At 42.4% G+C, this 144,179-nt stretch overlaps 4 protein-coding genes across 7 annotated transcripts in view; 2 read left to right on the forward strand and 2 right to left on the reverse strand.

Moving 5' to 3' along the window:
- Positions 1–4,590, forward strand: part of abcg8 (ATP-binding cassette, sub-family G (WHITE), member 8) — a 10,018-nt gene extending 5,428 nt beyond the window's left edge. The window contains exons 6-13 of the mRNA XM_012864989.3: positions 1–265; positions 360–513; positions 616–714; positions 801–1,000; positions 2,368–2,444; positions 2,638–2,905; positions 2,995–3,122; positions 3,720–4,590. The exon at positions 1–265 is cut by the window's left edge and continues 5 nt beyond it. Coding sequence (XP_012720443.2) covers positions 1–265; positions 360–513; positions 616–714; positions 801–1,000; positions 2,368–2,444; positions 2,638–2,905; positions 2,995–3,122; positions 3,720–3,857 — 1,329 coding nt within the window. The 3' untranslated portion in view covers positions 3,858–4,590. The remainder of the gene's footprint in view (positions 266–359; positions 514–615; positions 715–800; positions 1,001–2,367; positions 2,445–2,637; positions 2,906–2,994; positions 3,123–3,719) is intronic.
- Positions 4,591–7,315: 2,725 nt separating this feature from the next.
- lrpprc (leucine-rich pentatricopeptide repeat containing) lies at positions 7,316–84,594 on the reverse strand. Its single transcript, XM_012864998.3, has 38 exons — positions 84,381–84,594; positions 82,774–82,976; positions 80,790–80,912; positions 80,448–80,569; positions 80,137–80,195; positions 79,076–79,162; positions 78,853–78,979; positions 78,626–78,770; positions 76,810–76,961; positions 76,560–76,665; positions 76,364–76,471; positions 65,760–65,878; positions 65,587–65,677; positions 64,723–64,792; positions 61,167–61,194; positions 60,186–60,243; positions 59,382–59,488; positions 57,859–57,936; positions 57,375–57,437; positions 56,160–56,273; positions 55,936–56,066; positions 55,546–55,631; positions 46,852–47,059; positions 37,261–37,385; positions 34,167–34,273; positions 29,728–29,796; positions 29,534–29,624; positions 28,958–29,100; positions 27,569–27,695; positions 26,640–26,766; positions 20,819–20,907; positions 20,497–20,701; positions 17,170–17,297; positions 16,955–17,070; positions 12,702–12,776; positions 11,227–11,311; positions 10,085–10,227; positions 7,316–7,580 (listed from the first exon to the last, which is right to left on the reverse strand). Exons 1-38 carry the CDS (start codon positions 84,557–84,559, stop codon positions 7,509–7,511), a joined length of 4,266 nt encoding a protein of 1,421 aa, XP_012720452.2. The 5' UTR covers positions 84,560–84,594; the 3' UTR covers positions 7,316–7,508.
- A 2,002-nt stretch (positions 84,595–86,596) lies between these two features.
- Positions 86,597–88,715, reverse strand: znhit2 (zinc finger, HIT-type containing 2). Its single transcript, XM_012865014.3, has 2 exons — positions 88,575–88,715; positions 86,597–88,395 (listed from the first exon to the last, which is right to left on the reverse strand). Exon 2 carries the CDS (start codon positions 88,347–88,349, stop codon positions 86,658–86,660), a length of 1,692 nt encoding a protein of 563 aa, XP_012720468.3. The 5' UTR covers positions 88,350–88,395; positions 88,575–88,715; the 3' UTR covers positions 86,597–86,657.
- A 29,219-nt stretch (positions 88,716–117,934) lies between these two features.
- Positions 117,935–141,509, forward strand: ppm1ba (protein phosphatase, Mg2+/Mn2+ dependent, 1Ba). 4 transcript variants are annotated; one of them, XM_012865011.3, is made up of 7 exons: positions 117,935–118,316; positions 132,335–133,255; positions 135,159–135,276; positions 136,761–136,875; positions 137,238–137,295; positions 139,843–139,859; positions 140,484–141,509. In XM_012865011.3, coding segments are annotated over exons 2-7 (1,197 nt in total). In that variant the 5' UTR covers positions 117,935–118,316; positions 132,335–132,367; the 3' UTR covers positions 140,485–141,509. The 4 variants fall into 4 exon arrangements, with proteins under 4 accessions (XP_012720465.1, XP_035982456.1, XP_021173430.1 ...); XM_036126563.1 differs by lacking the exon at positions 139,843–139,859 and adding an exon at positions 140,110–140,325; XM_021317755.2 differs by lacking the exon at positions 140,484–141,509 and adding an exon at positions 140,110–140,125.
- Positions 141,510–144,179: the final 2,670 nt, after the last annotated feature.

Below are 144,179 nucleotides of genomic sequence, written 5' to 3' on the forward strand. Positions count from 1 at the left end.
TTAATCCTGGACGAGCCCACCTCAGGTCTGGACAGCTTCACAGCCCACAACCTGGTCATCACCCTGTCCCGCCTCGCCAAGGGCAACCGCCTCATCCTGCTGTCGGTCCACCAGCCTCGCTCAGACATCTTCCAGCTCTTTGACCTCGTGGTGCTGCTATCTTCAGGCTCGGCGGTGTACTTTGGTGCAGCTCGCGACATGGTTCCCTATTTCACTGCCCTCGGGTACCCCTGCCCACGGTACTGCAATCCCTCCGACTTCTATGGTCAGTGTGGACTTTTTTCACTTGTTAGCTTTTTTTAAAGACAGTTGATAATCAGGAATGCAGTTTTAAAGCTTTAAAATAACTTTTTGTGCAGTGGATCTGATCAGCATAGACCGCCGCAGTCCTGAGCTGGAGGCTGAGTGTCTGGAGCGGTCCAGGCTTTTATCTGTGCAGTTCAAGGAAAAGGTTCAAAACACGGACGACCACATGTGGAAACCTGCTGAATCCAGTGCGGCCCATACAGAGAGGTACGCTCTCTGTTATTGAGCTAAATGTGACGTGTAACGTGGCAAAATGACCCCGTCTGGGTCATTCTGGATTTATTATGTTCACGTTTCCGTTTACTGCAGCCCTCAGCAGCCAAGCAGAAGCAGAGAGGAAGTCGTCACTGTTTCTAAGGAAAGCAACAAGCTGCCTGGAGATCTGCAGCAGTTTACCACCCTCATCAGGTGAGGCGAGGCATCCTGCATGGATGTATCCCAGCATCCCAGAGGGGACAGCCAGACACTGAACTCTGCTCCCCCCCCCCCCCCAGGCGGCACATGTACAATGACTTCAGAGACCTGGTCTCCTTGTTGGTCCGTGGCTTCGAGGCGCTGCTCATGTCGCTGCTGGTGGGCTTTCTGTACTACGGGGCCGGCGAGGAGCGGCTCAACATCCAAGACACGGTGGCCCTCCTCTACATGATCGGGGCCCTCACGCCGTTCGCTGTGGTGCTGGACGTCATAGCTAAATGTAAGCGCATAGATCGTGACTACGTACAGACTTCAGGCCACGCTTTCTCAGCTGCTCTGTACCCTGAAGCCATTGAAGGAATGTTTCATTCAAGGGTTTAGATCAAAAGTGCTGCAGCAAAAACTTTCCTTTTAATAAAGATAGGAGGAATATTTATGGCTTTAACTTTCAGAAGCTTTCTTTGATTTTTATTCGCAATCTCTCCAGAAATCTTCTGTCTGCTTTTTGCCGACATATCTTTGCCTTAAATTTGGTTAAACACAAGTAACAATGTTTTTTTTCTTATGATGCTAAATAAAAACTAAATATGACAGGCTATGTGTTTTAGTCTGAAGTCGACGTTTAGCTCAAAAATCTAGCAAAGCATTAACACTTGTTTTTGAATGGTTTAAAAAGGACAGCTATCATATTAACCAGGAATCATTAGAGGTGAAATGGATGGATTTGTGTTTATCCACTTCACTCAGTGGATAAACACAATAACGGTGTTTTCCAGTTTCAGTAAAGTAGAACAGCTTGACGGACGCCACCCAACTCTTTCTCTGTAAAATTCACGTTAAAAGGAATAAAAAAAAATAAATAGGACGGAAGTTTAACAGTGATTCAGAATTAAAAAAATGAAAACAAATGTTGGGACTACTCCCAGGATATCTCTCCCCCAACCCTCCCTGTGACTCCTTCCACAATCTAATTGTGAAAAGAAAATCCACACAAACATTTACTTTCTCACACACACACACACACACACGGTTGACGTCTGGGTTAATAATTCAATAAACTGTGAAACATGGGGAATATCTCCTTCCTCCACATATTGATCCAAGTCTAGCTGTAGGGCAGCCGGACCCACAACGTCATCTGCATATAATCTGACAGGACGAGTCAGAAACAATGTTTAAAAATAAAACACACAAGCCAAACATATAATATACAATAACAACAAAAGAGTAATCACAGTGTATTACTCAGGTACTCATCAGTGAAAGACACACTGCAAAAACGGATCTAAAAATAAGTAAAATGTTCTTAAAGTTAATGTATTTATCTTTGATTTGGGCAGGTAAATAAGATTATCTGCCAATGAAATGAGTATTTTTACCCCTAAAATAAGATAATTAGATATAATGCACTTGAAATAAGATGATGGAGATGAAGTGTTCCTATTTAAGTGCAAAAAATCTTATTCCATTGGCAAATCATCTTATTTACCTGTTCACATCAAGGACAAATACACTAATTTTAAGAACATTTTACTTATTTCTAGTTCCGTCTTTGCAGTGCACACAAGCCACGTGGCAATCTTAAATCTCTGAAGCCACCGGTGTGAAACTGTGACCTTTAACCTGTCCGGCCGATGCCCCCTGCAGGTCACACGGAGAGGGCCATGCTCTACCACGAGCTGGAGGACGGCATGTACTCCGTCACCTCGTACTTCTTTGCCAAGGTAGGCCTCAGCCGCCGAGAGCTGCTCCTCCTGCAGGGGTCACTCTTGCTCCATGACAGTAAAAGCTTCAGGGCTGGAATGAGACCACAGCCAGATATGTGAGCCAGGAGCATCCCTTGCATTTCTGCGTGTGTCTTTTCCCACCTTTCGGTCTGTTGTGTGCATTCAAAGAGCCCCGTCTGTTGTCCTCCAGGTCTTGGGCGAGCTACCGGAGCACTGCGTGTTCACCCTGGTCTACGGTCTGCCCATCTACTGGCTGGCCGGCCTGAACGAGGCGCCGGACCGCTTCCTGCTCTTCTTCCTGCTGGTGTGGCTGATGGTCTACGGCAGCCGAGCCATGGCTCTGTTCGTGGCCGCCGCGCTGCCCACCCTGCAGACCTCGGCCTTCATGGGCAACGCCTTGTTCACGGTCTTCTACCTGACCGGAGGCTTCGTCATCAGCCTGGAGAACATGTGGCTGGGTGAGGAGACGGAGGCGTCGTCGTCTCAGGATGCTGACGTGTCAAATGTGCGCGCCATGACAAGAGCGTTGTGTGCTTCTCCTCTTCAGTGGCCTCGTGGCTCTCCTACGCCTCCTTCATGCGCTGGGGCTTCGATGGCATGCTGCAGGTGCAGTTCAGGGACAACAAGTACCCGGTGACAGTGGGCAACTTCACGTTCAACGTCGACGGCATACACGTGAGTGAGAGCACCGCCTCGTTCAGACGGCGCGTTTGACAGTGGTGGTTCTAGACCAAATTTACCAGGGGGGCCAAGGTGGGGCCAGTGTTTTTTCACAGGGGCACAGAACAAAAAATGAAACAATAAAATGGCAATATTTAACGGTGTAATAATATTAAGTGAGCCACTTGTGGTTTTGGAACTGCAGGTTTCAGAGCCCTGATCTAGCAGTTGAAAACTTTGATCACAGCTCAATACGGCTGAAGCTAAACGTGAAACATCTTAATTTTTAAATCCTTCTTAGAGTAAAACTGTATAGGTAAAAAATACAATTGGTCAAAGTAACCAATCAGTTATGGTTTATTTGCCATTGCAAATAATTATGAGAAGTTTATTTAATCTTATGTCTTTAGTACAGGGGCCATAACAGGGGCTAGGACCATTTCTACAGGGGCATGGGCCCCTGTTGGCCCCTGTCTAGAACAGCCCCTGGCGTTTGAGGCCCCGGTTTTAGCGTTTTGGAGCAAAGCCTCTGATCCGTACACGATTTCAGCCGCTCAGAGAGCAGATGATGAGTTCAGAATCTGTGGATAAACTCGCGTTTGGACCTTGCAGGTGGTGGAGGCCATGAAACTGAACCAGTACCCCCTGTTCTCCTGCTACCTGGTGCTGGTGGCAGTGTGCTTCGGCTTCATGGTGCTCTATTACGTCAGCCTGAAGTTCATCAAACAGAAGTCCAGCCAGGACTGGTGAAAACCAGGAGATCACACTTCCACACACACAGTCTTTTCTTTTAAATCGACTTTGCAAAGTGTTTTTTTTTATGTAAAGGTGGACGGATGTTCGACTGGTTCGACAGAACGTTGTGGGTTATACTGTTCTTATTGTCATGTCTGGGTGCTGAAGTCGAGAGAAAAGCTAAATAAACTCTTCAGAATAATTTGTAACTTCAAAAAGAGAGCGAGCCGTTTAATATCTTGAATCTGATTGGGTATGGGAAATTGGCCGGTATTTGAGTAACTTCATTTCTTGCTGTGAGATAAATGAGTTGTTTCTGTACCGCTGTGTGCTGCTGGATGGCAGCAGAGTACCGCAACAACATCCAGATTATTATTTTTTTTCTCCCCTTTTTGGAGCGCTACCCTGGCAGATTTCCATCTGCAGCTTTTGCTTGTTCCATTTTCAGCCTCTTTTTTTTTTTTCCTCCCCAAAAGCTTCATTTGTTGTTTTTTGGTTGTTTATGGGAGATTTTAAAGCTTACTGTAACAATGTGTGTTGGAATGTAGAGCAGTAAAAAAAACAAAAAAACAAAGTCGAGTGCAGAATTACTAAGTCGCACACTCAGAAACAAACTATAAAACTTGCACTCGTATGGTTGCTGTTATGTAAGGTGAATGTTTTTGCGCTGGTGCAAAGGCTAAATCGTTGGCCGTTAAACCAACACTATAGTTTGAGGCCAAATTAAAAATGAAATCACATTGCTTAACTCCAGTGTGTGTGTGTATTTTTTTTTGCACTGCAGCATACATCCTCTTAAAAGACGCCCCGGGTCACGGTAGAAGGCTTTACTTCTTCTGTATTTTAATTTGTACGCTCCTAATGAGCTCCACGGGCCGCGCCAATCCTCTGATTTCAAGCAGCCCACAATCTTCCCTGGAAACGGTAAGTTGTGTTATCTAAGGCCTGACCTTTTGATAGCGCCAACAACTTAAACGACACAAAACAAAACCATGAATGCAGCGCTGCAGACCGAAGAGGGTCACGGAGCGTGGGGCGGCTTAAGGCAGTCAGTCACGCATAGAGAGGTGTTTGCATCTGATCTGTGTGCAGCAGAGTCGGGGTTTAGGTTTAGGCATATGGAGTCAGCTGAGTTTAGGTCAGGGTTAGGTATGTACTGCAATGATTAGGGTCAGGGTAAAGCCAAAGAAAGGGTTGGAAATAAATGGAAGTCAATGCAAGGTCCTCAGTAAGTATGTAAACCCCGAAGTGTTTGAGTGTAAAAAGTGTCACCCATTTTGGTTTTATTAAATAATTTGCATTTCTGGTGTAGGACAAAAACTTACACTTAAATTCAGCTAACATGGCGATCAATGGTCTTCACCCTTTTCACATTTTGTTACCGTACAACCGCAAATTTCATTGTATTTTATCAGAATTTAGTGCCATTTTATTTTTTTACATAAAGCCTGAAAAAAGGGCTTCTTTTTTTTCTGCGATTGTCCTGCCTTTGGCTAAACCCGTCTTCCCATCAGGACCAGCCTCCACGGGAATGCTGTGTTCAGAGGCTCTGGTATGGCGGCACGTCTATGTCAAAAGGTTCGCGAGCAAAATAAACATACCCGTATGTATGTTACACTAATTCTGTGCATGGTTTATCTACCTGACGCGCGAGAAACTGTTGCTGGTGTTAAGTTTCCACCACACATTTTGGACCAAAAGCTCAATTTAGGTCTCACCCAACCAGAATATCTTCTTCCACATTTTTGCTGTGTTTCCTAAATGGGGTTTGCTTAACTTAGATGGATGTCCTTGATTTGGAAACTTCAGGCTGACTTAACCGGACAGGATTTTATTTAGAGGTATTTACAGTAAGAAGGTTGGATATAAAATCATGTTAGAATTTTATGAACAATTTAAATGCTTGCATCCGTAAAATACATAAAGGTTTGTGGCTGCGAGGTGACAAAAATTTAAAAAAAGGTTCAAAGGATACAAACACTTAATCATAATTAAGGACAAATATGTCAAAGGATTTGAATCTCACTGCCGTGGAACCTTAAACTGATCCTTTCAGTGTCAAATGGGCTTCCTTACAGGCGACTACTGATGTTAAAAGTTTCCTTTGGGGAGAAAAACTGCATCAGAAGATACGTTCTCTGGCTCACCAGTGTAAAGACCCCATAGCCAACGCTGCAAAAACAACCTGGAGAAACTACAGATAAGATGTGAACCTCAGACTGAATTTGGTTTGGCTTTAATGTAGAAAACAAAACAAAAAAATCATTCAAATAAAGATAAATGTGAATTTTTGATGCATCAATAATAAATGCTTAATCAGAACAATCCAGCCATGTTTTATGAGAGTTATTGTGACAATGGTTAACGGCTTAGCTATGTTAAAAAAAAAAAAAAAGAGTTAAATAAGTTTGCAGGTCTTGCAGGTAAGCTCTTAAAGATTAAAAAGAAGTCCCAAATCCCATTTTAATGTCAAACTGTATCAATGCTTTCATTTCTGTAGAAAACTGAACAAATAAATTACTGAAAACAATGTTTATAACTCTTCAAATAACAAGTGTCCCAACATAATTATGTAAAAGAACAAGCCAACAGGTAATTCAAGTAGATACATTTCTAATGTAAGAACCTGTCCAGTCCACACAAATAAAACCAGACATCCTTGAAATTAAAAATGGTGGTTCAGTGTCAACTTGCTTTTTCTTCAGCAGTGGAGTCTTGCGTGGTGAATGTGCAAACTGCTGGTTGTGTGGATTTTCTTAGGAACAACTGCACCTGCTAATTCCAGGTCTTTCTGAAGCTCTCAAGTTTTCTCCGTCTCTTTGATAACTATTTTCAGTCCTGTGCCGGCCTGAACTCCTGCTGGAAGCAAGTTGTCGTCTCTTCTGTCCACCTCTGAATTATGGCCCCAGCAGGAATCACAGGAGTCTTCAGGGTTTTAGAAGTTCTTCCATGGCCAACACCATTAATAGATTTAATAAAAACAAGGTTGTAAAGGTCTTGAGAAAGCTCGTTCTCTCTTGTGAGACACCTCGGTAGTTCGGCACCTTTATATCAACCATCTGCTGGGACTGAACCAGCTGATACGAATTTGCACTAAGCTGCAGGATTGCTTTGTAACTGCCAATGGATTTTAGCTGGTGTCATGATTTTCCATTGATTTGCTGTTGTCTCTTTCTTTATGTGCTCACTTTATTAAAGTATTTATGACCAGCTGTGGTTTGGTTTCTCCAGATGTGTGAACTAGATGGGTTGTTCCAGACATCTAGGTAGAAAATCAGGCCCACCGCGCCTTCAGCCAAAATATTCACTTAGAAAATTGGTGACGTGTTCAACGCTTGCCTGACCCACTGTAGTATGCTTTTCTGGCATTTTTCTGACATGTAACATAAGGTCATATTTTAAAGTTTGCTTCCAAGTTGAATATATGAAGCTGTGTAAAACTTCCACTTTCCAAACAGATGATTCAGACCAAACTCCGTTCAACCCCAATCATTTATTTGCATAAATACTTCTGTACATTATCGCCATTACAGTGGACAGAGGCTAAAACAGAATGTTACAACACAATATTTCACATTTTTGCTTCAACAACTTATAAAAAAACAAGAAAAGAAGACAACTAAACGGTGGGATTTGCTTGAAGATATGAGGAGACGGCGACGGCTTTTATTCCTCAGCTGGTGCCTGTAACTTGGAGGCTTTCTCTTTCAACTTCTCTGCGTAAAACCTAAAGGACTCCTGGAAAAGGTGGAAGAAAAATAAAAAGTCAGACTGTGTGCATAATCCAAACATACTGCGTACAAGTGTCTTTGAAAAAGTAAAACGGTGCTGGAGCCCTCCTGGGTCGCTCTAAACAGCCTCCAGCCTCCAGCCAGGTTGTCTCGTTTCATCTTTAAATCCCCATTAATACACAAATCAGGGATTTGTAGCTCACTCCCCAAACGCACACTTCCGTCCTCGGCCTCTTGTTCCTGGATAATTAATCAGTGTTTTGATCCAAACAGAGTGTTGTGTTGGGTGTTTTTTTTTTTCATAGCGGTGGGGGGAACGAAGGTGAGTTTTTCCTGCAGATTACGTCTGCTCCTTGCAACGCAGCGCTTGCCTGTTAATGCGGTAATTAATGCCGATAGACGGCCGCGCTCGGTGGAAACGGCGAGAGCGATCCTGGCAGAGTTTCACATGCTTTCAGCTCGCCCTGATTACACAAACTTATTTTATCACCATTATTGTTTGCATGGGGTCGGGTTTTTCACAACAAAAGGTAACTCACTCAAAACTTTGATATGGAGAGGCTAAAAAAAAAGAAGGTTTTTACCTATTTGTAGAAACTTCTGAGCAGCCTAAATATTCACCTTTACCTCTCCTTGCAACTCTCCCTATCTCCTGTGCTCATAAAGCCAGCCATCACTTAGCTACGCTGACACTCTGTGAATAATGCAGGAGCTCCTCCACCTTCATCTCTCTTTCTCCTTCTATCTTGGTCCTGCAGGTGAGTGATGGGAAGGGAAGAGTCGGCTTGTGGTCCATACCTGCCTCCAGGGGGGGAAGGCATGGCAGCGATGGTGCTGAAACGTCTATTTCTGTGAGCACCCGGTGCTCGAAATAGGGCTACATCAGCTTTAAGGAAACCGTCTAATGTGCTGAACCGCTCAGAAACACCATGAGCCAGAAAAGAGAGGGGCTGCTGCGTGGTGACGCCTTCTCGCTTACACAACAGGCAGCGCGCGCCGCCTTTCCTGAGGGGATTGTTTCTGACACGCACTAAGTAACCACCGGCTGCGGGCCTGTGCAGGGCTGCTTCTTCGCATTACTGCACCAGGGCATGCATCGGGACAGCGACGGGACAAGTGCCAGCACTGCTTAGGCGGTCCGGGGCGTGTGCTCGCGCACCGCCGCGTTTCCACGCCGTTGTTCACAGGAGGCTGGCAGCGGCCCAATCCGTCCCTGCTTTAGCTTTACAGCTGCTGCATGGCTGCCAGTTGAGAGCACACATGGAAACGCAAACATCCTCGCACCGTTTTTATTTCTTTCGGCACAAAACAAAAACAGAAAGATTGAAGCTCTGCTAACTGGTCGGCAAATTCTAGCTTACGTATAGCAAACTGATGTTGTATCACAGCTGCATCTAAAAGTACATAAAACCGAGCTGTGAAGGTACAACGACCCCAAGATCCAGCTTCCTGAGGACGTTTTCCCGAACATTTACTGAGTCCACCTCGCCCCCAACATGCTGCAGGCTTCCAGTGTCTGAGGAGGCGAAGCAACCCCGTAGCCTCCCTGAGCCACCACCGTGCTGAACTGTAAGCAGGGCGTTCTTTTCAGTGCACGCTTCGTCCTTTTCCTCCAGAGTTTAAGTCGCTCCACAAAACAGTATTCCAAAATCTTTTGGGCCTTTATTTAGTTGTGAGCAGAGAGGAGCTGATTATTCTCCTGGTTTTATAGTCAGCTGAGGTTCCACACTTTTAGACTTCTCCAGACTCGCCTTTTCAAAGTTCTCCTTCATTTGTTGAGTTTACGGAAGGAAGGAAGGAAGGAATGAAAAAGAGATAGGACACAAAAAGATAAAAAGAACACAGAAGGAATCAACAGAATACATGAAGGAAAGGAAGAAAATAAGGAAGGTAGGTAGGACACAAGGAAGAAAGGACACAAGGAAGTGACGGGGTAGGACTAAGAGTAGGAAGAACAGAGGAAGAAAGGAAGAACAAAACCAAAGAAAGGAAAGACTCAAGGAGGGAAAGAAGTAAAGGAAAGTCTCCAAATACAGAGATTTTTTCAGACTTGTTTTTTGATGTTTGTTCAGTCTGTTTGGTTTTCTAGCTGACAGATCAATTGGTCAGTAGCCTAAAAGCAGCTCAGTAATGGTCAGTATGAATGAGGGACACAGAAGCAGAATGAGGTTAAAAGGTCACATCATTTAAAAGGACCTTGTAAGGCCAGTCTAAAATGTCTAGAAAGGCTCATCGCTGCACATCCTGCATCCAGGTCAGCCGCTTCAGCTCCAGCTACCAGACAGAAGCACAAAGTGAGCTGCAAACCTCCATTTTACCTCCTTAAACTCAAAATCAGTCCATATCTCCCCCACAACCTTCAAAAGGAGATCACAGCAAACTTGCAGCTCAGAGTAGGAATAAGAAGCCACACTGGCAGGATTACAGACGCAACGATTATCAACTGGATCTTTTGTGAATCAAGCATCTCCTGCTGCTGTGATAGTTCAGACGGGCTCCTGGTTGACTCACCGGGGGCTCAGTGAAGGGCGCGGTCTCTCCATGACTGCGGTAAAGCCCAGCCAGCCGTTTGAGAGACAGCTCGTCGACAACAATCCCCTCTTTCGTCATCTGTTCGTACAGAGCCTTGGCCGACGGCAGGTCCTTATCCAAAACTGCCAGAGGAGAGAGAAGGGAAAGAGATTCACTCATATAAGCTTGTTTAAATGTAAATATTAGAAGAAAGAAATTAGACAATATCACACAGAGCTGCTGGCATGCGGTTTTGTTTTAGCACACAGAGATGATTTATGAAAAGTGTGCAAAGCATTTGTGTTCAAGCGCCTATTTGTGACTGAATTACCCAATCAAAGCCCAGACCAGAACCCAATTAAGGTTCTGTGACACGATGTGATGTTCACAGATGCTCTCCACCCGGTCTGACTGAGCTATTTCGCAACAATGCAAATCTTTAAATATGCAAAATGCAGCTAGAAAGGCAATGAAAGGTGCTTCTGTGAAGCACTGACTCAGGTGGCTGAATAGAAAACGCATGCCAGTTTGCACATTTTTGTAAAAAACAAAAATACTTTAATTGTAATGTGCAAAAATGTAAAAAGATTCAAGTGGTATAACTACTTTTGCAAAGCGCTGATGTTTAAACCTATTTTCCATCAGCTGCCAGTGGTTGATTTCTCCAAAACTCTGAAGATGCCATCGGCAACTTTCTTCCAAAATCATCCATATAATGTCAGTATTTGCACAATGATTTGTAAATGTGCAAAGGCTTATAAAAAACTGAAAACAATGGTGCAGAGAGGAAAAGTGGACCGAGAGGAAATCTTTGTTTCCCTCTAAAGCTCCCAGGACCAACTAGCAAGCAGGGATCTAAGCGACTTAGGCACCAGAAGACAAAGTAAAGAAAGAAAACAGAGGAGGAGAAGAACATCAAAACTGAGTGGAACCAAATTTATAGAGGACTGGAAATGACAGAGACAGAAAGCATGCGCACCAAGACGCTAGCACATGCTAGTTAGCATGCTAAGCTAGCCAGGGGGGGGTGACTGATCAGAGGACGTGTTGAAGACGTGGCTGCCTGCACCACCGTAATGATTCAGCTCATGTTGGCGCGGGGCGCCGTCGGCTGCTTGGGCCGCTCTGCTGACCCGTCTTACCGTGACACTTCATCAGGTACGTGTAGAGGAACTCCTTCTCAGTGAAGTCTGGCACCAGGCTCAGCAGGTTGTTGATCTTCCCAATCTGTGAACGCCAGGATCACATTTACAAATCAGCACAGACCTGTACACCTGAAACAAATTCACTTATGTCTCCTGCAGAGAAGTAAAATCATGCTTAGCAAATGTAGCTTTTTGCAAGTATGGGTATTATTAATCATTTCACTCATTTATACTATATACTATATCCCAATACCATGGCAAAATGTTTCAGGGTCACATGACAGCATTAACTATGAAACCACAGCAGAGAGTTTATTGAGTTATGTAACAAATAAATAGATGTTATGGATATAAACATAACTCATGGTTTCAATAAGGAGAGGCAGAATTGCCATATTTGCAGTTTAAGCAAGTTTTTTTCTCTTATTGCACAATATCCCAGCATAAACATTAGCATCGGCTGATGCTAGTCGTTTTTTTAACATGTTGGTCCAAAAATAAAACTGGACTCGATCTAAATATCCGTTATTTATTTCCATCTTATTATTTATTTCGTGTTGCTGATGTTGCCGAGGAGCAACATCAGCAACACGGTTGCTTTTTTTATGATGTTGAAAGGGTAGGGAAATAAATAAACATATCTTTAAATTCACTGTAGCCAAATAAAGGTATTTCTTTTCTAAATATCGGTCATTGGCTAAAGGAGCAATATTAATGTCAGCCCAATGTCTTATATTTGAAGTCACAGAGATCGCATATATTGGAGTCAATAATGCATCAATAATAAAGTTACAGTTTTACACTGAATAAACTAGATATAAAAACATCACTTTAAATAAGTGAGCATTTATATGGTTCAAAAATCTAACTTGGATGGAAACTTATTGATATCTAAGCTTTTACTCAGAATGACACGTCTGGGTCTGAGCCTTGTAACGTCTATTTGGATCATGATTAGTTTAGAGTCAATAAATGTGTTATGGAATATTTACATACAGAGTTTATATAACGTGGGTCTAGAGAGCAGAACGAGGAGCATTTATGACGCAGAGTTCAGGGCTCTCACATATTTTTCTTCTATTCCAGACTCAGTTTTTAATAACACTAGACATTTTGAGCCCAAAATATTTACTCTGAAGGCCTCTTCAACAGTACTCTGGTATCGTCATCCTTACGTTTTTACCAAAAATATGTTTAAGTGCTCTGTTTGGCAAGATGATGCATGCCAGTTTAACCTACATTAATGGCAAAACAATTACATTCATTGAGTATCATTAGGCTTTTGCCCTTTAGGAAATGGAGGGAAAATTCTGCAAAACACTAATTTTTATTTTTTAATAGTGGAAATTCAGAAAGCAAAAGCAACAAAAGAGTGGAGCGGCCCTTCAGACACTCCTGACAGCTTAAGTTGTTTCAGGGAAATGAATTTGCTAAAGCTAAACTCCCTGAGGAACTCCGTCATCAGATCGTACCTGTCCAGGACGCTGAGCCTTCTGGGACACGAAGGACAGCAGCGCCTCCTTCTGTTCAGCCAGAGCGTTGCAGCGCTGCAACGAGAAGACAGCCAATGAGACGCGACTTTGATCCACCTCCCTTTCAGCTATTTCCCCCCGGGGTCAAGACCACTCTCCAACCTGCGACCCCCACCGTGTCTCCGTGGATAAACTCCCACGCACGCCTGCACACCCACGCGTTCGTCCAAGCACTCGTACATCCAGGGTTACCCTCAGGTTAAAGGATAATTATGGATATAATAACTGCTCGTTTCTTTGTGAATTTACATGTGCGGCACTTTTCTCATCAGAAAGCGTAATTATCGTCACTTAGTTACATTTAACGGCATTTCTAGCAGTCAGTGTAATTGGACAAGTGGGCTGAGATGGGCTGTTCATCCAGTGATTGTCTCCTGGTCAGCTTTAAAACTTGACAATAAAAAAGAAAGTTTCAAAAGTCAGAGAGGAGAAGGTGATTTAGCATATTTCACTGTAGCAATCCCCGCCTGTTCTCATCCGTCAGCAGAATTTATTTTTTTTAAATATACAGAACCAGTTTATTGCATTCAGGCACAGGTATTGACCAACAGCGGGTAATAATAATATACTTCTGAGAGATTTCAGATGGCGACATTTGTTTCCAACCAGTGAGGGTGCCTGGGCCGGGCACAGACAGAGCTTGGGGCTTACATTTCAGTGAGAAAGTATGAGCGAGTGTGTGTTACATAACAGAATAATGATTAAATAAACACATAAAGGGGGTAAAAACAACCAAGTGAGTCAGCTATGGTGGCAGGTGCACCAGTAAGTGAGATTATACATCTTCCAGGGAAGTCTGTCATGTCAAACAGATAATAATAGTCGGCATAATGTATAATATAGCTGTGTTAACAGAGTAAGTGCATGCAAAACCTATAAAGTCTGACTTCCAGAAAACTGTAAAAGTGCTGAAAGCCTGAGTTCCTTTAAATTGAGATTAAAAACACATTTGTTTAAAATTGCCTTTGAATGTTCAAGTTAACATTTAAAAACAGTAAAACAGTTTATTTTTTGTTTCTACATTCTATCCCTACTTGCTTTTATTCCTATATTTTAATCATGTAAAGCACTTTGCATTGTCTCTGTACTGAATTGTGCTATATAAATAAATTTGCCTTGCCTTGCCTTATATGAATGAATTAGGTTGAGTTTAAACAAATTGGATTGGAGTTTTTATGTAAAGCTAATGCAGAAAAAAAAACAAAGTTTCTGATAATTATTGGTAAATGACATTGGTTTGCGACTCCTGCTTGCGGTGACGGCGTGTGAAGCCTAATCCTAACATATAACCCGCTGATAATCCAACGAACATCTACCATCGGAGGGCAGAAACGCCTGCATTATAAAGTCTGACAACAGAGCGGTGCGTTTGAGTCCTTAGACTTAAAGAAGCTCTTAAAGCAGCCGTCTTGCATGTTTCAGGAAGAGAAGCATTAACGTGTTCTCTTGGCTGAGCATCGGTGCGGTCCGATTACAAGCCAGTCGTAAACTAACGCGTTTCGCTCCTCCGATTTGTACGACATTAAAGAGGGCGAGAGGCCTGCGAGGCTTTTACCAGCGCCGCACACACCGGCACAAAGCAAAGCAGCCTTTAGGAGTCACTGGAGTGGCAGGACAGCTTTAGTACAATCAGGCAATTAGACCAGGACTACATCTGAAGCAACTTCTCCTCCGTCTCTCAGCCCCCCCCCCCTCCTGTAATTTTCCCCCTCCCCTCCCATGCCACGTTTCTCTCTCTCAGCAGCGACTCCTTAACAAAGCGGCCCCACCGCTCTCACATGCTGCCTAAAAGCCCAGCGTATCCTGGGAATCCTCCCTTCCTCCTCCTAAACGAGCCATTCCAGCACACACAGGCGGCCGCAGACGACTTCGTTAAGCGCCCTCCTCGCCGCCGTATCTCTGCCTAATGACCGACTCCATCCCCGCTGCTCCCCACCGACGTCACCTCCCTCTCTCCTGATAGCCTTGTCATCATTACGGGCTGCTTGCCTACTTAAAAGCTTTTCAGAGTTTTTGGTCCTGCTTCACTTGTGATGGGATGGAGGAGTTCAGCAGCTACCCTCCAGTGACCCGGGGAGAGCAGCCTGGAGACTTAGGGGGGGGGGGGGGGGGGGATTTTGCATCTCGACAGAAAAGTTTCAGCTCAAACTTGAACTGCAGATACAAGCAGGAGGACGTGTTTTACATCGGCCCCGACACGGTGCTTTTACTTTCTAGGAGCGGAGACATTTGTCCTGGAATCGTGTTTCCTTTCAGCTCATGTTTTAATTATCGAGAGCCGGCACATCGTCTATCACTTCATATTTACAACAAAAACTCTTAATTGGTTCAATTATTTAGAACGCATCACGTTTATTGCTAATAATTTGTTAGGTCTAAATATTCTTTATTCTTTTAACACAAACTTCTGTCAATCTTGAAGCTGGCTCTCACTGGAATGTTTCATGGTTAATGTTTTTATTGTTTGGCTTGTAAATGTTTAAAGAAAACGCCCCCCCCCCCCCCCCCCAACTACATCCACTGTATGTTAAAAGGAACCAGGTGCAGAACATGATACTGCCTACATTTGAGTGGCTATACGCCTTAAATATGGGGCTAGTAGTACAAATAAGACTAAAATGATTAAAAGCAAATTAAATATATATATATATTGTAATGAACTTGATTTTTTGAAATATTAAACCTAGCATTGCTTGCACAGTGTTACGTTACCAATTTGAAAAAGTGCAAATAAAGCTTTCTGTTTGGCATTCATGCACATTGCACCGGTGTGTTTATGGGAGTGTTATGGAGGCTGGGGTTACTTTTGTTATAAGAAGGGGAGCTCTCTGTAAAATATGTTGGGAAACACTTTTCTTACTCATGAAAATGATTTTATTTTACATTAAAATAAATAAGATACTAACTGTTCATAACGTCTCATCCCAACACTTCCTAAAAAAATGCAACTATCCTTTTGAGATCTTGCAAACTGAGAGTTTAAATATTAATAAAGCTGGGGGGAGTAAGTAGTGGAGCTTTTTATTAACATGCATGTTAGTCAGAAATCTCGTTTAAAGATTGAGAACGTTTGAGATGCAAACGTTAATCACTAGGCTGGACAAGAGCAAAGAAACCGTCTCTATCTGAAGGTTTGTGTTCATCTCGGAACGTCTCCGTCTCTCATGGAGCCTCGTCTTCTCCATCACCCCCCCCTCTCTCCACCTTTCCTCCATTCAGCTGCTCTTTATTCATGTAGAGCGCAGCGAGGACTCACTGAGCTCTAATGTATGAACTATAGTGAATAAGTGAAGTAGCACTGGACCAATTAAAGGCAGCTTGTCCCGGTGGGTAGAGGCTGGGGAAGCTTTTCCTCACAACAAAATGTGAATCTAAATAAATAACTTGGTGAGCGTCTCCACCGTGACCGAAGTCTGACCACCGGATGTTTTCCACCGGGAACTGAGACAGAAGGAATCCAGCATTAGCGCCAAACTGACTCCTCCTTTAAAAAACAAACAAAAAAAACAAGAAGATATCTCTGTTTTTCTTCTCTTTGATATGATTTAAAACGTGTCCACATGCAGGGGGGGGTCAAATGGAGGACACATGCTGCGGATCACAAATAAAACACCAAAGCCCCTCAATCTGAATCACGCAGGATCTACATAAACAGGATCTACACTGATCATCTGAAGCGGGGGAAAACAGCAACAAGTGATTTTATTTGTCTTTGTAGCAAATATTTCACATTCGGATTAATGGTTCTTCCTCCCATAAGGACTTCATTTTTTCTGCAAAAAACACCACCTCCTCTTTACACCAAGACAAAAATGGAGATTTGCAAATTTGTGCTTAATAAGAAACACAACCTGAGCAGAAAGCACGCGCTTAATTAACTTTACATTTAAACTGGTAACAGGACAAGAAATGAGCGGTGGGGGGGCGGAGGACTGTTTCGGTTCTGGTTTCCATAAAAGCCACATTGTGTCCCGTTATCTCGGTTTGGGCTCCATCTGGTCTGCAAACATCCACTCATACTCTGGGCTGGCTCAGCCTCAGACACGTAAGGAAAGAAATAAATATTAGGCAGCACAAATCTCTAAATTCTAATTTAGACAACATTTTAGCAAAAAAAAACAACAACATAATATCTAAATTATGCTTAAAACACGCTCAAATGTCTTGGCTCTTTCCTCCACAATGATACTCACAGCCAGCATGAATTTGGCATCATCCACTTTGTCCATATCCAGCAGCTGCAGGAAGAGATCTAAGGCGGGTCTGTAGCAGGCAAAGTGGTTGGCTACCCGCTCTGCCATCGCACTCACTGCAGCGGCACACAAACACACAGCTCCGCTTTATTTTAAAGTCCATCTGCTAGCGGATGAACCGATGGCGCTTCCACCAGCTGCGGCGCCGGCCTTACGTTTGTCCAGAGCTTTGTCGTTTCCAGCCTCCAGGACCTTTCTGAAGACGAAGGACATGCTGAGGTTGGAGCCGTTTGGACCCGTGTAGATTTCATCGTACAACTCCACCGCCGACTCCACGTCGCCGCTAGAGAGAAAAGGAGCGGGTTTAGTCACTTTTAGGTTTACCTAAACTTTTAGTTTTCCAGCAACTCACACAACGTCTGAGTTTAATGTTTGGGTTGGTTAAAGGTTTTCTTACTTGAAAGCCAGATCTGCTGCACACTATCCACCAGCTATAAAGAGCACCGTGAAAAAAGCCTTGTTTATTAAAGCGGCTGAAGGATCGACTTTAGTCCCTCAGCCCAAAGTACTAGTTAGGTGCAGAGACACCAGGCGGTATTAGCTTGAGTTTAGGAGGCTGGTGTCCCTGAACCATTCATTGGTCGGGATAAAGTGGTCCATCAAAAAAAAAGAAAAAAAAGAAGGTGTTTTCTGAAAATAGTCTATACCGTTCAATCAGTCAGCTATGACCGTTCACTGGGAGATTAAATACAGAAGAACTGATGCCCCTCTTTTTAATAGGTGCATCTAAACTAACAACCCCCCCTTTGCCGTCTGTGGCTATATTAATAAACATCATGCCATTAGATGTGCTTTGTCACACGTTCAGATGGACAGGTAAAGGTTAGGTAAATGAGGTTGATCCTGTAATCCCTTTATTTTAGGCCATGTTTAGCCTGAATCCCAGTTCCTAGGTTCATACCCAACCCTCTCACCTACCCCTTCAGGCAGTGCCTAAAAAGAAATGGGACACTCCTTCAAAGAAGCTGACACATCATCAGTTCTCGTCTCACTACTACATAAAAATGTGACTTAAAGGGGACATGTCATGCTTTTCAGTTCTTCCTTTTCCACATTCACTGCAAAAACGTATCTAAAAATAAGCAAAATGTTCTTAAACATAGTGTTTTTGTTCTTGATTTGAGCAGATAAATAAGATCATCTGCCAATGGAATGAGTATTTTGACCCCTAAATTAAGATAATTAGACATCCTGCATTTGAAATAAGATGATGGAGATAAATTGTTCCTATTTTAAGTGCAAAAATCTTATTCTATTGGCAGATCACCTTATTTACCTGCTCAAATCAAGAACAGATACACTAATTTTCAGAAAATTTTACTTATTTTTAGTTCCGTTTTTGTAGTGTTTAAATCATTCAGTTGTAGTCTAAAGGGGAAAATGTCATTATGGTAGCACAAAGATTCTGGATTCTTGAACTGAAACGCTTTGGTCTGAATTCCTCGTTAATTTACCCCCACGTTCCCACTCTTCACCCCTGTTCTGAGATGCATCTGAAAGCAACCCGTTTATAAGCCGTCTCTTTAAATCTAACACTTCACATCCCGGCCGCCTCCAGGTTGCAGAATGTTCCACTAAACCCTGATCAGCCATTTTTCTAGTATGCTGGGGGACGGTGCAGTGACTTTTCCCACAGGCAGCTTGGCATCCTTCAGCTTGGACTAAAAAAATCTCCCCAAGAAATAAAAATGGTGCATTTGTGAGACTGGTAAGCAGGAAGTCCATGACCTTATTTAGCAGCTCCGCAGCAAATCACACGTAAGTGTTAAAAACATTTTTTTTTTATAGAAAACAGAGAAAACTGAACAGCTTGCAAAATATATCTATGCAGCTCATGAACCGACTACATTCCAACTTTTTGCATTCCTAGAGACTCCAAGTACACAACAAAATGTATTTAAGGGTTAAAGGGTTCCTGGATGTTTCGTGTCATGTCTTCTTGAGGAAGAACAAAAATGTTCTTGAATGTGTCCTAACTAATGTACTGATGTATTTTGATATTGTGTGACATGTTTCCAACATGGTAACGAGAAAATACAGAAGGTGGTCTAAGGTTGGTCCAGTCACATGAGTTTTCAAATGTATTTCTCATACTTGACATGTTACGTACACCGTCTCTATGTGTTCTAGGGCTTAGAAAGAATATCAGAATCAACCTTTTGGGGAAATGAAAGGGAACTCAAGAGGCTGCAGTTTGCTGAAGCCTCTAGAAAAAAAAAAATCGTCTAAAAAACACAAAAAATACCTAAAGTGGCTGTGGAGTCATTTTTTTTTAAAACAATCAAAATAAAGGTGCTCCAGATTGCTTCTTTTAGACCTGAGACATTAAAAGTTACGTTCCCTGCTGTGGCCTTTTCATCCTCCCTCTGGGATCGGCCCTAATTCTCCCGACATTTCTGTGATTTCTTTGTTTTGTGTCTTTATGCTGAGGTTGCCACAACTAAAGCACAACTAAATCTAATCCAACTCAATCTGGCAACCTGAGCCCAGCGCTAACGCTCTCTCTCCCTGCCTCTCGCCCGCCGTGATGAATATTTAACCAACGGTGTGTGCGCACGGCGTCGTGCAGAAGCAGGGGAACATATCCGCGCTGATTGCTGCGACTGGGACCGTCTGAATAATTCAGCGAGGGGCCCCTCTAAATGTGGCGCCGGCCTCCCCGGTCCGGCCTGGTCCGCCGCCGCAGCTCTTAACCAGTCAGCTCGACTCAGATACGGCAGCGGCGCGCGTGTCAGAGGCGCTCAGAGCGCCGTTCGCAGAGGTCAGGGTTCAAGCTGACAGGCCGGCGCCGCGGTGTCCAATCAGGCGTGACATCGCGGCGCTATGCTGCACGTCCTGTTGTCCCTCCAGGTTGGCGCGGCTGGCTGCTGCTGCTGGAGCAGGGGGAGCGTTGCTAATGCGGCAAGTGGCACGATAAAACTTTGATGTGCATTTTATTATTTTGTCCTCTTTTGTTTGAGACGCAGCAGAGGAGGATGGGCTTATGAATAATCCCATTATGCTGGTGTTTCCCTTTTTGTTCTTGACGCCTCGCTCTCCCTGTAAGCTTTTACTGTAAGAGCGTGCCATCCCCAATTCCCTCACACTGCCGCTGCTCCGATAAATGAATGTTTGCTTTAACAATAGAAGAAAAGATTCACTTTGGACTGTTTTTTTTCTCCTCCACGCAGTCATTTTGAGTTCTGGTCTCAAGTTTACATTCACTCATCCTGGGCATGAGTGTCATTCATTTGGGGTGGTGGTTCATCAACAGTGGAATAAATGTACAAAGGGAGCTAAAATCCACACATACTGGCTGAAATATGTACTCTAATGTTTGGCCAAATGTCCCTTTAGCAGGCGGCAGAGAAATAATAACATGTAGGCAGAAATCTGTTCTTGTCTTTGGGACTCGAAACGCTGGAGTTAGCCATAAAAGGAGAAGCTGACAACGATGCACTTTAGAGCGACCAGAAATGATTATTATACTTGGCTGGCCTTACTTATTGATGTGAGCTATCGCTGTGTTGTTGACGAACACCATGCTGGACAGGTTCAGGTTTGTGCCGAGGCTCTTCACCACCGACTCCACTTCCTGGATCCCTGCCACGTCGCCATGGTTACCGAAGGCCTGGACCAGCTTGGTGATGGCCAGAGTGGAGGGCACGTGATCCAGCTGAAGCATAGCCTTCAGGCTCTCCAGAGCCTCTGCAAACAACCACAAAAGGTGAGGGGGAACGAACGAGTGTGTGTGTGTCGACGTGTCGGCACCTCACACACACACACACACACACACACACACACACACACACGCCTGACCCTTACCTTTAGGCTGGCCTCTTTTGCTGTGTGTGATGATGAGCAGACTGCTGGCGATGTCACTCAACTTGAAGCTCGGCAAACGAGACTCTGCCCTAAAGTAAAAATACAGATGTTTTTCAACTTTTAATGTTATTTTCTGCTGGAAAACCCCTCAAAAAAAGCATGTTTTACACACAGGACACCTTCAATGCTTAGAGTACACGAATCCTACAGATTTTCTCGTGCAAACGTTCCTTCTTCTGCATCAACTTTCCAGATTTCCCTTTCCTGTATGCTCGTTTCAAGATAGAAAATAGTAATGTTCTCCAGAAATTTAAAGCAGATATTTCTACAGAGGCCAGACTTTAAATATGGAACCAACAAAGACCATTTGGACAGGAGGAAAGACAAAAACGATGAAGAATAGTGAGACAGAAATACACGGAGGGAAAAAAAGACAAGGCAGAACGGACACAAATTAGAGAGGATAACGTTTTAAAGGAGAAAATGAATCAAAGTTGAAAATGAACAAGGATGGATGAATAAGGAGAGGAGAAAAAAGGGAGAAAGCTACTACACACAGAATGAAAGAAGGAAGGAGAGCATTCAGACACCAGAATAGAAAATCCAGTCTGGAAGTACAAATATTTTTCTCATACACTTTTTTCCTTTTGTCATACTTATCTAGTTTTTACTGTAAGAACTTCTTGAGTAAAAACTTAAATTAAATGTTATCTGTCATAGCATCAATTTCAACAGTTCATTTAAATATAGTTATTCAGCAGCACAAGAAAACTTTATCCTGATATCTCACACAGTGAGCATGACGGGAACGCTGATAAAACAGAAAATCTCTGAAATGTTATTTGGAGACGTGAAGAACAGAGTGCTCACCACTTCTGTCTGATAACCATCAGACAGGCTAAGCAAGCATCAGGAGAAAAAAGCCCACCTGCTCTACCATCACAAATGTTTGGAGTATATGAACTGCACTGGGACTGTAGTCAGTGCAGTTCATATACAGTGTACCCAGGCCAGGCTGGCTGTGAAGCATGGTGGAGGATCTGTGAGGCTGCGGGCCTGTTTCTCTCCACGCCTTAGATCTTTTTTTCCCCTTTTGCTGCATAAATGTACTGAAAGGTTAGATTTTGTTTCTAAACGCTTCGATGTGAGTTTATGTTACTGCACTAAAAGATGGCTTTCATTTAAGAGGTCTTCAAACTTTGCCATGGAGGTCCATATGAAAGGAGGGTAAAGCAGCCACTCGTTGTGACTGGACCGGGTCTTTGAGGCCAGAGGGCTTAATCAATGTGTAGAAATGCTTCATGTCCGGATTACCTGCAGACAATTCTTGCATCAATATCCTAATCTTTTTGTTTTTTTTAGGCATTTAATTCAGCAAATCGAATCAAAAACAGACAATACCGTGTAGTAATTTTCCTCTGCATCTTTAGGCTTACAGCAAAACACAGCATTTCACCATGAGATAATCTTTACAACTAATTTAAAATAAAACAAAGACATGGCCGTGTGCCGTCGTCTCTGTGCATGTGGTGTGTCTGAAGTCCCCAGAGTGGCCAGGGGTTTTCATTTCTGAACCGTGTAATCCCACGAAGGGCGAGTTGTTCCTATGAAAATGAAAAAGACTTTGATTTTTTTCTCTCTTGATGTTAGATCATGAGCACAGGATAGATTTTCATCCATGTATGACTGATTCTACGAGTCAGTGCATTATTTCGAGCTCCTAAAGCTGATAGTAGAGCGTACCATCGGGGGGGGCAAAGCTTTATAATCTGCGTTGAGTGAACTACATACGTGTTGTCTTAGGCTTCAAACTGTGCGTCGTTGTGAGGCATCACGTTTAGAGAAGCAGAGGACTGGGCAGGGACAGAGGGGATAAACACATGATCTCAAAGATACAAGACAATGGGGACAAATCTGACCGGCAGCAGGTCTGAGCCTCCCACGCAGCGCCTGCTGTGACCTGAATATAATACAGACATCAGGGACTTGATAGATGCCTCCATAAATGGCAAGATCTTTAAACCCTGTGTCTTCTCGGTATAACCAAACCCTTTGCACCAAGTATTCATAACCCGAGAACATTTTCTCAAATTGACCACAAACCCCAACCGGCCGATATAGAGGAAGCTCAACGATATAAAGTTTTTTCATTAAGGCCTCACAAGTTTGTTGGAGAAAATTAGTGAACAAACAGCATCGTGCAGACCAAGGAAGCCGTCAGGGAGAAAGTGGAGGCAGGGTTAGGTTATCAACAAATATCACAAGCTTTGAGCATCTCACGCATCTTTGTTCAATCCGTGTTGTGAAAACGGAAAGAGTAAGACATGACCTTCCACCTAAAGGGAGAAGCCGGGAAAACGGAGTATGAACCGGAGCCGAAGCAAAGAGGCCCATGGTAGCTCTGGATGAGCTGCAGAGGTCCATATGATCAAGCCAAGATGTCACTCCTGGACTACATGCTACATAATGAGAGGTGAACAGTGAAGTAAAACACGGTGGAGGCCGTATCATGCTGAGGGAACGCATTCGTTCAGCAGGGAGCGGGAAGCTGGTCAGAGTAGGTGGGAACATTAGCCGCTACGTGCTCAGTGAGGCGACAGAAGACTTGAGACTCGAGCAGAGGATCACCATCCCTGGGAAAAACAACCCTAAACATTCAGCCTATCCATGTTAGAACGGCTCAGTCAAAGTCCTGGAAAGAACATTGATATTCAGGGCCCCCTCCTTTGAGCCATTTCCCAAAGCAGCGTGAACAAAGCGCCATGGTCGTTGGCCTAGCACACAGTCAGAATAAAACACATGAAAGTTTTGTAGTTGCAGCAGATTGCAGAAGGAGGAGGAAAGCTGAGGCTTCTAGGAGCTCTTTCTCTGGGTCCGTTTATATCTGCAGGCGCCCTCCTTTTCTTTCTCTTTTGTTGGCCACTAAAACCTCAATCAAACTTGCCTCCTGCCTTTTTTTTTTTTATTTATCATTATAGCCCCGCAACCGGATTAATCCTTGCGCTCAATTGAGCATCGGGGCCTGGCAATCCTTATCGCCACGGCGACACCGGGCCAAGCAGCATCCGGCAGCTGCTGCGACAGGGTCAAGCCGAAGATTGGAGCGGTAACAGGGTCGCTGACTGATTGTCGGGGGGGGCGGGGGGTTAAGGGGGGGGGGCAGAATTATTCTTATCGAGTGGGAGAAAAATCTCTGGAGGGCGTCGGTGGCTCACCCTCTTCCCCTCCAACACACACTCCACCGTTCTCACCTTCTCCTTGCCTTTTAGCCAATGAATCCATCTCTTGCTTCTTCCTCTATCTCACAATCCCTTAATCTCACCATAAGCACCCCACTGCTCAATTCTATACAGATTACCTAACACACACACACACACACACAATCTGAATTAATGCCTATAGCGCCTTCATTATCCCCACACATGATTAAATCTAGCCCTCTTTTCCTCATTCACTCCTCTTTTCCTATTTAGCCCCGTTTCTCTGCCCATCGCCGTCCTTTTCTTACACATTTCCAGCTTCCCCTCCACTCTCCTCTCAGCTCATTTCACTTCTCATTAAGAGCGCAGATAAACTATGCTTTTATCCAGGCGGGGATGCCGTAAACCAATTCAAGCAGATGCTGGAGATGGGTTATCGCTCATGTTGCCGCGCGCTCGTAGCGGCGCCGCTGTAAAATTGATATGATTATATTTGTAATAAAAGAAAGTGAACCCTGAAGAGAGCTGGGAAAACAGAGCAGGGGAGAGGCTGATAGTGCAATGGATGTTTTTACATGTTTTCTTTTTTTCGGACCAATTTAGCCACCGCGGCTCCTTTCTCGCCGTCTGTCATTACGTGATTATCTCTCTGCTTTGGTGTTTTCTTCTGCGGAAAGAAAGCGATGAAAAGAAAAAAGGGACGGCAGCAGATAAAGGAAATGCGGGAGATTGCCCAAAACAGGAGATCTGCTGTGCTTTAAGCTCGGGTCTGTAATACCTCGGTGTGTCTGTCCATTTGTCTTCAGGCTCAAAGCCCTGAACCCCCCCTCCCTCCAGAAATATACAGAACAACACATGATACATCACTAATTGGAAGAAGATTGACATTTCAGCACGGAGCTTCTCGGAAAACCAAAACTAATCTGGACATCCGATTGTGTATCTGTCTTTGTGGCTTAAAGCCAACCGTTGCTCATATCCAGCAGAGCCGCGCATGTCAACACGCAATCCGTGAATAATCGTGTCCTGAGAGGGAAAGGAGCAGAGAATTAAATACGCAGCATGTTCAGTTTGGTGTTATTCGGTTTCAGAGCCATAATACAAGAGATGAGCCATCTGTCCTTAAAGGGGGGGGGGGGGGGGGGGGGGTGCTTCCCAAATAGGCCTGAGCTAAACCTGCAGACGGAGTATTTTACACAGCTTCTGATCAGTATTTCCTGAGACCTTTCAGACTTTGGCTGCTTTGGTTCACATTTGATGTCCATTTCTTGTGTCCGAGAACGACTGCGGTCAAAGAAAAAGTGAAAAGCGGACCAGTGGAGGACAAAGGAAGAAGAGTGAAGACTAAAAACTATCTACAGCAGATTAACGTCATCTGACATGCATTTAAGGGGAAAAAAAAGATGATCATAGTTTATCACCTACAATATGAAACGTTCTGTGGGAATCACGTACTGCTGTTAAAATATACAGATCCTGTTTAAGCATTTTTCATATAATCAGCTACACAGATGGAGCCAAATCCACAGCACTGTGGCAGGCTGAGAGTAAAGCGTAACGAGTTAAGCAATGGTTTTGATTTGATATTACTTTTATTCAACCATGAAGCTTGTTTCTTACAGGAAACAAAGGATAATAAAACTCCTGCAAAAGGAGTAGCATGAGTTTAGAAGGCCTCCTTCCCGTCGCCCTGATCTTTAGCTCCCGTCCACAGATTAAATGAGAACCCTGGTTGGCTCGCTCCAAAATGATGATATTACCTCAGAGAGAGGAAACATGTTTAAAATGAACAGATTACTTTAAATCTAAATCTACCAGGAGTATAAATGATTTCGGGCCGTTACCTTCAGCCCCTGATATTTGTCTGATTTTTTACTAAACTAATAGTGACTAATAGTGTGTTTATTAATGGTGGTAGATCTTAGCTTTCCAGCATTTATTTTAGGGGTCGCCGGGTCAGATTCTCCACCGTCTGACCCGCCGATCTCTAATCGGAGCCATTCATGGGATAACTGGCCGATTCCAGTCTCTCAGCGCTGTGGTGCAGCTTTATCAAGTTTAGCAAGCGTCTGTCAGGCTAATATGGTCGCAGTTCACAGTTACATCAAGTATTCCTTTTAATCTTCCCTTTTTAGGTTTTCGTGGCCCCCGTGGCTCTTATGTGACGCTGATTTGACAGGAAAAATGGGGAAGTCAAGCTGCAAAGGGCCCGAGATTAGGACTCAAACCCTGGAAGGCAGGGTGGAGGTCATGGAGGTCATGGTGCCCCCCCCCCCCCCCCCCCCCCTACCAACTGAGCTACACAGGACCCAACCTCTCCTTTCTTTAAATCAAGTTGAAATGCTTTACTGACATGAAGAGCACTGAGAAGGAGAACTAGAGGCATGTGTAATGATCCCAGCTCCTGCCTCATGATTTGACGTTATTTTAACTGCTAAGACGGTAACATCCAGGTAAACTTTTCTTGATATGTCATTGTTGGGGCTATTTGAAACCTTGAAGTACCAAATGCATGAAATATTTTGTTTGCCGTTACATTTTTAATCCCATGCATTCAGACCCGTCTGCATTTGTCCTCGTCTTTGAGTACACGGTACGAGATGAGGGGCCGAGGCACCTACATTTTCTTGACCCCCATAGCGTCCTCAAAGAGTCCCTGCGCCAACAGAGCCCGGATCACGTGGTCGTAGGGAAGAGGGCCGATGGCCACGCCCTTTTTATCCAGATACTTCAGCATCTCCAGCGCTTCTATAGGAAACAAACACAGGAAGAGATCGAAGTGAGTTAGCTCATTTTGAAGTGGAAAGAAAACAACCCATGTTTTTTTCCCCCCAATTTTTATTTAATAAGTAAAAATCTGAAAAGCCTGGCTTGCCCTTGTACCCTGCCCCACTGAGTCGACACCTCGTAGAAGCCCCTTTTCACCAGCTACAGTGATTGTTTTTGTTCAACTTCATAATTATAAATAACTTTGAGGTGGTTTCTCAAAGGAAATCCTAATAAAAATACACACTCACTTCAGGTTGTATTATGCCAAACAGGGGGTGTAAACCACTTAAATGGAGCGCTATGGTTCTGTTTTAATAGAAATGTGTCACCCAAGCAGCTTTTGTCCTCTAATCACGAGCGTCGTCAGAAATGAAAGGAGTGGCAGCTGGGTGGATCAGATACACTGCAGCCGATTTATGATGGCTCTCTGCTCTGCTGCAACATGCTGCTCAGAGGAGATAAAACCGAGAAGTGGGAATAATGTGGAGGGGCAGCAGATAATACTGCTACAGTACGGCAACAAACCAGCTTTTCAGAGCAGTCTCAGCCCATTTTTAAGAATTATTGAAGTTAAAAGTGCAAAAATAAATTCATGTAAGTAAGCAGAAACATTAGGAAAGAGGAAAGTCGGGAGTTTTGGGGTAAAAGTTATGGTCCGGTCATCAAATAGCTGAGGGATCCATCATGTGACCCATTTTAATGTGACATCTCAGCTTCCTTCATGTTAAACCGGGTTTCTGTGTCATGTGGGACAACATCTCTCGGACCTCCTGCTGCTTACCTTTGGCTTTAGCCTTCTTACAGAGGGCCAGCAGACGGCCCTGGTAATCAGCACCACTTTCAGCTGACGGGGGGGCCGGCGGTGACTTGACCTGCTGTGTAGGGCGGCTGGGTTGTTCGTACCACGTCTGCAAACCAAACACAGGATTGACAGAGCTGAAAACACTGAACACAGCTACAACCGTCCTGAAAACACCTTCAGCTGGCTCTGAGCCGGTGTCTGCATGTGTGCACATAGCGGCGCGGTAACGCCGGCCGGGCCTCGTAAAGCTCGCTCACCCGTACGGCTGCGAGGGGAGGGGGTTAAGCTGTATTGGCTAGGGGCAAATTAGGTCTGGAACGCCGGTGGGGGGGGGGCGCAAAAGAAGAGAGTGTGCGCTGGCGAGTTTGTGTGTCGGAGCGGGAAGTGTCAACTGAAGAGCCCCGAGGGTCACAAAGTTCAGCGCTTCAGGCAACAGCAATCACTTCCTGTCTCATCACGCTCCGCGCTGCTTCAGCATGCAAAGCAAAGACATGGGGGGGGGGAATAAACTAAAATGTGAGGAGGAATGAAGCGAAAGCAGATTTTAAAGCTGCAGTCCGGTTTCTTTCAAGTCCAAATTAAATTTGGATTCCCTCTTAATTTGAGTCCAGCTGAGCATCAAGCTGCAGCCATATGGTGGCATTTAGCTGCGGGCTAAATTAGTCAGGCATTACAGATTTACAGACAGATCAAGCCGTAATTCCTCTCACCAGCCAGCTAGTCTGATTGACTACACATCAGATCAGAGCTCCAATCCTGTTTGCTCTGCATGTAATGAACAGAAGCTTAAAGTGGAGCAAAGTGGGGGGCAGTTTGGAGAGCAGCTGATAAGAGTTGGAGGTTTTTTGGCAGGATGCTGGCTTCAACAATTAGAGGCCGGGGTCAACTTCCTCTCTGGATAATCTATTCAGTTTGCTTTAATACAAAAAAAATTAAAACTTTTGAGTTTGAAAATATTCATACAGATTCAAACCTTAAAAAAATACAGATATTTAAATTCTCCTCTTTGACACAGTTACTTTTAATATTTTATTTATGTCAATCAGTTTAAATCAAGTTGTGCGTCATTCCAGCAAATATTTTCTAAGGGGGAATGAATGTAAACGTTACATTTACCCCACCTAAAGAATTTAATTTCAGATGAAATTCATCAATTTCAATGGCTTGTTTGTTTAACATAATTAAGACAAGGATGGACAACACAGTTGATGGATGGAAACAGGCGGAAAAACAGTCAGAAGCCTTTATGCAAGAATCTCTTGTTTTCTTTCTCTTATATTTATGTGAGGCTTGTCTTGCTTTGAGGAATCTATGAAATGAAAGTTATCTGCTGTACCTAACTGGCCTTTTTAGAGGCGGGCGTTTTACCTCAGGCACCTCAAAGGGCACCTTCTGGCCGTTACTCTTCAGGATGTCTGCCAGCAAACGCAGGGTCCTCTCCCTGGGAATCACGTTCTCTTCCTGCATCTTCGTCCATACGGCTTCTGCCTTCTTCCAGTCATTGGTTTCCTCTGAAAACAAGCAGTCAGCCAGAGGTTTATTGCGTTGTTAAGGGCATGACACGCAGACCTGTGCGGCCCGAGCAGTCGGCTCGCCTCCCGTTCTTTCCTCCGGGGCAATTTGGGACAAAGCGCTTCACGCTGGGAGAAGGCAATCAGAGCTCTAATCTGATCAACCGACTCACCCTCAACTACGCTGTAATTTATCAAACCCACTAACTACGACGTGTGTGTGGAGAGGAGAGGGGGCAATGGGACAATGACAATCAGCTTCAGCACTCCAATCACAATTGTTATCAGCTCCGCTCGGGGGGCTGCAGCAATCACCCCACGTCTTGACTGATCCCACTCAGTCACACGCGCAGCGACTGAGGAGAGACCACGGCCCGCTGGAGAGCAGGCAGAGACGGGAGGTCAAGCGGTCGAATGAAGGACGGGGACTTACTGCAGAGCCTCAGGAGGTAGCTGTACATCTCATCTCTGTCGCACTCAAACAGCTTGGCTGTGATTTCCACCATCTGCTCCAAGGCCTCCATCTACAAGCAGGAACGAGACATTTGGCGTTAGAAACCACTGCTTTATTTAACGCTGTATGCATTCATGTGTGTGTGTGTGTGTGTGTGTGTGTGTGTGTGTTACCTGGTTAGAGAGAATGCATTTCTCTCCAAACCACTGCAGGCGTCCAGGTTTCGCCCTCAGCCCAGGGGTCTGCACGAGAAATGAGACGCTGTTTAATGTCTATAGCTACCAGTCGTTAGAAGTAAAACATTATCAGCATTACATTTATAATAATCATCATCATCTTTATTGCCATTGCAACATACATTCCAATGAAATTAGTTTTCTGCATTTTACAGTAGCAGCACCCAGGGAGCAATCTGGGGTTAAGTGTCCTGCTCAGGGACCCAGAGAGGCAGTGTGTGGGGAGTTGAACCCAGAACCACTGGGACACAAGCACAATACACTAACCACTAGGACAGTTTTCAAGGTTTCCTCAAAAACGACAGGAGGAGAAAAAACAAATTGCAATCATGATTCTGAGGGAATCAAAACAAAAACACACAAAGCCGAGGGACGCCTAAGGAGCATTTTCAGGATAGAATGAATAAATCTGAGCTGTTTTGAAAATGTGTTTACACAGGGAGCTTTTTGCTGCGCCTGGATTATGAGATGAAAGGCCTTTGGACAGCGCCCACTTGTACCATCAAGGACCAAGACAGCCAGATTAAAACCAAACAAAAACAATTTGATTTATGGCTACATCGTGTCTTCATACATGCAGCTTGTCAAGTTTCTGCCTTGCACATATTGTGTTATTGTCCATTTTTGTTTGGTTATTTTCCTGGCCTTATCAGGTTAAGTATTTTATTGCATTATAGTTAACATTAGGCTGTTCTGTTTCATGAAGATTCTCCATGTGTCCCCTACTAGTTTACTCCTAGTTTTAACCTTACAGCACTTCCTTTTAATAACCCTGCGTTCCTCATTCAGGATTCAGCTTCAGAATAAATAAAACAATTTAGGAAGTTCAGAAAACTCATAAGAAATTGTGATTTCTTTAAACATTTTGTTTCTAGGTGGAGAGATAGCACAACATCTTTAATGACCTTTAAAAACAAGCTAGGTGCTGTAGTTGCAGATTTATTGTTGCGTCTCTGATCCACTCTACAAACAGCCTGGTTACCAGGTTTAAAAACATCCACAAAACATTTCGCTATTTAAAAAGCAGCATTGCATGGTTTTAAATGAACTCTGAGTTACAGATATAAAATTTAAAATGGTGCTGTGGCATGAACCGGCCAAAAAGCTGAAGTGCATTGAGGAAAAAAAACAAAAGAAGGGGATTAAACCGGTTACTCCGCCGTCCCCGGCATCTGTCATCCTCCATTTTCCAGAGATTTGTTTTTACTTTTCAAACACCACTGATATGCAGATAAGCGAAGCATTTTCGCCGTCAATAAGGTCTGACATAGATTGATCTGCAGGCTCATGTAGCAGCGATTTAGCCTGATATGTGCAGTGCCTACATGATTATTATCAGGGAATAACAGCGATCTGGATTTCATCTGAATCCTGCGGGCTTTGATACAATCGGAATAAGACTAGGATTGAGAAAATTTCACTCTCCCTCTCCTTCCCGGTAATCTGGGAGCAGAAACACAGAACGATCTGGCTGGAAATTAATCTGACAGAGGATCAACGGCCCTCAATCCCCGCTGGCCTCTTTGATGGACAGCCGTCATGCTTTAGGAGGGAAGCAAACGTACAGAGAAGATGAGCTTCATTTCTTTCTATGCGCATCCATCGCTGCAGTCATCCCTTCCTCTTCCTTGTATCCCCAAATCTCCCCCCCCCCTTTTCTTCCAAATCTTGTCCTCCTCTGGCCAGTCTTTCCATCTCTCTAGCCGTCACAGTCAAAGGCATTATGTTCTTACCCAAGCAGCCAAAGGGACAAATTAAAATGTGTAGCACTCACTTTCTCTCTCTCTCTCTCTCTCTCTCTCTCAGTCTGTCTAATCTTCTTAGAGACTAAGGCCCGGTGCGAGCGCTCCATCTTTTTTGCCTCCGATCCATTTTACTTGGAAAAGTCTTGAGGGCTCAAAGCAGCGCGCGCACAGACGCACGCACATAGATGTTTGGGATTTTGAACCGGTCGGTGGAAATCTCCCTAATCTGGGCCCTGGAAACCAAATCCTCAAAAATAAGGAACCACAACACAGACATATGCAAATGTAGATCAAAAGAACTGAAAGCAGGATGAAAAAAAACAACAACAACAACCTGTTATCAGAGAAAGATAATGAAAAAAACGTCAAGCTATTCAGATTACCGGGACAATCCACAAGTGCGCACACAGTCGGCTGAGTATGTCGCACCTCGCTGCGTCTTTAAGAGTGCTCTGCGACTCTCGGGTGGTGAAACTCTAACGTTTTTTACCCGCGCTCGCAAAGAGGAAAAAAAAGAGGGCAAAAGACGACCCCGTCTTACCTCCACTTAACAAAGCCTCGCCATCTCAGTTCCTAATGTCCCCATTGCACTAATCACCACTTACCCCACACACACACGATCCAATCCCTCTCCCTAACATAAAAAAAGCATAATAGCTCAGCACTCTTTAGCAATACTACCTAACCTTGACCGTCGCACACATGCACACACTCCCGCCGCAATAATAGGACCTGGCCACCTGACAATCCCCCTACCCAACCATGACCATTTAGCACAAAATTGGCCACCTTTCTCTATCATTACACTTAATTAGCTGTGATTAATCAGCTGCCAATTATACCAAACAGAGCCTAAAGAGAGACACCACACTGGACCACCACTTGACGCACTCAAAGGGATAAAAAAAAAAAAAAAAGTATTTGCACGCCTGAGTGTGTAAGTATTAATATTTGAGTGATGAGAGATATGATTCTATTGTAGTCGCCAGAGCGTTGCCTTCATCGCAACGCGCGCGTAATAGACGGATGAAAGTGAACTTTTAATTTAGAGACTCTGTTCTGTCCACACAGCACACGTGAAAAGGCGCTTGTGAAAATCTGTTTTTGTCCTCCTCGTTATGCGCTCGATAAAACAAGAACGCCAGTGAGGGTTGTTGAGCCATGAGTTTCATGTCAACACATTAATAGCCAAATATAAGAGAACACCTTTCACCTGTGCAGAGGCTCTGGACTCCGCCCTAAATGAATATCCTTGAACTTGATCAACGGCAGTGAATTATGCCGATGGTGTTTTCTCATATCTATCCGTGAGTCGATGTCATCTGCGTGGTACAATGTTTTCCCACTGGAAACGGGGAAGCATGCACTTCCCCTCCGGAGAGTTTAATCTGAGCAGCATTTCAGCAGGATTCAAATCAGAGGCTTTCAGTCCTTGACTAGGCCACCTAGGCATCAACAATCTCCCACATCATTGGCATGTAGCTGATATTAGAAGCAGGATAGCAGCCGTATAATCCAGCGGGAGGGGAATGAGAGCCGCAGCAACAACATGTTGATAACATCTAAGAGGGTTTGAATCCTCAAGAGGGCCAAATCCGTCTTTTAGAGAACATCATGACAAGAGATCAAGGGTTCAGATATTCCTTCCTCTGCTTTGTTCTCATCCCGATCACAGCGTTAATGGCCTTGTCTTTTTTTTTTTTCCTCCTCCGATGTCGGGCTCATCCCTCTTTTCATCTGTTCATCAATCTCTCTGTGGCTGCTCTGGATGCCCTGACCTCTGGTTTTATCCATGTGAAAAATCACTTCTTATCTGCTCGCTGTGCCTCTCTCTTTTCCCCTCACACTAATCTAGAGGGCTTATAGCAGCACTTGAGATGACAAAGATATAAATATTCATGCAATATTCAGGTCAGATGATTCAATACCCAAACAAAAGGATGGCAACTCCATGAATGTGCCCTGTAGGCCTAAGACTAAAAAGAGCCATGACGGTCCTGCAGATGGCAGAATAGGTTTCCCTCATATAGATCGTCTGTAGAGAATACTACGAATTTATGATGTGAAAAAAAAAACTGGAGCCATAATAAAATGACATAAAAAATGTGCCACCTTCAATGTGCCACATGTCTTGTGCAATTATGGTGGAAATAAAGAGGATTAAAAGCAAATAAATATTGAATTCAAGGTTACAAAATGGTAGGGGTAAGCGCTTACACCCTGAAACTAAAAACTTTAGGGTTTAAAGAGTCTTTAAATTCAGTTTAAAATCAGTCTTGTTGAGTTCCCACCTTCCATCAATTAGAGCAAAGCTGATTAACCTAAAACAAAGTTCAGCTGTCTCAGAAGGATGTCCCTTTAACCGTTTATTTGCATCTTTTAATTAGAGCCACTGTTTGCTGATAGGCTACAAAGAATCAGAGGGATCTCACAGCTCTAAGTGTATCACTCAGGCAAATAGACATGTGAACACTGGAGCACGGGTCACCAACAAGATGCCTGTGGGCACCAGGCAGCCGCTGCGCCTCTCCATGTCCTCTGACTGGGATCGGGCACCTGATCGGGACGCCTCCCTGTGGAGGTTTTCTGGCCACGTCTCAGGATCACAGGTCTTTGGGAATGTGTGCTTACCTCTATTATCTTACGAGCTTCCCGGTAGCGGCCCGTCTGCAGGAACGCGAAGAACAGATCATAAAGCATCATCATCTCTCCTCTTCCCTGGCTGAAAAAGTCCATGGCTTAGGAAGAAAGAAAGAGACAGACAGGGGTGGACAGGGCACAGAATAGTTGTGAACTAGAACACCAGAGGGTAATCAAACAGATTTTCATTTCATTTTCGTCAGATTGCATCATCTGGCACAAAGGAGCCATTTCTAGTTTTCTCCGGAAACGAGCACACGCTTTCCTCAAACTGGAGCCTAAGCTCTCTGGTGAACTTGCCAGGGCCCTCTGCTCAGTGCTGCAGACTATCTCTGCCCAGCAGCTTCAGCACAGGTACCCCCTCACGGAGGCGGCTTTAGTCATCCATATGGAGCTGCACATTTAGCAAAGCCAAGGACATAAAGGTAATCCCTGCTCATTTTCTTCCTCTGTCCATAAGGCAGAATAATGAGCCGCTTTGGGAGCTTCAACGTGCTGAAGTTGATTTAAAGTGTAAGTCAAACAATGACCAGTTTGCACACAAGTTTCTTACCAGTTGGTCTACCAAGTAGAAACCCTGATTTTCTATTCGAACTACAATAAATTAATTCCTCCCTTCATTTGACTCACAAAAGCCATCCTTCTGCCTTTGTGTTGATGCTCAGACTCCAACCAAAGTCTGAAATGTGACCGTAGAAGGTCAGTCGGTCAGACATCTGTGGTTTCAGAACATTTCTGTTTATTGAAAGGTGAGTTTTATAAACTATAAATCCACAGATTTGTTGAAAGCCACTTAGCTTGTTCTTACAGAGTACTCAGACTGAGGGCGATTCAGTGTTTAATGCTTTAAAACAATAGACTGAGAGGGGGAATACGTTTAGCGTTTAAAAATTGCTGATCATTGACCTGACTTGTAATGCTGGCCTTTATCTAAATATTGTAAAAGTTACTTTGTTTTAGCAGGTGAGATGAACGATTTCATCATGGAGGTAAAAAAGTGGAGAGGTGCTCCACTGCAGGGCCTCAACCTTTCCACACTCAGAGCCACTTGGCCCCCGGCAGCACGTTGAACTTGACATTTTCACCTCGCCGCTGTGGCGATATAAAGAGGCTGCTCTACATATGATTGGTTGAGTGGCTTCATCTTTGACCCTGGCCTAAATCTTTCTGACCTTCGGGTCCACTTGTGCTCTGTCGGATTTCCTAGCACCTGTTAACATGTGTGTTCAATGCAGAAGCTGAGAGAGCACTTTGGGCACAGACACAATAGCATGACAACAGGCTAGAGTCAGAAAACTAAAGTGTCACACGCTTATACTGCATGTGTTTTTTTTTCTCTTTATTTACTGAGGTTATATGTCAGGCTTTGTTGAACTAAAACAGCGTAATAACAGAGAAGAATGTGCCTCACTACTTATCAATATTCTTTTTTTTAGTTGGATTCAGGAGAAAGCTTAATTGGAACTTAATGAAAGTGTTGTTTTGTTTAAAATACTTCTAGGAGGCATTTTAGGCAAAATAAGACGCTAATAGTGCTAGCGTCCTTATAGGATTTTCAGTGTGAATTAGCTTTGTGCTAACGGCAAGTTTTCTGTACCTTTTCAGCTGTAAGGGAATAATATAAATATTTTTCTACATGTATTAATGCCAATGTTAAGTTGGGTATGTCTTAGATTTAGACAAACATTATTGTTTTTGTTGCATACAACTTACGACAATGTAATGAGATTACAATTGAAATAAAATACCATTACAATATAAATTGCAACAGTTATAAGAATGTAACAGTGCAGGAGAAAATCATTTAAAAAAAAGTGTGCAGAAGAATGTTCAACCATGTTTGTAGTGCAAAATAATAATGGTGCAATAATGCAGTAAACGGTCAGTTGTGTGTATGTGATTTCTTCCAATAATTCTTCTAATTATACTCGTAACTTTAATGTAAGCTGTGTTATAAATGTAATGAGGGCTTTTTTTTACAGTTTGACATTGCTCAGGTTGCAAGTTGAGGTGCAATGCGTGCAGATTGTGACAAAATAATTTTTGAAATGTCTCGTTTTCCAGACACATACAAAACATTTACTTATTGCCAAAAAAACTGGGGCGGGGGCAGGGGGGGGGGGGGGGGTTGGGGCTTGGACTATTTCAAAAAGCAGTAGACAAATGGAAGTACAACAAAAAGTTAATTTTTCATAATAAACTTTCTGATACTGTCTAAAGACATAGCGGTGTTAGTGTATATAATCCTCTGCATTCAAAGAAATAAAATGCTTTCATTCAGCAATTTAACAAAGAAATGATCCAAAAGACCAAAAATAGAAAGGTTTGTGTGATTTAATGTCAGACAGTGATGAAAAACAGGTTTTGTCTTTTGATTAAGTGTATGTAAATGTCTAGTTTGAAATGCATTTACTGACTTGCCTTCAAACTAATTAAATAACTAAATGTTCACCATTTAAAGTCAGAAGTAGAGATCAATTTATTTTTTCCATTTCCAAAACCCATTGAGTTTTGTTCTACTGAACATAGCCAAAAAGATCAGAAATCAGTATCCATTAGTGTTATTCCCCCCCGATCCCCACCTGGCCTTGTTCAGTGTCCCCCTGCAGGCTTTTTACCTCAAAAAACATACAGTCTGTTTTTGCCAGGCGGCTCATACTCCTTAACTGGAGGCGCCCTCAGTCTCCATTTCATAAGAGGTGGGTGAAGGAAGTGGTTCTATCCATCAGACTTGAAAAACGTAGATTCTCCCTTAAAGGTTCCCTAAACTCATTTGAGGGTGCTTGGAGACCACATTAGATTAGATCTATGACATCTCTGTCTGATTGTCACAACTGAGCCCCCCCTCTTTCATTTTTCTTAATTGTTTATTATTCATTATGTTTCGTTTTTTCACAGGTGTTTTATATTGTGCACATATGTTCACACTGACTGGTTTCTTACTGAGAGTGGTCATTTACTGGGATAAGAGTTTAAAAATCTAGCAAAATGTTGAATGGAAGTTATTTGTGTCTATATATTGCTCTGCTGTTGGTGAAAATGCTTCAAATAAAGTTAAATAAAATAAAATAAATCAGTGTTCTACCTTTTTGCAGCAACTCGGCGTCTCCTTTCTCCACCAGAGCAACAATGATGTCATGGATGCGCGGCAGGTGGTTGTAGAGTTTCTGAAACTCCAGCGCCGCATCCAGAGCTCCAGACACGTCTTTGCTGCAGACATGAAGACAAGCAGAGAGAGAGAGAGAGAGAGAGATGTGAGGATGAGTTCATCCAATCATTCATGTACAGAACAGTGTCAGTGGAGAATAAAGAGCGTATCATGGGGCGTTAACCCCGTGCCCTCAAATTCAAGCACAATGACCCGCCTCAACAATGCAGGCCTTTGAATTCATGACAGCACCAGTGCAGGCGATGAGGCCCTTTGGCCCCAATACATCATTGTCACACAACCAGGCGTGCGCTCACACACCTGTCCAGGTGGGGCTAATCACTCTATGGACAGGCTTTTAGAGGTGAAGCAATACAGCAGATAAAAGGACTCCGCTGATCTTTACCCTCTGTGCGTAGCCTCCAACCCGCTTTCTTTGTCCACCCACAACCTCCTCCACCTCCCCTCATCTCCTCATCTCTCATTTCCCTTTCCGTCCAACCTTCACGCTTCCTCTCTGACTTCTCTCTCTCGCTCTCGTCACCATCGTCTTTTTGATTTCATGCTCTTAGCTCTCAGTACTGACTCTGACCTCACCCCCCCCCTCCCTAGCTGAGCAATTTAGCTCAAATATGGCAACAACATTAGAGACCCCACTCTGCCTTTCACAGATCGCGCCCTTCTTCTCATGACATCCTCTTCATGTTCGGTCTTCCTCGCGGCAAACAAAAGCAGCCCACCGAGGGGAGGATTCGCTCCTGATGGAGGGATAACGAGAGAAGAAGAGAGACGGGGATGCGGGGAGGAAGTGAGGGAGTAAGCAAGAGACTACTTCAATCCCCTCTATTGTGACAGCGCTGCCATCAATCTGTTGATTGGGTAATTACCATGTCAATCACGCAGAGGTCAAAGCATATAGGGCACTTGTAAAGAGGGAGGCAGAGGGGAGGACTGAGTGAGCAGGAACACAGAGTGAGTGTTGGGCTGAGAGCAAACAGGTGTAATTTCTGAAGTGTTTTCTTCTCTAATCAATTAGACAAGCGGAGATGCAGAAACGCGCCCTGAAACGACCAACAACGCTGGAAGGGGTAAAAAAGAAACATTTGACCTTGGCACCAGCTTCTGTGCAGCAGGAGTTGATGAGGTGTGGGGGAGGGGAGGATAGAGTGATTGGGCCTGGAAGGCAAAGAGGAGCGCTAATTGAAATGAAGAGGCACAACATTATTCAGCTGCGCCAGTCAAGAGGCTGTTCAACTGCACGACAGTCTGATTCAACGACCGAGGGACAAAGAGATTTTGGAAAACGAGAGAAGGAGCGCCGAGAGTGAGCAAAGTCAGCGAGGGGGACAAGAGTATTTAAGTCCCTCCCAATGAAACAGATGAGTGTAGGACATCAAACATGCTACGGTTCACTGTCAGAACAGAATGGGGTCCTTTCATACTTGTGGACACTTCATACGCCGTTTCTGGCTCTCGCTGTGAAGATGTGTAAAATACCTGCTGATAAATCCATCTTTTATTGTTTTTATTATCATCTAATTAAGCTGAAGTATGTTTTTAGCTCTAACCATAAGTTTATCTGAGCCTGTAGGAACTCCTGATCAATAGTCCATTTGACATGACACAGAGGCCCATTTCTTCACGCCACTGGCTCCACACAGGACAAGGACACATTTTTAATTTACCAGAGAGACTTAAACTGAAACTATGTGCTTTGGTCAGATGTGAAAAAGACTTGAGCATTTTGACAACAAATACTCTGTGGGTTTGGCATGAAACAAAGGAGGAATACAAAAAAAAAAAATCCTCATGCTCACTGTCAGGTATGGTTGGATGATCGTTAATGTTATGAGCCTGTTTCTCTTCCAAAGGCCCAACATTGTGGGTCCCAATTCAAACCGCCCAGTCCCCTCTATTGACCACTTCAAGGATCTTTTATTGTCAACGCGTGTTACCATTATGACATTTCTTTTAGATAGACACTGGCTCAGGATGCACACAAATAATATACACAGGTAGACACGACTGATGGTATTTTCACTAAGTCATCTCAGCACTTTACAAGACAAACATATCCAGTTTATATACATAAATATATAATCCAATTAATCCAATCCTGTAGGGTGATTCAAGTGCGATTATACAAATTCCAATTTTAATTGTACTGCATCTGTGCACAACCATGCCAGCCAATGTTTTAGGACTGTACTGACAATGATACAATGATGAATAATGGCTCCCAATGGAAAAATCTAAATACAATGCCGACAATGGCAATAATACTCCAATTCAAAGAGTGTAAGTTGGATCAGAAGCAAAGGGAAAATAGCGGCAGGGGTTGTGCGGGGAGACCTGCTATACACCTTATTTGGATATTTTATCTCTCACGCACCACAAGGACGCAAAAACTACTCCCTGATGAGAGGCATCTTTTTCCTTTTCAGTTCTTTTCTGAGTAAACTGTGTACAAACATGCTCGCCATCGCCCCTATAAGGCCGTAGTGAAAACTGGTCATCACTGAGTGAACTAATAATAAAGAAAAATGCACGATTGTCAGGGAGGTCAAAGCAACTCACGTTCATCGACATGTAGAGGAATGTTATGAACTTATGAATGCCAATATTACTTTGAAATATCAGACCTAAAAACAGCAATCTAGTAGCCTCTGCAAACAAACATTGACACCATTGGGATTTTCAGCAGGATAATGAGCCAAAACATGCTCAAATCAACACAGAAATCAATCACGTGACAAAACAAATATCATGTTTCTTCCACGGCAATCTCTGTACTGTCCAGCAGCAAAAAAAAGAAAAGAAAAATTGGGGATTGTAAAACTGCTACCAGTGACTTTGTTTTTCAAGCAGAAAAAATTTAATCTTGGACTATGCTGATTAAATAAAATAAATTTAAAGCATAAGTTCCAGCATGTTTGCAGCCGTCTGCCCCCTCTGGCGACAAGTTGAAATGACACCAGTGGGTAAAGAGAAAAGGCATCGGTCGCTGTGACTGCAGAGGTCTTTTGTTTAGAGGGATTTGGACTGAATCACTCTCTCATGAACTGATTAATGGAGCCTATAGAGGTATAGAGAATAACTCATTTTATTGTAAGGGCATGTATGGGAAGGAAAATAAATAATATTTAACTTCAAAACTTGGCCTACGCACCTTCAAGGATGTTTACACAGGTGTGCCAATAAGTGTGGCCTTCACTGTATAGCTCATCTGTCCACCTTCTTTTCTACATTAAACACTTACGTATAATCCCTCCTTCTTAATGAGGGATTAAAAAAAACTCTTGGCAAAAAAAAAAGAAAAAGGAAAAAAAAGGGCCAGGCGTTGCAATTACACCCCATCTCTCCGCCCGCTGATCCACCCCCTAAAAAGAGCTAAAGATGTCGAAAGATGGATAATTTCCCTCTAGGTACAATTTAACTGTCACTTTGCGTTGCCATTTACTGCAGCACACAGCCCTGTTAATGTCCCCAACTTTGCATGTCAGACACTTTCCAGCCAATTAAGCCCTGAAAAAAAATAACAAGCGCTTTGCTCAGTGGAAGCCTGAAGGATGAGACAAGGAGGCTCATTTTGACTTATTTTAACGCCCCCCCCTCCCCTCGTTTTCTTTGCCTCCGTCCTAATCCTTTGTTTAGGGGAGATGGGCAGGCCTGTTATCAAGCCACTGTCCTCCAGAAAGAGGTGTCTGTGTCTCGAGACGCAAATGAGACTGTGATCATGACACGACTAGCCTGCAGTTAAATGTGGGCTAGAATGGCACTTACTTATTACTGACATTATTCACATCCTTAACAGGTGATTTTGTGTAAAAAGAAAAAAGGCTGAATGCTATGGTCACAGAAAGGCAGGTGAACATTTTTCAAAGCCGATGTGGCAACATGGTATTTAGTAGTCCAGTCATTTCCACATCCAGCAGACAAACGGGAACATTACGTGTCAGGCTAACATGAAAGTTATTTCATTTCAACCAACCGTAACCCATTATTTCTGGGGGTTTCTAATCTATCTTTATACAGGTAGGGATTCAGTTGCCACAAATTCCATCCCCAATGATGAGATTAATTTGTGAAAGTACAGTAAGCATCAGATGAAAAGTAAAAAGTCCAAAAGTAAAGCTTTTCCCTACTTGTTTAACAGTAAAACAGTCTATAGAACAAGATAAATTGTTCTTGACAGAGAGTCAGCTTTAAGGCTGCAGGTTATGTACAGCTGAAATTTCAATTGTTTTATAAAAAAAATGTTCTCCACAGAAGCAAACTAACAGCCAAAATGACCCCCAATCTCAAAGAGGTAGCAAAATACACATATGGCTCATCACCTCTATGCTCTTACTGTATATGACTCCCTTTCCACTGCACACTGCTGACTGAAAACAAGAAAACAGGTCGTCAACCTTTGGGTTTCTGTCATTCAAACCATATTTGCACTAGTTTGGTGCAGTGTCTCAGATAGTGACTAAATCAGAGGTAAATGGTAGATTGGTAAGCAGAATATAAGACTAAAGAGTGAAGAAACCAGAGAAACAACAATTCTGGAGATTTGCTGGGTGATATCGCTCTAACTTTAACAAAACAAAATCAAAACTCTAAACTTCATAACCACTGTTTGAATACAAAACATTGGTAAAGGCATCTTTCATAGTATAACATAAAATAATGTTTAAGAGTCAAACATGTCTTAACATGTTCTGCATTCTCCATCCAGCTTTATACGAGTCTCCATTATTTCTAGGAAGAAAGAAAAAAAAAAATCACTTGCTTCCATTTATCCACTCAGAGTTTTCATTTGTTCTCTTAGGCCTAAGCATTGGAAGTAAATTAGGCTTTTTCTGTGAGCCGCTCATCTCTTTTCAGCTCTGAGCCCGCCTCCCCGTGCTCCATCATCCCACTGCCGCCTTATCATGTGCGTCCTGCCAGCTCTTCACTTTGTTGGACTCATTAGCATTTACTGTCGCTAATCACTTCCTCGAGGATGGCAATCGGAGCTAGCTGCCAACTAGCGCGGTGGCAGGTTAGCACACACAATACTGCGCGGACGGGCATGAAGGCTAACGGGGCGGCGCGTATGATGGGCTGTCAAGGGCTAATCTGGTGGAGAAGTGTTCATTAAGTCATTAGCGCTGACGCAGCGATGAGATGGGTGCAGGCGGGAATGATGCCTGCTTTGTCCTCTTTTATCACTTCCCTCCATCCCCTCCTCCCACCACCACTGTCTGTTTGTCCGCTGACTGACGGAATGAAGAGGTGGAGACGAGTACATCAAGATAAAAAGGGAAGGGAGCAAGGAGGCTGTTTCAGCCGGGCTGCAAAAGTCAAGTGTTGTGCTGCTTAAACCTGCCCTGGAGACGGCCTGAGCTGTTGATTTACAATCCTGAATATCCCTCACTTAACGCACCTTTAGAGGAAGGAATAAATCTGAGAATATTCTTTCTGGAGATGAATCTATAAGTGCTGTAGGCTTAAATACAATAGCACCACAGGTAATAAAGAGTATGAAACTGGTCAGCCACACCGTCATCACGACTATTAGGGTAGTCCTGTAAAAGTATTCCACCCTGCTTTGCTTTCTTTATTAAATATAATGAAAAATGTTTAAAATATGAATGATAACCTAAAAAGGTATTTTAAGCTCTACGCCAGATAAGCCTGGACCCCTTACGAGACTCTAATGGTAGGAATAAAACCCCAATAACATAACAGCTATTGAGATTTTAGCCAATAATTGAAATACCCATTTTCAAATTACTTTAAATGTCACATACTGAGGGAAATACTAGTGAGCAACAAAAGAAAACGACCAACATTAACTGCCTAAACATCCAATTTTCTGCAGATATCAGAAGGCTTACGTTTCTTGGGATTTCAATTTCCCTTCTTCATTGGGTTTGCAGTTTTGTAACAGAGTAGTACCCAATTTCCTCAACAAGATAGACAAAATAAAAGAGAACAAGCTAATGCAACCAACACACTTCTATTAAAAAAAAACAAAAATAAAAAATAAAATAAAAAGCTGGCGAAAGAATAAACGAAAATACAAATTTCCGACATAATTCTAATCCAAGATCTGACTTTACTCAAGACTTTGAAGGCCATGCATAAACCGTGTGTGTGTGTGTGTGTATATATATATATATATATATATATATATATATATATATATATATATATATATATATATATATATATATATATATAATTTTTTTCATATTTATTTTGGTACATATCTTAATGCCAAAACAGAGTAAACAGCCAATACAGGTAGTATACCTGCTGTGCTGGTTTTTAAATGGTGGTTGAGCTGCTTAAAGTCAGTATAAAACTCCTTTCCCACTTTCTAAAACCTGACGTCTGATCTCCAGCCTGCCCCCTGCCACTGCTGCCTGAGTGCACGTTGCCATGAACAATCATGTATACGCATGAAAACAATCACCAATCACTACATGTACAGTATTTGTATTGAACAACGTTCAAACGAAGCGGTGGTCAGTCTTTTTTCTCCTCCTCCTCCCTACAACCAGAAGCTCTTTTCTCGCTGTGAAACAAACATTCATTAAGTTTTTATTGTTATATTTGAAATGTTCTAAATGGTTTGCTATCCCTTGTTAATGTTATGTGTTTTTTTTTTTCAAAAAGGAGCTTTACGCAAGTTTGAAGTTTCTTTTTTCTTTCTCGTACATGCCTGACATGTAAAATAGGTTTTCCTCCATTTAATGCAGTTTCCTCTACAGGCTCCATTAGTCAGTTCATGACACCGTGACCAGGGTCATGTTCCTTGTGACACAGTGCGCTCTCCCTCACCTGGTTACTTTGTTGAGACCCTGTCGTCATCGATGCATTAGCGTAAGAACACAGCCTAACTTCAATATTTATTTTTGTTTTATCTTAGAAGACATGACACCTCTAAACAAAAGAGCAGTCGCAGCAGCAGATGCTTTTCTTCTTCTCCCATGCACACACTGATGTCATTTCAACATCTCGGCAGAGGGGGGAAACTTAATCAAAACCACTGGAACTATGCTCCTTTCAATTAATGTTTCTTTTTGGTTTAAATTGACACTTGTGCAACATTTGTTATCACTGTGTCATTTTTCTCATGTAAATGGAGGAAGAAAACCCATATCGGCTTCAAGAATAGTTTTAAATCACAGACTTGTTAACATGTAAACATTGGTTATTTGAGTTATTCAGGTTTTTTCTCAGTCTTCCTCCCCAAGTAAATAAACGATAAAGTTTTGGTTTGCCTCATCAACATGACCTTTCTAGTAAACTGCACACTAACCAACACCCAGCTGATGACTGGACACGAGCAGCTATCCTGTTCTCCTGCGTTCATTAATGTGTTTACTGCAGTATCAGCTGGAGGAAGTACAACTGGCACTTGATTTGGGAGCTGCGGCTGGCGGTAAGCTGCTGCGTGCGTGCTTGTGTTTTGGCTGCCGTTGATGACCCAGGAGTAAATTAGCCTGCTAATCTTGCGGAGGCAGTGATTATCGTCGTGAACCTGGACGCTCTGTTTGTGCTGGAGACCGGAGTCAAAGCAACACAAACAGCAGAAGGGGCGCTACCTTCTGCGTGTGTGTGTGTATAAGCATCATTTCCAAAAGGTCTACCTCATGTGCAGCGGTGCACAAGAAGATAAACTGTATGAAAGCATGTGGAGACTGTGTGTGATGTCTATGGTAAATCCAGCAATTAAATGCCTTGTGCATAATTAACATGCTAATGAGTTGATCTAGTTAAAAGCTGCTCACACAAAAACACGTTCGCTGAATAACACGAGCTGAAAAGAGTCGAAAGGTGTGTCGATACCAGTGATCCCAAACCGAGTGTCGGCTAATATTTACATTATGGGGAAAAGCATTGGTGGCCATAAACTTGGCATGGGAGGTTTTTTGGTATCATGGTTTGCAGAAGGTTTTAATTTTTAAAACTATTAAAATTTTAAAGTGACGATGCACCACAATAAACATTTTCTGGTTGATGCAGATTTCAGGTTTCCTTTTAGGTCTAAACCTAACTGCTAGATAACAAATGAAATACAAAAGGTTTAAAGGGTCTGCGATAGATATAGATTTAAATTCATTAGAATGTGAAGCAATTACAGGATTATGCCCAATTTGAGAAAAGCATATGCCCCTGGTGGGAATATTAGTTTTAGTTTGGAAACATTTAATGATTGGGGAGGGGGGGGGGTGGAATCAGATTCTTCTGTATTTTCTGCCAACCATGGTCTTTAGAGCTAATCAGGCAGGAACTGGCAGAATGATTGGTGTGGCTTAAGTTTAAAGTCCAGTTAACGACGAGCGATTTCATTGGTTGCAATGAGCAGGACTAGCAACCCCTCCTGTACTTTTTGCTGTGCAGCTGGCTGAAAGAATAGTTTTCCTTCACTTATAAGACAAATGAAATTCTCTCCCTTGAAACAATTTCATTTGTTTTACAAGAGAGAAAAAAATTAAAACAGTTGCTCTACGCTTGTACAATCATTGTGATGATTTATAAAATAAAGAACAAAGCAAAGCTTTAAAGATACAGCTGACACAACGAGCGGCATGTCTGTTAAGAAACAAACTGCATACTAGCTAATTGGGCTGCTAATATCAGCTCGTTAGACTCAAGTTACAAAAGCAGGATGCAGAAAAAAAAAAAAGGTACAAAACTAAATTTGGCTTATTTTATATTTGTTATCCAAGTCTATGCATAAGAAAAACCCTATTTCTATGAACAGCTGTAATATATTTCTTTTAAATACTATATTAATAGCGGAGTGGTAGAAAAATCACTGTTTTTATTTTTATATTAAATAAATTAATAATGTTGAATTTTGGGCAAAATCATTGTATTTTTAATCATACCATAAACACCGTGCTCTGGCCCATGCCTACCAAACCTAGGTGTGTGTGCTCCTGTTTAGGCATCAGAGTGAGGACCATTTTAAGATTTTACCATCAAAGTGAGGACATTATATTGGTATTTTGCTAATGGTAAGTAAGGTGTAGGACTAAGGTGTGAATTGAGTTTAGGTTAAGGTTGGGTATGCACTGGTAATGGTCAGGGTAGGGTTATTGTCAGGGTTGAAAATGTACTGAAAATCAATGGAAGTCAAATCATGGTCCTCGCTACATATCGCAAGACGAGAATGTGTGTGTGTGTGTGTGTGTGGGGGGGGGGGGGGGGGGGGCTTATGGGGAGAGGTTGCAGCTGGCGCATCCTCACGTAAACAAAACCCTGGCTTCAAAATACAAACACACACCAACATAGATGAGCAATTTCCACATCCTCTCCCTTTCTGAATCGTTGACCCGGACTACAACCTCAGCCATGATCACAGGGAGGGATGAGTGACTCATTGAGATACACGTGCATGCACACCCTGGCAAGAGTCTTTGGCAGATGAGGAAACAGATCTGAAAGCAAACACGAGCTTGCTGGCTGGTTAGCAGCTTCACCTGAGCCATAAAGAGAGCCAGAGTTGGGGATTTTTGTCATTTGTCACAATGTTTGTTCTACCTGTCCAAGTAAGCGGAGACCACAGGCGAGCAGAGATTGGCGGTGGGCTTGGCCAACCCAAGGGAAAAGATGGTGTCCTGCAGCCGGCGGACAGTGGCGACGCCGCCCGTGGCCACGACGGCGCTGAGCATGTGGAAGAGGGAGGTGAGGTGGTTGTCGTTCAGCACCACGTTCTTCTCCTTCATCTCCTTCAGGATGTCCACTGCCTCTGTGAAGGAGAAGAAAGGAGAATCGTTTGTGGAGCGTGAGCGAGAGCGGTGACCTGGGAGTGATTCAAAGGTAAAGGAGAAAAAGGACAAATGGAAAGAAGCGACTACAAGGAGATAGAGACGAGGAGCGGTGGGCAGAGCTTGGCTCAGAGAAGAGCAGGGTGTGTGGATACGATAAAAGGCCCCTTTAGCTAATTCCATGTGGGGAAAACAAACCCATATTAAAACAGCATTTTGCACCCAGCAGGGATGCAAATCCTACCCCGTATAATGCCAACTCTCTGCTAATTGCTACTTGCAGTTTTCTAAACGAGACTACAATTACTGGACCCCTACAATGGAGGCCAGCTTTTTGCCACGGCCATGTGGAAAGCACTTGGGGGGCTAAATTATAGGTATGTGACGACAAGGGCCCGCCGTGGCCCCAGTGGGACCTCGGTGAGCGGGCTGAGGGGTGGAACGGTTCGGTCAAGTCTCGCTGGTAATGGAGGGCTTTTTACTGGGCCAAGCGCCCATCTGGCCGGCACAAGAGGCTAAATGGTGGAGAGGGAGGGTGTGTGTGTGTGCGTTAACAGGGTAAAGTAATTAAGATGCGTTTACTGTCTATTTAGACAGCTGCTAATGGGCTGTCAGTGATACAGCCGCTCTCCACCACAGATACTAATCTATACAGTGAGACCAATAATGAGGAGGAGATGGATAGATGGAGACGTGCAGAATATATTTGAATAATCTCCTTTAAGCCTCAAATTGCAGGGTGCTACTGGTATTGCACTTAAATTGCATTCAACTGCGGTCTTTAATTCCATCATTTGTGTAAGGACAGAAAACACAGACATAAAGCTAAAAAGGAAACCAACTCTAGATGGACAACAGCGGTAACAAACATCTCCTCTCCAACACAGCCGTTACCGCAACTAAACTTCTAAGACACAAGGATCACAAAAAATCCAGTTAAAACACTTCCTCATGTTTAGCCTGTCCCTCCATCGTTCAACTCCCTGTGCAAATTGTTACGGCAGTCGGAACCCAAGGCTATCACAGATTTAATGGGACCGGGGAAAAAATGGGAACAGGGGTTGGAGCAGAAGTGGGGGGCCTGAAAGAGCTGCTGCAAAACTGAAATAAGTTACAGGAAAACACATTATGATTGGGATGGAAACTGTCAGAGGCTGATTAAAGAATTAGTTTATAATCAGCCAACATGATGCCTTCTGCTTTTCCACAATAAAACTTTTCTCTGTCTTAATGATGCTGTAATTTATGTTAAAAAACAAACAGCTGTCAAAGAGCCATAGGGACAAACTGAATGTTAACTGGTACTTTCTAGGTATGAAAATTAGGTCACATGACATTTCCCTCAATGTAAGGCAAACTGACCAAAAATGGTCCAAGCTTAGATGTACAAACATCTAATGTGGAAATCTAACGATAATGGTGTTCAGGCCAGGAAAGTCCTTTGGTTCGCCATTTGGTCCAGATCAAACGAGGACTTTATTTTCTGTTTGGTATGGTTTGCTTTCACATTGTCCTCCTTGTAAGTGAACTATAATTTGTGACCAAGTCACGCGTGTGATGATCATTGTTCCGTTTGGACAGAAATGACTAGGGTGGGACGTAGCATAGACCTCGGAAATGGAGGAAAACTATTGTAGAAACCCTATGAGCAGCACCTCTGTTTTACATATTTCTGCTGCTATTACAGCTTCTAAATTATTGTGCATGGCAGGAGCAGCTCATTCAATGCAGGTTTCCAGACATTTTGTTTCAAATTTTCGGAGAATGCGTCCTACCGCTGAGGGAGTCCCACAGCATACTGGCAGCAGCGTTGCTAAGCAACCGGTACTATGGTCACTGCTACGGTGACTTGATAAGTCCAAAGAGACATACATCTTTAGTTGGGTCGGATTGAGGCTGGTTCATATTTAAACCAGAAGCACACCTCCCCAGAGTCCGTCTGAAAGAGAACTGAGACCACCTGAAAAAGCGGGTCCAGTTGTTAGGTCCGAATTGGGGTTCACTTTGTGTATTTACGCCTGCACAAAAGGTCCAGATAAAGGGGCTGGTCCATTTAAAGTGGACCAAATGTGGCAGGTGAGAAAACAACATAAATTAAAGTGTAATTTCGATGTTTTTATATTGATATTGTTTTTATCACTGAAGAAAATTTCTTTGTAAAACGTTTCAAGATCTATTTCTCTCCCCCCGGCTGAGTTCTCCTACTGTTCTCCAATTTTGCATTGTTTGTTGTTATTTCAACTTTTAACTTTACGTTCTCTGTCTAGTTTCTCTCCATAGTAGGTACACCTGGTCTGGCGTTCTGTTAGCTGTGACGTCATCCAGGGGGCAGATCATTTGCTATTACCCTCTGACATAGAAAGGATTCCTGGATCAATGTGTCATTCTGTGCTTTTTCTGTGTCTCTGCTCTGTCTTCTGTAACCCCCAGTCGGTTGAGGCAGAAGACCGTTCATACTGAGCCTGGTTCTGCTCGAGGTTTTTCTCTATGTTAAAGGGGAGTTTTTCTCTCCACTGTCACTTCATGCATGCTCAGTATGAGGGATTGCTGCAAAGCCATCAACAATGCAGACGACTGTTCACTGTGGCCCTACGCTCTTTCAGGAGGAGTAAATGCTGCTTGTTGAGACTTGATGCAATCTGCTGGGTTTCCTTAGAGAGGAAACACTTTGACCAATCTGTATAATTTGATTGAATTTTACTCTGTAAAGTGCCTTGAGACTACATGTGTTGTGCAATTGGTGGTGAACTAGCCAGTTGGTCAGTATGAATTGCATTTTCCAACTGGGACTACTCCCTCATACAGCAGCAGCAGTGCTCTAACAGAGCTGCTCATGATAGAGGGCTGGCAGAATATCAGATGCAGGTGGAGTTTAATTTGACCAGAGTCCCCGACTTGTATAGCATATGCAACTTGTACATTAAGAGGTTGTGTAGCTCACTGGGGAGGCAGAGCTGGATAAAAACAACTGTAAGGTCCACCAGCTACCTTTTAATGCTCAGGTCTAACATATAGACTTCTAATACACAAGAAAACTTTCCTTCTTACACCAAATATTGACCAATTAGACACTGCTTATAAACAGTTTCAACAAAAAGATGCTAATTCAGACAGGCAAAACAAAAAAAAACATTGATTATTCCAGAAGAAATTCACTGGCAGCAATAACCAGTGACACGAACAGAAACCATTTAATACAGAGTTCAATTTGACAGCCATTCAAGTGGTCCTTCTTATGAACCAACATCTAACAAGATCCAATTGTTAGAAACCCTAATTAACCCATGATGAGCAAAAGTCCCAGGCCAATAAATCAAAAGCATCCAGTGGTCTGTTGCATACCGACAGCTCACTTTCAAAACATGAGTCCCAGATTTAAGTCAGTCAAGTCTAGGATTTAAATTTATGTGACTAGAGTCCAAGTTCCATACATGCTTTCCCATCTCTGGCAATGCATTTAATGGCATCAGTCAATTAACGGCCCATTCTAGTTTACATCCATAAATCTGTTCATTAGCACGAATACCTTAAACATGAAAGGTCTAAACCTGACCTAAAGGTGTAACTGGGCCATTTTACCGCCCTAATGGTTTACTTTGTAGCCGTTTTGTTGCAAAGCAGCTGCAATCTATTTGTTAGCCTCTGGAGAATCTGAGAAAATTAAAAGAGGCGTCAAGTGTAGTAGCAGAAATCCAACTCAATGTCCCCTGGACCAATCTGCTTTACTCCTTGTTTTCTGATGTGACCAAACGTTTAGACACCGGTAATATGAATGCTTCAACAACTGGCTGAATAAAGCTGCCATTACTTCCCACACAGCATGAGTAAACATCTCAAAGCTGCTTACTGCTGCACAAGATAGAGTATCCATATTTATTCAAAAGTCTAATTTTTATTAAAAGCTTTAGGAGTTCAGTGTCTCTGTAAGAGACTAGTGGAGTCCAGAGTGAGAGGATGTTTCTGGACAATATAGTAGAAAAAAATAACGGTCGCCTTTTAACCGAGCCAAATCAAGAAAGCATGACGTCAACCTAAGTTTCTTATGTGGAAATTGCAGGGGTAAATGTGAAGCAGAGAGCAAACATTTCACATAACATGACATACCTTGTTAGATATAGTCACCATCTAAAAAGCCCAAAGACGCATGCAGATCCCAGACTTTACCTTCTACATAAACAACATCTATGTAATAAGCTCACCTGCTATCAGCTCTGCACTGTTTATCAGGTCAGACGATGCATATTCTTTCTATTTGACCGTTTCCCCCAAGCTTCCCTTCCTCCATCTACCCGTAGCTCTCTCCATCACGACATGACAGACCCGTTAATCACAGAGACCAATGGCTTGGAGCTGATCTGCCCAAATGGAGCAACACTACCCAAACTTCCCTCCGTCCACCATCAAAACCTCCCCCATGGCGTTCTCCCTTCATCCGCGCGCCGAGCTAGTATGTATATCCATCAGCTCAGCCGAGCATCTCGGCCAGCACAGCGAGCCAGACCCCACACACACAGGCGCAGGCATCAAGAGATGGGGGAGGCAGACAGGCCAGGTAAACAAACATCACACAGCCCAATGGCTCATATAATGCTGCATGACTTGACTGCCGCTGATGTCTCTTTAGAGAAGAGCGCACACACACACGGTGCACTGAAGAGGAGTTCGGAACCACGGGAAAGCAGAACAAGTTGCGTTTACTAAAGTGGGAGGCTGGACGGATTGAGCAAGAGGGCAAGGTCAGGTCAAAGAGATGCTTGGTGATAGAGAAGAGGTGTATTTATTAAAGGAAAAGGGAGGAAGGAAGGCGGAAAAAGGCTGTGTTTAGCCTCTTGAAGCCCATGTACTTCAGTGAGTGCAAGGACTGACCTTTATTAGAAAAGCTAGATAAATGCAGGTGCATATATACATAGATAGATGAATCCCAAAGGTCGCAATAGAGGCTTTAATATGTGAAAATTATTGATAGTAACAGTGAAACAACTTAAGGTTGACTGTTCAAAATGATACACAGTACTTTAAATTTGTCTTTAAACCTACAGAAAATCGGGGAAGTGTGTTGTGCATTTGCATCAACCCTCCTTTACTTTGATATCCCTGAATAAAATCCTGGGTAGTGACGTCTCTAACAGCATAAGGTTATAAAACAATAAGACTTAATTTGGAATAGTCATGGGGCACTGTTCAATCCATCCTCAAAACATGACAAGAACATGGCACAACACAACAATCTGCCAAAACGGCAGCGCGAAGCAGCAGAGAGGCCCTTGGTAACTTTGGAGGAGCTGTAGAGACCCACAGCTCAGGTTACCGGACAACAATCAGGTTCTCAATCCACTAATTTGGCTTGTGGGCAAGAAGGCACAAGACGGTACGCTTAGCAATTTGCCCCGAGTCATTTAGGAAGAAGGTGCAAACCTCCTAGGACACGTCGGTGGACCTAAACCGGCTCAGTCAGGAGAAAACTAACTTTTTGAAACCTGGTGGTGGCAGTATTATGGGACGCTTTTCTTTAGCAGGGACAGGGAAGCTGGTCAAGGTTGAAGATACGATGGAAGGCGCTAAACAAAGGGTAACCCTGGAAGAAAACCTCTCAGAGGCTGGAAAAGACTTGATCCTAAAGTTCACCATCCAGAAGGATGCTGACCCAAATGTAATCTGGGGTGTTCACCTCCAGGTCTAAAGGGCAGGGGTTAGACAAAGATATCAGATTAGCCCAACCAATTATACAGTCAAAATAGGTCTGACTGAGACATTTTAAAGGTTAGATCTAATCAATTTGATTAAGAATAAAGAGCATTCTGTTAATAGCTTTCTGGGTCAAGAGATTTGCAGCCAATTTAGCAAAATCCTTAAAAGGAACCTGTAAAGAGAAGCATAGCATGGACTGAATGAACAAAAGTGAGACTTAAAGGTGCAGGCTGTTAAATGGAGTGCTCAGATTCAGAAGAAGAAAATTAGTTGGCCTAAAGATTAGAAATAGTTCTAAGAAAGATTAAAGGAGAATAAAAACTAGAGAGCAAAAACACTAAGTTGGTAGCCAAGATGTGAAGCTTCAAAGAAACCCAACAAAACCATTAAAAGCTGGAGAGAAATAATGCGAGACGCCAGGAGAGATGATCTTCAGCTGGGTCTGGTGTGCGCCGAGAGCTGGGCAGACCAGCGTCTGGGTGGAGACGGGCTAACATCAAGGTTAGCCATGTGTGCTAATGTGGCTGACAAGCCTTGCCTCAATCTGCACACTCTCTGGCTAATGGCAAATGCATTGAGCGCTGCCTATACACACCCCAACATACTCGCAGGCAGATGGACGCACCGACCGCCGTGCCACCAAATGCCTTTTGCTTGAATTCACATGCAAATTTGTGTGTCACTCTGTGTGTATGTGTGTGTGAGAGAAATGTTCAAGCACTTTGGCGGACATGATCTGCCATTAGCATCAAGGCGGATTTCAATAATTCTGGAAAAATACACACAGTCCTGTAATTTTCCCCCTCTCTCATTTCCCGCTGACGTGTGCGTGTCAGCATGTGTGTGTGTGTGTGTGTGTGTGTGTGGGGCAAGAGAATGACAAGCTTTGAGAAAGACGAGGATGGGGGGGTCAAATGGAGAGGCAGAAACGGAGAGCGAGTGATAAAGGGAGGAGAGGAAAGACGAGAACAGACGGGGGAAACATTTCGCCTGTCACCCGATGCGAAATGCGGAGAAGCACAAACTGATGGTAATTGGGTCTTCAATGGGCTGAAGGAAACCCACCGTAGAATTCAGAAAATGGCCGGCTAATATGGTAACCGAGAGAGAGATTGTGACGGAGTCGGTGGCACACACACACACACAAAAGCAGAAAAGCACACACTTCCTCTGCCGTGCACAATTTGATTGGTTGTAAGAGAAAACAAGGAGCTGACAAGGAGTCAGGCTAGTTTGTTAATAGACAGATTTACTTATAGAGCGAACCGATTTCTCTCAGCTAAAATGCTAATGAGTAGGTTGAAGATGATAATATCACAACTTTTGTCTTTGCCATACAAAGAATTAGCACTGTGAATAGTAAATGACAGAGTTATGACTCGTTTTCACACAATGTGAAAATGAGCTATTGTCTCTCGTTACAAAGCGCAGAAACCAGAAGGAACGGTTCCTTTGCTTTATAAACTGGAAATAAAATCTGGATTTATCCAGTATGGCATCTATCATTGGTTCATGGTATGTAGTTTTGAACTCAACAGACGTGTAATGCCAGAGTCTTTACCATCTTTATGTAATGAACCAAAATTTCATTATGGTTACCTAATGACAATAAAGACCTTTGATTCAGATCAGTTACTTGGTTTGTAGCTCAATGAAAGAGCAGTGGGCTTGTAAGCAGAAAGATGTTGGTTAAATTCCTGCTTCCACCTCCGCCACAAGGAAATGTATCCCTGAGCAATTCACCATGCGTTATCTACCAATCACTGTGTCAGAGAATGAAAGTGTTTGCTTTATGCGTGAGACTGGGTGAACGTGGCTCCGGTGTAAAGACGTTTGAGTGGTCAGTATGTCTAGTAAAGTCCACACCATTTACTTGTCAGTCAAGATGCACCGAGAAAATGGCTGGTGACAATGTTCAGCTTGATCGAACTGACCAGTGAGTGGCTGGCTGGAAACTAGAAATTTTGCCCCACATGATGAAACTCTCCTAACTAAGCGCCACCAGGACTCACTGGCGACAATCTTTAGTGTGGACGGACGATGTTGCTGAGTGATGAAGATTAAATGTCAGTGAGGTTTTGTGAAGTCAGGAGAAGCAGAGATGTTTGGAGGGAAACAGTACTTTCTGTGACATGCTGAGACCTGTTTCTGCTTCCAAAGGCTGCAGGAGAGCGAGAGAGAGCAAGTCTATCAGCAGATAACAGGAAGGCTCAACAGCACAGCAAAGTTGCCCTCTCTTATTGTTTTGAGTTTCCACCTCTGTCTGTCACACACACAGAGCCTTCTGTTTCAGTAATCCTAAACCTGCTTACCATGCCCATTGCCAATATTCAACGCTAGATACTGTTCACGTAAAACATAATGTTTAATTTCATATTTTCTGTGTTTTCAAACAGTAAAATTGTTTTACAGCAATTGCTCTGTCTCACACACACACACACACACACGAGGTCTCCTCTGCTCCCAACATCAATAGTTAATGACCATTGAAAACTAGAAATAGTTTTATTGTTGTTTTATACGTTCCCATTTTGTGTTTCTTAAAAATAAAATAAATCGGATCAGCAGGTCAAAGCTTTGTGAAAGCCACAAAGCCTTGATCGGTGCAGCTTTATTTGTATGGCCCTATAGTAACAGCACTGTCACGCATATAATAACGAATAATATCTCTGATGTACATTTAAGCGTTTACTCTTATGATGCTTGAGTTAAGCTCCCATCAGTGAAAGTGCAGCTTTACAGCAAAAACAAGTCCGAGATGTTGCTTCTGACAACTTACCTTCAACTTTGTCATTCACAGAGAGCGCCTTGATCAGCACGATGTATTTGTTGGCATCCAATGCAACCGAAGAGTCCTTACGACTCCTGAAAGCAGAGACGGAGAGCGCCCTGATTAATGTCTTCTAACAGAAATGCAGCTCATCTGCTATATGCTGTCAGAGTTTAGACAGATGCTAGAGGCAGGTGGTGAAAGAGGAGGAGGAGGAGGAAACAAGGGGAGGAAGAGGGGAGAGTTTCCTGTGTTTCAGCTCGCCAACAGAGCGGCTGGACCCTGCATTAATGTCTCCCCTAATACCACTCAAGTTAAACTTTAATGGCCCACCACTGGCCGCAGTGCAGCGTGTCTCTGTGTGTGTGTGTGTGTGTGTGTGTTTCCTGCTGCACTCACATCTCCCTCTTCAGGTTGAGCGCCTCCTCCACGTTGTTGTGGCGGCAGCACAGGTGGATGAGAGTGGCGTAAGCGCCGGCTGTCATGTCCCGTTCGTGCTGCTGCTTCAGCTCAAGGGCGCGCTGCAGGTTCTGATCGGACAACGAGAGTCTCAGGAACACAAGACATGGACGCTGCCTACAGCCGTTACGGCACAGGAACAGAAGGCGTTAAAGAAAGCGTACCTCTTCGGCACTCAGAGCCTGGATGGCCTGTTTAAGGATGGAGCCCAGTGGTTTGTTCTCCGCCTTCAGCTCGGCCAATTTATTCTCGAGAGCCAGAACTCTGTTCTCACCTCCCTGAAGGAGACAAAACGTTCGTTATAAGTACAAAACCAACACACAATCTCATAACTACGTGACCTGGTAGGAATATGGTTGATGTCAGAAGTTTGGAGCCACTCAACATGGGCATGAAAGCCATTGTAATTTGGGGCTTTTAAAGATTTAATTGAACCTCCCTCTTCTTTTCCAGGTCAGTCAATGATTTAACATACTGCTGCAATGAATAAATACAGGAACTGTTTCAAACTTATGGTGGATTTTCAATCACCTTTACAGACTCAAAATTACAGCAACCGTCTGAAACATGTCACACTTTTAAATGTGGTTTACTTTGACTAGGCTGAGGCTTTTTGAAACTCCTGTTACTTATAATTACTAGTTTTAGATTGTAGGTTCTCTTGGCATAAAACAGATTTGCTTGACGGTGCTCATGGGAAGGTCTGAGTACTTTGGTGATGATCTAGAAAAGAAGATTCTAGATTTACACAATTTAGCAAAGTCTCTTTTGGAGATTCCAACCAGTCTAATCACAACTTGTTCTGAAGGTCTAGGAGAACCCACAGCCTCATCCTGAGATGAAACGGGTTCAAATGATCATGAACAACCCAGGACCAGCTGAGGCTCAAGCCCGCCATGAAATGTGATTTCAAACCACAGTTCTGGGTCACCGGTGTCCCGGTCCAAGGGGAACAGGTGTTATTTTGCCAGAGAATTAGCAGGCAAAGTTAAATGTCACTTACTACATTTCACAGCAACCAATCAAATATGATGCCAGAATTATGTCAGAACCTGTTGATAGCTTCAAAAGGATTAAGGTGTTGCTAAGGCACGATTAACCACACTTTTAACAGGAGTGTATGTAAATATCTGAACCTCTATTTAGAACTTTGACCCTGATCAGCAAACTTGTGGATCCAAATCTCATTGAAGCTGTATCTTATGTATTCAATCAGCAAAGGAAAATCTGCATTAAAGCCCATAAATAATACAACACACATACATGATGAGGGCATATAACCCTACATGAGCTCTCTTGTGCTCTAGGCAATCAGTTTATTCTCAGAAAATCCAGAACATGTAAAAGAATCACGAGGCTCCTTTTTAAAACATACTTACAGAGGCCCGAAGAGCAGAACCCACCAGGTCTCTGTCCTTAGGATCAACCAAAGTGATCACATCCTGCAAAATACAATGTCAGACGTCGACAGTATTACAACTCTGGTGCTACCACTTCACATGGGTAGCTTCAGAAGCTGAAGTGTTACGACTGCGACATAATTAGGTTGGCAACTCAACTATTGTACTTATGAATATTTTTAGAATTGACGCTTAAGGATTCCCCTTGGAGACAAATGCATGGACAGCAGCTAATGAATTATCCGTTGCGGCTAAGAAAGTTGTCTGAATCAGAGTCATATAAGAAAAGATTTATTTAGCACTTCTAACAGTTTCAGACAGGTTATTTTACTTAAGTGGGATGAGGTTACCTCGGTCAAAGAATGAAATTTGTGATAAATCATCAAATCTGGTGGTCCCAATTAATCTGGACACTAGTCAACAACAGAAGCTACAGAAACATTGTGGCGGTCAGAAACTGTACCGTAGTGAGATCGGGGCAGTGGTAGGACTCCAGAAGATTTCTGATTCCTCGATAGATGTTTACAGAAACTGTAATGTTCTGCAAAAGATTGAAACAAAGCCAAAATCAAACGAACAGCACAGCAAAAGAATTTAGGCAGCTGGTAAATATATTCTAACAATGAACATATGAACATATTCTAATAAGGATTTGGTTCTGTAACGTCTTAAACTTTATCACAGATTAACACTTGTTATGCAAATGAGCGAATTCTTTAAAAATGGTTGTATGGAGCAAATTTACACTTATAGTACAGAAAAATTAGAAATAATAATAAATAATAACTGGCATTTAATTTCAGTGACAGCAGCTTTTTTTTTTTATTTAGTATTATGGGCTCATCTATTAAATGGTGACCTGGCTGGAAAATCTAATGATTAGCAAAGTTTGAGAATTATTAATCTGCTGATTTACTTGTGTGTTTGAGTTAGATCAAAATGCACTGACTCAAAAAAAACCAAAAAACTATTCTGCTATCATGGTTCTTCCAGAAATGATGTCTGGACATCTATATGATCAAATAACCAAATAAGAGGAATGTTTAGCATCAATTGAGCTCATAGGTGTTTACTCCTAAGTGAGATGTGAATGTTATGACAGTGTAATGACAATTAGATGGAAGAGTGTTTGTTAACGTGCAAACTTTAATACATTCAGAACCAAGCCGCTTTTTAACCCAAGGGTCTTGGCTAGAGACGCACCAGGCAGTCACCAAGCAGATCATATGCTCGGCTCTTTTTTCTGTACATTAAATTAATATTGATTAATTTCCCCACTTAGTAACAACAATTAAAATTGTGTCAAACTCTCGGTTTGCTTAGTTTGGTATAAAAAAGAATAAAAATGCTGCCACCTCTAGTGGGAAAGCAGCCCCACATTAATCCTCCTATGGTCATTTTTTTATTAAATGTAATTGCTGCATTAAAAACAGCAGCAGGTCAGATGTAGAGAAAACCATAAACTGGTGTCTTTAATGTTTCTATAGTAACATAACCTTATAGGGGTTGTCTGTCGTGGCCTTTACCCTATCAGACACTTAATCATACATCATTTGAGAGTGAGAAAAATCTAAAATTTATTTTAAATCATGTCACTGGGATGGTTTATGGAAGTTGTGAACCATTTTTATATTTTCCACAGCCATCAGAAAATCGACTCACAGGCTCCTCAGTCCTGTTTACATTTGTGGGTTTTGAACCTCTGGTGCACGATCAATAAATTACTCAACTCAATAATTTTCATTAGTCATTTTCCCCAAATGTTTTTACTGCAATTTCAACTTTTTGTCTTTTCAGCTTTTTCCTTCGCTACCCAAACTATAAATAGGAAAGAAAGCAGCTGGGTGAAGCTCTTCATGGGCTCCAACACACAATGAACGAACAACTTCTGTAGGGAAACCAGCTGGTAACGTTTTCCATAAAAGCTCCTCTGAAGCAGGAACCAGCAGCCTGAATATGCCGTTTATCCGTGAGTGAAGATTGTACCCGGGTCTGCAGCTGATTGATGAAACTCCTCAGCTTGCCTTCCTGCGCCTGGACCTGCGCCGCCGACATGCTGTCGAACAGGTTGTAGAGGAAGTAGGCCGTGGCCTCTGCACAGAAACACACGCGCCGACACACACACACACACACACACAGTGAGCAGTCATCTTGGGGAAATAAATTTCATTTGCCACTGTGTCAGTCACAGTGTCCATTTGTGCATTCATACTATTTTTCCGTAACCTCTGCAGAGTGTGAGGTTGTGTCATTTCTGCTGACAGAGGCGGCTTCTGGTCTGCAGTTTGAGTGAACGTGCGGCGGCTCGCTCTGACAGCTTCCTCCTACTGCGACGCTCATGCACACACGCAGATGTAGTCTAACTGGAAGTGACACGGATAACAGTCTCCGTCGCTCCCACCAGCACACACGCCAGCTCCGGCACTGGAGACTCTGTGACTCGGGCGCGCACACGCAGTCTCAGTGCTGTGTCAGCAGCCAGGCTCCGTTTCCCTGGATAGCAAGTCCATGATGGACCGCAACGTACAGAGGCTCCACGGCGTGTAGCGGGCCGGGCGTGTGCTCGCTGCTATAGAGGCTGGACGTTATTAGCTACTATATGCAGGTGGCAGTCAATGCAACCTGCCAGCTTTAACACTTCTATGATGCACACACAGGAGGGGGGGGGGGGAGCCCCTCTCTTTGACCCCTATTCAAAAACTACTAAATTATATAATCAAAGAATTACAGAACTCCGAGCATATATAAGCTGTAAACAGGAGTGACGTCTGCATAAAAGGGTTTTCTTACCAGTAGGGTTAGAGTTTCCCGTGGAGAAGCGCTCATCTTTGTACAGCAGCTCGGTAATCTGGAAAGAACACCAGCAAGCTTAGCTACGTACGCGCGTTTCAATAAACTTCAATGAATTTTACTGGGATTCAATGTGACAGGCCGACAAAAACAAACAGAAGAAACTATGCAGCATTTATTGCAAACGTTTCAGCTTTTTTCCACATTTTCTAGTAAAATGTTTTTTTCAAAAGGAGTCGGTTCAAGTACAAACCTTTATGTCCCTACCCAAATACGGGTCTCAGTCTAGCAACTGTTAAGTTTCAATTTCATATATTTTATTTTCAGAACAACACATTTCTGCATTTTTACAGAATCAAATCCTTATGTGTAAATTGGAAGAGAAAAAACATTTTTTTTTAGATAAAAATGTGCCTTCGTATTCAGCTCCCTGAGTTCATATTGAGAAGAGCCATCCCTCATGCCTCCGCCTTGTCGTTTGTGGTTCTTCGAGTTGTTTAGGGTTGTTGTCCTGCTGGAAGGTCACCCAATAATTAGCTGCCCCTGGCTTCCCTATCCCTGCTGAAATGGCCACAGCATGATGCAGCCAAGGCCGTGTTTCATTGTGCGGTTTCTGTGTGAGTTTTATATCTTTATCTAAGACATTACATTTAACACTATTGATAACCTTGATACTATTTGTGCACATCTTCTGCTTTACACCACGGTTTGCATGACTTAATTTACATGTTTTTGCTACAGTCAGAAAGCTTGTTCCACAGATTCAGTAACTCCTCTATCTCCTGTTGTGTTGGAATCTCGTTGCACATAGCAATTGTTTTTTCCAGACAATTCAGCTTTAAAGCAGCCCATGAGGAAAAACAGCTACTTTAAGAGAGAGCAGTGTTCATAAATGGCCGATAAGACTTCAAACATGCAGCAGAAGTGAAATCAGATGTTTAAGATTACACATTTTCAGAGTTAATATGCAGAAGGTCTTACCTTCCCCATGAGCTCCACCTCAGAGGACCTGCAGGGGGCAGTAGAGGACAATTAATGAATACAAAAAGGCAACAGCTCAACAAGACCCCAAAAGTTTGGTCATCGAGGTCCTAAAACACAAAAGGAAACCCACATGCTTTTGCTGGAATGAGAGCTGCATTTATTATAGTTTAAAAACATTTAAATCTTAAAGAGCAGCATGTAAAAACATTTAAAGTCAATGAAAATCTATTGTACAGAGATGCGTACAGATTCAACCCTCACAATTTTACCCGTTTTTACTTTTTTATATATATATTTTTTTTACACAAGATATCTCAGGAGGGACAGGATTATTTCACCAGAGCTAGTGAGCTGACAGCACAACGGCGTACGAGGAGAAAGAGCGACACGTTCTCCAGCTCGACACTCCCCATCCCACATTACAACAGATGAGAGACGGCGGTACAAAAGTCTGGCAAACCACAAAAGGCACAAAGTCACACGTGAACACACACACACACACGCACACTGTGGGCTAAACGATGACAATGTGTGACATCTCCGGCGTTGTCAGCGAGCTGTTGGAAAAGGAGGAGAGAGGGGGAGATGAGAGGAGAGAGGAAGAGGTCTTTAATGATTAAATTATCCCCTGACCTTGTCTTTGACAGGGGCAGGTCCAACGCAGAGATGACATGGTGCTCGCAAACACACACACACACACACACACACACACACACACACTTCCCAAGTGACATGCCCAATTATGACCCTGTCAGGCAACCTAGCCATCAGAGGAGCGTGTGTATGTGTGTGAGGGCAAGGCCAATAGAGAAGAGGAAAAGGAATGAGACAGAAAAAAAAGGGGCAATGATTCTGAGTTGTGTGCTGCGACGTAAGAACAGAAACCCAAGACCTCCCAAGATCTTCTGGGACGATTCATAAACAGCTGCAGTGCCTTGCACAAAGGATTATTGCACCTTGAAGCTGAACTTTGTGGTCTCCATACAACACGCCATGTGGTAGGAAAATGAACACAAACATTACCCTGAAGTCACCCTAAGCAGGGTAAGGCAGTGGCAGAGTCATGATGTGGGCTTGTTTTTCTTCTGCAGGGACGGGGAGGCTGGTGAAAGCTAAATATAAAGTCAGAACTCCTGCAAAAACCTGAAAACCTCTGAAAAATCCAGTGGCTTAAATTGGATCAACAACGTCTGTGAACAAAGTATTGGTGGAAAATAAGATTTCCGAACCACGCAGTCAAGCTCCCCAAGCCAGTAATTCATATTTGGCCATACTGGTGAAATGCAGCAGAAAGATGTTTTAGGGGGCTTTAAGATATCAAGGAAGGTCATTAAGAAATTACAACTCAGTTTGACAGCAATAAACAGCAAATGTTTCCATAACGCCTTGTTGAGATGCTAGTATTGAATTGTAGTTTGATAGATAACTCGCTCTCTGGGGGTCTAAAGCCCCATTTACATTACCCTTGTTAAACTAATCCATGCTGAGCTAAGTCCGAGCTCGGATCAGTTAACCAAGCCCAGCTTGGTTCTGATGACCATTTACACACCACGCTATCTCGGTTCCTTGGTTTCCTGCCTCCTAGTTACGATCTGCGGTACTGCTGCTCTCTGGGATTGAAGGAGGAAAGCAAATAAAAATGGCGGCGCCCGTAACATTCAGGCAGTTATGTTTGGTTATATTTTGTTGTTTGCGGAGAGTCAGGGGAAGAAGGCAACCATTGGTGAATTTACTTGATAGAGTCGGCTTTTGGTACGTGGATAAGACAAACGAACGTCTAATAAGGATTTACAGACGCAGGAAACAACGACAGACGCTGAGGTTCATCACACTGCTAAGCAGAATCATCTCTGGAAATTGTGTGTCACGGTAAGGAAGCTAGTATTTTTATGAATGTCTGAAATGTCAGCTGGCTGTAAGCAGATGACACGGTCTGCTCATGCGCTCTTTGTTATTGGAGAACCGAGCCACTGAAAAACCGGGCCGAGCCCACACATGGAACTGGTCTGCATTTAGCGCGGTCCGGTTGTGTCTGGATCAGTTCAGTTCAGTTTGTGATCCATTTACACTCGATAGTTATCTCGGTTACCGAGCTTGGACTGGTCTCTGCACATTTAAAAAGGGGAAGTGTAAACAGGGTCTATGTCTGCAATAAAGCCTAAACAGAAAGGTTTACACGGCTGAGTTTTCATTCATCACAAGCCGAATCGTTACGCTGACGTTCACCTACAGGCATAGAGACCAGATGTCGTGCAGCTCTGCTAGATGTACAATCTCCATCACAATACCTGGTTATATCGATTTGTTTGGATGAAGTTACGATATTTGCAAATATCACAAAGTCTGTCATGATTTCTGATGTGATGCGATATCATCTGCCCATCTAACACTTATTTACATTGATATTAACTCACAAATTTCTAAGTAGGCATTTTAATGAAAAACAACGTTCTTCTAATTTTAAAATAACAGATCACCTGTTCACTTTAGGTGATAAACAAAGGTGCATCTTAAAAGTGATGATATGGATCGATATTTTCATTTTGCGTCGATATAATTGGATCGTTAATAATTTAAATCAATATATCGATGTGGATCGGTGTTTTGTTGCACCCCTACAGCAAATCTGACAGACAAGTCCCAAAAGACTGAGGAGTTGTAGCGAAAGGTGGTGCTATGACTGTTGACTCAGCACTGGTGAGATCAAATGCATGCCACACTTTTCAGATCTTTGTTTGGAAAGAAAAAAAAAAAAAAAAAAAGTATAATCATACATAATTTCCCTTCACTTCCTAACTTTGTGTTGGTATCACATATAATCTCAATAAAATAGATAAGAGTTGTATGCCTGGTTGTCCAAATGTGAAACATTTCAAAGTATATCAATGATTTCGCAAGACCCTGTAAATTAACAACAAGAAAAGGCTGGACAAAAAGCATAAAGTTGAGCCTAAGTAATCTAATTTTTGCTCAGTGAAATACACAACTTCAGTCCCTGCAGGGAAGGCAGCACTTGACTCCTCGGTTCACTCCCAGCGTTGCTCTGGGGCCCAAGTGTTTTTGTGCAGCCGTGTAGTGCTAAACTGTAAATATTCATAAACACCCCTTCAACAAAATGCCTGTGAGTCAGGCGCTGGTCCTAAGGCTAACCCCTTGTGTGTCAGAGAGAGGGAGAGAAAAACGCAACCAGCGCACAAGTCGGGGGATAGTGGTGGGCATCTGCTGCTTTGCATATCTCCCGCGGTGCTTCGGGGCGAGAGCATGAGGGGTGAGGGCCTCCATATGTATGAGGCACCCGCGTATATATCTGCCCGCGTGCGTGAAGCAGCGCTTCTCCCTGCAGCTGCCCGAGCGCACAGACGCCAGTGGATGGTGCGACGGGCCGCACATGTCATGTTCACACACACATTCACACCATATGCTGCGGTGACCTCCATAGAGCCACACAAGACCCCAGGCTGGGGCTCTGAGGGCCCCGATATGTAAAAAACGCAGAGTGGAAAGTGATGCAGAAAATGGAAAGACAAACAGAAGACGGGGCTAATTGACTCACGTTTTGAAGCCTTGGATGAGGCTGCTGCGGAAAAAGCTGAGGTCCAGTGGTGGGAAAGAGGGATCCGACACTGAAGTGAAGAACAGAGAAAACAGAGAAATGTTACAGAAGATGGAAAAACAGCAGATCTGAGAAGACCAAGAGTCAGTGCAGTATATCTAGATAAACTGACTCTGTCGCTCTATTTGACTTTTGCTAGACAGGAAATGGGTGAAGAGAGAAGAAGCTGTGGCAACTGCTTCAAGAACTGAGGCTTGCATACGTGAGTCGCTCTTTTCTGCCGCTGCTCCACCGCCATGCCCAGAAAATGACTTTCTAAACCTGAACATGATCTGCTGCACGATAGTTTCAACTCTGCATCCAAGTACGTTAAGAACCATGATCAGGGGTTCATGAGGTTACCATGAAAGTAGAATCTCATGCAGTAAAAATGATTTCCATGTGAGGTAAAGAGACTAATGAGGCGGTTTGCAGAGATTAAACTGAGACGTACGCGTCGCAGTGTCGGATGTTTGAAGCTGAAAGATGAAAAGACAGAAAACGGGAGATGCTATCCATAATTTAGGAGCCCTTCATATCTGGCCCCTCTGCAGAACAGAGCTCTCCCCGCTCTTTAGAAATTCACACAGACTAATCCCTTAAAAGGCCTGATGAGCACAGAGGTGTTAGAGGGCAAACGTGCATCTGTGTGTCTGTGTGTGTCTGTGTGTTCAAGTGCAAGGACACAGCGGCAATTAGCCCGCAGGCAAAGCAGCACCCTACGTGATGATGGAAGCTCAGGACGGTGCAGAGACTCTTCAGACTTGGCTAAACTCAACGGGAATGAGCGTGTGTGTGTGTGTGTGTGTGTGTGTGTGTGCTTACGTAGAGCGTAGACTTTGGCCAGGTCTGTGGCAGCCAACAAGCGAACTTCTGTGCACATAAAGGCCTCGGAGTCCACAGAGAGGCCTGAATCCTGAGCAGACAGCAGCATTTCGGTCAGTGAAAAGCTTTCGGTGAGCCCTGGAGAGAAAGCGGTAGGCTGACTAATTGATCACCTGGAGGGCTTGGCGTGCGGCCTCTACGCTGGGGAACACGGGGAGGATATAGGTGGATAACGTCTCAAGGTCGGGGGAGACCCCGAGCTGCTCCATGCCTCGCATCACCTCCACCACGCCTACAACAAAACACAGAAATCCATATTTTATTTCCCTATACATTTTTTTTAATCATGTCGAGTTCTAAGATGCTAAAGAATTAGTAAGAAGTTTTGCCATGAACTCCCAAACTCTAGGCTTATTACTCGGAGGATTTAACCATAACAATGTATGACCAATATTCAGACTTAATATTTTAATCAATATCATACAGTGCCTTGCAAAAGTATTCATAACCCTAAAACATTTTATCAAGTTGTTTTTTTCAGTAAATTACACACAGACATATTTCATATTTCTAAATAGGTGACTTTTGAAGGCAAATGGTTTACAATCATGTAGTGGGAACTAAACAATGGCGGCCTATCACTTTGCATGCAGGAAAACTAACTTTGAGGAGTGTTAATTCTATTTTTTTATTTAATTATTTGCTTAAAACTACATCAAAACCAAAATTTGGGATGGATTTTTCCAAAAATTCAACATTAAAACACACACTTTAGCGTGATAAGAATTATAAACCAACATAAAAATGATAAACTATAATTCAGGATGTTTGCATAAGAAACTAACAGTCTGATTGGGATTATTACTTTTGACCGTTGAACTTTTCGCCACCAGTAAAGTTCCTTATGATCATCTTTTATTATCAATTTATTTAAATATATTATATGCATCAACATATAATATTATGCATCAACACTTTTCTCTTTGCAGTAAATATAAAAGAATACTGTAAAATGACAAATATCTCCAATGAAATGACCAAATAACCACTAAAGAAATATAACTGTTGATAATATGTTATATTATTTTAGCAGCATTATTGGTGAATAATTGTTACTTTTCCATTTCAAATAAAAGACGTTGCATTTAGGGTTTTTAGCCTAACTTTCTGTGGGAAATACAGTGAAACGTTGGTGTTTTTACTAGAGGTCATTATATTGTTAAGAATCTCATCCTGGTCCGTGTCTACTTAAAAACAAACGAAGATTTTAAAAAGACTTGATGCGTTGGTTCAAATAAAAAATAAAGAACAACAGCACCGTGTCTCTTAGTCAAACGCTGGACACACGCTTTCCTCCACTTACAGCCTGAAGCTCTGTAAATACTCCACACACTTCACTGCTGTAGCTCTAATGGCTCCTTTCCTTTCCCCTCCACCTCAGATTACTGGGTGAACATAAGCGTGCAAAGACCCACACTCTGCCTCAAGTGGACTCTTGCACCCTGCTCTCCGGTGGAACCCTGAGGTCCTGCCCTAGGAAAAGCGGCCAAAGCAGCCACATGCATATGGAAGAGCCGCTCAGCGACGAAGGAAACGCTTTGCATCACGTCTCGGAGCGTGCCCGTAAACTACAGAGGCCTAAGAGAGCCGAGACACATGACCTCACGTTTGGTAAAACAGAAACATTAATGTAGCTACATGTCCTTTATCGATATTATTAATACACCTTCATGCGCATAAAACTATCCTTAAGTGCTTCCTCTACTTCACACACACATCAGCACATGTTGTATATATAGAGATAGCGAGATCTTTGTGTTTCCTCTTGGGGGGCATGTGTTCACCTGTCAGGCTCTTTATATAAATAAAGGATGAGTTCTGGGCTTTTATATGCCATTAAAACCTGCAACTGGGCTGCATTATCCCAGGTAGGGGTACCTGAACCACTCCATCCATTCAGTCTTTCCTCTATATCACTCATTCATCCATCTCTCCCACCAGCCATCTACCCATCTTTTAAAAAAAAAAAAAAACGTAAACAGACAATCTTTGTCTTTCTTCTCAATGGAGGATCCCATCCACTCTCCCACCCGTCGGTTCATTCTTACCCGTGTCATCGCTTTCACTCGTCCTTTTTTATGAACGAAGAGGGGTAGGCACCTGCTTTCCTCCTGAATAATCCATAATCAATTTCACGGTGAGCCAAACAGACGGAAAACAAGTGAATGGAGAGCAGGAGGTTTAGATGTAGAAGCTGAAATGTCCTTCACGTGCTTTCCGGCTTCCGGACATGAGCTTCCATGATCATCAGCACTTTTCCATCCATGCAGTATGAGTGCTTGTGGATTTCTTTTTTGCTAGTCATGCCTTTAAACAAGAAGCTTTTAAAACCCTCTGAACCCAACGTTTTAAGATTCAGAGACTCTAGGATGAGTTATATGTTCCTTTTTATTTGGGGCGGCACTGGGACCTACACTAAACATTTAAACTATCCAAATAGTAATAAAAGTACTTAATTCTTTACATTATGGAACGTATCAGTACTTTAGCTTTAGTTAGAGGAAGGCCACCTATAAATCATGAGACATATTTATTTACCTCCAGTTATTTTCTACTTCTTTATCTTCTTGAACATCGGTCCCTGCTTAGTCCATGTATTGTGATCTTTGTATTTGCATCTTTGTCCTGGTACGCAAATGCAATGTCATTGACAGTGTTTCTGAATGCTTGATTGATGTCTCTCTCTACTTGTTAATACGACTGGTAGGCTAAAACTGAATTGCCATATAAGGATAAATAAAGTTGTTTGAATCGAGTTGAATATCGGTCCAATCAGTGAATGCACCATAACCAGGTGCTAACACTTAACTGAATGAAAATAAAGTGTTAATATGTAAATATGTAAAAAGAAAAAAAAAGAAAAAAAAAAAAATAATAATAATAATAATAATAATAATAATAATAATAATAATAAAGAGTTTAAAGACAGAAGCTTCACATTGGAAAAGATGCGGTTCATTTAGGCTGAGAGAGAATAGGAGAGCAAACCTTCAACAGGAAGGCCATATGTGTAGCAAAAAGTATCTCCTTTCTCATATTTCTGAACTTTTAACCCAGTTTGGAAATCGGCTACAAAGTTCGGATGAAAGCATCTCTGCTTTACACAACGGGAAATAAAATTATTTCTAATTTTTCTACTTTTTCCCCCTGGCAATGAAATTGCGATCCAGCCTTTGTAGAGACTGACCAGGAAGAATACAGTAAGTCAAAAGTAATTATTTAAAATGCTTCTTTTTCTGGCCAAGATTTTAGAGAATGTAGTGAAGCAGTTAACCGCTGCTCTTGATCAGTGCAGCATTCAGGTTTTCTTAACTCCCACTCGACTGAAATGGCACTTCTTAGAATCTCAAATGATATTTTGATGCAGAGTGATGCATGTAAATGTTCTGTGCTGCTTACGTTAGATCGGACTTCAGCTTTTGATGCCATTGACCATCCAACCCTCTTAAATAGGCTGAGGTGTTGGGCTGGTGTTTCAGGCTCAGCTTTAAAATGGTTGTCCTCATACTTGTCAGATAGGTCAACTTTCTTGGCTGCATCTATTTATAGATCCATTTCCTGTCCTGTTCAATGTGGCGTTCCACAGGGCTCTGTCCTGGGGTTATTGTTGTTTTTGCTTTATCTGCTCCCGCTTAGGTCACATAATGGATATTTCCTATAATTTCTATGTAGATGATATAATTCTTTAGTTTTGACTTTGAGAGCTCTGCATGGACAGACACCACTGTTCATCACTCGGCCATTACATCCCTATACCCCATTAGGGCTTTGAGGTCTAGTGACCAAGACCTGCTGATTGTCCCCATTTCTAAATCAAAAAGCCCAAAAGAGACAGAGCTTTTTATTTTGTTGCTCCAAGACTCTGGAACTCCCTTCCTCTGACTCTGACGTCAGCAGACTCAGGGGTTTCTTTTAAAGGCCAGCTAAGATCGTTTTTTTTTAAAAACTGCTTTTATTTAATTTTGTCTATGTGTTTTTATCTTTTGTTGTATAGCACCTTGTGATTTTATCTTGAGAGGTGCTATATAAATAAAGTTTGATTTATTTTCATAAGAACCACCTCGGATGTTAAAGGTGAACTACTATGCTTCCTTTTAAACATTTAGGATAGGTCTATGGACTAAAAAAAATATGTTTATTACCATTTTGTTGCACTCAATCATTCTCAGTCAATGAGATTTCACCTTCCCAGTTTCACTTATATTGTGCTCTGTCACTTTTATGCAAATAAGCCATAGCTGGCCGCGCCCCCAACTCATTGTTGATGCTAGCACTTTATACACATGAAAATGGCTGCCAACAGATGCACAATGGTACAACAGTACATCTTTGACCCCGAGTAACGCCCAGAAGCTGAAGAAGTGGAGCCTCCTGCATAACTAGCAGAGATGCAGCAACAATTTCTAAAAGGTAATTAGCCTATTGCTACAGAGATAGTCACAGAGCTATGCTAAAAACCTACGTTTCTGCAGTGTTAAACTATCCCATTACATCTACTCAACTGCCTAGAAACATCCGTTTCTAGGCATGTTGTGTCTTTATAAAGTGTTAGTTTTCATAAGATACTTCTAAGAGACATTTTGGTTGTTTTAGGTCAGAAGAATCTGAGGAAAAAAAATAGACGCTAATAGCGCTAGCCTCCCTGTGGGATTTTGAATGCAAATTAGCATGTTAACCGTTAGTTGTCTGTGTCTCTTTAGCTGTAGTTTAGTGTTAGGGAATGCACATTTTTTTTATTTGTATTTATCCCAATGTTAAGTTGTGTATGGGATTTATTCCAATAATAATTACAACTTCACTTTAAAATGTGTTATAAAAGTAAAGTGTTACATTTTTGGATGTTACAGTTTTATTTCTTTTGGGTTACTAGGTGAGATGCTGGGCTTGGCTAGGGTTGCTAGGTGAGGGGCTGTGCCCACTAAATGTGACGTAACAAGTAACAATCAGCAGGTTTTTCAAACAACTCGTTTCCAGACACCAATAAAACATTTACTTAATGCAACAAAACAACTGGATTTTTTTTTTTATCGTTTCTAGAAGCACCAGAGACCCAAATGGAAAAACGTGCAAAAAGTGAATTTTTCATAATAGGTCTTCTTTAACACCTCTAGATGAAATATTCCCAAAGTAAATCTTTAATAGCTTGATAAATTACAAATCAAGATGCCTAAACATACATGAATCAAAGGAAATGGAAAAAGTTCCTTTGTCCAACTTTTCCTGGAGGTCTTCTTTCTTTACGCTCCATAACTCTTTACAGCCGAATAACCGCTGTTGTGTTATCAGATAAATTTACATACAGATTTTGACGCAAAGAAGAGATGTGAAGAGTGGAGACCTCTTCCGGTCGGTCAGCATAAAACCTGACGTTCTATCAAGGCAAGAAGTATCAAAGTAGTGAGTTAAGCATGCCAGTGGTCACAAGACATCACCATCAGCTTCATGTCTCCAGGTTAGCTGTCACAGACGGGAAGTGAGGACTCAGAAGAGGGAAGAAAAGAGGAGCGGAGCGAACCGGTGGCTGTCATCTCGTCTTGTCCTTGGACATGAGTACCTGTCACTTTCCCTTTCCTTTCTCCTCCAACACCATCTGGCCCATCTCTCGTTGCCCTGACTTACTTTAGGTAGAGTTTGAGGCTAGAAGGCAAAAGCAGGTTGAAGAAAACTTCGGCAATGGGTGATTTGAATTGAAATGATGATTCATTTGGAATAAAACGTATGAAAAATGTTCAGGAATACGCTACGGTAAACTAGCTCTGTGAATTTTCGTTTGCGGTTTTCGCCAGGAACGAAGACGGACCAAACAAGATGCCTTTACACCTCTCTCACCGGCCAAAACATGCAAGGTGAGCGAGACCCCCCTCCCTCTGCAGCTTCCCCTCCCTCTCCCTGGCCTTTCGTGTCACAACTTATGAGAGGACACTGTGTCACAAGGACTGACAAGCAGTGACTAGCTGGCGGCAGGTGGCAAGAACGACCAAGCATATGCTTTTTGCTAAACCCACCAAATCCACACCTCATCCACATGTAAGGGGATTTTTTTTCCCCCGCTCCTCCCCCATAGACCCCCCCTCCCATTCCTCAGCATCGGCCTCTCTGCCCGCTAGTGACACCTGTGGACAAAAAGTGACACGACGCTTAATATTTCATGGGCCATGCACAGTGGGGCGCGTAATCCAAAGTGAATTCCCTCAGAGCGCTTGCATTTACATGAAATCAAGTCACTCTGCATCAGTCACATCACCTGCACTGCCCTCCGAAAGTCATCTCCACCCCCTCCCCTACAGACACACACACACGCGCGCGCCTCCTACAGCCAATAAATGCGAGGGAGAAGAAGAGGGGGAGAGGAGCTGCATGATTCATGAGGATTAAGGCAAACACTGTTGGAAACAAGCAAGTGTGAGCGAGAGAGAAGTTTCTCCACTTCCCTTTCTTTCCTCCTTCCTCCTTTCCGCACTGCGATACGTAAATGGATGCTGTCTGACTGTGCGGTTGGAGCTTGAATCTGTCTGGTTGCACTTATATCTGGTCCCCTCCTTCAGGCTGCCAGAGCCGGCCGCTGAGACAACCTCACCAGTCAAACAGGGAATACGTCTCGACCGCACGGAAGATTCAATTTGCTGCGGCGCAACACCGCTCTGACCAGTTTTCACCTCCCTGCCAGCTCGAATGCCGTCAACTGGCCGACGAGCGAGACGGAAACACCATCATTTTTTAATTGCTTCAAAAAAGCCCAAAGAGAGACCGGGAGATCTGCAAACATGAAGCACTTAAAAACCGAGCTGCTGCTGAGCAGGACGCACCAGCTAATGAGTTTTGAAACCCTGACAGGTCTCAAGATGCCTGCAATCTGTGACTGAGATGATTTCTTACACCGCCCGTCTCCAACAACAACAGGAAGGAAAATACTCAGGAAAAAACAGACATTTTTATCAACTCCCTTCAATTCTTTGTCCTTGAATGTTTGCAGTTCGTCTTACAGCCGTTTATAGAGCGATAGCACTTTACCTACCCGCGTCCTCACTAAGACTAAGAAAGTAGAGCACATAACCCCAGTTCTAAAGTCCTTACACTGGCTCCCTGTATCTCAGAGAATAGACTTTAAAATACTTCTGTTAGTTTATAAATCCTCTAAATACATCACAGACTTGTTATCAGTGTATAAACCCTCCAGACCGCTCAGGTCTTCTGGGTCCAGCCTTCTCTGCATACCTAGAACCAGAACCAAACACGGAGAAGCAGCATTTCGTTTTTATCATCCACTCATCTGGAACAAACTCCCAGAAAACTGCAAAAATGCGGAAAGCTTGAGTTCTTTTAATTCAAGATTAAAAACCCTAACCCTAACATCATTAGTTCAACTTTGTAGCCCAACTGTTTATATTGTTCTTGCTTTTACTCTGTTATTTTTTCCCTATATTTTAATCATGTAAAGCACTTTGCACTGTCTCTGTACTGAAACCTGCTATACAAATAAATTTGCCGTGCCTTGCCAAGTCAGCTGCTTTAAAGTCTACTGGAAGGAGATCAAAGCGCACTTAAAAATGAAAACCAACTTTTATGGATCCATCCATCTACACCTGCCATATTCTGATCAGGGTCACAATGGGCCCCAGTGGTCAACCAGCGAGAGACAAGCGCCAACCTGAGGCAACAAATCAAAATGTACAATTTATCTGAGCTCATGATCCATAAAAGAAAGCAGGTGGTGTACTGAGTCAAAACAGACTTGTTCTCCCTCAACACATCGACGGCGATGAAGGGTTCAGAAACTAAGTACAGAACCCCAGTGCCCTGTGTGCAATAACAGTAATGGACCAATAAAGTCCTGTATGGTGAGATAAATTAGTTCTGAAAAAAGACCTGAACCAACCCACTGAAGCAAAACACCCACTGAGACAGCTCAGGTCTTCCTACCATGGGGCAAAAGGCCAGCAGGTCATCCTTCAACACAAACCGTACACCACTTTAAAGGATGCTTCTGTCTGGTTTGAATCAGCATGTACAGGGTGTTTTCTGAACATGACTTCAGTAATTCTGTATTTCTTGGAAGCTTGTGCTAGTTTTTTTTTTTTTATACTTATACATTTGCACTGTGAAGGAAATCAAAAACATGCCATTTATTTTGTTTCCAAAAATGGAAAACTGCTGAAATACTGAACCCATTAGCTTCAGTAAAAAAAAAAAACGACAACGGATTAGAAAGGTCAACCTTGGAGTTAAAGAGTGACTAGGCATCAGGGAGCGCTGCAGAAACATGAAATTCATGGCTAAAAGCACTTTCTGACAGTCAAAGTGTCTTACGGTGGGCAGGAAATGGCAAGTTGGGATGTCTGAGTTTTTCTATGTATTCAAGAACTTCTCTAGAGGCCAAAGTGTGTATTTGTACAGAAGTGTTCGTGTCACGTGTTTGTTTTAACTCCTGCACGCGCCGCCTCACGCAGGGATCGGACCTCTTCGCCCCTCCCTGGCCCAGCGCGGTGAAATCTGTCCCAGTTGGTTCACTCTCAAAAGCTCATTAATATTTGAGCAAAAACTCCCCTTTAAAAGCTCTTTCTGGTACAGAGGATGTTATAATCCCCTCTACGCCTTTAGAAAAAAAAAGATCAAAACCCAGGATCATGCTCAACAAAAACTGAATCTTTTTTTTTTTTTTTAGATTTAGATGTAGGAGTTTTTACTTTCTCTAAGGCTCCTCTTAGGTCATCACATCAATGGACAATTTTCACAAGGAGCTAAAGGCAGCACCAGTATGAAACTATCAGAGTGGATCTAGACCTGGCTTGTCTCTCACCCAATCTCCTTCCTAGACATAAGTTAAAGAGCACACAGCAGACATATATGGTGCATTTATCCCAGCATGTTTAAACGCTGGAAGGCCTGGCCAGATCAGACAGAAGAAAAAAAAAATCCTCTCCACTCCCTAAATATTTTGTTTCTCCTTAATGCTCCGAGGGCTACAACAAAAACATCTATAGTTACAACTCTGAACAGGCGACAAGCTTGTAAGTTAAAATATTTAGTGAGTAAAAAGTACTGGATTCCAGACAGGCCAAGGTTTGTGAAAAGCAAAAACTTTAGAGACAATAATTAGGCTTGTCTGTTATTCTGACTACCAGCAGTCTTTTAGGAAGACATATTAATTGTTCCCCTTTACTGAGCCAAAGATAAGTCCTTTAGATGGACGGAGTGGTTTCTAAAGAGCTGTCAACAAAAAAAAAAAACAACAAAAAAATGATATGAGTAAAGAGAACAAAATAACACGAGGGATAATAGAGCCCTCTTTTTTTGGTCTGCTGCCTATTTCTAACCACAGGCAGAAATCAATGTGGGGACTGGGGGAAATCCACCATTCATCCAGGATGCATTTATACACATTCGGCCAAAATCCTGAGTGGAAATTCTCCAACTCTGATTAAGATGGTAATGATTACCTTGGGTTACATACTGTTTTTAGAGGGGCGAATATTAATAATTAATGCTTTTATTACGATTATCCATGATGCCTAATGGGTTTCCTCTTTAAAAAAAATAAAAAATAAAAAAAATAAAAAAAATAAAAATAATAATAATAATATATATATATATATATATATATATATATATATATATATATATATATATATATATATATATATATATATTAAGTTTTATTGATACCCTCTTCATGTTAACCAGGTGAACCATCAAAGGAAAATGTGTTGTCTTAATTATTTAGGTATATTTAATAAATAATGTCAGACAAGCAATGCTTGCAAATGCAATTTATCTATTTATGTATTTTCCAGTATACACATCTTTAAGATGCAAATTGCCTGTTAAAATTAAATAATGTTTTACTCAGATAATCCACTTGCTGTATTTTGCCAACAGTCACTTACAAATTTTCTGAATCAGTTAAAATTAGATTTATTTATTTCCAACCAGGTTTTTTTACTTCCACTTTGAACTCGACTCGAGACATTAATTCCTTTATTAGTTATAGCTTTAATATGATCCATTTCTAAAACCAGTGGATTAATTACAAGTCAAGTTATAAACTGTTGTTTCTACAAAATAACAAGACTTTTGTCAGGGTCTGTACTGCTGGGGGTGGGGGTGGGGGTGGGGGGGCTTTATTGTACTGTTTTTATTTCTTATGATAAGAATTCAGGTTTTTCTTGACAACGATAAAATCCCATTTGTGATATCTGAAACCCCGAAAACTGCCAGGATTGTTATTTTTGCCATTTTATCCACTGCTGTTTCTTGAAGAGTTTTAATAGATATCCAGAAATTCAAAAATGTAATCAAATGCAGTTACTGTGTGCAGTTTCATAATAAAAAATAAAAAACACTTCTGTACGTAACTAGTATCCTGATGAAAGGTATTGCAAAATTAGGTTTAATATGTTATATGTTACACTATTAAATATGTTTTTAAGGACAGTATTTGTGTTTATTGGACAATACTTGACATGCAGTCACAGCCACACAGTTAAATAAAAAAAAAAAAACACTGCGAGAAGCTGCAAATAGGCTGTTATAATAACTTACTGTTATCACAATAGTACCACCACATATAGTGATAACATTTAAAATCTATATCTCCCACCTCTACTGTCTGCCTGAGCACACCTCGCTCTGGAAAACAACGTTCACCTCTTTTTTTAAAGTTAAACAGGAACTGATGAGATGTTTTGAACGGTCTGTGTTTGCATGTGTGTGTTTGTACCGGCTACGTTGTTCTCCTTCACAGGCTGAGTAAGAAGAGGCCAGAAGTAATGTGGTCTAACAGGTAAGTTCTGCTCCTTCAGTAACTTCATAAGCTCCAAAGATGTTTCTGCAGAAAACCAAGAAGACAAAACTATTTTTTTTTTTGTTTTTCAGTAAAGCACCGTTCAGAGAACATAAATGGATTTTAGTGTTACCGAGTTTTTTGGCCTCCAGGGCACAGGAGAGAGTGAAGGTTAGTGGTGCAGTGTGAAGGTTCAACTCCTGAAGCTCTTTGCAGAAGCGGAGAATCTTCTCCAGGGACTGAAACATTGGTAAAAAAAAAAAAAAAACATCTGATCATTACAATGAATGCTCGTTCTTTTACTGAGGCTGTGGGGGGAAAACAGTGGACCTGAAGAGTTTCTCTGACACAACCACAGAAAGTTTGAGTCTTTTCCAACGTACCGTGCCAATGTTCACGCAGTGTCTGAGGAAGAAGTTGCCAAGGTTAGACAGGTCACCGTTATCTGACTGTGAAGTAGGGAACGTCTTCAGGAGGTTAAAAGCTACGTCTTCTTGTCCATGGGTGACGAGGCTCAGACACAAGTTCATGGCATCTGGAGGGACGAGGAGGAGAACATTCAGAGAACACCTTAATGAAGAAATCCTTCGTTTGATTGTCATGATTGACAAAACCAGGCAGATTTCTTATACATTTAACACGTTCTTAGTCTGTTTTAAATGTTGAACAGGAATATTCTCCTAGGGATGGGTAACAAAACCTAGTATCAACCGTCAGACGGTCCTTGCGGAACAACAAGTTTCAGCCTTTCCGGTTCACTTTTTTAAGGTTGTATTCAATTTTTCAGGGAGACTCCAAACCAAACAACATTGTTCTGCCGATCTTCTGCACCTTAAGAAACACAGACACCAAGGGAACTGGTGGGTGCATATATTACAAAGATAATATTTAATGGGTAATGGTTCTCTTGAGACTGCTGCACTTAAATAGATCCCTGTAACATGCAGCCTCTGTCATTTATTCACCTCATCCAGTGTGGGTGCCTCTGCTATCTTTTGGTTAAAATTGATAATATTAAAAAAATGTTATAAATGTAGTTTGGAGTCAGGTAAAATATTATTTAATACTTTAAATATGCTCAAAACAAAAAAGAAGTCTAAAATAATTTTGAGTGTTTTTGATCATTTTCTGTCTTGTCGATGTTGATATTCCTCTTTCCCACAACATACGTCTTATTCAAGATAGTGTTTTAGCCTGTTGTTTATACATAAAGTATAATGTTAATAGTAATAATAATAGTATAAGTTAATGTTTTTATTGCTCTATTACTATAAAATAATTATTTTGTTCTTATATTTGGTTTGCTTTTGTTCCAAATGTCTAAAAAATAAACCAGTCATTATTGTTGTTGTTTTTTCACACTTTTGTTTGACTAAATATAACTATCTATAATGGTACCGATAAAATACCAGATCGATAAGGAGTATCCTTAAGAGTAGTAGTATCAATAAATCCAATAAGTCCTTCCAGGATGTTGCAATGCTTTTTGTGATCGCTGTGGCCTGAAATGACAGAGTTTATGGCACATTTTTCAATAATTTAAGGTCAAAGTTGCACATTTTTTAGGCCTTATTTTCTAAATAACGTGGCCTTACAAGAGAGTTAAAGTTGTCACACCTTCTCGACATAGCACCCTAAAAAAAGTTATTGTGCTTGATGAATGGTGCATATAAAAATGGTGTATAAAAAACCCATTTGCTGCGTCCGGGATGGTATGAAGGAAATTTATCTTGCGGTTCCTTCCTAAAGCTACGCTTGCACTTTGTAAACATCAGCTGCAATGCTGGAGCGCAACCCGTTGTGTGCCATCTATCTGCATGCATCTCAACACGCCCCGCCACACATTTCACCACCGTTAACTCCAAGCCACCCACTAGGCAGCAGCTTTTGGAGGACGGTAAATAAAGTAAAGGATGTCTTTTTTCATACATCGCACCAGTCAATTTGAAACCCAGACATTTTTATCAGTTAAAATGCCCCGCAAAAAAAACGTTAAAAGTGGAAAAATTTGCGGAAAAGTTGTAATTGCCATTTCGCGCACAAATTGCAAATAAGTGAATTGCGATCGCAACATTGCAACTTCCTGGAGGGACTGACTAAGGAAAAAGGGAAGGAGGGAACTGGAAATATAGATGGATCGCATAAGTTAGGAAAGGAGGGAAGGCAGGATGCTGGTGAAGTGCATCTGTATCAGCGTACCTGGTATGTAGCCCCTCTCAAGCCTCAGGCGTTCGATCATTTCTGGTATGTGTTGTTGTTGTCCGGCTTTGGCCAGAGTGAAGATGACCTGCATGATGTCTCTGTCCATCAGGCTGCAGTCTGCACTCTCTGCCTCCTCCAGAGTCTAAAGGAAAGTAGAGAGTTAAATGAGGAATATAAAAAGAAGAACAAGTAGGTCTGAACGCTTATATCTTTACAGCACAAACCTTCTTCATACTCTCCAGATCTCCCTTCTCAGCATACGCGTTCAGCAGCGTCACATAAGTGTCAGGGCTTGGTTCAACTCCTGCTCCCCGCATCACAGACAAGATGTTCACGGCACTCTCAATATCACTGCATATCAAGAAATAACCCAGTTTTTTTTTTATTATATTCCTCCCAAACTGATGTTTTTTGCTCAATGAGCAGATCAAAAGCTGTGAAACTCACCCTGCGCGTGCATGTCCCGTCACCAGAGAGCTGAAAACAGCTTCTGTGATGGGCAAATCTTTGCTCTTCATGAAACCCAAGATGGTGCTGTGAAGGAATCCAAACAACAACAATGGCTTTAATCCTTTTGGAATCACATCATCATCACCAGGTCTATGTTTGTTAGCGGCTCAGACGCTAAAGCTGGTGTAGAATGGTTTGTAATACTATTGAAGAAGCTTTGTCCTGAAAATTAGGAACATTTCAAATTGATGTTGTCGCAACGTCACCAAAAGTATCACAAATAAATAAAACCAGTTTGATCGTCACTCTGCTGTGGAGGATCAGTGCAAGGAGCCAGTTAAACTTCACAAATCACATCATTTCTCTCAGTATGAATTAAAAACATGTCTCAAAATCACCACTTTAACACCAACACAAGTCATGTTTGAACACTTCACAATCCTGACCAGCTGAACTCTGGTCGGCACCAGCAGCGCTGCAAACTGCACTTAAGTGCTGTGATATCAACACTACCTGCTGTTATGAAGAGACCAAGAGTGTTAAAGAGCCTAGTTGAAATTATGCAGAATACAAGTGGTGCAGGGAATCCAGTCCCATTCAATCCAATTATGATATGATTGAGTTGATAATAAAATGCCAATTGGTGAAAAGTTGGCAAAGTGCCAGCCAATTGCATCGGGTCATTGACATCCTGAGCAGGCACGAGGCAACAGTGGAGGAAGCACTCCATTTTGACAGGTAGACCAGCAGAACCCAGCTAAAGACAAGGGGCCTCTGGCTGCAGCCCACTGGGGGTCCGTACAGAGGCAAAACTCACTCTGGAGTTTTAAAGAGTGCCTTCACAACATTTTGAGTAGTAGTTTGTCTCCATGAGCCGACCTCCTGCTCTGACAAAAGCAATGCTCCTGATAGCCCAAACCAGACTTATTGCTGAGAAATAACAATAACTTCCTTTGAGGTCAGCAATCACTGACCTCAGTCACATGAAAAATTATAATACTGTAATTGCTCCTGAAAAATATTGTTTTAATTACAATGCAAACATCCGATCTGCTCACCTGGCTCCCTCGATGTCTCCATTTTGGCAGTAAGCTGCTATCAGTCTCTGGTAGGTGACCTGATCACAAAATTAAGACTTTATTTCAGAAAAGGTCAAGAAAATGCTGAAACAGCAGCGTGTCATCAAGAGAAAAAAGGTAAAAATCAATTAATTGAAATTAAGACCAATAATAAATGAAAAAAATAAATAAATAATGCTCATAAGGGTTAACAAATATTGAAGCGCAGACAAAAATATTTATGCTGTTTTTTTCTCATGGTAAAGCTCTTCTTGATGGGCTGTTTTTTAGCCACTCTGTGCAACACTTACTCTGTTGGGCTGGACGTTGGCCGCTTCCATTTTAGCCAGGAAGTCAGTGGGGGAGAACTTGTATTCATTCTGCAGGTAAACCTTCAGCATGGCGTTGTAGTGACTAACGTCATATTGTGCACCTGGAGAAAATGGTCAACTGTTCAGCAGAATGTCAAAAACAAACTTGTACTATAAACTATAAAGTGCAAAATGGTCGAAATAACCAAAATAAAACGGCTATATCCCTTAAGTCCCTAAGTGTTGATATGCTGGAAGTAAGTTCATCCTTAGACTTCAACAAAGTGTCAATTCTCCAACCATGGGAGGGTGAGGCCGCAGACACAAGCAGAAGCTTCTTACCCAGCTCCTGCAGCTTATCCCACACTCTGTGCGCCAGCTCGTTTCGCTCCTCTACTGGCACCTCCGGCAGCAAGGAGCCACAGCTACGCAGCAGCAGCAAGGCCTGGTTCCCACTGGGGTAACCTGCATGCAGGGAAACAGAGGGCCGTTAGATGGAAACCAAAAGAAAAGGGCAAAAAAACTTTAAGGAAATGTAATATTAAATTAACTTTGGCGCAGCTTGATAGCATATAAATGGGTACCAGGAAAAGGAAATCTGAAACTTTTATTTAGTACTACTGAAGCTTATTTACTTACAGCTGCGAGGAGGCATTCAGTTCTAGCAGCTCCACTCAAACCTGAGTTTTTAAATTTTTTATCTATTTTTAGACGTCCTGAGTGTTTCTTTTGTCCGCCTTGTTTGTACAAACAATTTTTTTTGGTTTTGGAAACTTTTTTTTTTTATTTATTTAAACGCCACTTGTGTTAAGATTTGATTACATTTTCAGGATTTGCGCAGAATGAAGGTCAATTTAACTAATAATCCCGTGATTGGGACGGGACAGCATTAACGAAAAGTTAACAGGAGCAGACAGGAGCGGGAACAAGCCAGAAGTGCAAAAAAAAAAAAAAAGAAAAACAGGTGCCACCACTTTATAGTTTCTTTCAGTAATTCTACAATGTAACAAGTCAAAAGAACTACACAACCCAGATGCCAACAGTGCTTTCCACTGGAATAAAAAAAAATAAAAAATAAAAACACCAGCAGGGAAATTGAAGAGGTAAAATTTCATTCGCAAAATCAAGTCAAAAATAACAACCTATTAAACCTACAGAACTGACAGGAAAGCGGCAAATATTTACCAAACTTCATGCTTCATAAGAGTTGAGTGTGACGGTGTTACACCGGTATAGTTTTTTGTTTAAGCAATGTAAAACATAAGATAAATTAAGGTGACCAGATTTCTGGGATAACTGAGTCCATCATAAACTTAACTTTAGGAAATGTCCTCAGATATCATTTTAGAAATGGGAGCTTAAATAAAAAAAAATAAAAAAAAAGATCAAGAAATTAGTAACATGCAACTTTATATTTTATGTTTAGGTTTATTTAATTAAGATAGAAATTAGCTTTTTTTTTTACTACAACTCCCCTCCAAAAGACCTAGAGACAGGAAAGGACTAAGCAGTTGGCGCTCTATAGAAAAACCGTAGGTACCATAGGCCATGTTCACTCTCTACACTGCAGGTTCTCTCCAGTTCTTCATCTACTCCCCCGGCTGTCACCTCATCAGAGTTGAGGACGACTCAGAGATCAGCTCACCAGGAAGGTCAGCTCTGTTCCAGGATGCTCCCTCAACCCAGTGCAGGCGGAGGGAGACATAATGACTGTGACAAAGACAACATAACTGATGGACACCGTCTTCTACCCCATGCTTTAAGCTGTAGAGCAGGAGAGCTCCCTCAGTGACAGACTGCTGCATCCTTGGTGCACAAAGCAGTGTTGTCGCAGATCCTTCCTCCCAGCAGCTGATAAGACTTTATAACCATCACTGCCCCCAACTAACTCAATAGGTGTTTATCATCTCTGCTGCTTTTGCATTGTTTATCCCCATTCTTGTAGTTGGTTGGCTTTTTTATTATTATCCTACACAGTTGCACACATATCTATTAAATATGTCAAGTATGCCATTTTAATAACTGTAGTAATTTTCTTATGTTGTAAATTTGCCCTCACTATCTCTATACATATCTACATCTCTACATATCTGGATAAATCAAATGATATTTAACCTTTGTGTGCATCTGCAGGTTTCCATTTGTGATTCTCTTTGTTGCTGGTACACCGGAATTTCCCCACTGAGGGGCAATAAAGGGTATTTCTATTCTCTTAAGTACTTGAGAGTGGCCTTATCAGAGTAAAGTAAATCCCAGGTCCTCATCTCTGGAGCTGGTAAGACCAATAACGGAACGATCCATTCTGCGCCGAGATCTGCCCGCCTACCTGCCCTGCAGATATCGTGGAAGATGCGCAGAAACAAGGTCTTGGTGATGCGTCCCGTCCTCCTCACTGAGCTGTCCAGTTTGGTGAGGGCCCAGTCGAACTGCTGCGCCTGCTTGGACCGCACCGCCACGCTGGTCTCGTCCCTCTGCTCGGTGGCCACAGCATAGTTACGCACACAGCCGGCGGCGTAGGGCCACACGCACCTGAGGAGGGTAAGCGGTGAAGGGAACAGAGAAACCATTGACCTGGGCACCTTTTTTAAACAACGGAAAACCAAATGACCGTTTCACATCTGGCCACCGCTGCCAACAGGACATGAGAAACGTCTCCTGCGTGAAACGAGACCCTGTAACAAAAACTCTTCAAAGCATTTGCTGATTACACTTTTGTGTATCTAAAGCTGTCCCCATGTGAACTACAAATCCCATCTTGTCATTGGGATTTAATGTGATAAGACAACTACAAATGTGTCCGTAACTATGACATGATGATACATGATTTCAACAGTTTCTACACATAAAATAAAACTCTTAAAAATTGTACATTTGTGTTAAGTCAGCCCCCTTTTTTTTTTTTTTTACTGCAGTTGCAGCTACCAGCCTCTTCGGAAGTGCCTCCACCAACTTAGCACTTCTGGAGACTAAAACGTTTGCCCCTTCTTTACAATTTATCTCCAGCTCCGTCACATGGTGATTGGATGGCGAGCATCAGTGAAGAAGTTCAAGTTAGGACGTTGACTGCCTCACTTAACCGTATGAATATGCTTTTGTATAAACCCTTTCAGCGTAGCTCTGGCTCTTTGTTTAGGGTGGCCTTGCTGCAAGGTGAACCTCTGAACAAGTTGGTTTCTTCCAGGATCGCCCCGTATTCACCTCCATCAACTCATGACCAGCGTCCCTTTCCCTGCTGAGGAAAGTCGCCCCCACACCATGACGCAGCCAACACCGTGTTTCAGAGTCACATTTAGTGTCTCAGAGTCACATTTAGTGTTTCAGAGTCACATTTAGTGTTTCAGAGTCACATTTAGTGTCAGCCTTCAGTTTGCTGGTAGAGGTTTTGTAACAAGCCGTGACCTTGAGGGGTGACAGTCCTGTTGGGAGTAACCTGTGGTCAATTGTTGCCAATTATACTCGCAGTTTTTAGTTTGCATTTTTAGTCTGCAAACTCATCCCAGCTTCAGCACGCAGACTTGATGAAGTTTGTACGCGGGATGCCCTTCCTTGCTCGACCGGGATTCGAACCCGCGCCCCCCCGGTTAAAACGCATCCTCGACCCGCTACACCACCACAGAGACACGGCTGGTCTCCGTGCATTAATTAAAAACACGCCGGTTACTCAACCAAACCACGGTGAGCGGAGTTACATGTGCGGCGTCTCAACGTTACACAACGGCTAACGTTGTATAAAATGAGAGCCATGTTTACCGGGTGGCCCAAAACAAGCTAATTACGTATGTCGCCCTGCTTCTATCATAACAACGCCTGCTTTAAGGTTTAACACGCAACGCTGTTGGGTGCGTTGCTCCTGGCGTGTTGCTGCGTTTGTCATTGAACCCCAATGACATCCCTGCTTCGCGCGTGGGTCCCAGCTAACCTGCAGTGACATACCTGCTCACGCTGTCACAAACAGGGCCGACCTGTCTGCAGCAGACGCCGGTCCTTCTCCCGCCGACGGCTCCGCTGTACAACCGGCCGAGCGGCGCCCCGCTTCTTCTGCTCCCGGGGATCTGGAGCAAAGCTGAGGGCGAAAACTTGAGTAACCGGGCTGATCTCAAGAGCGCGGCCATGTTTTCGGATACAACGTGAAAGGAACTTCCACACCACGTGACTATACACTGAGGGGAGGATCTCGCGAGAGTACCAAACGACTTTTCACATTGCGCTTTGATAAGGTCAGCTAGTGATAAACACATTTTTTTTCACATTTTTAATAAATTCAGAACACAAATAAAATGGCATATACATTATCATTTTTGCAGAAACATGAAACACGGATCATAAAATTAAAAAGAAGGGCAAAAAAACAACAAAAAACAAAGCAACATGGAAAACCAGCAACATAGGAAATTTAGAGGTCGGAAGAAAATCACTGTGCAAGGACAGGTGTCCTTTTAAGAGGTTTGAACACCACTTCACATTGTCTAGGGAGAAAATTTCAAGCGTTACAGGATAAATTTCCATTTGACTATTAAACCGGGTAAAGATAATTTACAGTTCTTCCAATTGGTTTCATAAATATGACATAAAAAACGTAAAAAAAACCCGAACATTTGGAAATTATAAAAGGAGCAAAGCCTCTAATTCCCATTAATCGTTTAGTTGTCTTCCCGTCATCTCTCTGTAATATTGTGACTGGAACGTAGATGCCATTCTTGTGCCAAATGTAATTAATATAATAACATTATGTGGTTCTCACTGTCAGTGTGTTATTCAGCATGAAAACTTACTGATTGGTTTTAAGCGGCCATCATCTTTTATTTGTTCGTTTTTGACTTTTTTAAACATATTTTTATTCATCCCCAGCAGCTCAGTGAGTTCCAATGTGGTGCTGTGATAGAATGGCACCTATACAGCATGTCCAGTCAGGACATTTCCTCTTTACTATTACACAATGACTTATTAGTGTTATAAGAGTGGAAGTAAATGGGAACAACAAATAAGCCACAAAGTGGCAGGCCATATAAAATGATAATGCAGGGTGTGTGGGTGCACAGGCACACAGTACGCCGAGGTCGCCGACTTTTTGCAGATTGGAAAGCCACACACCTCCAAACTTCACGTGGCCTTCAGATTAGATGAAGAACACTTTATAAAAGCTCCATGGCATCGATTTCCATGGCCAAGCAGCTGCAAACAAGTGTCACTAAAGTCCATACACGTAAAGGCAGATAAGTGATAATACTTTTGACAATATCAATACTTAATCATTGGATGAAAAATACCATCTACATGTTTACTCAGCGAAAATAAATATAGTCCATTAGGATTTTCCCATTTTTGTTTCATTTTCTGATGACCAGAGTAGGTTTTTATGATGAATTCTTTTAAAATACTCAGCCTCTGCTTTTTTAATCCCTGCAGGGTCACTGGTGTCTTGTCTCCAGCAGTAACAAGACTGTCAGTCCATCACAGAACCCCACAAGATAAACATATCCTCATACACAAGCTCATCTAAGGATCTCAGACTGATCTAACATAAGTAAGCCAGGGTACCTGGAGAAAACTCAACCACGCTTTAGGAGACCTCACAGTAGGTGAACACAACTCCTGTGTGACGTCTTCTCTAAAGCCATTTCTGAACATTAACACGTCTCTTTTGGTAAAGGCAGAAATCAACCATTTCATCATAGGGTGAGAGTTGGGGTAGAGCCTCAATCAGGCATCGGCCTGATTCAAATACTTTCAGTTTGATGACCTGAAGTAAGAATGACACACTATTTCCACAAAAAAATTGTAGTTTGTTTTATTTAAACAAAAATGCAGTATTATTTTCTATCGCTCTGAAAATAACTATTAGTAATTTATTTTGATACACGGACAGAATAAACAGCCCTTAAATCTTGTCACAATGTTCCTGTTAATCCGGATGGTGTGCAGGACACGTTACCTTTGCTATATCAGAATAAGAACTGATATTATCTGATTAACCAGTCAGACTACCTGTTGCTTGTGGCGGCCCAACTCCAGCTTTCAAAACAAGCTGACCGTATTGAGAGGGATGAGTGGGACTACTTTAGCTTATTACATCACAACTACTAGTTATTATATTATATTAGTAATATAATATAATTACGATACACAAAATTCACAAACAGACCACATCCAATTTAGAAATATTTTATTTACCAAAAATCTGCTAACAAATATGCACATACATTGATACATTTAGCTGAGCTCCTCGATGAGCTTATCGTTTCCTTTTCTCTTTCCTTTCTTCAGATTCTCCTCTACTACAGTCTTGGCTTTCTCTACGCTGCTCCTCGCGCGCCCTCTGTCACTGTGTTCGCTCCACAGCTGGACAGCGAGCCCGGGAATCCGCTCCTCGTTCTCCTTCACCCAGGCTTGGAAGAACTCGCACTTTTTGCCCGCCTGGAAGTACTTCCGCCTCCTCGCCCCTTCCTCGCCCTGCTTGGACAGCTTCCCCCTGGCCTTGGAGAGCGCGCTGCGCAGCTGGCTCAGGGCAGCCAGGCAGTAGCCCGAGGCGTCCCGCCGGTCTCTGCCCGTCACGATGTGGGCCACGGCCTCCGCTGCCCTGGCCGGAGCCAGAGGGTCCTCCCTGTCCAGGTGACCGTGACGCAGGACGAGAGCCTCCGCGCCGTCTAGGGCCTCCCGGACGGAGCTGAACACCCTCCCAGAGCTGAGCGCCTCGGACAGAGAGAGGGTCACGTCACAGAAGTCGAGCGTCAGCGAGTCGGCGTCGCCGTTGAACAGCGACAGGGAGAAGGCGTAGCCGTAAAGGGCGTTTACGAGGCCGTAGCAAACCAGGGGGGACGGGTTCGCACACAGGGAGCTCATCTTTGGAATATTTGCAGAAACCGAGGGAACTCTCTCTTTAGATGAGCTTCCTTTACGTTTGCCTGCTTCCCTCTTGTTTCCTCCCTCAGCCTCGTTTGTCTTTGAAGCCGACTCTCCTGTCTCACCATCTTCTTCTGACGCCTTGACTCGACGATCACTGTCCTTCTCCTGTTTGTTCACCTCCTCCTGAAGCACCTCGATGAGCGGCCTGCCTCCCTCGTCGTGCTCCTCCCACCAGGGGGTCCACAGTGGGACCACCTCGCCGAGGTCCCCTCCCTTCAGAAGACCCATGAACCTCTCCTGCTCCTCCTTGCCCAGAAGCTCCCACAGCTCCTCCTCCGACAGCCTGTCGATATCCAGCCCTGACAGGCGCTCAGCCAAGTCCGGCTCCCCTTCTGTACCCTCGGCGTCCTCGCCAGCAGCTCCTGGCGTTGAGTCCGCTCCTCCGATCTCCTCAAGTTCTCTCACAATAGCCTCCATCTCCGGTACGTTCTCCTCCCCGGACTGCTGAAGCTGAGCCAACTTGGACAGGAGCTCCAAAACCCTCGCCTTCTCCGCTGCTTCTCCTTCTCCCGCCATGTCTGCCTCTTTTACCAAACTCTCCATCCCCCCACGTGTGGCATCTGCTTTCTGCCTCAGCCCCAGCAGGATCTCCTGCATCCTCCTCTTACCCTCGGCCTCGGTTTTCCCCATTTCCTTCAGCTCCTGCAGGACAGACTCCTTGTAGAACTCCTCGGAGCAGGCGGAGTGGTCTGGGCTCTGGTAGCAGGACAGGCCACAGTACTGGAGGTTGCAGCGGGGACAGGTGTACTTAGAGGGTTTACGTTTGCACAGCACGCACACCGCCCTGCGCGCACAGGCCTTAGACTCGTCCTCCGCGGCCTCCTCCTGTCGGATCGTGGCTGGAGACAGGAACTCCTCTTTTCCGGCTCCTCTGGACGGAAGCAGGATGCCATCCCGGGCCACCGTCTCCGCCTCGGTCCACTCCTGCTCCTTAGGGGCGATGTCGGTCAGGAGGCTCTTCACTGACGCGGGGAGGCTGCGTCTAATTACTGGATTCATAAGGAGGAGAACTGAGCCGGAGCGGGGGCGTCCGAAGGAGGAAAACCTGCCAACACGAGAACAACACAGACGTGTACGTGACGCTTCGTGAATTAGCCGGAGCTAACATCAGTTTACTTTGCGTTCATTACGAAGGGAGTTCGTTTCTAAAGGCTGAATGTCACAGAAACACTTCCGGTATTTCGTCTAAACGACAATAAAACGGTCATAATAATGTTTACTCACTTTATTTATTCCAGCGTCTGCCCTCACGCCGACGCTTCACGTTAGCGTTCCCAAACACATTGTCGCTGTTTGATGACGTATGAGCAAATTGAGAGAGGTTCTCAACCCGAGGGGCGTCACCGCTGTGACGGTCGCAGCGTAATCTCTGAGGGTCGCCAGGCCGTTCACAGAAAGAGGAGGGGAAATGGTGCAGACCCAGACATACTCATGGCCACAGGCTACATCCTGTGTAACACTGAATTCTTTGACTATTGAATGCTGTGATTCCAGATGTGTAATGTGTAAAATCAGCAGTGTTGGGCAGTAGCTTGTCACATTTATTCAGTAACATTTATTTGAGTGAGATTTTGAGCAAAATGTGTTTATAGGAGTAGTGTTATTGCACTGTAATTTAGAATTTTACTTGACTAATATTATTAAGAAGGATCTTAAGTATCGTATAGCTACTCTTGAACGTAAAATTTCAGGCCACTCTTCTCACCGTGAGTAACTTAATCGAATAAAGAAAAGATTTGTTTTAACGAAACATGCACCAGAGCGAGGCACACCAACAAGTCGTGCTAAAGTGGGATTTCTTGTTTGCACAAAAGCTTTGTCTTTTTCATGTTATTTCCTATCTGCTCAGCTCATTGAGGCATTTTAAAGGCAAGTGCACATGAACAGTAGATATAGTCATGTCTGGACGTACTTTGCACTGTTCTAATACTTACTTACAATAGTCAGAACAGTTAAGGTATGTACAGGATATATATATATAGTATATTATTTTATTTCAATCTTTAAAATACCAGAATATAATACATAACTGTATTTGTCATCCCAATTACATAATCTTTAGATATTAAATCAGATTTTATGATGAGTCAGCACTTCAGTAGCCTTCTTACTGACTACTCTTACTTGAGTCAATTTTTGGTTGGCGACTTTACTTTTACTTGAGTAAAGATTTGCTGAATTATCACTACTCTTGCTTGAGTACAATTTTTGGCTGAAATAAGAAAAGGTCACAAATTCTGATAACTGTATTCATATAATGTGACTATACTGTAACTTGAAGTAAAGGTTTTATACCTGACCAAAACTTTTAGATGTCAACTGCTTTATCTTATTGAAAAAAAAAACCCTGTTATTTATCACTGTGATGGAAAGTGTGACTAAAACACATATGCACGCATTGTAGCGCATTGTTAGATTCAACCGTACCCTGTTGCGGTACTCCCATGGTCTTTACCATGTTAAGGCAGTCTGCTTTTACTGTTAATTTCTTTAGTAAGAAATTACTCTTGAAGCAGAACCTATGTTTTAACACATTTAATCTAACAAGGAATGATACAGGTTCAGTACTGGACTCTCACACAACATGCGATGCAGGAAGGATAAAATCCGGAAGCGAGAGTGCCAAACTCTCAGTTACTTCAGCTTATATAGATCAGCAAGGACACACCCCTGCAGGAGTGGTCAATCCCTCCCATGTCGTCTTTGTGATATGTGTCACTGTTAAACTGGGAAATAGCATCGGCTCCAGGTTATCCACGTGTCCATAACTGTCCATTTGTTTATGCATGCTGCGTCTGTGACGTCCTCACCCTGTGTGAGTTATCTGCTGTTTCCCAGGCACTCCAGCATCTGTGATCCCACAATCTTTAACAGCATAGCATTAAAAGTTTATATTTCATGTTGTTTGAAAAATATTTAACATATAAAAACCTGAAAAGAGCGATGAGCATATGTATCCAACCCACTGATTTAATAGTTTGCAGAACTACATTTAGCAGCAAGTTCTTTGAGGTATGTTTCTACCAGCTTTGCTCATTCAGACACTGACGTTTGTGAACATCAGTTTTCAAGTTTTGCCTCAGATATACAAGGTGAGATAGTGTGTTTAGTTTCCACACTGCAAAAAGGAATATAAAAGTAAGTCAAACTTTCTTAAAATTTGTGTGATCACCTGCCAATGGAATAAGATTTTTGCACTTAAAATAGGAACAACTCCAACTCCATCATGTTATTTCAAGTGCAGTGTATCGAATTATCTCATTTTAGGGGTCAAAATACACATTCCATTGGCAGATAATCTTATTTAACTGCTCAGATCAAGGACAAATACACTAATTTCAAGAAAATTTTACTATAACTTCCCTTTTTGCAGTGCATGCTGAGAAACCGTTGGCTCATTCATGTGAGGACAGAAAACATCTGTTTTTACAGCAGCTCCTTATCAATGAATCTGATCGATGAAGTTTTCGCGTGAGATGGAATTTTTGGTTGAAATTAGATATCAGTTTTAATTGGAATTGAAATTTTGCCATGTAAATCTGTATTTCAAGAGGCAGACACAATTATTTCCAGCTTAGATTTAAACACTCCTTGTAAAAAGAGTCGTGTAATGTACTGAAACATAAAACACACACAAAAGTTTAAATGGCAACATTGGGACAACAGAGATCAGGAGATTATGAGCCAGTCTGGCTCCTTGGAAACAAAACAAGATTCTTGCAGAGCCTGAAAGAAAAAAACTCTCTCAGAATCGGTGTGACCGTGATGCATGCTTGTGCATGTGTGTGTGTGCGCTCCCGAGTGCACAGTGTGCCCATGTCTCCTATAGGGCTGTTTGCTATGAGGTGATTGTCTCCTGTAGGGGGTCAAGCATGGTAAAGGTCAGGCAGGTGGGGAGTTGTCAGATGGCCGTCCACCCCTCGCTGGGCTGAGGGCCTCTCGTGCTGACTGTAGGAGCCCGTGGGGGAGAGAGGGAGCAGAGCGGGTGTCTGAGGCGTGCCGTGCCATGCTGTCCTGGCCCCGCCCCTGGCATCCGGAGCAGCAGTCCTGGGTGGGCGGCTGCCTCCTCTGATCTACCTTCTCTTTTCCTGGCATGCCCTCTGACACAGAACCGCAGCACCAGATCCGTGAGCTTTCTCACTGACTGCTACATACATGATACATAATCAAATCTTATTAACACTAAGAGGGCATGCAATAGTGCCCCCCCCCCCCCCCCCCCCCCCTCTCTGCATGAGACCAGGCTCAACTCATTTTGTTATACGAGCTAAGTAAATTTGCTTCTATCAGTTTCATACCCTGGAAGACATACTGGAACAATATGGCGAGTAAAATCGTGGTCATTTTCTGCCTCAGTAGTTGATTTAATGTTAACGGTCATTGGATCACAGTAAGACGACGTTTAGCCTCTTGGAACCGATGTTAAAGTTATTGCTGTTCAGAATCTGAAATATAATGCACTGTATAAAATTAACATCCTTTTATCCACATTTTGTCCCGTCACAAACTCAAACTACAGGGTATTTTACCGGGATTTTACATGATAGACTAAGCCAAAGTAGAGTGTAACTGTGATGAAGGGTAAAATACACGTTTTTCACATTTCGTTTGCTGATACGAATCTGAAAAGTGTGACGTATTTCTTTATTGCCCACTTGAGTAGATTTTCAGAAAAATCACCAAATATACTGTAGAAATTTCTGTTTTCACTTAGGTTAATAAAAAATGTAAGTAAATCCATTTTCGGCATCACAGCAATCAAAAAGTTATTGTAATGACTGTTGAGCTTTTTGCACATTTCCACAATGATTTCTGACCAGTCATCTTTCCCCGTTGACGTCCGAGTCTTTGAGGCCTCCTTGCCATCATCTTTAGCTCTCTGCAGTCGTATCTGCCAGAATGTGTGCAGAACTTACGTATGTGTGTGCCTATGTGTCTGCGTTGCGCTTTTTCCTGCATGCAGCGCTGACAGCTGCAGCTCATCTGAGCATTTTAACGGCAGCTTTAAAGGAGCGGCAAAGGACACTGAGGATTGCCAGTTGTTTGTTTTTCAGTGTCAACTTGCTCCTGTTGCTGTTCCCCATTATCTCCTATATAAAGTTAATTACCGCTTCTTTTCCCTCCTTCCAGATCCCAGGGTCTCAGAGTGTTGGTATTAGTAGCTTTTTTTTTCTCTTGCACTGTCTACGACAACTGCTATTTTTAAAAGTTGTTTTTTTTTATGTAAAACGGCAATGAAGGAATTCTGATTTTGATTCTGATTATTGAAAGTGGCTTACAGCAGCTGCTACCGCCACAAGTTGCACAACTAGCGACTGGATCAATAGGCAAGTTCTATTTTCACATGGGGCCAAGTTAATTTAGAAGAATTTTCCCCCCCATAGACAAACTCATCAATTGAAAATTACTTACTTTTGTCTAATACTAAAATTAATTTAGTGATCTGAAACATTTAGATTTGGCAAAAAAAAGCAACAAGGAGAATTCTGTAAGAGAGTAAATACTTGCTTTCGTATCGTGCAAAACAGAAAAGACATTAACTGCAGCTGGAATGACAGAAATTAAGTGTGCATCAATGATTGGGAAATTCTTTTGAGGGATGTGACCGCAGCAGCACTGTACACAGCAACACAGCTACTTAGGAGTCAAAAGGATAATAGGTCACATATACCAAGACTGCGGATCAGAGAGGGAAACACGTATGGTCCTCCTGGCTTACATTAGACTGAATGGGCAGAATGCCAAGGTCCAAGTTTCAATGCAGTCCTCACAAAGATCAGTGTGTCAGAACACACACACACACACACACACACACACGCACACGCACACACACACACACACTCACATGCCAAGGCAGTCATGTCCTGCTGTCTGCCACCAGCTGATAGGTGACAGGAAACAGGCTCTGCCTTTTGGGCATGTCCCAGCCCTCGCATGTCTGCAGCTGGAGCTGTCTGCAGCACAACAGCAGGGTGTGTGTGTGTGTGTGTGTGTGTGTGTGTGTGTGTGTGTATAGGGCTGGAGTAAGAGGAAGCAGACCTGCGATATATTGATGTGCACAGTGTTGTCATCCGTCAGCTCAAGAAGATCTGGCATCTTACGACCCTGAAAAACAGATATTCTGTGTGTACTTTGTGTGTGTGCTGGATGGCCCTGCTTTTGTCTGGTGTCCACTTTGCATGGAAGAAATCAAAACCAAGTGATTTTTACCAAGGGTTTTTTTTTTTCAAGTAAAAAAAGAAAAAGGAAATCAACACTGATTGTGGAAAACTTTCCTCATACCCAGTGGCTGGAACATTGTCTCAAGCTCAATGTTTTACTTAAAAAAATGTGGTTCTACATGTCTGAATACAACCATAGGCGTCCACTACTTTGTGGTTGCTCAAATACTTACATTTTAAATGTAACATCATAAAAATGTGCTATTGGTCGAGCGCTATAAATACTTCTGCAAGACACTGCACACTAGATGCCACTAATTAAATGAAGACTGACAACACAGATGGATGAGCAAATTTTAAGTAAATCAAGATAATACAACTGAACTGCTGTTACCTTTGATAAAGCTGTGAAAAACATTGTACATTATTTTTTTTCACAAAGCATAAACTAATATGGCATGATCAGCTAGAACACAACAAAAAACAGGGATAATATGAAAGGTAAGATAAGAAATTCCTTTACTGTGCCACAATGGGTAAATATATAGACAGTTACACACAATTTATAATAAGGAATAAACAAGCTAATCTAATCTAAAGTTAGTTCTAAAGAAACAGAGGATGCGCCAAAAAAAGTAAAAATAAATACCAGAGTAAATGTCGCACAATTATTGATAATATGGCATAATCAGGTAAAAATATTAAATATTCGAGTTAAACAGTGGGAAAAACAAATTTACAGAGAATAATATAAGATAATATGCACTGTCACAACCTCCAGATGTCTGACTGTTTTTAGATTCCTGGGGATTACGCTGCCTGTCAGTCTTTCATCTTTTACTATTATGTGTTAGTCTGTAGATTCTGTTCCTTCCTTCTTGTTTCTGGTCAACATTTAGTATTCTGTTCATCAAGGATTTAGTTAGATACTCTTGTTTTGCTGCCTGTCTTCAGTCCAGTTAGTGAATTTATTTTTTCATCGTCAGTTTATTCGTTATGGCTCCATCCGAATACCTCTGTTGCGTAAGGACTCTTCAGCCTAAGCTGGAGAGCGTCAGCAGTCGCCATGATAGGTGCCGTCCGAATAGTGCGGTCAGTAAAGAAGGAGGTAGGAAGAGGAGCCTGTAAGCTTCCTCTCACAGCTATTTTAGCACAGGAGCCTTGCGATGTTCCTTACCAGGGCTAAGGAGTTATAAGGAATCCCACAATCCTTTGCAAAACATGACATTTAAGCACAGTCCACCTCATGGAAATTAACCATGAGGTGGTTAATTTGGTGAGATGAGAGCATGCACTTTGTAATCCATTTTCAGAAGGTTGTATGCCCGGATATAACTCCCATCATCCATGTGCGTTTCCTTAGTGTGATGACGTTGGAGTTAAAGGCTGTCTGAAAACGGCATAGCAGTCTGAAGCTCCTTTCCTACCCACAATAGAGTTCTTGCTGTTGACCCCATGAAAGGTCAAGGAACAGGAGCTAGGAAGAGGAGCTAGGAGTAGTTTCTGTTTTCCTCCCGTCCCCACATTATTGCTCTCCCTCTCCCTCAGCTCATAACCATCATGTCTATCGCCCGTTGTTGATTATTCGGACCTGCTTTCCCCTTTTGTTTCCTTCCCTATTTAAACTCCCTGATCTCCTCTCCCTCCTTGTTGGGTCCTCCGTTGTGCTGCCTTATGCCTGGTGCTCTTACCACTGAGTTCTTGGACCTTGTCATTTTCAATGAGATAAATCTTCATTATTCACGTCACCATGCGGATCCCAGGTTCTTGTCTCCATCTTGGTCCTGCTACAACGCCACAGAGCATGACCCAAGCACAATGGAAACCCAGGACCTTAACACCAAAGCATCATGAGAGTCAGACTCTTAATAGATACATGTAATTGAGTGCATGGGAGTCAAAACTCTCACACAGCACCAGCAGTTATTCTTCCCTCCACCCCCTCATACTCTTTCCATCCTTTAATTTTCTTTTTCTTTCCTTTTTTTTTTCTTTCTTTTTTTTTTTTTTTTCTTTTTTATGAATGGAGCCCAGAACGTTACCTCAGCCACGCAAGTACAAAAGCATCAATGTACTGCTTCAATTATTTACATCTGGGATCTCTCATTGTTACCTACTTACAGAAAAGGCATCACTCCTTCTCTTCCTCCCCCCGTCCTCCCTCTTGTCGTGTCTCCTTTAGCTGATCCACCGTTTCCACATCCCTCCGTCCGCATAAGCCGCTAACTTTTTCCTCTCGGCACTCTCTGAGCGAGGATGTGCTGAGTGCGGTGCAGCGTGTGATGTGCTAAAACACAGGTAGATGGAGCGGTATCCTCTCAGTGACTCAAAGTGGCTGTCGACGGCAGTGACAGAAATGAGCAGGAAGACGGAAAAAGAAACCTCACACCACTCCAGAAGTCAATCTTTTCTCCGTTTCTGTTGTCCAGCAAAGGAAATAGAGGGTCCGGTATAACACAGTCGCCAACACCGGTCATTCGAGGTATTATCTTTCTTTTCTTTACACCAGCAATTATTTTTTCCACGCTGTCATTTTGAAGCTTCAGAGTTTAGATTTTTTGGTGCTCCAACTTGAAAGTCAGTCAAGTAAACTCTTGTTTGATTTTTTTTTCTTCTTCTCCTCACAATCCTTCAAATCTCTGAATGTCAGTACCTACCAGTTCAAAACAGATCAGTCTCCTCTGTAATGCATTAGTTGAAAAAGGTTTCTTAACAGTAGTTCTTACATATTGCATTCATTTCTTTTCATAAATGTGCGATCTTGTTTGATCAAAACGATCTGACAAGGACTTTAATCTGGCCTCCATCTCCATGGCAACTCTGGAGCAGCTGCAGGGATCCAAAGCTCAGGTGGGAGATTGCAGGGGCCATAAACCAAATAAAAGTCTATTTAGAGATGTTTAATTTGTAAAAGTTTAGGAATGTTATGTTATTTCTTTCTTCTTTGTTTGTTAGTAATCATAGTAGTTACTAATATTTGGGTCCACTGAGTACTGGCAGTAAATGATGATAGTTAACTTAACCCCCTTGCTCCAGTGACAGGAGAGAATGGATGAGAGGTTCAGTGTATTATCTCTAGGTACCATATATTAGGAATGCAGTGATTTATTTTTTGAGTAGGCTGTGCTTTACGTTTTGTTTTTCTTTAACTGAGTTGGAGACCAATTTTTAGGATCTGTTTAACCTGTGTCTCTGACAATGGGAGCAGCCTGATCTCAGCCTCTCAGCAGCTCTTTGTTTGTCTCCTGAGGTCACCACAGATGATCCGATGACAGTGTAGCCACAACTTGTGCAGTCCATGGATCTGGTCCTCATGTATGAGGAGCAAGATGGCGGCATCATGCTCTTCCTCGGCAGAGGGAAGGAAGCTGGTCTGAGTTGGTGTGAACACGGACGGAGCAATCCCAGCGGAAAACCTGAGAGACGCTGAAAAAGTCTTGATACAGCAGAGAAGGTGCAGATGATGGCAGGCTTGCGGCTGCACTTGTAGAAAAAGCTGGTTGTACATATTATCAGTTTAAATAGCTGAATAAAAATGCAGATCGTACTCTCTAATTTTTATCAGGAAAAAATGTCGCATACCGTGCAGCTCTTCACTTCTCCCTTAAGTAGGACTTCTCTATGTCTTTTATGACTTCAGGAGAAAACCCCTCAGAGACACTTTCATGCTTTTCTCTTCTCTCCTCCTCCTCCTCTCTTCCTTCTCCATCACACCATTCCCGCAGGAGCAAACCTGAGACAGACTGTATACCGGTGTATCACCAGCCTCCATCTGTCTAACCTCCAGCCCCGCCTTCCTCTGTCCCCAGGAGAGGGAGCAGAGGATCAAGGAAAGGGGAAAGAGTAGAAGAGGGAGCAAAGAAGCGAAGGAAAGAAGTGCGTTTGGGTCCCACAGGATTGTTCTCTGTCGGTTTGAATCAAGAAGTGAGAATGTGACGAAAGGACAGAGCAGGCTTCCTTTCAGTGTGTGTATGTGGGTTTGTTTGGACCTTGTTGAGCTGAGGTGTCATATTTGTGAAGATCACAGCTTCACGCTAGTGGCAACCAGGGATGACACTCTAAATCACTGAAATGCCAGAAACGACTGTGCTGTGATATGTCGCGTGTGTTTTGTGTGAGTTCTTTTTTTCTTTTTTTCTTAGTGCCTTTTGGGACACTTGATAGAGATCATACCACTTTTAGAGTCTGGAAGTGAAAATGTTATCAGGGATGTCCCCTTAGACTGAAAACAGGGAGAAAAATACAGGATGACATCTCGCCCAGACCCTGGTCATCTGCTCACAGTCCTCCGTACACTCTTCCAGGAAGCCTTTCTCCTTGCGTTTATAGCATCCTTAACAGAACTCTATAGGCTTGGTAAAGTTTGTCTTTTGCGCCGTCGTGTTGCTCTGTCATGGACTGGTAACTTGTCCATAATAGCCAATTACCACTGGAGATAGCAACCAAGCCCAAAAGCCTGTAAGCTAAAGCGGGTATGAAAAGGAATAAGTGGATAGATTTGTTGAGGACTTTTTTTTTTTTTCACTTTGGCTGATTTTTCATTCCTCGCCTGTCCAATCCTTTACTGGGTAATATGCTCCTTAAAAAAACCAAAAGTTTACAAGTGTAGGAAACATCATTCAAGACAACTCTTTAAGACTACAAGGGCCAGGCTGCTTGGAGGTGAACAGATCGGTTCATCGGTTCACAGGGGTCTAACCCAGGACTTTTCTAGTCCTGGGTTAGACCCCTTTTGCCTTCAGAACCGCTTGAATTATTTCTGGCAGATATTTAAAAACCGGTCATAAACGTTCCTCAGAGTTGTTTCGATCCAAATTGAGATAATAGCACTGTACAGTTGCCAGGCGTCTGTCGGCTGCGCATCTATGGTGCGAATTAGACCGACTGCCATATCACAGATGCTCTGTTGGACTGGGATAAGGTGACCGAGGAGGCTATTGGAGTACTTTTGTGTTCAAGTAACCACTCAGAGATGGTTTGTGTTAAGGTGCATTATCCTGCTTGAAGAGGTAGCCATCAGAAGACTGTGCTCAAAAGTGTGCATTTTTTAGAACAATACTGAGCCTGTAGTGGCTGTGGATGCTTGGTTTGTGCTGGCAGGCAAAAAGTGTCCCCAGAAAATATCCAACACACCTATACACCACCACCACCAGCCTCAGCCTGGACCACGGAGATGGGATAGAGCCATGCTTACCTGTTGTTTTGAAAAAATTTCTGACCTTACAATCTGTATGTAGCTGCGAAAATTGACACTCATCAGATCACGCAATGTTTTTCCAAAAGAAAATCATAGAAACTAAACTAAATTTCAATTTGTTTCTGTAATTGAAAAAAAAAAACAAAAAAACAAGATATGCGTTTTGTTTTTATTGTCAGTTTTCAACCATCAGTTAACCACTGGATTGTTACCTTTCATACCATAAAATGACAAGGCTCCATTAGAGGGAGAAGGATCCACAGTGCTTTGCACAATAGCTCATTCTCAATGATTACAGGCTTGAACTTTATGCAGTAAAATATAAAGCTGCTAAAACACTTAAATTACTTTGTTTCTGTAGTTAGTGGGGATGTTGGTAATTATGTACCAGCTTCATTGTTAATGATTTTTTTTCTGCTTTACAAAATAAAAAGTTGAAAATTATTCTCTTGAAGTTTTGGGTCCATTTTCTCAATAAGTGTGCGCGCGCGCACGCACACACACACACGTATATGATTTATTTGTGTGAATAAATAGAAAGAAATCTCTTTGTCTCTTTGTCCTGTCACACGTTCAGCCATGTAGAAGAGGGCGAACTCACTGTCAGCCTTCCCCTCCTTCAGTCACAACAACACACAGCCGCTGTCTCCTTTTGGTTCGTCAGCTTCTATGTAACCTCTATTTTCAACTCTCTTCCTCGTGAGGTGTGAGTCATGAAGCACCGTCTAGCAGACGCCGAAGACAACTGCTTCTTGTGATCTGACGGCACACACGCGCTCTTGCACACCGATGCTGAAATAGTCACATCATTATATCCGTATTAGCAGGAACAAAGCCCTTCACGCTCCAACACCTACATGCCTCCCATGCATGCCCTCTGCACTGTCTCACATGTGTTCCAGCTCCTTTCTCGGGATGTTTCTGTACTGTTGTTTCTGGACAAGTAACCCCCCCCCCCCCCATGTTTGGCTATTGCTTCCATACTGTCTGTGCCTCTATGTAGCTCTATGCAAGAAATTAAAACTGGGCTTGAATTGGTGACACTAGGACAAGACAAAGTTAGTGTATTGAAGTGGAAAACTAGGGAAGTAGTTTTTAACAATTTGTTTCCTGTCCACAGAATCCAACAATTTCGTCACTAAGCCATGCTTTTCTTAGTCACATTGCCTTACACAAGTTTTAAACTCCCTAAATTGATTGATTTTCTAAAATTACAACCACAAACAAATTCTGATGGCAATTGTCGCTCTAGATTTTATCAAGCTGCATCAGAGTACAGAGGGCTGAATACATATGCTTGTCAAACATTTCATTTTTCCCTTATTAGTACTGTCTTTGGGTCTATCCCATAAAATCCCTTTAAAATACAGATTAAAAATGTGTGACAAAGTTAAAAGGAGTATGATTACTTTTAAAAGGCACTGAGAATACATTATTTATCACCGACCGTTCAAAAGTTCATCCATGGACACACAAGCATATGAAGTTGGCGTACCTGCCTGTCGAACATGCATGTTCACCTCAGGCAAGTTAAGGCAACTCAATGGAGGAGGTACTGAGAGGGGACAGGGGAGCACTTGGCATTTTGGGCACACACATAATCACACACGCTTACTGTGATAGGGTTAGCTGGAAAAGGTTGTGTGTTAGTGTGTTTGACAGTCCTCCGATGGTGGCTGCGACGTTGACATTAGTGGACCAGGACACATCACCTCTGCTTTGGGAAAAGGCCCACGGTGAGGCTGCCCTCAAGCACAGCAAGGGGTTCTTGGTGTGTAGTTTTACCACAGTTTTATTGTCTTTGATAAAAGAAAAAAAAAAAATTAACAGATTTACTTAAACCTTTTGCAACTGTGTTTGTAGTTATTTAATACATATTCAAATTCTCCTCTTTTTACATAAAATGTGGATCCCTAACAAAAGCTAAAATAAAAAAAAGTCATGGAATATTTTCTTCAGTGAGAGTGTCAGCACTGAGGTCTATTAAATTTTTGTTTAAAGCAATTTAGTGGTTTCACTCCTTTTCCTTTAACAAACATAGAATTGAATCATCAAACTGGTGCAACAATTTGCATCCATTTCATTTGGGTAGATTTTGATCAATATTTGTAAGGAGAAATTATGTATCTTTATTATTAAAAAAAAAAAAAAATCAAATCCCAACCAAATTTTTAAATGTATACTTGCTTAACTTCCTCTTGATTTTGCACATTTGGTTTGTTGATCGGGTATAAAAAAGAAAGATAAAGAACTGTTTAAGAGCAGCTATAAGTAAGATATTTACTGTAAAATTAACCTAAATCATTCTCATTTCTCACTCAGGATGGAAGTAACAATCGGTCCTCTCCATCAACAATGACTTTGTAAAGTTTTTCTCCTTTCGAACCTAGAGGTACAGTTCGGATCTACTTTGGTCCAGAGTGTAGCCCATGTTTACTTCCTGGGTCCTGAGCCAATCATGAGATCTCCCAGGGGCAGAGAGTTTGGTACTTTATCTTGGTAAAAGAGCAGCAGCCTGCAAAACATGGAAGCCAGCAAGAAAAGCGGACCAGAAAGAGAACAGCATACAACATCATATACCTATTCAGTGGAAGTGAAATTTCAGAAGGGTTTCACACAGTTTAAAAACGGTATGTTAGATTGTTGTGATTGACAAGCTGTTGTACCAATTTGAGCCACAAGGTGTCAGTAGTATTCATAGCTCCTTTAATGTATGAATAATAAGCAAATAAAAATAAATGTCTTAATTCTGTTCCAGCAAAGTGGAATGTCACAATTTTCCCTGACAACCACAGTGAGATGTGGCGTTCATTGCAACTAATGCCTTTAGCGCTGTCACCAAACCAAGTGAAGAAGATCAAGTTTATTTAGCAATTTGCCAACAGCGGCATGCTGCACCATGTCTTTAAACAAACTAATTTGGGTATGAACTGTAACTAAAAAAAATAGATAAACTTTTTAAGCTGTCCTAACAAGGTGTAATGTAAACCATTCCCCTGACAACCGCAGATAACATCCTTCACTGGTTATCACGGCCTGAATCAAGAAAGTTAGCTTAGCATGTTAGCATTAGCACTGTCACTAATCTAGTAAAGACTGACAATGTTAATGAAATATCCATAAATATTAGAAATATATTTTAACAAGGTAGCCTGTTATATCTTTATCCCTGACAATCACAACTAACATTGTTCATTGGTAACAACAATCTTTAGATTTAGATTGCTAGCTTCTTTGACTTCAGCGGGAGTGTTGTTGTTACACTCAAGGCATAAAATATTACTGAAATCTATTCTAACAAGGCCAGACATAAAGCTCTTCTTTGTCAACCACAGCTATGATTTACTGGCAAATAATATAGCTTTGCTAGCAAGTTTAGCATATAGGCATTTTAGCTAAAGCAGCTAGTAAGTTGAACTTACTTAAGTTCTTGCTTAAATTTAAGTTCAACTTACTCACAAGTATATTCATAAGTATTATGACATTTTTTAAATTTTTTTAATTTATATCATAATATTATCTCATATAAACATCATAGCCTTATCATACCTCTCAACTTTTGACGACTGTTGAGAGTGAGATTGTTCACGGGGGGGGGTGCTGTTGGTCGATAAAAACGGTCCAACGGGGGGGGGGGGGGTGCTGTTGTTCGATTCAAGACTGTCACTATTTTACACGGACTTTCCTTTCATGTTACAGTTTGTAATGACACATGCCGACTTACCATTTAATTCGCACGCAACACGGGCCGTAGAAGTGTTTCACTTTGGATGAGGGATACTTGTTTGCGCGGCGGCGGTCCTTGCAGCTGTGTTACCTCTACTACTGGACGTGCGGAAACCATTGTACCGCAAATTGGTTCCGCCATGACGCGAGGCGTCCGTACGCGTGCGTTTCAAGAGTGAGATTTTCATTGTAAGATTGAGATTTTCAAAGTAATGCGTGTGAGCGTGTGCATTTGATGAAATGCGTGTGTCACACGGTCAATGCGTGAGAGTTGAGAGCTATGGCCTTATTGTTCTTGGCTGGACATCACAAAAGAAGGAATGATGAATGGTTGACTGAACAAACATCTTGGTTTGACAAATTCTTATCAGATTGTGTAGGAATGACTAGTTACCAAAAAGAAATAGCCAATGTTGCTAGAATTATGCCAGTTTTGAACATTTTTTCACAAACCAATATGGTTAATTAATATGTAGATATAATATAATTTCTCACAAAATTCCCTTTCACAGGCTGAGAGTAACATTTTTAGAAACTGCTCCTTCTCCAACAATGCTCTGCTGTGAAGTTTTACTTCTCCTGTATTTCCATCATGTCAACTCAGGAAAAAGTAGGTAAATGAATGAAGACAGTGAGATACCAACAACAAGGCGTCTGAATGAATAATGCAGCTCAGATGTAAAAAAAAAACAAAAAAAAAAAAAACATCTGTTTCTGCTGGAGCACGCATTGACCCTCTCAGCCATGACCTATGATTGTTGCAGCAAAGGAGACAAAATGATAAACAGCAAAATAATGAGAGAGATTTTGGTAGTCTTCTATTGTACGTGTAATTGTCTGTATATCCCATCTCTGCACGGTTCAGATACATTTGTACACATATGTGCGCATATGCACAAAGTCGAGAGCGGCCCCTCTCTCTTATGGGGTGTGGAATGTCAGGCATGTCTCATCACATTAAGGAGCAGGGAGAAGGAGGCCGCCCAGCCTGGCACTCCAGCGAAGGCAATCCTGCAACCCTTCAGTAGCAGCAAGACCCTACAACGCCATTCACCGTTCTCACTTAAAGGGTCTAACTACACAAATAAGCAAAAAACAGCCAGAGGGCCTGTTAACAATTTCCATTAATCTCAATAAGAATAAAAGAGTACATGAATAAAAAAAAGCATCCCCTTTTTTTAAAATCAGTTAAAGCTAAGGCAACCAAAACCAAAGTCCAAATGAAACAATTTAGCTATTTATATTTAAAGTTGAAATGGGCCTTAAGCTGTATTTATCTAGTTATTTGACGGTTTTGTTGGCAGAAACTGACTGAAAATAGCTGAATGTATATGAATGAATATCTTTGAGTAATTAAATATAAATAAACATTTTCTATGTTAATATATCAACTGGAGTGGTCTTTGATTTTAATTTAAATTTCAAACAGCATGTAAAGAGAATCTCAAATACAATCAGGTTTAATCTTTCAAACTTTAGACCCTCTCTGACTTTTGAATTAGCAAAAACCTATATGCATGCCATGATATTTAGCCATATAAACTACTGCCATACCTCATGGTCTCACACTTCAAAGGCCATTCTGAAACCCCTACAGTCTCTCTTCAAGAAAACTCTGAAAGTTCTTGATAAATAGCCTGTACATTATCATTATTGTAACTTTTTAGGTAAGTACAACATTTTAGACTTTGAATGTCATCAGATATTTCTGGATGTGTGCCTTGTTTTTACAGTTTTAAATGGACTTGCTCGTCCTCCTCTAACAGATTTTATAAGCAAAAAAAAAAAAAAAACGTTACTAGAATAAACACCAGAGCTTTAACCAGAGGAGACTGTAATGTTCAGCAGCGTAGGACCAAATTTGGCCAAATGGTTGCGTCCATCAGAGGAGCACAGATATGGAACACACTGCCAGCTCATGTTAGGGGCTGTGCAACCTACATAAGTTTTAAATTATCCTTGAAACATTGGTTGAAAACTAACCAGACATGTGTTCACAGGTAAATTGATCTGTTTCCATGTGCCCGTTAACCTAATTTTATTGTGATTTTATGTTATTTTTATTTATTTATTTATTTATTTGACAGGGACAGTACAATTAAACATTGCAACCAAACAGGTGGCCGATGTCCAAGTACATAAGGCTTGTAGCCATGGGCTAATTTGCAGCCTTCGTCCCTGGTTAGGCTTTTAAAAGGTGTAAGCATTACGGGGGAGGGAGGTTAGTAAAGACACACAAATGCATAAAAAACAAGAGAAGTTAAAACAAACAATACAGTACAAGCCAATTTAGTGTTCACACTAAGATTGCCATCTTATCTGTTTGTGTTCACTCTGCTCTCTCCCTTAATGTCTTGTTTAATGTTCACTGTTCTTACCTGCCTTAGGACAGCGGATGCAAATTAGCTGTTGTGCTAATTCTGGCATATTTACATTGATGCTTTATGCTGACATGTTGATGAATGTGCATTGTCCTAATTCAAATAAATTAATTAATTAACAAATAAACAAATAACTGGGTCAGTGGAACGAACTGCTTAACCCAGAACTTCATGCCACACTTAGATAGCACCGGATTTGGCACAAATATACCAGATAACCCTGCCTGAGGGAAATATAGCTGTTTCTAACCAAGTAGTTTTGTATTTGGAGTCTAACAATCTGGCTTGTTTATGTGACACATTTTTATTCCGATCGGCCCTTTATTCCAATTACTTTTGTCAATGTAAATGTAGCTATTGCCAACTATGCTACAAACCTATAGTATCATCAGAAATCATAATAAAACTCTTTCAGAGTTGCAGCTCAAATTGTTACCCATAGATTTGTTAAAATAAAGCCCATTGAAAACAACAGTTTTCCAAACACTGGTCTAAACTGTCAGCTGAGCAGGCTGCAGCGGGGACAACAGGGAAACCCCTTTAACTCTTTTTATCATATCAAAGCAACAAAAGCTTAGTTTTTGGTCTGCTTGAGTCACTTTTATTGAAAAAATATTTTGCTGCATTAATTTTTCTTAAAATCCATCTATCTGCTTGCCCTCCGGTACATTGTCTATGTATCTGTCCCATGTCCAGCCTCAGTTACTTCTGACCCAAGCGTCTCAGACTCATCCAACCTCTCCTTTTTTTTGCTTGTTGGCTGCAGGTGAATGTTCCAGGTCTGTCACAGAGTAGCAAATGTGTCATTTGTCATCCATAAGGGGTGGGGTGGGGTGGGGGGATGGGTTGTATGTTGAGAGGGGGTGAAGGTAGCTGTCACACTGCTTCAGTATCATATGCTGGCTGTCAGATGTACTATAGATTAAGGGACATCCAACCTGCTAAAACACAAAGACAGCAACCACACATACATGCCCTTAATGTTATGTGAAAATTTATACTTTGATTTCTGACTTTCACTGAGTCACAAACATGATTTAAAATAAAATAGGGCAGTTGGATAATTCAATAGCAATATATATCGATCAATATATATCCGTCCCCTTCAAAGACTTCAGAAAGCATATGTTCTTTTTACTTTTTTTAAAAACTTGTAGTTTTGGTTGAAAGTTGGTTGAATAAAGGGTTCAGCTTGAATTCAGTATTTGTGTGTTCTTTATCTTATAATAGTTTTGTTTGGTTGTTTCAACCAAGGAAACAAGGGACCATCTCTGCCCCTCAAACATTTAGAGTTATCCAAGTTGTTGTAATACGAATTAATGCAAAAGATTGATTCTCTTCTCTCCATTATAATTATTATCCTTGGCAGATTTAGTGTGTGTAAAACACCAATGTCTCAATAAATCAGATTATTGTTTTAAACTGTGTTTAAGTCAGTAATTCAGTTCAAAAAGTAAAACTTGTATTGCTTCAAAAGCACAAAAAGTGCCATATTTTTCATATTTACTTTAGTTGATTTTGACTGGCTTGATAGTAAATGAAATTCAAAACAAATTGGATTCTCATCAAATTTGAATATTACGTAAGACAATTTAAAAAAGGCTTTTCAATTGTGAAATGTGACCATACATACTGACATGTACTGCAAAGTATGCACTCAGTAATTGATTGGACCTCCTTTTGCATCAGTTACTGCATCAGTGTACCATGGCATGGAGGTGATCAGAACTGTGCCTCTAAGAAAACCCAGGTTGCATTAACAGGGATCTCTAGAGCAACTGCATGTTGGGTCTGGCATCATCTTTTTCATGACAGCACTCCATAGAGCCTTAGTGAGGGTAAGATCGTGCCAGGTGGCTGGTCAGGGTGGGGCCATGGTCATGAAAGCATGTCCTGCTGGGAAAGCGGATCCACATCAGGCTTTTCAGCAAAAGGAAGAGTAAAATGCTCTAAAACGCCTTTCTTTCCTGACATTGTTTCTGGTTTAGGAATAGCTTAACATAAGGAATGCAACTGTCGTAGCCCGGATATGTCCGTGTGTGTAGTTGACCTTGAAGCTCTGACTTGAGCAGCTTTCTCAGTCACACTTTTTTCTGTCCCTTTAACTTTCCATTTCCATTAACATGCATAAACACACAGTACTTGGTGAAGACCCAGCCTCTTTAGCGCTGACCTTTTTCAGCTTCCCTTCCTTGTGGAGGGTGCCAGACAGTGACTGACTGCTGGACAACTGTCAAGTCTTCCCTATGGTTGTGTTGATCATACTCATCCCTTTTATGTAATAAGAAATTGAATTTAAGGTCTTCATTTGCTGTAAGTCACAATAATCAAAATGAACAGAAATAAGCACTACATCACTATGTGTCTACCATCTATATAATGTTTTGCTTTCACTATTTAAATTAATTTACTTAAACACATTGAACACTTTTAAATTATATTCAAATTTGTTGAGATGCATATTGAGTTCATGTTGAATTGCGTGGAATTCCAATAAGTAGGTCTTAGCCCTTTGATCCTTGCAGCACCATGCAGATCCACTGTTTCAGCAGCTTCACAGATAGCAATGTGTTCTGTCTGCTTTCTGCAACGTGGGAATGTGCAGTCTATATTTAGTCCCCTTGGTCATTTCTCCTGAGAATGGGAAGGATTTGCCTTATTTTTGGTCTCCATCCTGTCCAGGTATATCACACATTCACACACCGGCAGGTACACCATTGACTTCCCTTTCACACACATCGTGTCTTTCTGTTGTACACTTCTATTAATCCTGCACACTTTTTTTTTCTTTTCTTTCTTCATCTAAAAAAAAATGCCAGCACTGCTCTTTGGTGGTATTTTCTTCTGCGTCCGGCGAGACTGGGGAGGTGGACGGGTCTCCGTTGGCCATAGCGCAGCTGTCGTTACAGGTTAGTGCAGGCAAGAGGTGGCTAAGGAGGACGTGGAGACGAATGAATAAGTAAGAGGCTGCAGACTGGACTCATGTTAAATGTAGAAAGGCTAACGGAGCACACCGCTGTTGAGCAGGTTCTGTGTGTGTGTGTGTTTGGTTTCACGTGAGCACATGCGGACCGCAGAGGACCTGCTGCATGTCCCGCAGAGCTTCCAGTTAGCACACATCACCAGAGCAGGACGCGGACACATACACAAACACACAAAGGGGACCTTAGAGAGAGGCCTCGAACCTGCCTGTCAGCTGCTGTTAGATCACACTGCATTTGGCTGACACCACAGAACGCACACACACACACACACACACACACACACACACACACACACACACACACACACACACACACACGCGCGGTTCAAAGGTTTTGTGATTAGGATCCAGAGACCAACTTTCATCGTTATTGGGACCCAGAATGCTTACATGAGTTAAAATGTAGATCATTAAGAGGATCTTTTTCTAAATCAAATTCTCCACTTAGAATTGCTTTAGCAATGATCAAACTTTCGGTTCTACCCTATCACACATCAAATTTGAATGACGGGCCTCCACGTGCCAAACAGAGGTAGCTAAAGGTTACCCTGGAGGCAAACCGAGAGTCTTCTATACAGTGTGCGGATGATGGGGGTGATGTGCTCGTGTTTTTGCACCCTCATCAGCATCCTGCCAGTGCTGGACTGAACATATGGGAGCCTTTGGATGAGGAGTGCATTACGGTTGTCCAACCTGGAGGATGCAAAGGCATGGACGAGCTTCTCTGCAGCAGGGAGTGAGAGGGAGGGGCGCATTTGGAAATATTGGGGAGGTGAAACAAGGAGGTTTTGCATAAAGAGGTGACGTGGTTGTCAAAAGAGAGGTGGGGCTCAAATGTAACCCCTAGGTTGGTAAAAGAGGGAGAGAGGGGAATGGAGTGGCCCGAAAAATAAAACAGAGTGGATAAGGGAAAGAGTGTAATTGATTAGAGGTTCTGGTTTGAATGGCTTCTGTTTTGGAGCCATTTAGCTGTAGAAGGCTTTGACTCCTCCATGTCTTAATCTCCTCCAGGCAGGAGCTGAGACGAGTCAGGTTGGCGGAGGGGGAACTGGAGGGAGTGATCTGGACGTAGAGTTGAGTGTTAGCATAGCACTGGAAGTGAATCCCATGCCTGCTGACGACACGGGCGAAGGGAAGCATGTAGATGGTGAAAAGGGTAGGACCGAGGATGGAGCCCTGAGGGACCCCACAGGTGACTTTACCATGACCTTTGTTCATGAATGGTCTCTAACAAGCCTCTGAGCCCTTCACAGAACAGCTGTGTTTATACCAAGATTAAACACAATTGGACCGTATTTACCATGAAGAGGTGACTGCTGAAGAACTGGGTAGGATTGGAGCTTTTTCAGGGGTATCAGAGTACAGGGGCTTTTTCAATTTTATATGGAAGACATTTATAAGACAATGTATAATTTCACTTCCTGTGTTGGTCTATGATATAGAATCCTAATTAAACACTTTTAAATATGTGATCGTAACGTGACAAACATTAAAAAACTTAAAGGGATGTGATTACTTTTGCAAGGTGCTGTAAGGACTGATTTCACCTCAGTGAACTCACCCAATTTCTGCATCCCGTTCGTTCCTCATGAACCACATTCCTCTCAGCCCTCCTTGCACTTCCTATCTCAAGAGCATCTTTCCATAAAGCTGAAACACTCCACCTTGACCTGTTCCCTTAGGTGCGACTGAAGTGACACAACAAGCGCAGGGCAGAGAGGAAGTGCAGACAGAGGGAAGACCGACGGACGCGACAAGGACAAAGGACGGAGTACAGTAGATGCACAGAAGGAAAGTGGCAGCCTTTCCTGTGCCTGCTCATGGAGAAGACAGTCCTTGCTTTGTTAAATGATTTCTTCCGGCTGAACTCTCCTCCCAATATCAGTCAGAAAGAGATCACAGAGAGAAAAAAAAAGATTGCATGTATACCCAGAGTTGCCTGGGTCACCTTGGCATACGACTCACAGCATAAATCGATTCATTTATTGCCATTCCAGTAACCATTTAGGTTATTCTTGTCACTATAGGTGCTGTGCAGAGCCTAACTCCCCGCTGAGTATTCTTGATATTTTTCACTCCGTATCCAAATATTTAAGAACTTAAAAATAAATCAAGAAGAAATTAGTTAGTTAGTCAGTTTGTGTACCTAATGTACACTAATGTGAAAATGATAGTCTGTTGATCTTTCAATTCTTTATACACACAAGCGTGTATATATATATATATATATATATATATATATATATATATATATATATATATATATATATATATATATATATATATATATATTTATGGTGCCTTGCAGATCTATTTACCTTATTTAGTTTTTTGCCTATTCTGTCATATTCCTACCTGTAAATTAATTGTTTTAATTTTTTTGTGTGGCGGATCTGCACAAAATAGTCTAATTTGGTGAATTGAAATGAGAAAAACAAGTATTAAAAAGACTAAGGGAAATATAAAATTTTTTTTAAATTTGCATGTACATACGCTAAAAAAAATAAAACGTTCTGGTGCCACCATTTACCTTTACACATAATTAGTGAAATCAGGTCCACCTTTGTTTAATCTAAGTATTACATGATCTGTCAATATAAAAACACCCTTCCTGAAAGGCCCCAGGAGCTGTAAGCATCATTAGGCAAGAGGGATCACACCATGAAGACCCAAGAGCTCCCCAAACAAGTCAGGGACAAAGTTGCTGAAAAGTATAAATCACGATGGGTTTAAAAATAAAATATATACCAATCTTTGATGTTCGTCTGGGGTACCATCAGATATATCATCTTCAAATAGAAAGCACAGGGTGCCACAACAAACCTGCCAAGAGAGAGCCGCACCCACCAGAACTCACAGACCGGGCCAGGAGGGCATTAGCATAGACTGGAGGATCTGTCTATAGGACCTCAATAAGCTGTACTCTCCATAGAGCTGGACCTTATGCAAAAAAAGTCACAACTTAGTGTTAAAAATAAGAAGGCCCGTTTTGAGTTTACCACAAGGCTATGGGCGCCTCCCTCAAATATATGGAGGAAAATGCTCCAGTCAAATGAGCCAGAAATTGTTATTTTCGGCCCCCAAAGAAAACACTATGTTTGGTGCAAACCCAACACTTACCATCACCCTAAGAACATCATCCCCACAGTAGAACATGGTGGTGGCACCATCATGCTGTGGGGATCTTTTCTGTTGCAGGAACTGGGAAACTGGCCTGAGTCAAGGGAAAGGTGGATGGTGCTAAATGCAGAGATATACTTGGTTGAGTATAGGGGGGGGTTGTGATGTAAGCCATGCTGTTGCCAGCATTGATGCTTACCAAAAGTAATGATCAAGGGAATGGGCCGGATCACTCACAGAACCTGAAATTCTTAATTTGCTGTTTATTCATTGACCTTCATCTTAGCCTCTGCCTCACAACAACTTTGTTACACTGACGTCCATCAAATGGTCTGAGTGGGTATCTGCTGCTCATAATGGTGTTCCTGAACGCAGCATCCTGGGCGTGTCCATCTGCCGGATGCAGGTTTGAAAATGGTGTGCAAACCATCCCCATCCGCTGCATTGGAGACTCACTAATTATTCTAATTAATCAAAAAAATTAATTGCATATGTCTCTGCCTTAGAATACCAGAAATAAACTATGCATCACGTTAATCTAGCTGTATTAATCAATATCCCAGCTATTCCAGCTACTGCTTACTCAAGGTTATTCAATTGTGAGAATCTCGTACAGGCCTGTGTCTAGTTGTTACGCCGATATCCTTTATGAAAGTTTCCTGTGACCGTCACCCTGTCTTTCCAGGGACTCTAGGGACCTGGACCTGTAACAGAACATAATCTGATATAAATGAGCTGAAAACTAAACCCAATACTCCGTCAGGTTTGCAAACCAGAAGCTTCATGTGCTGTGCACTTTCGGCAGCAGTACTCCTCTCTACCGCTAGATGGAGGTGTGATTCTGCCACAACCTCCATCTGATTTCTGACTACTGGGTTACCGGTTCGACAGTTTCCTATCAGAATCACCTTAAACTACTGGATTCTAGATTACAGGTATAAATATATTTATTTGGCATTTAATTTGGAGCTTGGTATTCCCCCTATTATTGGTTTTAACTTTAATCTGTAGTACTCCCCTCTATACCTCTGTAATACGTTTTCTTAGGGGTTAGAATATTTAACTGAAAATTTGTGACATTCCTTGAAAAAGCTGGTACGGCATCTGTTTTTGGTGATTAAGGAAATTTCACTATTTTGGAGAGACCCATCCAGAGTCCTGACCTGAATCTGATAGATATAGATAACATGTGGGGGGACCAAAAGATGAGGGTGACAGGAAAGAGGCCTTCCAAATTAAAACACTTCAAGCTCATCACCAGGGCCAGCCCAAGATTGTATGGGGCCTTAAGTAGAATGATCTTTGGGGCCCAAATCTGTGTTGGGGTTTCAACACAGATTTGGTGAAATCCAGATGACGGGGCCACATTGGCATGAGATTAAATGCAATCAGGGAGAACTACTTATTATTTGATGAGATGTATTTGTTAACAAGATGCTGTGCCACGAAGGAAAGATTAAGCTCGTAGCATCAGATTGTAGCTATGGTTACACAAAATTGAACAAATAGGATTATGGTTTTACATAGTAAATCATTTTAAAAAATCGAATTATTCCCTTAAATATTAAATTGAAATGGTAAACAAACATAATATAATCATAATAAACATAATATTTTAATTAATTTCTACTGAAACCATCAACTCCAATTTAATAGTTTTCTCATTGTCTATAAAACAAATATAAAATTTTTTGATCTATGGTAAACGTTCAAATTCAAGCATTTATTGGAGGCCCCTACTGATTTGGGGGCCCCTAATCAGCAGCTCAGTTCTCTTACTCCTTGGGCTCGTTCTGCTCATCACCAAAGATAAATCGGCAAAATACCAGCCTAGACCTGCAAAACCCTGGTAAGCAAATATAAGAAGGGTGTATTGTGCCATTGCAAATATGCGACCTAGGGAAAGCAAGTCTGGGAGTTTTTGAAAGCCCAGCTGATACAGGTTAAGGGGTAAAAGAGCGTAAATGGTTGAATGGGATTCAGGTTTTAAGGTGCTGGTTACCCAAAACATGAAGGCCGCCGAGTTATGAATGCATTTTGTTAAACAACTTCATGCATTCAGATCAGACAATCCCGTCAACTTCACCTCGACAAGTCAACCAACAGAGACCTTTTCATTAATGGCTTCAATCCATCTGCTTTGTTGTCGAGTTGAGTTGCTTGCACAAAGCCACTTTTACAATGGCGGATGACATATGGCTGCAGCACACACCCCTCCACCTCCAAACTGGGCCCATTTGCACACATGTTCCCGTTCCACCGTAAGGATCATTGGGTGTGCCGCAGCATACGTCTGCCGCTGGACGTCTGAACATTTGGCTTTTACGCTCTTGCGCGTATGTGTGTGTGTGTGCATGCGCGTGTGAGATAAATTTGTGCAATAACATGTGTTTTGAAAACACATGTGTCAGCAAACGCTGGGCATGCGCCGGCATATGTCGACGCACGGCCTCCCGTGTTTCCACGTACACTGTTTTGTCTGGGCGGGCCTGTGTTTTGCGCAAATTCGTTCATGGAGAGTGGCCAGTAATCCATACTGGGCAGCTGCGCTCATTTGTATTCAGCCCCAAGGCACTTTCTTGGGCTGTCTCGCTGATTAGGGATCAGAGACGGAGGGAAGGAGTGAAACGGTGGACAGTGAGGAAGACAAAGAGAGACAAAGATAGGGAGATGGGGGGGGGGGGCGGGGGTTAAGGCGAAGGAGAGAGGTCCTCCTTCATGTTGTAAACAGTTTCTTAATGTCTTTAATCCCATTAAGCAGGAGGGGAAACCTGCCCCCCCCCCCTCACATAACATGCATTAATACAGGGTTGCAATGTGCAATCCCTTTCCACACATTCTCTCTCTCTCTCTCTCTCTCTCTCTCTCTCTCTCTCTCTCTCTCTCTCTCTGTGCCGCATATGCTCTGCTACACCCAGGAAATGCAATTGATTTGCCCTCATAAACATTTGATAAAGCTCTAATGCAGCCCCGCGAACAGCTAAGAAGGCCTGAAGAGCGGACTCATGGAAATGACATGTAAATCAAATGAGCGTCGCATGGTTCCCCGGCATAATTTGCCAACAATTATTGTTTTGACCCGGCTCCTCAGTTGACAAAAGAAACCTGCTCCCTCTGAGGAGCAGGAAATCAGCTTTTCAAGGGCTCTTGTGTTTGAAGAGCGGCGAGCAAGGCGAGGCGAGGCGTGATTGCCGAGATCTGTCGAGAGAATCAGACGCGGGGAGATTTCAAGCAAGCAGCGGAAGCGCCGGGTAAAGGCCATGGCCGCTTCTTCGCCTTCACCTGCGGTGCATTCAGAAAGCCATTCTCAATCCAGCGTTTCCTCGGACATGGAGATGGGAATATTGATGAAAGCTGTGTGAATTTGGCACTTGAAAAAAGCTTGTTCGCTTTATTTATGCGCGACAGAATCAAAGTACCCGTGGCTGTAACTGTTGAGGCGTCGGTATAATTTTCATGAATATGCGCGGGGATACAATGGCATCAGCATGCAAGAGAAGGAACATTAAAGCGGATGAGCATCCCTCTCATCTGCAATGCTAACGCGGGCCTATTTTGAGGAACAATTGATATTGAAGCCTTCAACCTAGATATGAGGCTAATGTCATTGAGAATTTTCTCCGTAAAAATCCATGCCAGGATCTGCGGGACTGTGATTTGACTTTAGCCACCTTTCTTTTATCAGTGGCTGTGTTATGCAACTAGCTGTTTCCCAGGGGTTACCCTGTTCATTTACGTTTTCCTCCGTTTCCTTGCCATTTTAACACGTCTGTGCCATTTTCTAGCCATTTCCCCACAGTGTCACGCTCACTTAATCAGACTCACCTGTTGTCAGTTCCCATCCACCACTTCCTGTCACTTCCTGTCACGTTTTCCTGTTCCTGCCAGGACGTCTCTACTTTTCGCTCTGGGTGTCTTGGATCCTTTGATGCCTTCGTTTTTTGGTGTTTTAATTTAATTTGGAGACACCAAGGAACCCTATGTGACGCCTCACTACATGTTCAGGAAACATTGGAAAAAACCCAAGCAACACTACACAAGACGGAAAACTCTTCTGTTAAAAGTTGTCACCATAAACTCTGTATAAACTTCTCTTGATTAGGGCTTTCAGCATACATTTAACATTCCTTTTTTTCTCTGAGCATGTAGTTGGACAATTGACCATAAAGACATTTTGTTGGATGATATCAGCTACTTGTTCCTTTTCCTTTTAACACACGAAATCCTTGGACTTGATTCCAAATCTGATGAATCACTTGTCTTCATAGTAGGTCAATCTGGCCTGGCGTTCTGTTTAGCTGTGACGTCATGCTGTGGGGGTGGATAATCTGCCATTACCCTCTCTAACATAAAAGGTATTCCTGGATCAATGTGTGCTTCTATGCTTTTTTGTGTCTCTGCTCTGTCTCCTCTAACCATTAGTTGGTTGGGGCAGGTGGCCATTCACACTGAGCCTTAGCCGTTTTTTCCTGTTAAAGAGAAGTTTTCCTCTCTACTGTCGCTTCATGCATGCTCAGTATGAGGGATTGCTGCAAAGCCATGGACAATGAAGACGACTGTCCACTGTGGCTCTACGCTCTTTCAGGAGGAGTGAATGCTGCTTGTCGAGACCTGATGCAATCTGCTGGGTCTCCTTAGATAGGAAACTTTTTGACCAATCTGTCTGGAGGATTTAATTGAATTGACTTGGCGCTATATAGATAAAACTTTATTGAATTGTAGTAGGGCTGCACAATCTATATAGCAAACTTATTTTTATCACAATTTCAAAGATCCCAATGTGCGATCTGTGTTATTGAACTGCCTGGAGTACAAAGAACTGGCTGGACAGTGTTAGCTAATTGTTTAAGCGCCCTGCACTAAGGCACTCGGTGCCCCTAATATGTTCGGTGACGTTTGTTGTTTAATTCAACATAAAATGTTTGAGAAGGCAATGATGTGCCTGAAGTTGATCAGAAACTACAGCTGAGTTGTTTCATTGCCAAATCATCACAAGTTGAGCAGAGGCAACCTTTTCATTAGGACATTGTGTTTGAGATGGAAATTATGAACATTTTTGTTTTTTTTAGTAGCAGATTAGACTACTCATTATCTGGGGTCTATGTTTGGTATGATCATAAAGCAGAAAGGCATTAAGGGTTTATTTTTTCTGTCTTTATCGCAAGCCCATATTTTTGCATATTGCTACTTTTCCTAATATCGTGCAGCCCCAACTTAGCGTACAAAGTCCATGGAAGTGATCAAACATTTAAAAGAAAGATTTGGTGCCCGTCTTGACTTAAGACCCAAGTGTAAACATCTCCTGGTCCACTTACACCCACCCGCTGCCAGACATGAGCAGATTCTGCTGACCATGCAATTTCTGCTCAGCAGGAAAGGGTTTGTTGTGTTGTAATGTATTCTATCATAATGGTACTGGTGTCGCTTACCTAAGATTCTCTTAAAAAAAATATATTTTTTATTGATTTTCCTTTGATGAAATAAATGTTAAACAAAAGGTGGCATATTAAAATCCATGGGTACCAAGCATGGAGAGACTTCTACTTCATGGTGTTTGACTATGTATGAACACAGGGTTAATCAAACTTCAAATGGCAAAGTCAAATGTTAAAAATGTATACAGAATCATATGTCCTTGAGCTATGATATCATGCAGTCTCTGGACCTGCTTCAGTGGTGCCTTCTGTGCTAATCCACTCCCTCTGCAATAATTGTAGAATATGTCGGCGCTCTTCTTGTGGCACAAGTGTTTGCACTGTTTCATTACAGCGAGAAGGCTCTGGGTTTCTGCATGGACTTTAAATGTTCTCCCCATCCATGGGTTCCCTCCACGTATACTCTGCCTTCACTCCAAAAAGTCCTAAAACATGGATGTTAGGTTTATTTGCCTCTCTCAATTCTATGCATGCATGATTGTGTTGCTCTGGGATGAGCCGGAGTCCTTTCCAGGGTTTACCCTTCCTCTTGCCTAATGATCGCTGGAGATAGGCACCAGCCCCGCCCCATTACACTGCAAGGATAAACAAGTTTGGATAACGGATAAATTAATCCGTGGATGGATGCTTTTTTGTGTTTCCATAAAAAGAATATAAGTGTTGTAAATCTAAAATGGTAATAACAAAACATAAGGTTAGTGTAGAGTAATCCAGTGGTAAGAGATGATCAATTACTAGCTGCACAGTGTGACAGATTATAGTCCTGGGTTTGAACCCCGGCCTAGGGTTTTTCTACCTGGAGTTTGTGTGTTCTCCCTCTGCATGCACAGGTTCTCTCCGGGTGCACTATTTAGTCACCAAAATGGCCATGCTGACCAGGGCAGTGAGCCATACAACATCAAAAGCTCCAACTGATGGCATGTGACGGGAGACTAATTTCTCTGTGTATTGATTTTGGAACAATAAACCATTTGGTTAAAGTATTAAAGTTGATGTCTGTGAACACAAATTAGTAAATCTTGCAAGGTATTCTGTAAATCTGGGGGTAAATGACCTCACGTTCTTCATTGTCTTTACACCACTCTGATTCATTTTCACACTTAAACATTGATCTAATGTATATTTGTTTATTTATTCTGTGTTTCAACGGATTAGTTCGTTTCAACAGGTGTTTCTGTTGCAGTCACATAATTCCCTAAATGAGCAGTGAAGCAGATTGGACGGCTACGAAAACAGCTGCAGACATAAACACGTGGTGGGCATTAATGCAAGGAGGGGGGAGGTTCATTGCTGTTTCATTCATTATTCCTGCGCCTTTGTTGTTGAACGATGTCAGGAAACCTGCTGGCTTAAAATAGCACAAATGTTGGCGGAACCTGCGTGCGCGTGGGGAGGTAAAAAAAAACTCACCCACAGCACCCACCCGCCTAACGCAAACATCTACATTAGCGCAGTCCACGGCATGCCAATCACAAGTTCTGATTGACTCGGCTTTGGCCAATGGCGTCTCTGCTTTCAATGACCTTCGCCCAATCACAGCAGAGGCCAGAGCGACTGTCCCCTCCCCTAAAGTGGGAGCTGCCTGAGAAGGAAGGAACGTCATTTGGCACGTAGCTTTAGCCTCAGATTAGCTTGGCTTCAAAAATCACAAATGTGTTATCCCAAACAGAGGCGTCCCCTTTTTTCCCTCAACCCACCATCCCAGTCATCCCAGAGTTAATACTTCGCCCTCTGCTGTCTTTCCAGCCGGAAACATGTACATAAAGGCCCTATTCCGTTGCAGGGACATGCTAAAGGGAGAACTCATCGTGTGAAATGCTGGCTAGCCTTCGCGCAGGGGCCGAAAACCGAAAGCGGCTAACAGCACCGAGGGTTAACTCGTCACCAGCAAGCCCGAGGGCTTCCTCACATCAGCCGTAGACGCCAGACGGTGGACGGGCTGACACGGTGTCTTTCCTACGACGTAAGTAACGCCTCGTACCGGCACTTAACCGTTATGACACCTTTGTAGTCGCCAGCTAACATGGAACGTAGGAGACTGCACTTTGACAACTGTGAAGTTCGCTAGCTGGTCGTCCTTTTAATGCAAGTGGCCTAAGGTTTACTGAGGCGGGTGCTTATAAAACGCAGACTATGATAGGTTTAACGGTGAAAGGTGCACATTTCTGTGTTTTTCCCTGTTTGAGGACGAGTCGTTTTTATACCCGCCGTTGTCCCGACGCCGAAAACGTTGTTTTCAAGCCGCTCTCAGCATCAGTTTAATAAGGCTGTCGTTTCTGTGTGCGCCACGTTTGGGAGCTACATTTATCCCTTTTTAGGGCTCTTCACATTTACAGCTCCTTCATCAAATGGTAACCGCGTTGCGTTTCATTTTTTTAAATTCTTATACGCGTGTTGGCATTTTAAACGAAAACATCTGCAAGCTATTTTTAGGATTTGCAACAGGTGCCCCTCATGGAGTTGGTATTTTTCTATTATTGCTGTTGTTTTGGACCAATGCTTCAGCGTTAAAGTAAAAAAAAAAAAAAAAGAGTCATACTTTATACCACAGGGGAGTGATTACCGCTGCATTATTTAATTAGATACACCCATTAGTGAATAGGGCCTTTTTTTGCTTCATTAAGTGATGTCTTATTTTATGAGAATCAAACAACAACACTTGAACTTGTTTATTTTGCGTGTTGTTGTTATTGTTGTTGTTGTTTTTATGACAGTGTGTTCCAGAAATGGCTCCATCATCTGTGTGTCTGCGTTGGCACCTCTACATAAATTCCTGGACGAGCCATGCTGTTTTAGCATCCGCCTGCTGCCGGCCTCTGCTCTCGTTCAGAGGCATTTACCTGTCCATGTTTGGTGATGTCGGTCATATGGTTGTCTCACAACAGGCATATTAGCAACATTTGCAAAAGATTTGTACTACGAGACAAACAGTTTTATCTGAATGAGCAAAACAAAAGGGGAAGGTTCAAATGGTGCCAGGATCATTTGTGTGGGTAAAAAACAACAACAACAAAAAACAAAACAAATTAAAGCGAGAAAGCTGCTGCATTCAAAAGTGTGGCACTGGCATTCTTCATGCTACTCATTTCACTTTGAAACTTAAGTAAATTTACTCAGTTTACTTTGTTCAGATATTGAGTTGAAACGTGTAACAGTCTAATTAGTCTTCTACTTTTTGTTTTTAAAAGAAAAACTATTGAATTGATCTGTACTTGTACTGCTCTTTAAATCAGCCAAACAGGCACAAGTAATTTACAGTAGAATTTATTTTTACTGTATGAAATGAAAATACTAGGATAGAGAATACAGTAAAAACGAAGAGGGACAATATTTTCAGTTGAAACGGTGTAAACTTAGTAAGAAAAGAAAATCCTAATAAACGCATCGGATTGCTTGTTTTTTTTTGTAATATAAGCACTTAAAAGTGTTAACTATTGGACTATTTGGATATTTATAAGAATATACTCTGAGTCAAGTAAAGCAAAATGGTTTTGTTTAGCCCAAAAGCACAACAAAGACGTAGCTATATCAGTAAGAACAACAACAACAAAAAAAATAGATAACAAGTGTCGTATGAATCAGAAGATTTCACTTCACTTCCACTTTGCTCTGGATGAAGACATTTTCGTACAAATGCACCAAGAAAGAAAAACAGAAATGACCTTTCTTGTAAGTATATGTGCACGTTTCTACAACAGGAGAAGCGATGGTAATAATGATATTGGTCATTATTACCATCGCTGATACCATGATATCAGTAATGATATTGGTCCTTGGTAAGAAACTCTGCCGTGGCTGGTTTTGTAGACAGAGCTCTGTAGCGCTAACCTGACTCTCGCCAGATGGATGTCGTTCTGCCGAGCTCCACCACGTGGTGTCAACACATCCATCTGGACTCACTGCCACATGAACCTGAAGAACATTTCTAGGATTAAAGGACTGATGTCTCAGCAGGATCTGGAAAAACTAATCCATGCGTTTATTTTTAGTAGAATTGATTACTGCAACGGTGTTTTCACAGGTCTGCCTATAAAGTGGATCAGACAGCTGCAGCTGATCCAGAACGCTGCTGCCCGCGTCCTCACTAAGACTAAGAAAGTAGAGCACATAACACCAGTTCTAAAGTCCTTACACTGGCTCCCTGTATCTCAGAGAATAGACTTTAAAATACTTCTGTTAGTCTATAAATCTCTAAATGGCTTAGCACCTAAATACATCACAGACTTGTTATTAGTGTATCAACCCTCCAGACCATTAAGGTCTTCTGGCTCCAGCCTACTCTGCATACCTAGAACCAGAACTAAACAAGGAGAAGCAGCATTTAGTTCCTATGCTCCACTTATCTGGAACAAACTTCCAGAAAACTGTAAAAGTGCAGAAAGCCTGAGTTCCTTTAAATCGAGATTAAAAACACATTTGTTTAGAATTGCCTTTGAATGTTCAAGTTAAAATGTTTTACTGTTTTCAAATGTTCTTTTTTGTTTCTACACTATCCCTACTTGCTTTTATTCTGTTTTATTTTCCAATATTTTAATCATGTAAAGCACTTTGCATTGTCTCTGTACTGAATTGTGCTATATAAATAAATTTGCCTTGCCTTGCCTTGCCTTGACGAGCCAATCAGGATCGCCGGGCAGGTATTTTCATAGATGTGACGTTTCAGAGAAGTGACTGTTTGGATTCAGACAACAATGGCGGCTCGCAGTGAGGAAGCAAGTAGTAACATTGATGCTGCTATTTCATCAGTGTTGTCCAATCTACAGAATATTAATTATTTAAAAGAACACCAGAGAACGGCTTTGAAGGCTTTTGTTAGTGGAAATGTTTTCGCTGTTCTCCCGACCGGGTTTGGCAAGACCTTTTAGCGCGACAGTAAAGATGATGGACAAGTGGTTTATCCAATCATATGCAAGGTCTTTGATAAGGCCCCTCCTTCTGAAATATATCTCCAGTGGAGCGATCCCAGATGGATGTGCGGAGCTCTGGTGAGAGTCTGGTTACTGTGGCGCTGACCTGAAGGACAGAGGTGGGGCGGTTTGTGTGCAGGATGTGTGGGGTCTGCTTTACTGACCCTAGACGTGTTTAAGTCCTGGATGGAGGGAAGGTCAGACTCAGCACCGACGATCCTCACTGCAGGTCCTATTGTTTGTTGTAGTCTGGACCCGACATGCTTTGTGGATAAGCCAAACCACACACCGATAGATGTGCACATCCATCACAGCAGTGTGCAAATAACGGGCAGTTTTTGAGCTGAAGGTGCAGCTGGTTGTGTAACCTGCAAAAAGCTTATTTCAGCGTCGATGGCAGCCGCAGTTAGCCTGATGGTTACCTACCTAGTGTTTATACCAAACTGGGGTAAGTCCCACTGAACTATTTCATTAAATCTAGGTGTCCTATCTTTGTCAAGACAAAACAACAATACATGAACTTGTTTGATGTTGTGGTAGGGCTGGGCGATAAATCGATTTAATGGATTAAGTTAATTAATTTTTTTTTTTTTAAAGACTTGATTTTTGGAAAATCTGGATTTTATTTTGCCAATGCACTCATTGGGCTTCCATGCAGAGAATAGCGTGCAATGCTGAATATATGTTTTGGAAAAGATATAAATAATGTAAAGAGGAATTTTATAATTTATTCATTTACTTATTTTTTTTAAGTTAGTTTGTAGCTACACAAGGGAAACCTGATCTTAGCCCATTGTGTAAAACCACTAGCAGCAAACTTTGTTATATTCTCATTGTTTACAACCATCTTGTTTTACAAGCATGTTTCACAGCTTGTATTTAGTTGCACTTAGACGAAATGTTTAGCATAAAAGCAAGTTTTTAAAATGATTTCTTTAATTTCTTTAAGCCATGTCGCCCAGCCCGATGTTGCGTTTATGTTTTATTGGGTTATTGCTTTACGTCGCAGTGCGATTGTGTGGCATTGTATTCCTCAAGTGCTTTAAAATAGTTGTTCTTATTGCCCAGGATATTAACTGTTTTTAATAGAATAGCATAAGCATACAGAGATGTTATTAGCTGGTTAATTAGGTCATCGGTTTTGCTAGCGGACCTGCAACTGGCTGCTTAACAGACCTGCTGCCCGCAGCTTCCAAAGTGTAGCTTTAAAACAACGTCAGTTTAATAAGATTGATTTGTGGCGCCGCGTTGCTTTCAGCATCATGACGGCACAGGTTTTTACCGACTGGAAATACTTCTCAAGCAACCAGATTATTGTTGTAAGCAGGTAATGAGTATAGTAGTCTTCTTTCAGTCAGCTCACCTGCAGCGGGACCAGCTGATGCTTGAGTGCTAGTGCTGTGTTACTTAATGCTCCATTAAGGCAGAGAACATTCTAGTCACTTCTGCACTTTGTCTGGCGTCTCATTTAAAAAACATCAGACTTAAAAAAAACTTTCAATTGTAAGAACAATACATGGTTTTAAACCTGCCTTGGTGAAACCTTGGTATACCAGAGTACTGCTATGTGGCTGTTCCTGTACCTACTCCTGGCATATTTATCTATGGATGCTCTGTTAGCCATCAGAATTAGGTCACAGGCAGCCCTACGCTAAGCTGCACTGTTAGCTGGAAACCTCGAAATAGCCAGAGAGTTTTCTATCTAGAGGGAGAGATGGATTACTTTACATCTTTTAATAACACTGCCTACAAATGTACAGTTTGCTTATTGCATCGTTGCATCTATAATTCCACTTTATCCCACAGCAATTTAGTTCTCCCCTAAAACCGTTTATGTGCTCTTCTCACTGAATCTCACCAGACCTTAACTTTTGATGCCTGGGAGATGAAGTTATAGCAGGCAGGCAGGCCTGTGGACCGTGAGAGCAGGTACCTGCAAGCACAGATGCGCCTTTCACTGCCAAGAAACCACTCACAGTCGACCGTATCGAGACACGTTTACGGTCCTGCTCCTCGGCCGTGCTCTGATACACTCCTGTCTGGTCAGGTAACGGACGCCGCTGCGCTGATGGTGTCTGTGTTCAGAGAGCCTTTGTTCCTGGAAACGGACACGTTTTGGACCGGCCTAAGCGATGATCATCGGAAGAGTTGTTTTGTTTTTGTTTTTTTTACCTCCACAATTTATTAACAGCCTCATTGTTGGGTGAAACCTATTTTCTGCTAATCCTAAACTGTAACTGTGCCGCCCTTTTACACCAGCTTTTCTTCAAACATTTGTTTTTCACTCTATCAAAGGCGGATGTGTATAATGGCCGCTTAATCAGCAGAAAGATCGTCTCTCGCCTAAAAGGCAATGCTAGTGTGTGAGTAGAAATTGATTATTCCAGAAATGGCCATACAGTCTATTGGCTTTGTTTCAGCTCTTTAAGGGAAGCCAGATAAGTCAAAATTTGGCCCCATTGTTATCGAAATTACATCCCAGCTGGGATGTGAATTCACCTTGAATGACTTCATTCACTTATTAATGTAGTAATATTATATTATTACTGTATTATACTATATTATTATTATTATTATTACAGTTAAAGTGACACTGTCCTGTTTAAGAGTAGAATATAGAGAATTACAATTACAGGCAATCTGTCACAATTTGTCATTCAAGCTGCTTGCGTCCATCTGTGGAAAGTCACCTGTGTTGGTTTTCTGTAATCTGGAGCTTTCTCCAAACATTTCCTAATATTTAGTGAAGAACTGCTGTTGAGATGGAAATGAAAATGCTGAAGTTGGAGAAATAAAATGCACATGAGGGCTACACGGTAAATGGAAACGGTGGCGCAGTTCTTGGTGCTGTTGCCTTGCAGCGAGAAAGTCACGGGTTCAATTCCTGACCAGGTTCTTTCTGCGTCGAGTTAGCTGAGTTCTCGCAGGGTCCTCTAGTTTTCTCCAAGGTCAAGATGTGCACACCTACAAAGTCCTGAATTATTTTAACAAACGTCTTAAATTATATTGAAGCACTTCAGATGTCAGATTGTCGCATTTAAGATTTTTGATCCCATGTGTAACAGTAAACATGCAGGCTATGTGGTAAGAGCTTTTCTATCTGTGCAGAAGAGGCAAAAAGATGCTCAGTTTATTTTTGCTTGAGACTTTTGTAAGTATTAACGTGTAAATATTTGTAAATGGAGCTGTCATAAACGATTAATTTACCGATTATTCTCATGATTAATCGAGTAATCGATATAAAAATTGACACATTCTGCATAACTTTCCACATGATTATTTGAGCTTATTTAATGAGCAAATGCTAAAAAAAACAAACAGTTGATTTACATAATTGTGTAATATTTTAGTAAAACTTTTTTGTTGCAAAATGAACAACTGAAAAGACATCCACGGAGCAGAACCAACTTTCCTCTAAATTGACGGCTCAGATATGTCTCTGCAGGTTTGTACTGGAAGCTCTTTTCTCCTGACCCCCATAGTTAATTTAACATAACCTAACAAACCCACTACGGCACCCAGGTGGGGGCTGAGCAGCGAATAGAAGCGCTAAACTTCGGCAGCTAGAAACTCAGTTGATACCAGGCAACTTGCTGCACACTTTCATGTTAAATTTAAAGTGTCCCTACACCTTTAAAAATTCTGGTTTATTTCTCTGTGCTGTTTAGCCCGTTGCTTTCTGCCTCCATAGCGTGTGACCAAACTTGGCGTCCATGTATTAGCATGCTAGGCTATCATTAGCGTTAGCCGCCTGGCACTGAATCAATAAATAATGTAAGGAAGCTTCTTGGCAGACCATTTTGAATCTTGACAGCCTTATTTGTAAAACACCTTTCACTGATAAAAAAATCTCAGAGCGCTTTACAGAGAGAGCATACAAATGGAAACATGATTAAAAAGACAAAAAATCTATTCATACAGATAATTTAAAATAATTATAGTGTTTAAAAATATCATAAGGAAAAACATGTTTGAGATAAAGTAGCTTTTTAAATGAGTTGGGGCTCTTCTAAGACGATGGAAAACAAAGGAAACTTGTTCCACAGCCCAGAAGCAACCGTCTGAGAAGAGTGATTTTCCCCCCCAGGTTTTAGATTTGGTCCTTGGGACTATGATAAGTGTGTTTACGGTTTCCTTTTTTAAAGGGTAATTTTAGATATTACCAACTATTGCTTTTATATACAGTATGTTGTTTTACTTCAACTTCCCAAGCATAAGGGGACATTTCTGTAACACAGCTGTCCACTGAATGGCCCACATGCTTGAAGCATAGAGATTGGTACATATTTCAGACTGAATAGGGAGGCCAGAGCAGAGTTTAACTTAGTAGCGCTAAATTCCTTACTGAAAAGCTGAGGAGCAGTAGCGCAGGAAGCTTTCATGAGCAAAGTTTCTCATTCTTAACGTAATTTCCCGTGAGTAGTTTTTGGTGCTAAACAGCGTATAGAAGAGTTAAAACAGAAGTTAATGGAGATCTTTTGTTAGCGGGGCTTCAGCAGTGTTCCCAGACAGCCGGCTGTGTTTGACAGGATAATCTGGGCCTGTGTGGAGACCATCAGCAGCTGAAGGTTAAATTGAGTTAACTTGTTAAAGCTGTCCTGCTCGTCTGAAGTCTGAGAACAGAGGCTGCAGAGAGCCCGTCTGTTGGCCGCCTTACAACTGAAACTTTGAAGCGCAGCGAATCAAAATCATGTTGTGGGATACTTACGTTAAAAAAGGGTCCGTTTTATTACTTTTGAGAGCCCTAAATACATCTGCACCTCATGAAGGACACATGAAAAGTATAGCAAACACACTTGCACACACTCTGTCAGAAGGTGGTATGTGACTGAAGAGCAGCTTCAGTCACTTGACTCAACCATTTTTGGAGGTTTTCTGTGGATTGTATGATCGATTTCAGTTGTTTGTTGGAGATGCTTTCTAAGTGGGTATAAAACAGGGTCAGCCGTGCCAGTGCAGAATCACGCTTCGTGTCATTAATGGCATTAACAAATGTAGGGCATGTCAAACTGAGGTGCATCAACACAAAACCAATCACCGGATTGCTTGGTCTCACTACCTGGGTTTCCATCCAATTCTCACACGAATTTTGAGCAAACCTCTAAGTTACCGCAAATAAAGAAAAATGCGCGTCACATGGGTTTCCACTTACTGGTTTGTAACGAATTAACCAAGCGACGCACAGCGTAACTACAACATACGTTGACGTTGGCTGTGATAAAAGGGAAGTATAGGTTGTTGACTAGCACGGACCGCAGATATGTAATGGAGTGAGGCTTTAATGAATGTGCAGACTTTTTTTTCCCCCAAGTATGATACTAAGAAATGCTAGTCTCTTCGTTGGTCTACACATGCCTGCTGTTGCTTCCAGCCCTGTTTTTAAGTGTTATGGGAGCATCCGGGAAGACTCCGGCAGCAGAAACAGCTGAACAGTCATGAGAGGTAAATGTTTGCTACGTCAGAACTGATTCAACAAATGGGTTTCCATCTCCTATGTAGCGCATTTACTGTTTTTAAAAAAAAAAGTCAAGAACCACCTCAAGCGAGTGTAAACGCTTTTTTTTTTTTTTTTTCCTTCTGCAAAATTTAGTGAGTTAAGTCGAATTTTGCCATTTCCGTCAACCTTTTCTAATGCGATACTTCAAAATGAGCATTAAATAACGTTGATGGAAACTAGGGCTGGGTATCATCCAGGATGAGCTGATTTGATATGATTCTCGATATAGCTCAGCTTGATTTGACTCCAATGTTATTTATTATTTTCAAATTAATGCTCAGTCATTCAATCAACAAAACCAGCCAAATCTTATATTTATGTTCAATTTATTGAACACTGATATATTAACAGGAAAAGTGCATTTGGTTCAATGCATTTAACGTATCAGAGAAACCAAAAATGTGCTTTTTGATATATTTGGAAAAAAAATGTGGGATATACAGTTTAGATATTTTTGAAGTAGAGAGAGATTTATGTGTATTGGATTACTGTCACTTTGTCATGCTCTCTGAAGATCTCTTGGATTCTTTTTTTATTTTATTTTATTTGAAAGACTATATCATCCCAACTGATTTAATGTAATGTTGAGAGAATATTTATAAAATTTAAGTCCTTTGTGAAAAAAAAAAAAAAAAAAAAAAAAAAAATGTGCCCAAACGTCTGATTTTAGGGACGAAGGTGCTTCTAAAATTCTGTCGGCCATTTCGCAAACTCGTCTCACTTGCACTTACTCGCTGGGAACAGTAATGGCACGCTGTAATAACGCCCCCTAGGGGTTGGGAGGGATATCGTTATTGAAAGCCAGAATATCAACATTAATCTTTGTATCAAATTTTATGCACAGCCCTAATTTGATATTGTCTAAGGTCAAATCTGTCCGTCAGAAAACCCTGCAGAAGCAGATGGTTTTGTGTTTTGGCCGCCATAATGTAGGTTTGCATTTTAGGGTTTTAAAGTTTGAAGGTAAAAAAAAATAAAGTCTCACTGGGTTTCCATATCAAACTTGTTAAAGTTTTTCACATAATGAAAATATGTTTGTTCTGCTTGTGCTTGATACGATAACCTTAAGTTTTTTAAGAAAAGGTTCAAGTAAAAAAAAGATACATGACCCATGCACTTGTATAAGAAACTAAAAACATATTTCTGACTATTCCTAATATAACCTGAAACGTTTATTATTACTACTATCTGTAACATTTTAGTCGTACTGATTTTCAAACATAAGCTAAGGTAAAAATCTCAAACACCGACTGAATTTAGGTGTCATTTTAAGCTGCTTATTGCTCAGAATGTTGTAACTATTTGCCGTTGTGCTCTTTACAGAGTAATGCAGGTATAACAAGCTGTTAGTTGAAGCTGCAGTCGGTGGCTTAACAGAAACGCCGCATGGAGCTTTCAAATTCTGGTTTTAAAACACAGTTTATAGCGAGTTATAAAAACAGCGACAGTTTGTACTCCTTTAGTCTCCACGCTGTGACTGTTCTTCACAATCAGAGACGTTTTGCAATGGCTGAATTTGAGAAGAGAGCAAGTTTGCCAGCTGTGGATAGCAATAGGTGGGGGACGGGGCAATCGTTACTCTCTGCTCCATACCACCAGAAAACACTCGGGTCATTCTGGACCCTTTTCTGGCAACCTATTAGAAGCACTCTTAAGTTCGTTTTGACACCTGATAGTGCGGTAAAGCTGGTTTAATGGAGACCAAATTGCTAATTTTCCACTGGTAACCTTATGATTAACCTGTTCAGCCCCTCGCCTGTGGTGGCGCTGCACTAAGAAACACAGACAAAAAGAGGTTGGTCAGCAACACTGAACAACCTTTACCAGGAAAATGTAAATAAAATGGAGCAAATTTTAGCCGTATGATTGCAATGCTGTCTTTGGCGAGTGTGCCAGACCTAGATATGAAGAGGACCTGAGTCTGCTTTTTTGGTCCGCATCAGAGTTCAGTTGCACATTCACCCCTCCCCAGACGGCACCAAACTTTCTGATCAAGCGAACCAGAGTCTGATTAAAGTGGACTAAAGAGGCCTATTGTGAATGCCCTCTAAACCTCGTGCTAATGACAGAAAACTCCAGGGTTTTGTGAAAGAGCAACGTTTCTAAACCCTGGGTATACGTTGAAAGCAGATGAAAATGAGGCTGTAACCTGAAAAACATCTGACAGTTTCTGTCGCTCAGCACACATCTGCCGAACACGCCTAACATGCTGCTGTAGATGAAGAGCAGATGCCACTCCTTTGATTCCACGGCACGCTGATAAAACAACAATCGTTTTTTAACTGTATGCATGTGCCAAAGTAGCCAAAGTAGCATGGTTTTCATGCTGATGAGGAGATCCACCTTTCCTCCTACTGGAGGTTGGGATGAGTTGGAGACGCCCCATATTCAATAAAACATGAGCTTTAGCCTTGTAGCTCCATCTATGTACGCTCATTAGGAGAGTAGGTCATCGAGTATGCCTGCCGTGTATTTATAAGGTACATTTATTGATGCTTTAAGAACCAACTTGCATGTTAAAAGGTCAATTTCCATGGCTAAGGTGCAGTTAAGTACTGTGACAATCAATATGTTTGTAGACCCGCCTCTCACATCATCTAAACAATCATTATCTGCTTGATACAAAATTAGCATCTGCTATTAAACAGCCTAATGCTGCTGTTCATTTAGTTAATGCAACATCCTCCTGAACACACTGCAGTTGGATAATGCCTTTGCTTGCCAGTTTCCACTGGCCAAAGAAGCTTTTAAGCGTCCTCCTCCATCTTTTAAAGCGTAAACTGAAGTGCTTGTGCTATTTTTGGCTTTGCTGCACAAGTGTACAGATTTTTAGACCATTATCTGGAATCTGGAATCAGTTTTTGCTGCTAAGTCTCAGCTGCAGATTGTATAATTACTAATTCTGCTGCCTTGGAGGAAAAGGAAGAATATTCAGTATGATTTTTTACGGTACAGTTGTCTGAATATAAACAAGCAGTAATATGTTTATTTCTTTGATGAATCTTTGTTTTTGGAGGCTTTAATACTGTGTTTTGGTTGTGAAGAAGGCATTATAAGTAAAAGAAGTTCAAATTCACAGACGTTGGATGTCTGATTCTTCAAAAGATCCACGGTATGCTTTAATAACAATTCTGTAAACTTTCACCCTCCTGATGGAGAGGTTTTTCAGGGGATTACTTTGCATTCCTCCTCTCTGGCATTTAGAGACATTGCCAAAGGGAGGTATGCATGTACTGCTGAAAATAGTCAAATCCTCAGATTTAGCTCATCCCAAGAACGTCTCTGGGATTGAGGTTGGGCGACCAAGCAGACCTAGACATTGATTACAGGCCATCTTTGTATCTAATACAACTTTTTGTACAGTCTGGAGCTGAGCTAAAGACCATTCTATTGCTGCATGCTGTGTAAATGTTGGAACCATCAGTCAGTTTCAGGGTTTCCTTTAGGATAAACCGTGGTGGCGTTTTTCTTTCCTTGTGTGTGTGTGTGTGTGTGTGTGTGTGTGTGTGTGTGTGTGTGTGTGTGTGTGTGTGTGTGTGTGACTTTTTGTCTTTTACCAAGACAAAAAAGTTATTAAATAGTAATCAGGTGTGTTTGGAACTAAAATGTCCTTTACAAAATGATTTATTAATTTTAATACATTGCCTGCATCCACACTACATAAAACAAACTGTACCAAATAGACCGTTATCAGAGGCACGGGGTGAATAAGTGATTGCAGCTGTGTGTGAATCGACTTCAGGTAAAGTTTCAGTGAAACAAAAAAGAGGCTACTTTAAAAACAGCCTCGTCATTTAAGTGACGAGGCTGCAGCAGCTGTGGTGTGCCTGTGAGACGGTGCTGAGGGAAGTGGAAACTGTCGTGGCAGCTCCAGCTCTCTCTGTTGCCTCAATACAGGGACCCCAGAACGACCGGTGCTTTGGGTAAAGTTTCCATTGAAACAAAAAAGTTGCTTGTTGCTAGTTGCTTTTTGAAATGAAATTGCTAAAGGTGTCTGAAGTGGCTAAATGTAGCAACAAAGACGCTAAATGGGCAACACTGGACTGTCCACTCTAGTTTTCCTTCCATCCTGAGCGCAGCACGGCTGCTTTGCCACCAAACAGGAAGGAGCAGGCGGTGTTGATTTTTCAAAATAAAATACGTTTTAACATTTCACGATATTTCAATTAATTTCAAACTCTGATTTGGAATATTATAAGTGTGCAAATATAGGCTATACATAATATTGGCTACATATGTCATATGCTTTGCATTTTCTAACATAAATAAAAAAAAAAACATTTATTCTGAAGGTGTGGTGGCTTTTATTTTGCCGTGGCAGTGGGCCACAATCAATTATGGGGCTGTGTTAAAAAAATAATTTTCCAATTGTGAATCGATTCTCATATTAATTCCTAAAAATTGATTTTTAAAAATTACATTTTTCACTGTGAACTTAAATGTGTGAGCTGGCATTACATGACATGAGTCTGCGCTGACAGGCATGCGCAGAGCTCAACTTTTACGACCGCGTACGCTGTGTCACACTATAAACTGCTTGGCGGCAAGAAGTCTTGCATTGAACTGTTTCATATATGTGACACTGAGCGTGATGCACTGAGCTGCTCTAAGCAGGCGGTCATAAGGACACGCGGCATCACGGTCCCTCTCTGTGTGCGTTCTGACAGATGGGAGCCTGCTGGAAAAGAAACGGCTCTAGGTGATCAGCTAGCTAAGCTAATCAAACATTTTACCATCCCTTCCCCCGCTTCGTCGCTCTGGGAAAAAGTGTGGGAATTGAAGGAATCTGTCACAAGAAATGTAGACAACAAAGACGCTCGACTATGAAGGTAAAAGGTCCGAGGAGAGTCCGCCTGGCTCACAGTATGTGGGAGCTGTAATGTGTTTTTATCAGTAAAGCACACCGAGAGCAGACTTTAGCTTAACAACAGTGTTAGTCTGTTTATTAGTTTTTCTGCTCGTTCAGGGAGAGGGTTGGTCCTTACAGCCGCCATTAGCTACCATTACTTTATTAATTAGCAGTTAAATGTTAATATGATGCTAGCCTCAATATGTTGCACAATTACACAGTCATGACATTCAGATAACAGCTAAAAGATTTTTTTATTGCTAGCAATCCAATTTCAGATGGAATCGAAAAGAATCGGTTCCTAATCGGAATAAAATCTATTCTTGAAATTTGAATCGATACCCAGCCCTAATCAATGAAACTAAAACAAGACTGGCATGAACAAGTTGTGCAGACATAGACACACATCCCCAGCGTATCATAAACCTGGCGGGCCGCCAGGCTTTACTTGCCTTTTACTTGGTCCTTCCTCCCAATTTCCTTTTTTAAATGCCTGATTGATACTAAAAATAGCTAACCTTGAATCTTCTTCACTCAGTAATAACATCCTCACCAAAGAGTTTTAATATGTCCACGTAAACATGGCTTTGTTCCCTTTCATTTAACAGATGGCGACCTTGTCAGGGGAAAGGATCCAACAATTGATCTCCAAATATTTGACAAAAATGGCCACTTATTGCAAAGCTGTATTCCTGATCCTCGCTTTTCTTTGTCACCTCCCTCCGCAGGAAGCAGGGGATCTGTCCGTCTAAGGCAGAGGCATGGGGGCGTTTCTGGACAAACCCAAAACGGAGAAGCACAACTCTCACGGCGAGGGGAACGGCGTGCGCTATGGGTTGAGCTCCATGCAGGGCTGGCGGGTGGAGATGGAGGACGCGCACACGGCTGTGCTGGGCCTTCAGACGCCCGGCATGACCGACTGGTCTTTTTTCGCCGTGTACGACGGCCACGCTGGATCCAGGGTGGCCAACTACTGCTCTAAGCACCTTCTTGAACACATCATCACTGCAAGCCTAGGAGCTGGGGTCACGCCCGGCTCGCAGGCTGGGTCCGACAGCTCCAGCCTGGACTCTCAGGCGCTCCCTGCTCCTGCCGTGGAGGCTGTGAAAGCCGGCATCCGCACGGGTTTCCTGAGGATCGACGAACACATGCGCAGCTTCTCTGACCTTCGGAACGGCATGGATCGCAGCGGCTCGACGGCTGTGGGCATCCTGCTGTCACCAGACCACTTCTTCTTCATCAACTGCGGGGATTCTCGAGCCGTTCTGTACCGCAACTCGCAGGTGTGCTTCTCCACGCTCGACCACAAGCCTTGCAACCCACGCGAGAGGGAGCGCATCCAGAACGCCGGCGGCTCGGTGATGATTCAGAGAGTTAATGGCTCCCTGGCGGTCTCAAGGGCCTTGGGGGACTACGATTACAAGTGCGTGGATGGCAAGGGCCCCACGGAGCAGCTGGTTAGCCCTGAACCGGAGGTGTATGTGATGGTCCGGGCGCCAGAACAAGATCAGTTCATTATTCTGGCGTGTGACGGCATCTGGGACGTCATGTCCAACGAGGAACTGTGTGAGTTTGTGAAATCGAGACTAGAGGTTTGTGACGACTTGGAGAGAGTCTGTAACGAAGTGGTGGATACCTGTCTGCACAAGGTATGTATAGCAGCTATCATGCACATATCACAGATCCAACATCCAGGGTCTACTGTAATTTTTGGATCATAAACCGCACCGGATTATAAGGCACACTTCTTCCCAAGTGTGTAACATCACTCCGCCCCTTCATGTACTCAGCTCTATCCTGAGAGGGAGAGCTGTCCGTCTCTATAGGGAGGACAGAGTAGCTGGACTACACTGTCCTGTTTCTAACATAAAGCCAAAATAAACATAACTTTTATATTGAATTAATTTACTAGATTTATTGTTGCTAGCGCGTACTCTGGGTGCAGGCTGCCTTACATGAATTCACTTCTAGTTTAGACATTACAGTCAGGCAGTCTTGTAGACAGCTCAGCGTACTGTGTACCGTAATGCTCTCAATATCCATTGGGTGGAGCAGCTTCATTGCTAACCAAAGTCATACTTACACATTTTAACATTTTTGAGCGCATTGTACCACATAAAATCAACCAGGAAGCCCAATCATATATAATCATATATAAACCACACTGGATTATAAAGCGTACTATAAATCTTTGAGAAAATGTAAGTATTTTAGGTGTGCCTTATAGTCTGAACAATACGGTAGTTGTATGGACTCAGAACCCCAAACAGTTCTCCAAATAAAATGAGCACTTTGAAACAAAATGAACTACACCATGCCTCATTCGTTTTGATGTGTGACACTTTTAAAGATGCTTGTAAATAGAATAAATAAAAACAAGGTGTTAATTTTGGATGTTTAACATAGTGCCAAGTGTTGAGACTAAAGGTGTGCGTCTACATCGAGCTGACAAGAAAAGATGATACAGAAATTAAGCCAGTAGAATCATAGTAGAATAAAAGGTTTCCCACATTTCAAATTGTATTTAAACACTGACCAGGTATCTTAAGTAAATATTTTACAGTAGTTTAAACTGTAGGTGATCAAATAGAGTCTAAACTCAGTAAACACCAACAGGAAGCCACAAAGATGATGCCAATCTCAGGGTAGTTCAGCTCAAGAACTGCTTCCTTTCTTACTTCAAAACAAGAGCCTCACTTATGCTCACATGGCCTATCCTGTACTTGTAAAGCTTTATCAAGTTCTGAGGACCCCAAAGTGCTTTACACTGCGCCCATGCTCACATCCAGGGCCCTGAGTAATAACTTCCATGTGCTTTGCTTAAAAACGCCCCATGCTGACAGCAGCTTGACAGAACTTCACGAGACGCTTCTCTTTGCCACAGAGACGAGATCTTAGTCCCTCACTTACACGTCAGGTTTGTTATCCTGTTTCTTTAGTTTACCGGGTACCCAGAACACTGTTGCAACGCAATGGGTTCTTTTCTCACTTCAAAATAAGAGTCTCAGACATAAATACAACCGTGGATGAAGCATACACATGTAATGTATTTAATATTATTCCACTGGTTTGGACAGGAATTTTTATTTTACATTTGGGTTTAAGCTGTAATTCCTGAGAACAACTCTGACGCAACCACTTTACTGTTTCTAAATGATTACAGGAACTGGCCTGTTCCCTGCCATCGTGGCCAGCCTGAACATAAAGGCCTCACTAAACAGACCCGACTTTGCTAAGCAGTGGACTCTGTTCTGTTTGCATGGGCTTTTTTCTGTTGCGCTCTGTGTTTCCTTCTGTGAAACAGGATCTGCTGGTGTAACAAGGAAGACGTACATGTCTGAACACTGCTGGGGGACCAAATGAAGAACTTGGATAGGAAAGCTAGACGTTGCCTCTAAAATAACAGTTGCTGTTTTTTTTTTTTAAATAAAAGCAGCATATTTGATTTAGTTTAATGTTGGAGACGCCTGTAGGCCAGCTTGCCCTCTGTTGTGTTCTGGTTGGACCAGATATTAATTCAGTGTTTTGTTTCGTCTCCTATCATCCATCTAGGGAAGTCGGGATAACATGAGTATTGTTTTAGTGTGTTTGCCCAATGCTCCCAAAGTATCCGAGGAAGCTGTGAGGAGAGAAGCTGTGGTCAACAAATATCTGGAGGCCCGGGTGGAAGGTAAGAACGCAGAACGATAAAAGCTTTAAGCTGCACACGGCTGTTCCTGGTTTATGGGCCTTTGCAGTGAAAATGGTTGTTTGTAGACCACCGATTTCAGGAATAACTTACATTTTGTTTTCTTCTGAAGATGATCTCATTTCAAACTAGGGCTGATTGATTATTTTTTTCTTTTTTGACAAAAATCTAAATTGCGATTTATTTCAACCATAATTATGATTTAATTTAGACTTTCCTCTGCATTAATCACAAGCAACAAAATTGGCCTGTAGATAAAGATGTTTGTAAACGAGGACTCTTTAAAACAAGAAATGTAACTGTTTTTATTAATCAGAATCTTATTATTCAGTAGTACAGCTTGTTGAATTGGACATCAAGTCCTTGTTGAACATAAAGTGCAGCCTAGAAACAAGTTTCTTATAAAAATGTACTGATTATAAACTCCAAAACAAGTGATAAAATAAGTTTATCTCACTGCTGCAACTCTCTTCTCTTCCATGTGGAGCAAACCCACTTTAAACGTATTACCCACACCTAAAGGCGCCGTCTGATCCACTCATTGTTACGTTGCAGAACTTTGCCATTCGGAAATTGTGTGTTTTTAAAAATTGCGATTAATTGTCCAACCCTAGTACAAACACACTTTTTCTTCCTCCTGTTTTACTCGGATCATTCTATTGTTTGGGTTCCAGCTGAGTTTTGTCCTGTTCAGAGCAGAAGAAGGACACCATTGTGACTTTTTTTTTTTCCCCATTTCAGGAAGCATCACCCTTCTTCATTCCCTCTTCTCCGTTCCCCTCCTAAATGCTTCCCCCTCTTCTCATCCAAACATTCGCTGTGCTGTTTGGATGAATTCCCCGATCTGTCCCCGTTCTGTAGGTTATTTTCTCATTTCTCCCCGTATTTCCTCATTTTTACAGACATTTTACCAGAGTGTAGCCTTTCTCGTTGGATGTTAATCCATGCTGGTAGTTCCTATAGAGCCAAACAGCTTTTTTTTCTCTCTCCTTCTGCTTCATGGATTCATGATTAGGACATTTAAATGTATCCCTCTGATTCATGCTTACAGATACACCTGAAAGTACTGTAGTTTGTATCCAACTTTTTTTTTGTATCCAACTGAACTTTTTATTCAGGAGAAATAAGCTTTTGGTTTAGGTGAGATAAGGTGCGTTTGAATCAGGCTATTGTCTTATTTCTGGAGAAGAGAAAAGAGAAGGAGTAAAAAGGGAGAGGACAGACTGAGGAATGCTCTGGCTGAACATCGAGCTGGCTTCATGCCACTCAGCTCAGCTGCAGGCCTCTTGCTCTCGCTCTGCCTTGTTTTTACTCTTTCACTCGCACCGCTTCTATTCTCGCTTCCTTTCTCCCCACTCATCATTTTTATGTCCCTTAACTCTCCGCTGATCGGCTGGACAATAATAAGCGTGTGTGTGCGTGTGTGTACCGAGATGTGTAACTGGCATTCCCGCTGTTCTGTGTAGAAATGCTGTGTCGGCCCAATGACGAGGGGTTTCCGGACCTGGTGACGGTGATGAGGAACCTGGCCTCCGACAGTGGGATGCCCCCTCTGCCACCCGGGGGCGGACTTGCTAGCAAGTAAATGTCGCCATCTTTGAAGCCGAGTTCTTTGGTCTTCATATATGCACTACTTTGCGTTTGTCTGCGACTTAAGGTCGTAAGGTAAACTACTGTGGAAAAGTTCAAGGACTGTAGATGTGTGCGAGTATTGTCAACTGTTCCTCAGCCAGAGCCCTAGAACGTTACGTGTGCCTCACCTGGCCTAACATTAAAGTATCCCGTACTGCTCCTGACTTTACTAAAAACATTTGTCCGCTTTAATTGCTGCTGGTACTTGTCTGCCCGTCCTTTCTCTGACTGCTGAGACATCCTCCGTTAACTCTAGCGAGCTGTTAAGCTGTTGACATATTCAGACTTGTGTCTTTGTGCCCTCCCTGCAGACGCAGTATTATCGAAGCAGTATACAACCGTCTGAATCCATACAAGGAGGAAGATGGAGTAAGTATCTACAAATGACCTTTGACCCCTGAGTTGTTTTTAAGAACGCATAAATGCCGACAAACCCCATCCTGACCTGTAGAGGCTAAGGAACATCTGAATGTGGAAGTCGTCCTGCTGTTTGGATTAACAATCTCATTAAGATGGCTCCTGATGATGATGATTGTGTGTGTGTCCTTGGAAAATAAAGAGCTTCAGCGGTTTTGAGTTACTTGATTCAGCACAAGTTACTGAAGGAAATGTACAACTTGTTTTGCGTCATTTTGGGGGGGGGATGTGCTGATTGTTGGGTGCTATCTCAGCCCGGGGTGCGTGGGACATCCCGGGACATCATCTTTTCACGGCTTTGATAAACGCTGCTGTCTGTTTGAACTGAAGAGTGTGGTTTGTGTGTGTTTAGTCCTAATGCGTGTGATTGTGATCGACACGTCAACGTCTACAAGGGATTGTGTGTCTGTGTCTGGCAGTAGCTTTCACTGGGCTGACATTTACCTGAGCGTTAATCTGAGGAGGTTCTTTAACTGCTTTAAACACTTAGAACATTTTTAACCTTTTAACATAATAAAAATGCAATAACAGGTCTTCCTTCTGTCTTTTGTCCTTGGAAACCTATAAGTCTGCCCTCTCCACCTAAGACCAACCTTTATATGATATAAAATAGGTTCCACTCTATTGTTGTCGTTATTTTTGCAGATACTGTGTGTTACAGTGGCACAGACGTGGTTTTTAATTACACGCAAAAGTATTCATACTCCTTCAGCTTTTTCACATTTTGTCACCTTCCAGCCACAAACGTTGTTGTATTTTATTTTCATGTGACAGACCCACACAATAATAGTGCAAAAATGTTTCTCCACAAGTACAAATCAGAAAGTCTGATGTACGTTTGTACGTTGTTTACTTTACTCTGAGTCTCCATGATAAAATCCAGGGCAACCAAATGAAGTCACTTAATTAGACCGCAGAGTCAATCTGTGTGTAACTCAGTCTCAGTAGAAATGCAGCTTATCCGTGAAGGTCTCGCAGGTTTCTTGGGGAGCTTTAGCTTCATGAAGACTAAGAAGCCCAGCAAACGGGTCAAGAATAAAGCTGAGGAGAAGATCAGCCAGGTTAGGCTCTAAAAACAAGCTTTGGACGTCTCACAGAGCTCTGATCAATCCATCATCAAGAAACGGAAAGAGTTTGGCACCACCGTTAACTCAGCTAGACCTGGCCAGCCATCTTTCCCGTCAGGACAGTATTTGAAGAGTATTTATCAGGAGCAGGCATAAGGCCCATGGTAACTCTGGAGGAGCTGCAGAGGTCCACTGCTTAGGGGTGAGAATCCACTGCGAGAAAGCCTGCTTGCTGCCCAGTAACCTGACCCGTATGGAAGAGAGAAGCCATTAAGTGTTTGGTTTATAAGAAGGGTCCATATAGGGGACACAACAATAAAGCTCTGGACCTAGATGCAAACATCGTGTGATGGAAAACTTGCATTGTACGTCATCATGAACCCTTCCCAGGGTGAAACATGGTGGTGGCACCATGATGCTGTGGGGCTAGTGACGAGGAAGCAGGCCAGAGCTGATAGGAAGAAGGGTGGAGCTAAATAAGAGGGCTGCTCTAGAAGAACCGCCTCCACCAGGACTGGAGTGGCGTCTTACATTTCAGCAGGAACAACGACCCTGAGCACACAGTCACAGCTACATTGGACTAGTTTAGAGCAAAGCATGTTCATGTCAAAGTCCAGACGTAAATCCAACCGAGAACCAGTGGCATAATTTGGGAAACGCTGTTCAGACATTTTCCATCCAGTCTTAGGGAGCAGGAGCCAGAGCTGGGCAATGTGGACAGAAAATACACAATATCTTTTGTCCGTGTTTAAAGATGTGGATGTTTTTCATGATGGTTTAAAAAAAAATAGTGATCCAGTATCAAAGATGAGATGTTTCCAGTAAAAAAAAACAACAAATCAGGAGGACCACTGCTAATAACGGACATCTTCAAACAAACACATTCCCTTAATAAGCGTGGTGTGGCATTGTGGGTCACAAGTAAACAACACCACTACACTCTCAGGTAACAATCTATTCATGCACAAACCGGATGTGAGTGTAAACATGTTTCAGTACAAGCATAAAAAAGGCAGGTCAGGTTCCCATGTTGCCACAAATTTTATTACCTCTTACTGAATTTCAGAGCCTGCCTTCATCACCGATATTGTCATTTCCTGTTCCTTGATAAAACATTGAACTCGCCCTATTGCCCGGCACCCATTGGGGAAATCATTGCCGTGAAAGGCGGTAACGATTCAGGACCACCAGCTCTTAAGATTTTTATTCCTAAATTTAGTTAAACAACGTAACATTTTCCCTCCACTTCCCAGCTATGCACTACTTTGTGTTGGTCTGTGGCACAAAACGCCCCGAACGCGACAATGACTTTTGGGGGTCTAACATGGCAATAAAGGGTGTGAATATTTGTACAAAGGAACACACACATGAAGAGCCTAACAAGGGAAGCGTCAATATGTCTAACTGTGTGTTCACCCTCTGATTAATGCAGCCCTCCTGTTTCATTTGGTAAGTGATCACATATATAAGTGTTAAACCCCAACCCCCCACCCCTTCTCAAAAGCCTCATGCATACAGTCACAAACACACACACACACACACACAGAGACATACCCTTACAGGCATGTATAGTGGTGACCTGCAGAGCATACCCCCCCTCCCTCCTCTGTCACACCTCCATCAGTCTCTACTCCCCTTTTCTGGCCTACCTTCAAGCATGTCGACCTCCATTTAGACTTTTATGTGTGTGTGTGTGTAGAGGTTTAGATCTGATGAGGACGAGCCAGGAGGTGTTTCTGGTTTCTGTCCGTCCCTTCCCTCACGCCCCGGTCACACACACACACTCCTGCACCGGGCCCTACACGCATGCATCGCTGTCTCACTCCACGTCTCAACAGATTGCCACTCCCGGCAAGAAGATAACGGAGTTTTTTTTTTTGGCATGATGTTGTATCGAACGATCAACGCACTAGAGGTTAGAAGTGTCCGCTGGCTTACGTCGGTGTTGTAACGTCGTGCTGATGGTCTAAAAAGCTCGGGAACAGAAATCGGTTGACGTGACGTTGCGCTAACTCTGCGTTTTTTTCTTTTTCTCCCTCGTTTCTGTTTCTTCTCTGCCTTTCCCGCCTGCAGAGTGGAGCAGATTTGGAGTGCCACTGGTAGCTGTCCAGCACCGACTGCCTGATCCAAAAGACAAACCCCCCCCCCACAGGACCACTATTCCACATGAGGTTGCATCCCAACTCGTCTTGTCATTTCACCCGAGAGAATAATCGCTTTTGATCCGCAACCCGGCGCCGAGGACCGCAAAACCGATTAGGAGGCTTCTTTTGATTAGCACAGCGCACTACAAGCATAAATGTACAATGCACACTCCCCGACAGAAAGACGAGTAAGCACAGTTTTCCATGCTTACTTTTTGGTCTCCCTTTGTTGGTCGTTTTTGTTGTGGACGCGGGACTTTACGGTGCCTTGCAGAGACCTGAGAGAAGACGGGAGGACCTCACAACTCAGCAGCCTGCCAGCCATTACTGAAAACCAGCCGCCCAACGTGTCTGTAGGAGACTGAAGAGGCTTCAGTGGTTTGTGGCGTTGTTCGTTTGGATTTTACCTTTTCATGCGCCTGACTGAGATCTCACTGAGCACACAACCCCGCAACAGCTACATAAGCTACACGGTCCAGTCGGGGTGCGACGGATGATATGACATCATCTTTGGGGGGTTAAAGCCGGTCAAGTCCTCACTACCCGAAAGACTTCTGGGTTAAATGTCCGATCACCTGAGGCTCCACACGATAACACCAGAGTCTGCGTGCCGTCTTGATTTCAGTTCTGGCTCCTACAACAGGCTGGTGTGCTTCTTCTCCACAGATGGACCGACGTATGACTCTTCTTGCACGTCTCTGCTCATTGTCTCTATTCTCGCCTGTTAAAGGATGCAACCGTTCATCCCCCCCCCCCCCCCCCCCCCCCCCCTGCTACTTCTCACTTTGCTTCCTGTCTTCTCCAGTAAAAACAGTGTGTAGTGCATCGGTGAACCTTGCCAGAATCATAAGCTTTAGAGCCTGCTCTTCCTGAAAATGATTCCTGAAAATGAAAATAGAGATAGATATTATATATTACATTTATTTATATATATAAATATATATATATATATATATGTATACATACACACTCTGCTAAAAAAGTTGAAGGAACACTTTGAAAACAGATCTCAATTGGAATAAAATCATTCTGATGTGAAATGGGTAGCATCGTTTTATGAAGCCCATTTTCAACCCACAGAGGGCTTATGTTGAAGTCAGAGAAAGTGAAACTGACCACTGTAGGGTCCAGGTATCGCTCCATGCTATCAGTAGTGACACTGACCCTGGTCAAATGCACAACTATTGAACAGCTGTCAAACACATAAGGAGGGGAAAATGTCTGGCTTCCAGGTGCAAAGTCATTCCCGTTTTTTGGCAACGTCGACCCTTCAGTGCCCCTGCTGTCAATTTCAAAGCCCACACTGATTAACACTCCCTCGCCTGCTGATCAGAACAGATCGATATTCCAGAAGTTTAACAGAGGGGGTTTAATGCTGTGAATAAAAAGTGTTCCTTTACATTTTTTTTAACCAATGTGTGTGTGTATATGTGTATACACTGCTCAAAAAAATAATAAAAGGGAACACTAAAATAATGTCCTAGATCTGAATGAAATATTCTTGTTAAATACTTTGTTCTTTACGTAGCTGAATGTGCTCACAACAAAAGCACACAAACATGATCAATGGAAATAAAATGGAGGTCTGGATTTGGAGCCTCACTTAAAATATAAAGTAGAAAAACACTACAGGAGGATCCAACTTTGATGTAATGTCCTTAAAACTAGTCAGAATGAGGCTCAGTAGCGTGTGTGGCCTCCACCTGCCTGTAAGACCTCCCTATAACACCTGGACAGCTCCTGATGAGGTGGAGGATGGTCTCCTGAGGATCTCCTCCCAGACCTGGACTAACCCATCCTCCACCTCCTGGACGGTCTGATGCAACGTGGCGTTGCTGCATGGAGCGAGACATGATGTCCCAGATGTGCTCAATAGGACTCAGGTCTGGGGAACAGGTGGACCGGTCCACAGCGTCAATGTCTTCGTCTTACAGGAACTGCTGACACACTCCAGCCACATGAGGTCTAGCGTTGTCTGACATTAGGAGGAACCCAGGGCCAACCACACCAGCATGTGGTCTCACTGTGGGTCTGAGGATCTCATCTCTGTACCTCATGGCAGTCAGACTACCTCTGGTAGCTCATGGAGGGATGATGTACTGGCCTGTCTCCTGGTAGAGCCTCCATGCTCTGGACACTACGCTGACAGCAAACCTTCTTCTCACAGCTGGCATTGATGTGCCATCCTGGATGAGCTGCACTACCTGAGCCACTTGGTGGGTTGTAGACTCTGTCTCATGCTACCACTAGAGAGAAAACACCGTCAGCATTCAAAGGGACCAAACCATCAGGCAGAAAGCAGAGGAATTGAGAAGTGGTCTGTGGTCACCACCTGCAGAACCTCTCCTTTATTGGGGGGTCTTGCTAACTGCCTCTAGTTTCCATCTGGTGTCTATTCCATCTGAACAACAGCAGTGAAACTGATTATCAGTCAGTGTTGCTGCTTAAGGGGACAGTTTGATTTCACACAAGTGTCACTGACTTGGAGTTACATTGTGATGTTTAAGTGTTCCCTTTATTTATTTTGAGCAGTATATATATATATATATATATATATATATATATATATATATATATATATATATATATATGAGAGCTAAGAGAGAGAGATATTTAGATTTGTTTTGCTACAGTTGTATTCCTTGCCATTGTATTCATAGTGGCCTACTATGCTTTTGGTCGGTGTATTCATTTCTCTGTGTGTATTTAAGGGTTAAACATATAACAGAACAATACACAAAATTATCCGTGCACACATGCTGCTCCTACTCAACAGCCTTCCATTGAAGGGGTTTTGGGGTGAAGAAATTCCAGTCTCCTCTTCCTCCTCCTCTCCTTTTATCCTCAACACACACACACACACAATCACAGTCCTGCTCCTGTGACAACTTGCCTTCCCTTCTCTTAAATAACTTCTCTGGAGGGAAAAATAATTTTTATTTTAACTGAAAACGTTGTGATCTTTTGAAGATTTTATTTTCTTTTTACTTCTATCTTTGCAGTCTTTGGACTGGATACCTTGACCTAGAATCGTATTGTCCATATTTCATGAAAGCTAACTTTAGAACCTTGGATTAATACTTTCCAGAACCAAAATCAGAGAAAAGCATCTTGGTTTTAGGTTTCCTTTAAACAATTCTGTGCATAAAGACGTACTTTGGTTTATTTTCTCTAAACTGATTTAAGAATATGCTGCAAAACTAAACAGAGACCTCCAGGGATTCAAAAGCAAACTGAATGTTCTTTTTGCAGCGACAGTATTTGGAAGAGGCTGGCTGGTTAAGGCCACTGTGGTACTCTTTGTTCTCGGTGCCATATGACGAATAGGTACTTGAATGTGTAGTTCTGTTGCAGTTGTTTTGACGCAATGGTTGTTTGTGGCGGGGGGGTTCACTGTGGTGCAACACAATGTTGAAGAGGAAATGGGTGAAATGTTGTGACAGAAGACCAATATTCAAAGAATAAGAGACGATTTCTAGCAGCCTAAAGGAGTTTTTAATCAAACTAAATCTGGATTTTGTTGAAGATTAACCTAATAATTATCTCTAATCGGCACCGTCGACTCCACTTGACCGATGTTTCCACGTTCTGAACATTGTGCAAAACTCGTACCACGTTGGAACAG

This window comes from Fundulus heteroclitus, chromosome 22 (assembly GCF_011125445.2).
Source record: "Fundulus heteroclitus isolate FHET01 chromosome 22, MU-UCD_Fhet_4.1, whole genome shotgun sequence".
In the NCBI taxonomy this organism is placed as follows: domain Eukaryota; kingdom Metazoa; phylum Chordata; class Actinopteri; order Cyprinodontiformes; family Fundulidae; genus Fundulus; species Fundulus heteroclitus.

Excerpts from the sequence above, each read along its gene's own strand:
- lrpprc (XM_012864998.3), bottom strand. The coding sequence starts at position 84,559 with ATGGCCGCGCTCTTGAGATCAGCCCGGTTACTCAAGTTTTCGCCCTCA. Across the intron at positions 82,977-84,380 it reads GTTTGTGACAGCGTGAGCAG|GTGCGTGTGGCCCTACGCCG; the intron begins GTATGTCACTGC and ends TACCCTCCTCAG. Across the intron at positions 76,472-76,559 it reads CCTGGAGGCCAAAAAACTCG|AAACATCTTTGGAGCTTATG; the intron begins GTAACACTAAAA and ends GGTTTTCTGCAG.
- znhit2 (XM_012865014.3), bottom strand. The coding sequence starts at position 88,349 with ATGAATCCAGTAATTAGACGCAGCCTCCCCGCGTCAGTGAAGAGCCTC.
- ppm1ba (XM_036126563.1), top strand. The coding sequence starts at position 132,368 with ATGGGGGCGTTTCTGGACAAACCCAAAACGGAGAAGCACAACTCTCAC. Across the intron at positions 133,256-135,158 it reads TGGATACCTGTCTGCACAAG|GGAAGTCGGGATAACATGAG; the intron begins GTATGTATAGCA and ends TCATCCATCTAG. Across the intron at positions 135,277-136,760 it reads TCTGGAGGCCCGGGTGGAAG|AAATGCTGTGTCGGCCCAAT; the intron begins GTAAGAACGCAG and ends TGTTCTGTGTAG.